The sequence below is a fragment of the Oryctolagus cuniculus genome, chromosome 19, assembly GCF_051225735.1.
Source record: "Oryctolagus cuniculus isolate XC-2025 breed Fujian yellow rabbit chromosome 19, ASM5122573v1, whole genome shotgun sequence".
Classification (NCBI taxonomy): domain Eukaryota; kingdom Metazoa; phylum Chordata; class Mammalia; order Lagomorpha; family Leporidae; genus Oryctolagus; species Oryctolagus cuniculus.
The window spans coordinates 34,533,931-34,638,732 of NC_142885.1; the positions used below are offsets into that span (position 1 = coordinate 34,533,931).

Below are 104,802 nucleotides of genomic sequence, written 5' to 3' on the forward strand. Positions count from 1 at the left end.
AGGAGCCTGGAATTCCATCCAGCTCAACCTTGTGGGTGACAGAGGCCCAAACACTTGGGTCATCTTTTGCTATTGCCTTCCCAGGAGCATTAATAGGGAGCTGGATCAGAAGTGGAGCAGCTGGGATTTGAACTGGCACTCAGGGGGTGTAGTTCCAGGTGATAATTTAACCCGCTATGCCACATTTCTTCATCTGCTAGTTCACTTCCCAAATGGTTGCAAGGGCTAGGTCTGGGCCAAGCCAAAGCCAGGAGTCAGGAATTCCATCTTGGTCTCCCCTGTGGGTGCCAGGGGCCCAAGAACTTGGGCCATCTTCTGCTTTCCCAGACACATTAGCAGAGAGCTGGCATCCCATATTGGAGCACTGGTTCAAGTTCCTACTGCTTTGTTTCTGATCCACTCCCTGTTAATGTACCTAGGAAGGTCACAGACGATGGTTCAAGTGGTTGGGCCTCCTCCACCCATGTAGGATACCTGGAAGGAGTTCCCGCCTCCTGGTGTTGGCCTGATCCAGACCTGACTGTTGTGGCCATTTGGGGTGTAAACCAGCAGGTGGAAGATTTGTCTATGTCTCTACCTTTCTGTCACTTTGCCTTTCAAATACATATATAAATCTTTTTTTTTTCTTTTAAAGGCTACCTATTTGGGACAGAGTTACAGAGAGAGAGAGGGAGAGATAGAAAGGTCTTCCATCCACTGGTTCACTTTCCAAATTACCACAACAGCCAGAACTGAGCCAATCCAAAGCCAGGAGCCAGGAGCTTCTTCTGAATCTTCCACATGGGTACAGAGGCCCAAGGACTTGGAGCATCTTCTGCTGCTTTCTCAGACCTTAGCATAGAGCTGCATCAGAAGAGCAGCAGGAACATGAACCAGCATTCCCAGTGCCCATATGGTATGCCAGTGCTGCAGGCAGAGGCTTACCCTACTACACCACAGTGCTGGTTCCAAATATATATCTTAAAAAAATTAGCTTCCATCACCCCTGGGTAAATTGCATTGTATCCCTCTCTGTTCACCTGCAATGCTGCTTCTGGAACTGTTATTTTAGCTCAACCAGACTCAAATGTACCTGAATATATTGTTCTAAAATGTGTATTTTTTTCTATTGAAATCATAGTGACTATTCCTTTTATGGAGAACCAGTATTCAGCCTAGCAAGTCTGCATGAATCAGTGTATTTATGAAAATGACACTGTGTACAAATTATTTTATGTTGATGGTTAGCAAATTTTGGAAGGGAGACATTTGTTCTACAAAAAATATGATTTAGTGTTGAAAACATCAATCACCATGGGTTGTATGTTTTTATCAGGGCAGAAGGGGGCAGGTTTATTTAAAGAAATGTAGTTTTATATTCTTTCCTGCATTGTGATCCAAAATGTGTAGTTTGCTTAGAATTTTGTTTGGCAAAACAATGTCACCTGCACTAACAGGGAGACAATGCCCAAAGTCATTGTTCCTGAGTTCTGATTCAAGTCTCACTGCAGGGTAACAATATCAATATTGCACCCACACAATGGCACCTTTCTCTGCTGACAGAAATCTATAAAGGAAGGCTGCAGTTGTGGGGCAGTGGGTATAAGCCTCTGCCTGCAACACTGCCATCCCATATGAGTGCCTGTTTGAGTCCTGGCTGCTCTACTTCGAAGCCAGCTCCCTGCTAATGTGCTGGGGGAAAGGATGGCTCAGATGTGTGGCCCCTGCCACCCATGTGGGAGACCCAGATGGAGCTCCAGGCTCTTGGCTTCGGCCTTGCCCAACCATTTCTGCTGTGGTCATTTGGGGAGTGAACCAGAGGGTGAAAGTTCTCTCTCTCTCTCTCCCCCCCATCACTCTGTCTTTCAAATAAATAAATAAATCTTTTTTTTTTCTGTAGTATTCTTTTTTTGACAGGCAGAGTGGACAGTTAGAGAGAGAGAGAGACATAGAGAAAGGTGCTTCTTCCTTTGGTTCACCCCTGAAATTGCTGCCACGGCTGGCACACTGTGCCGATCCGAAGCCAGGAGCCAGGTGCTTATCCTGGTCTCCCATGTGGGTGCCGGGGCCCAAGCACTTGGGCCATCCTCCACTGCCTTCCCGGACCACAGCAGAGAGCTGGACTGGAAGAGGAGCAACCGGGGCAGAATCCGGCGCCCCAACCAGGACTAGAACCTGGGGTGCTGGCACTGCAGGCAGAGGATTAGCCAAGTGAGCTGCAGCACTGGCCTCCTGTAGTATTTTTTATTCAAGGCCTGAATTTATGTGAGAAAAAAAGAAAGAGAGAAAAAGAGAAGGAGAGAGATAACTTCCATCTGTTGGTTCATTCCCCAAATGGTGCAACAGCTGGGACTGGGCCAGACCAAAGCCAGGACTCCCACCCAGGTGCAGGGGCCCAAGGACTTGAGCCATCTTCAGCTCCTTTCCCAGGAACTTTAGCAGGGAGCTGGAAGTAGAGCAGCCAGGACTGGAACCAGCACGCATAAGAGATACTGGCATTGCAGGTGATGCCTTTACCCTCTACTCCACAATGCTGGCCCCTAAATAAATTTTTCTTATAAAATAGACTAAAATCTACATGGGAAAATCCATATGAAACTAAGCCAAGTTTGTAAAATGTATAATTCAAGAACTATCTTTTCCTAATACCTAGTACCACAAGGAGAAAGATGTCATTCATGGGTTCTCCATCTACCTCTGAAATAATTACTTTTCCAAGGCAATTCTTCCTCATCCCTCCACTCATGTTTGGACAAAACAAAAATACTGGGACAGGAGAAGAGAGAATCCAGTAGATGCAGAGATAGTATGATAGGGACATAGGCAGAAGGAGACAAGAAAATATGGAGACTAAGACATTGCAATATCCTCTGACACCACTGGTCAAAGGAAATTCATAACCACCCTGAAATTAACAACCATTTTGGTTGTGAGGTAACCAGCCTCTTAACTGAATTGCAGGTAAAGATAATAACCTAGCTACAAGTTTCCACTTCTGGATGGATGAAAAAAAATTACTTAGCACGATAACAAGTTTCTCCTCTAATCAACATCAAAATTAGCAATGGACTAATGAATAGCATGCACTATAGATTTTCCTTTAATGGCCTCAATGAGTCAGACCTTCCAGTATCCATACTGTTGGCAGTTCCCTCCTATATTGACTTAGCCTTGGTCCCTTACTTACTTTGCTAACTATCTATGATCTCTTCTACTTCTCAATTCACTATCATAGCTACAAAGGTTGGAGGGGTCAAAGAGGGGCTTTGCCGGTGCTGTTACCTGTGCTTAGAACACTCCTGCCCAGACATGTACACAACAGCACAGCTGGTTCTCTCCCTTTTTGCTTGAATCATGTCCGTGAGGCCTTTCTGGTCCACTGGTAAAACTGCAAACTTATTGGCTGCACTTCTTTTTTTTTTTAAGAAAACATTTTAAAATTTATTTTTATTTAAAAGTTAATTTTTTATTTGAAACGTAGAGAGACAGAAATAGTGAGTAATCTTCCATCTGTTGGCTTCCCAAATGCTTACAATAGCCAAGGCTAGGCCAGGCTGAAGCCAAGAGCCTGGAACTCAATCAGGGTCTACCACGTGGGAAGCAGGGACCCAAGACTTGAGCCACCACCACCGTTATCAGGAAGCTGCGATCTGAAGTGGAGCCTGCACTGAAACCCAGGTACTTTAATACAGGATGAGGGGCATCCCAAGTGACATATTAACGGCTGCACCAAAGCTTCCCTTATTTATTTTTAAAAATTTATTTGAAAGACAGAGATCTTTCATCTGCTGATTCACTTCCCAAAACACTGCAACAGCTAGGCTGGGCCATATCCAAGCCAGGAGCCCAGAACAAACTCTGTGTCTTCCACATTGGTGGCTGAGACTCCAGCACTTTCAGATGTTATCACCAGCCCAGGGTGTGCATTCCTAAGAAGCGGGACCCCAAGCACTCTGATCTACGAAGCAGGCTTCCCAATGGGTGCCTCAACCACTGCACCAAGACTGCCCTAGGCTGCACTTCCTACCGCTCTTTCTGTATTCTTTCCCCCCACAGCAATTACCACTGTCCAATGTCCTACCATAAATTTGTTTATTGGCTCCTCCACCTCTCCCTTTAAGCACCGCAACTACTTGGCACAGGTATTTTTGTCTTCCGTTCTTGTATCCTCAGCCTAACAAGCGTCATGCGCTGAGGAAACACTTGAGGAAGAAGTCGATTCATCTGTGCTCTGAAAATAAACGAAAACTGAGTAATCAGGCGACCTATCCAAGATCACAGAAGGCGACAATTTGCAACGCTGAGCTTCCAGTCCAAGTCTGCATCCCACACAGGACATAGATTTTCTTTTCATTCCTTCCCTGGGGCTGCATTCGGTGGCACAGGTGGCATCCAGGATACACAAGCAGTCAGTGTGTTTGGCTTCTGTCTCCAACATTCTTGAAATGGGATTCCACGTGGGATTCGACCACTGATAATACTGCGTGGCACTGGCGGAGTTATTCAACTTCTGGGTTTACTTTGCTCCAGTGTAAAATCGGCGTTTGGACCCATTTCTCTCAAATCCTTTAACTCGAACACTTCTAGCTTTCGGGCAGTTCTCCCACTCCGTGCCGCTCCCTTGGGCGACACCCAAGGGGCAGTGCTGTCCTCAAGCATTTACAAGCCGGAACCCGGAAGCAAGCAGGGAAATACAGGCTTCTCCACGGCGTCCGAACGCTCCGGGTCAGAGCCCCAGCGTTAACCTGGAGGCAGCCCGGCCCCCCAGCGTCTTCGGCGCAGCTTCTCCACACAGCCTCAAGGAACCCGTTCGCCCACCACCGCCCCAGGGCACTAACTAGTCTCCTCCCCTCCAGGGCCCAAAGCCCCGGAAGTGACGCCGCGGACGTGCGTGACGTGCGTGCGCTCCCGGCGCCGGGGCGGGGCGTGAGAGGGAGGGCGGGTGTGAGGGCGGGGAGTGGACTGGCCGAGTCAGGACCCACTTGAGCTACGCGGGGAGAGCGGCGGTCCCGACGCCGGTGGAGCCGCCGACGAGGTGGGGATCAGAGGGACGGGGTACGAGGGTGGCGCCGTTCGGAGCTCCGGGAGTGGGCAGAGACGTCGTCCCGCGCGGGCCGAGGGCTGCTGGGTCATTCGTCCGTGCCGTCCGGCCGGCGGGAGCCGGTTCGCGTCGGTGTCTCCGGCCGCGCTTCGTCCCACACCCGGGCCCCGGGCAGCGCGGCCCTGCTGGGCGCTAGGCCGTCGCGGTCTCTTCATCTTCTTAGTGCTCGCCCTCCCCTGTTTCAGGCAGTGGTTGCCAAGTTCTGCACGGCCCGGCCGAACTCGGACGGACCGACTGCCTCCTGCCACCAGTGCACCCTCCCGGGGGTGGCTCGCTCCTCATCCCGCGGAGTCCGAAGGGACACCTGTGGTGGCGGCCGGTCGGGTGGTGCCCGGACTCCTGCAGAACGCGTCTGGGTCCGGAGGCTCGGACCCAGAGCTAAGCCCGGCCAAGACGGGGGCGCCGGGACAGAACCGCCCGGGTGCTGGGCGGGGTGCTGTCTTGTCGCGGCCCCGGGATTTCAAGTCTGTGGTCCTGACTTCATCCCGCGCGCGAGGGCAGAGTGGTGGGGCCGGGTCGGAAGTCCCTGCTTTCGGACCGTCTGGGTGGAGAGCTCGCTGCCCATCGCGGAAGTTCGGCGGGGAGACAGGGAAGGACTGAGCCGTCGGGAGACCGGGTCATCGGCAGCTGGCGGTGTCTCAGCGCGGCTGACCAGTTCCTGCGGTTGGAAATGTGGCCGAGGGGCGCGGTGGGCTCGGCTCACCTTGGAGATGCCATGGGAAATTTTGCCAGGACGAGTTTGCAGCATCACCTGGTTTTTGGCTGAAAAGATTTTTTGGGAGAGCTTATAAGAATAGTTGCGCTTTTCCCTTTGTAAAACTAAAATTGTTTAACACACACACACACACACACACCACAAAAACTTAAAATGGTTGTACCAAGAAAGCTTGCGGGAGGTGCCAGAAGATTTGATTATGTTGTTAATCCAATTAATGATAAGTCAGACTTAAGAGCTGCTGGTTCTTAGGCGGAGGATTAACACGTGTTCTGGGTTTGAATTTTTACTTCCCATCCAAGCAGGTCCATTTCTCTCCAGAAGTTAGCCAATGTAGGAGAGGGATGCATGGTGAAGATAATTTTAATACAGCGTGGCAAGGGTGTGTGCTAAGTGCTGAGCAGCTGCGGCCATGGCCACGCAGTTGGGTGTGGAGGGCGGAGGAAGGGAATACTTTTCTGAAGTGTCCTAGAGCTTGAGTAACATTCAGACTAACTAGGTGGGATGGGAATTTTGGAAGTAGGTGAGAATATGGGGGAGGGAGGAACTAAAGAAGCGGCCACTAACTACAAGGAGGTGCTTGTGGGATTGTTATGTGGTTAAAATGGAATTTTACCTAACTCTTCCACACTGGTCTGCCCTGTGGCTGATGAGTCGGATATGGTGCTTGGTTATGTCTTGTATTTCAATCTTTTCTGCTCATTAAATGTTCGAATTGAATTATGTGTTCATTTACTGTTGGTTTCTTTGTGTAAGGAAGGGTTTTTGATCAGCTAAGTTGTAGATGTCTGTAAACAAGAATTCTGCCTTTGTCTCTTTGCGTTTGCCATCTAAATTGGGCATTCACAAGTAGTTGGCTTGATGAGGATAATTCATTGAATTCTGGTGTTTATTGAGAAAACATTTTGGTCAGTACTCTCCCATTGTAATGTCTACATATGGAACTAAGATCTTGTTTCTTTTACTGGTGTCAGTTTTTGGCTGGAGTCAGGATTTCACACTTGATTGCATGAGTTTAATTTCTGGCACGTGTGTTTCTATTGGCTGTGAAGTAAATCCTTTTAGTAGAGTTGATCTGCCCCTAAAATATAGGAGATACCTATGTAACCTAACACCTGGAACTCAGACTAGACATGGTGCCAACTGACCATCGCCAGTTATACCATGCACACTAAAAACATAGTTTCACAGTTAAGGCCCAACGTTTTCTTTCCTTTACTTTTTTTTTTTTTTTTAAGTTTATTTATTTGAAAAGCTGAGTTACAGGAAGAGGAGGAGGGAGAGAGAGAGACAGAGACAGACAGACAGGCCTTCCATCTACTGATTCATTCCCCAAATGGCCCAATAACCGGGGCTGGGTCAGGCTGAAGCCAGGAGCCAGGAGCTTCATCCAGGTCTCCCATGTGGGTGCAGGGGCCCAAGGACTTGGGCCATTTTCAGCTGCTTTCCCAGGCACATTAAGCGGAGAGCTGCATTGGGAGTAGGGCAGCCGCAACCATATGGGGTGCTGGTGCTGCAAATCATGGCTTAAAGTGCTGTGCCACAGCACTGGCCCCAAGGCACAACATTTCCAAAGTTTTTGTAAATGCTTACCTCTATCATAAATCACGGTAGAAATGTTGTGTATGTTATTTTGTACAGCTGAATTGCCTCAGGTAATCTATACTATTGATAAACATGGGAAACAACAGCTGACTTCTCTTTATCCCACTAAATATTACTTATTTGTTAGATGTTTAGATAAAGCTTTTTTTTTTTTTTTTGACAGAATGGACAGTGAGAGAGAGACAGAGAGAAAGGTCTTCCTTTGCCATTGGTTCACCCTCCAATGGCCGACGCACCGTGCTGATCTGAAGCCAGGAGCCAGGTGCTTCTCCTGGTCTCCCATGGGGTGCAGGACCCAAGCACTTGGGCCATCCTCCACTGCACTCCCTGGCCACAGCAGAGAGCTGGCCTGGAAGAGGGGCAATTGGAACAGAATCTGGCGCCCCGACCGGGACTAGAACCCGGTGTGCTGGCGCCGCAGGCGGAGGATTAGCCTAGTGAGCCGTGGTGCTGGCTAGATAAAGCTTCTAAAATGCTTTAATAAAAGGTAGTACTTTCATGGTGCTGTTTTCAAGTTCCCTGTAAAATTTCTGTTTTTGATGAAGTTGCTGTCAGTGGAGTAGGACGTATAATTTTTATTGTAAGGTGGAAAGCTTTTATTTGTTTTTGGTAGCAAAGCTCACTTGTTTGTGGTCAGTAGGAGGGCCAAAAACCTTGATTGTGATCAATTAATTAAATGTAGTTAAAATTAAGGTTCAGATCAGAATGATAAGTGTGTGTTCATGAGTGGGTGAACTATTCCAAAGTGAGGTTCTTAAGCTTTTTATTTTCCCAACCACAGCAAGAAGATTGCTGAAATTCTGGAAGCAGGAATGTAGCAAGAACCTTTGCTGCTCTAAATTCTGTGCTGTGTCAACTTAAGGAGAGGGAGTGATTGGCAACATTCTCTGTGTTAGGCCTAAGACAATTCAAATTGTACAAAAATTTTTTTAAAAAGGTTTTATTTATTTGAGAGACAGTTACAGACAGTGACAGGGAGAGAAAGAGAGAAAGGTCTTCCATCCACTGGTTCACCCCCCAAATGGCTGCACCACCAGAGCTGTGCCAATCCAAAGATCTGAAGTCAGGAGCCAGGAGCTTCTTCCAGGTCTCCCACGTGGGTGCAGGGGCCCAAGGATGGGCCATCTTCTACTGCTTTCCCAGGCCATAGCAGAGAGCTGGATTGGAAGAGGAGCAGCTGGGACTAGAACTGGTGCCCATATGGGATGCTGGCACTGCAGGCAGAGGATTAACCTACTGTGCCACAGCACTGGCTCCCACAAAAATCTTTTTTTTTTTTTAAAGATTTATTTATTTGAAAGTCAGAGTTACACAGAAAGAAGGAGAGAGAGAGAGGTCTTCTATCCACTGGTTTACTCCCCAGATAGCCCCAACGGCCTGAGCCACGCTGATCTGAAGCCAGGAGTCAGGAGCTTCCTCGGGGTCTCCCATGTGGGTACAGGGGCCCAAGGACTTAGGCCATCTTCCACTACTTTCCCAGGCCACAGCAAAAAGCTGGATCAGAAGTGGAGCAGCTGGGACTCGAACTGGCGCCCACATGGGATGCTGGCACTTCAGGCAGCAGCTTTACCCGCCATGCCACTGCCCCAGCCCCGGCACAAAAATCTTATGAACTACTTTTGAAGTTGGCCTGTTCAGTTTCCACTCAAAATAAGTACTACATTGTAATTGCATTTTACAATGATTTGGTCTCTAATTTAAAATTAAAATCGGCTTTTGGGGTATTTTCACATAGGAGTATGTTTATAATTTTCTTTGTGATCTAAAGTTAAAACTATATAATGAAAGTGTTTTATTTTTGTGGTTCCTCTGCTAATTTTAGATGTAATATTTGTTAAAGCACTTTTTTCTTTCCTTTAGAAACCACTTTGGAGCATGTAAAAGAAAATAACTTTAGAAATTCACTCATAAAAATGTTTTATTAATGGAAGAAAATGTCTTCATACTGTGCTATACTTTTTGAAGGTGAATAGTATCATTTACTTGTCGCACATCTTGTTCCAGAAAGGATTTGTAATGATTTTTAAAGATACAATACATACATACAGAAATAAGTGATTAATCAACTCTGAACTGAGGTAGAAGGTTACTGTATTCAGAGTATTGTTGGGCTGAAGTATTAGAGGGCCACAGATTTGGCTTTGCTTGTTAGTAGCAAATATTGCCAGTATTAGAATTTAGTAGAAATGCAATCAGTTACTTGGGTGAGTGACCATAATAAGATCACTGATATCAGTTTCTCCTTTGGATCCCCCAAACCTGCTTGTATTAAAAAAAAAACTCCTCAATTCCATCCTTAAGTAAATAACTCTTAGGTTTCAAAGTGCTGTTGTGTTTTGCTTTATGTTTTAGTAGAACTCCTCCTTGCCTCTTTGTGTAGATTGTTGATATAAAATAAAAATATAATTCAGTAAAAAGCAGTTCTGGTTCCAGCAAAATAATGTGATCTAGGTACTTAGATCTCCAGACTCATTTAAGGATCTGTTTTAGATGATCTAGCCAAGTAGGTGGACTTTTCAGGCCATCTTCCCTAAGTATTTTCCTTCTCAGTGGAGCTTCTGTAATGTATTTGTGGTGGGATTTGAGTTTGTGTTTCCTCTTTCTTGAGCACATCTATTTTATGTTGTTGGTTAATCACAGAGCTTTGTGTTTTAATAGAACTGTGTTACACATCGTGGGGGGTATGACAATCATATTTGAATGAAAGCCACTCACCTCCACACAGACATGGGCTAAGGAAACATCAAACCATAGACCTAAGATTCATTTGGAAGTAGGTTTTCAGATGTGAGCTCCAGCATGGAGAGCATTGGCTTGAAATCTTCAGGTGTATGATTTATTTTTCAGATAGGAACAGATCCAGTCATCTTAGGTGAAGGGTGTAGTAAGTTGTTAATTCTGTATTTCCCTCAAATTGAAGAAGTTACCTTTTCAAGTTCAAATTTATTGAGTGCTAGCATGGGCAAGGCCCTATGCTAATAGACCATCCATATTCATCCTTACTCAGTAAACAGTGAGTGAAACTCCTTGCCTAAATATAGTTGCATAATGTTTTATTTCCTTAATTGCATTTCCATATAGCTTTTGACATTGTTTATTAAGCATGTTCCTGAAAAATGAGTTGGGCTAGTGACCAAAATTTTGAATAAGATATTTTAAGAAGAACACAAATAAAAAGTGTAAACACAGAGGCAGTTGTTTAGCCTAGCAGTTAAGATGCTGACATCCCATATTTTAGTATCTGGGTTCCAGTCAAGTTCAGGATCCTGATTCCAACTTCTTGCTAATGCAGACCCTGAGAGAGGGCAGTCGATGTTACAAATACTTGGGTTCTGGCTGTCCCTGTGGGAGACTTGGATTGATTTCTGGGCTCCCAGCTTTTGCCTTGCCTAACCTCTGCCCTTATGAGCATTTGGGGCATTTGAAGAGTCATCCAGGGGGTAGGGTCTGTCTGTCTCTTACTCTCTGCCTCTCACATAACAAAAGAAAACAAGTGTAAAAACTGTAGGCTACTGAAATAGAATATCTAAAAATTCATCATAATCCATATCTAAAGATAATATGCGTGGCTCCTACTTAGCAAATTAGATATATAATTTTATTATTTATATTTATTGGCCATTGCAGTTGAGGTTTCAAGTGGATAAGCATATTGCTTTTATTTGCCTAGTGTTTTTTTTTTTTAAAGATTTTATTTTTTTATTTGAGAGATAGTTACAGACAGTGAGAGGGAGAGACAGAGAAAGGTTTTCTGTCCGTTGAATTACTCTCCAGATGGCTGCAATGGTCGGAGCTGTGCCGATACGAAGCCAGGAGCCAGGTGCTTCCTCTTGGTCTCCCATGTGGGTGGGTGCAGGGGCCCAAGGACTTGGGCCATCCTCACCTGCTTTCCGGGCCACAGCAGAGAGCTAGATGGGAAAAAGAGCAGCTGGAACTAGAACCAGCACCCATATGGGATGCCAGCACCGCAGGATGGAGGATTAATCCACTGTGCCGTGGCACAGGCCCCTGCCTAGTGTTTCAAATGTTGTATAGTCATGAATGGGGCACATAGACCTTTTTTTTTTTTTAATATTTGTTTATTTATTTGAAAGAGTTACACAGAGAGAGAAGGAGAGGCAAAGAGAGGTCTTCCATCTGCTGGTTCACTCCCCAGTTGGCTGCAACGGTTAGAGCCTGGAGCTTCCTCCTGGTCTCCTATGTGGGTGCAGGGGCCCAAGGACTTGGGCCATCTTCTACTGCTTTCCCAGGCCATAGCACAGACCTGGATTGGAAGTGGAGCAGCCAGGACTCGAACTGGTGCCCATATGGTATGGCGGCACTGCTACTTGCTATGCCACAATGCTGGCCCTGGCACATAGATCTTACTAACATTTATTAGAAATAATCAGATGGAAAATGCTTTCATACCCATGCGCTAACTGTTGAAACCTCTATGAAACCTTGCCCTGATGTTACCTGCTCCAGCAAATAGAATGTCTATGACAATGACAATTGAGATTTAGTATTTAAGCCTTTTAAATGTCAGCTGTAGTAGACATCACTTTCTCCCCAAAGCCTACTTTTGTTCTTGGATGTATTGGGGAACAAATTGCAGTTTTTTGTTAAAAGAGCATTTGTAGAGTGTGAGCTATAGAAAAATTTTGCCTTTTCAGTACTTCAGTCTAGTAACTGAACAGATTTAAAATATAATTCTCAAACATTATTTTCTGTATGAGTGTATATACATTATATGGTGGTTGAGAAATAAGTTGAGATTCTTTGGAAGTTGAGATTCTTAGATTCTGACAGAAAAATTATTCGATAGGTTGTATTACAGGTCCAACCAGTTCCAGCCCCAAACATAACCAATAACGGATATAACAATAATTCTACCATTTTAGGTCAGTGGACCATAGATTTTTTTCTTTTAATTTTTATTTTATTTAAGTGACAGAGTTGCTATCCAATAGCTTACTCCTCAAATGCCTATAATAGTCTGTCCAGGCTGAAGCTGCATTGGGAACTCAATCCAGGTCTTCTACATGTGCAGCAGGGAGCCATCACCTGCTGACTCCCAGGGTTCACATTAGCAGGAGGCTGGAATAAGAAGCAGAGCTGAGGGGCTGATATTGTGGCATAGTGGATAAAACTGCTGCTTGTGATGCTGGCATCACATATAGTTGCCAGTTTATGTCCCAGGTACTGCACATCTGATCCAGCTCCCTGCTAATGGCCTGGAAAAAGCAGTAGAAGATAGCCCAAGTTCTTGGATCCCTGTCACCCATGTGGGAGACCTGGATGAAGCTCCTGTCTTTGGCCTGGCTCAGCCCTGCCCTCTGTGGCCACTTGGGGGAGTGAATCAGTGAGCAGAAGACCTCTCTCTCCCTCCTTTTCTCTCTGTAAATTTGACTTTCAAATAAATAAATAAATAAAAATTTTTTAAAGCAGAGCTTGGAATTAAACCCAGACACTCCAATATGGGATCCAGCATCCCAACCAGTGTCTTAACCATTAGGCTAACCACCTGCTTTGGAATAGATTTCAGTTTCTTCTGTAAATGGTTTAGCTGTATTTGGAGAAGATTCTCAGTACTAGAAAATATTTAAAAAATTTTTAAAAATAATTTTTAAAAATTTATTTGAAAGAGCTACAGAGAGGAGGCTGGCGCTGCAGCATAGCGGGTAAAGCTGCTGCCTGCAGTGCTGGCATCCCATATGGGTGCCAGTTCGAGTCCCAGCTTTTCCTCTTGCAATCCAGCTCTCTGCTATGGCCTGGGAAAGCAGTGGAAGATGGCCCAAGTCCTTGGGCCCCTGCACCCACATGGGAGACCTGGAGGAAGCTCCAGGCTCCAGCCATTGCGGTCAGTTGGGGAGTGAACCAGCGGAATGGAAGACCTTTCTCTCTCCTCCTCTCTCTGTAACTCTTTCAAATAAATAAATCTTAAAACAAAACAAAAAACAAGCTACAGAGAGAGAATCTCTTCCATCTGTTGGTTCACTCTGCAAATGGCTGCAACCGCGAGGGCTGGGCCAGGCTGAATCCAGGAGCCAGGAGCTTCTTCCAGGTTTTCCACATTGGTGGCAGGGGCCCAATCACTTGGGCCATCCTCCACTGCTTTTCCTAGGCCATTAGCAGGGAGCTGGATTCAAAATGGAACAACTGGGACTTGAAATGGCCCCATATGGGATGCCGGCTTCACAGGCAGTGTCTTTACCTGGTGTGCCACAACACCGGCCCTGAAAATATTTTTAAAAGATTTTATTTCCTTCTTTCTGTGAGTTTAATAACAAGGAATTAGGTTTAATGATCAGGAATTTTAGTAGCTTTCAAAACTTCACAGTCTAGCACCACAGACTATCTTCTGATCATTATGTTTCTTTTGTCCAAAACATGTTTGCCCTTTATTTTGTGTTTTGAAAAAACAATTGAGTTTCCAAGCATTTCAGAACTTATAAAATATGTGTCTGTGTGTGAATTTTACAGTATTTTAAAGAAGTCTAATGCTTAAGCTCTAAGTTATTTGATACTTGTAGATTTGTTCTTCTCTGAGTTAGCATGAGTTCTGTAATCACAATTGGTTACAGCCAGTGTTTAAGGCTTTTGATAAAAGATTTTTCTTAGCTGTCAGTGATGAAGGGCTAATTTCCAACCACCTGGCTCACATTTTAATTTTTCTGTCTTTCTGATGGATTACCACTACTACCCTTCAAAATTCTAGTAGTGCTTTTTGTCTTAAAGTCTACTTTTTTTTTTTAAAAAAAAGATTTATTTATTTGAAAGGCAAAGTTACAGAGAAATAGAGATCGTCCATCCACTGGTTCATTCTCTAAATGGCTGCAATGACCAGAGCTGGGCTGGGTTGAAGCCAGGAGCTTCATCTGGGTCTCTGAAGTGGGTAGTGGGGCCCAAGCACTTGGGTCAGCTTCTGCTGCTTTCCCACATCTGACCCAGCACATTAGCAGAGAGCTGGGACAGAAGTGGAGCAGCTAGGACTCGAACCAGCACCAATATGGTGCTGGCATTGCAGACATGGGTTAACCTGCTGTACCACAGCGCTGGCCTCATAGTCTACTTTTTATGACTTCAGTATAGCTCTTACTAGCTTTCTCTTTGTATATGTTGCATGCTTTATATCTTTTCTACCTTATAATTTAAAACTGTATTTGTCCTGAACAGAATTATGGAGTTGGATTTACCTTTTAGTTTGACAATTGAAGTCTTTAAAAAAAAAAGATTTATTTATTTGAAAGGAAGAGTTACAGAGAGAGAGGGAGAGACAGAGATCTTCCATCCACTGGGTCAGTCCCCAAATGGCCGCGATGGCTGGGGCTGAACCAAGCTGAAGCCAAGAGCCAGGAGCTTCATCTGGGTCTCCCACATGGGTGCTAATGCCGTCCCAGGTGCATTAGCAGGGAGTTAGATCAGAAGTGGAGCAGCTGGGACTCGAACCTGTGACCATACGTGATGCTGGTGTGGCAGGCAGTGGCCTAATCTGCTGTGCCACAACACTGGCCCCGATTTAAGTCTTTATAGTAGAATATTTAATTCACTTGTATTTATTGTTGCTATGTTTTCTTTTTCTATTTTTTTTTTTTTTTTGTTAAGATTTATTTATTTGAAAGGCAGAGAAGGAGGGAGGGAGGGAGAGGTCTTCCATCCACTGGTTTACTCCCTAGATGGCCACAATGGCCGGAGCTGCGCCAATCTGAAGCCAGGAGCATCTTCCTGGTCTCTCATGTGGGTGCAGGGACCCAAGGCCTTGGGACATCTTGTACTGGTTTCCCAGGCTGTAGCAGAGAACTGGATTGGAAGTAGAGCCGCCGGGGCTCAAACTGGCACCTATATGTGATGCCAGCGCTGCAGGTGGCAGCTTTATCTGCTGCACCACAGCAGTGGCCCTACTGTTTCATTAAGAATGATTTAGATTTATTTATTTGAAAAGCAGAGAGACAGAGGTCTTCTTTCTGTCCTCTGGTTTACTCCTCAAATGGCCACAATAGCCAGATCTGGGCCATGCTGAAACCAGGGGCCAGGAACTCCAACCTGGTCTGTCATGTGGTGACAAGGGCCTAAGTACTTGGGCCATCTTCTGCTGCTTTCCCAGGCACATTAGCAAGAAGCTGGATTGGAAGTGGAGCAGCCTGGATCAAACTGGCATTCGGATATGCCAGTATTGAGTTAACTTGATGTGCACAAGCCCCTTCCATATAGAATAAATAATAATAATAGTATACATTTATCAAATTCAACATAATGTTTGGTACGTGTATACATTGTGGAATAATTAAGTCAAGCTAGTTAACATACTCATTAGCTCACATTTTTTTTTTCTTTTTAAAGATTAATTTATTTGAAAGCGTTACACAGAGAGAAGGAGTGGCAGAGAGGGAGAGGGAGAGGAAGAGGAAGGGAGAGAGGGAGGGAGGGAGGGAGGGAGGGAGAGGTCTTCCATCCACTGGTTCACTCCCCAGTCGGCTGCAATGGCTGGAGCTATGCCGATCTGAAGCCAGGAGCTGGAAGCATCGTCCAGGGGCCTAAGGGCTTGGGCCATCTTCTACTGCTTTCCCAGGCCATAGCAGAGAGCTGGATCAGAAGTGGAGCAGCCGGCTCTTGAACCGGCACCCATATGGGGTGCCGGCACTGCAGGTGCCGGCTTTACCCGCTACGCCACAGCGCAGGCCTCTAGCTCACATATTTTGTTTGTGTATTTTTAAGCCCTATAAGAAATTGTTTTGAGGGCAGGCATTTGGCCTTAAGAGTTAAGATGCTGAGTTCAGATGCTTACATCCCATGACTGAGTGCCTGGGTTTGAGTCTCAGCTTCACTCTTGATTCCAGCTTCCAGTTAATTTGCACTCTGTGAGGCAACAGGTGATAGTTTAGGTAGTTGAGTATCTTTGGGAGACCTGGATTGAGTTCCTGGCTCTTGACTATCCCCTATTTCCATAGCCCTGCTGTTATAGGCATTTGGGAACTGAACCAGCTGATAGAATCTCTTACTCTGCCTCCATCTCCTGCCCCATGTGTGTGTCTCTCTCTGCCTCTTAAATAAAAAGTTGAAAAAATTATTTTATATAATCACTATCCATATATGCATAGGTATATGCTGGCATCACAGGTGGCAGCTTTACTTGCTATGCCACAATACTGGCCCCAATAATTTACCTTTTTAAGAGTTCCCAGTGGTATTTTTTCCAATGCAAACATTTTTATTTTGAAAGGCAAAGACAGGGAAAGACAGAAAAAGAGCTGCTGGTTACTCCCCAAATGCTCACAATGGCCAGGGCTGGGCCTGGGTCAAGTGAGGAGCCAGGAATACAATCCAGTTATCCCACATGAATGGCAGGAAATCAATTGCTTCCACTCAGGGTCTGTATTAGGAAGAAGCTGGAGTCAGAAGCCAGAACTGGGAATTAAACACAGGTACTCTGATGGGGGATGCGGGTATCTTAACCACCAGGCTGAACACCAGCCCAGTACTCTCATTTTTTTGTTCAACTGAAAGTGTCTCTATTTTGCCTTCATCTTTTTAAAGAAAAAATTTAGGTATTTGAAAGGCAAAGTAACTTGGAGAGAGATAAGGAGATCTTCCATCTGCTGATTCATTTTCCAGTGACTACAGTAGCCCAGAATGGGCCAGGCTGAAGCCAGGAGCTTCATCTGGGTTTCATATGTGAGTGGCAGGGGCCCAGGATCTTGGACCATCTTGTACTGCCTTCCCAGGCACGTTGGCAGGGAGTTGGATCAGAAGACAAACAGGCCGGCGCCGCGGCTCACTAGGCTAATCCTCTGCCTTACGGCGCCGGCACACCGGGTTCTAGTCCCGGTCGGGGCGCTGGATTCTTTCCCGGTTGCCCCTCTTCCAGGCCAGCTCTCTGCTGTGGCCTGAGAAGGCAGTGGAGGATGGCCCAAGTACTTGGGCCCTGCACCGCATGGGAGACCAGGATAAGTACCTGGCTCCTGCCATTGGATCAGCACGGTGTGGCGGCCGCAGCACACCGGCCGCGGTGGCCATTGGAGGGTGAACCAACGGCAAAAGGAAGACCTTTCTCTCTGTCTCTCTCTCTCACTGTCCACTCTGCCTGTCAAAAAAAAAAAAAAAAAAAAAAACAACAGCTGGGACTTTAATTGGTACCCATATGGGATGCTGGTTTTTGAACTAGCAGCTTAACATGCTGCGCCACCATGCTGGCCCCCAGTTTAATTCTCAGTTGAAATATTTACTCTTTTTATATTTTTCTTATTTTTGAATCATCATTATTTATAAGTCTTAACATCAATGCCTAGATCATCTAAGCGTCTGTTTCTAGTGTCCGCTTTTTTTTTTTTTTTTTGATTTTTAGTTATGTGAATGCTAGGTTTCATGAATAAAATAAGGTTCTGGTGATGCTATTCTTTTTCAGAGAGGAAACTGACCTTTTGCTAGGCAGAGAGAATGGATACTGATCCCATAATGCTGTTAGGGACAGAATTGACAGTTGAGAGTGCTTTGCAAGTTTCCTAAGGCTTTTTTTCCTCTGGTTTGGCCTTACCACTAGCAAATACTCATGCACAGCTTCTGACTGATCTTTTGGTGAGTTCACAGGAATCCCTGCACCCAGGGGATTTTAGACTGTAATCTTTGTCACCTGAGGATGGTTGAGATGGTTGAAAATTTCACTTTTGACTTTCAGAGACTTTCCATTTTGTTTTGAAGCCCTCTGTGTATAGTTGCTGAATTTGTTAAGCATTTTTGGGAGAAAACTAGCCTTTTGTCAGGTCCTGGCCTTTGACTTGTCTTTCAGTGGAATCTTGGGCTTATAAAGGTTTCATGATTCTTCTGCCTCAGCAAAATTTGGATTCTGAGCCTTTTGCCCTAGAATCAGCAAATGTACTTGGGAAAAAGCTGCTGCAGAATGTTACCTCATTTCTCTACAGTTTCTTTTTTCCAGAATATAAACTCCTCTAATTTTAGGTGCTTGGGCAGCTTTCTGATGCCTTCAGACTTTTACTTCTAAAATGTGTCTCGTTTCCCTACTTCGCAGTAGGAATGTTGGTCTGCCACTGGCTACTCTTTATCAGATTCAGAAAAGGGAGTCAGTCTCCCACTTGAAATGAGGTCATGAGAAGTCATAATTGTAGTGTTTTCTTTTTAACAGTGGTTCTCAGAGGTGGTTCCCAGCCGCATTACCTAAGGACTTGTTAAATTCAAATTCTCAGACTCTACCCAAGACATAATGAATCTGAAACTCTGAGGTGGGACTCAGTACTGTTTTAATAAGTCCTCCGGTGGCATTGATGCATTCCAGTGCTCTGTAAGTTAGTTGCTTTGCTGTTTAATTCTTCTTCCCTACCGTCCCTGGACTCTGGAGAGTGTATAAGGGACAGAAGTGAAAGAGCAGTGTGTGTCTTTGAAGGCACTTCAAAGATTCAGAGGATTAATTTTCTGAACAGGTCGTTTTATACATTTAGAAAGTGGAGTACCCACTCTGTTCCTGACACTGTGCTTTAGTGCCTAGGAACATGGGATGGCATGTAGTGAGTAACTGTGATAGTTAAATGTTATAATAGCTGTATTTATTTATTTATTTATTTATTTTTTTATCTTTTATTTAATGAATATAAATTTCCAAAGTACGACTCATGGGTTACAATGGCTTCCCCCCCCATACCGTCCCTCCCACCAACAACCCTCCCCTTTCCCACTCCCTCTCCCCTTCCATTCACATCAAGATTCATTTTCGATTATCTTAATATACAGAAGATCAGCTTAGTATACCTTAAGTAAGTATTTCAACAGTTTGCTCCCACACAGAAACATAAAGTGAAAAATAATAGATGATTTTTTTTAAATGATGATGAAATCAGATCAGACCTATTGTCATGTTTAATCCCAGTGAGAGTCAAGTTGGGAATTGAAAATTTCTTTCTTTCTTTCTTTTTTTTTTTTTTTTACAGAAGATCAGTTTAGTGTACATTAAGTAAAGATTTCAGTCGTTTGCACCCCCATAGAAACACAAAGTGAAATATACTGTTTGAGTACTCGTTATAGCATTAAGCCTCAGTGTACAGCACGTTAAGGACCGAGATCCTACATGAGGAGTAAGTGCACAGTGACTCCTGTTGTTGACTTTACAAATTGACACTCCTGTTTATGGCATCAGTAATCTCCCTATGCACCAGTTATGAGTTTCCAAGGCTATGGAAGCCCCTTGAGTTCTCCGACTCTTATCTTGTTTAGACAAGGTCATAGTCAAAGTGGAGGTTCTCTCCTCCCTTCAGAGAAAGGCACCTCCCTCTTTGAAGACCTGTTCTTTCCACTGGGATCTCACTCACAGAGATCTTTTTGCCAGAGTGTCTTGGCTTTCCATGCCTGAAATACTCTCATGGGCTTTTCAGCCAGATCCGAGTGCCTTTAGGGCTGATTCTGAGGCCAGAGTATAATAGCTGTATTTATAGAATGTTGTGGGAACCAGAGAGAATTAGTTTGTCAATGGGGGAATGTGGAGTTAGTGGAGTAACTAACTAGCAGCTCTTTTTCTGTCTAATGTTATTTGAAGGTGGACAAGCGTTGTGCTCCTGTGTGCTCATAAACAAAGTGGCCGTTTATTAGTTTATTATCTAAGGGAGTTCACTTTTAAGGATCAAAGGATGTGCTCTTATGCCAGGACAAGAGGCATAAACTAGGACTGTTACTGTGCTGTTTGTAAAAAATAAGCAATATTGTGAACCCGCAGTTCTAAGTCAACTTGTGGAAAATTTGCTTCTTTTTATTATTTATAGAGTTTACAATTCTTTTTGGGTGGTACATTTTCCTGAGGTGCTGTAACAATCACAAACTGGGTGGCTTAAAACAACTGAAATTTGTTCTTAATTCTAGAGGCTGAGTCCTCAAATTTAGGGCTCAGCAGGGCCATGCTTCCTGTGAAGGCTCTGTAGGAGATGGCTGCTGGCAATTCTTGGAATTTCTTGGCTTGCAGCAGTATCACTCCCATCTCTGCCTTGATGGGCGCAGAGCCTTCTTCCCTCCGTGTGTCTCCTGTCCTTATTTGAGAGGCAGAGTTATAGACAGAGAAAGGGAATGTAGAGAGAAAGGTCTTTCATCTGCTGGTTCACTCCCCAAATGGCTGCAAGTTGATCCTAAGCAAGGAGTCAGGAGCTTCTTTTGGGTCTCCCACGTGGGACCATCTTCTGCTTTTCCAAGACCATAAGCAGAGAGCTGGACATGAACCATATGGGATGCTGGCGCTGCAAGCAGAGGGTTAGTCTACTACACCACAGTGCTGGCTGTCATCCTGACCTTCTGATAAGGACACCAGTTACTAGATTTAGGTCCCACTCTAACTCATCATAACTGCACCTGCAAAGACCATTTCTAAGTAAGCTCTCCTTCACAGGTATTAGGACTTCAGCCCATCTTTTCGGAGAGACACAATTCAACTCCTAACAGATGGGATAGTTTTCCCACCCTTTGAAAGTTTCTGCATTTTAGTTAGCTTAAGTTTTCATCTGTAACATTTAAGGAATATTAATTTTGTTGAAACTGCTGGTTCATAGAGTGATTTATCTCATTTTGGGGATATATTTAATATACAGAAAAGGGAAAAAGACCTTTAATTGTAGAAACCATGTTATATATTACAATTTATTGCTATTTTAGGTGGAATTAAAAGAAATAATTTTTCGTCAGTTACTTACAAAATACAGTGGCCATTTAGGGAATTGGCTGCCTCCTTGGAAGAGAGCGCAGAGAATGGTAGAAAGTAGACATTGGCCTGGGGAATGGCATGCTCAGATTAGAGTCATAGTTTTGGTTAACAGAAGAGGGTATGATTTAGGACAATAGGACATTGTTGTCTAGAACTCATTTCTTAAGAATGCTGCTTGCCTGGCTGTGCTCATTCCAGCAACAATAAACTGCATTATATTCCCGGGGTTGATTATCATTAGGAGTTATTTGGGCAGGCTGGTGTTTACTTTGTTGTTCTAATATTGAAACTTTGACATTGATTCTCTGTGACATTCACATTGCTGTTAAAAGAAATGTATTTAATGATATGAAAGTTGGAGAAGTTTGCATATAGATTTGATGTGCTGTATTTGGCTAAAATTATGGTATCTTTATACATGTAAAGTGAAGATGAAAAGACATATAAAAAGAGCACTGATAAATCACAAGAAATAATATTAATGATGGAGAAATGAGCAAAGAATATAAGACATTAATTTCTTTTATTTTTTTAAAGATTTATTTATTTATTTGAAAGTCAGAGTTACACAGAGAAGGAAAGGCAGAAAGAGAGAGTTCTTCCATCTGCTGTTTCACTCCCCAGTTGGCTGGAGCTGAGCCAATCTGAAGCCAGGAGCCTCTTACAGGTCTCCTATGTGGGTGTAGGGGCCTGAGGACTTGGGCCATCTTCTACTGCTTTCCCAGGCCATAGCAGAGAGCTGGATTGGAAGTGGAGCAGCTGGGACTCGAACCAGTGCCTATATGGGATGCCAGCACTGCAGGTGGTGGCTTTATCCACTAAGCCACAGTGCTGGCCCCAAGGCATTTCTTTTCTTTTTCTTTTTCTTTTTCTTTTTCTTTTTCTTTTTCTTTTTCTTTTTCTTTTTCTTTTTCTTTTTCTTTTTCTTTCCTTTTCCTTTTCCTTTTCCTTTTCCTTTTCCTTTTTCTTTTCTTTTCGAGGCAGAGTTAGAGACAGAAAGGTAGGTCTTCCTTTTCCATTGGTTCACCCCGCAAAGGGCCGCCACAGCTGGCACACACTGCGCTGATCAGAAGCCAGAAACCAGGTGCTTCCTCCTGGTCTCCCATGCGGGTACAGGGCCCAAGCACTTGGGCCATCCTCCACTGCCCTCCCGGGCCACAGCAGAGAGCTGGACTGAAGAGGAGCAACCGGGACAGAATCCGGCGCCCCGACCAGGACTAGAACCCGGGGTGCCGGCGCCGCAGGCGGAGGATTAGCCAAGTGAGCTGAAGCACCAGCCGAGACATTAATTTCTTTAAAGAAAACATTATCCCCAATAATACTAATAGATTATTAATGTCATTAGGAAAATACATGTTAAAACAAATGATTTATTGTTGGCCAGATTGACAGAAATTGAAGTTCATTAATGCTGTTTATGAGGTTGTGGGAAAGTAGATATATTGTTTATAATTATAATAAAATATCTTGTGCTGTTTACTTAATTTTTTTTTCATTTTATTTGCCTTCCTAATTTGGTTATAGGAGGGACTTTTTTCTTATTCTTTCTCTCTCTTTTTTTTTTTTTTGTAGATTTAAATGTCTCATTTATTTGAAAGGTGGGGAGAGGAAGATATATCTGCTGATTTGATTTCCAAATGCAAAAGCCAAGGCCAAATGCAGGCATTGGAAACATAATCTAGGTCTTCCACATGGATGACAAGAATCCAGTTACTTGAACCATCACCACTGCTGCACATGGGGCATTTTAAAAACTAGATAGACTGTTCCAGTTTTTGTGTTCCTCTTTGGTTTCCTTCCTGATTTTTCCATCTGTTCATAAGCTTAGATAACTTTCACATCTTTACAAGTTTCATAAATAGTTAATTGTAGTTCTTTTTCCTGTTTATCTTTTAAAAACTTTAACTCTTTGGGGTGGTGTTATGGCTTAGTGGGTACAGCCCATAGGAGTCCTGGGTGCTCCACTTATGATCCATTTCCCTGCTAATGGCCTGGGAAAAGCAGTGGAAGATGACCCAAGTGTTGGTGCTCCTGCCAACCAAGTGGGAAACCTGGAAGAAGCTCCTGACTTCTGGCTTTTGCCTGACCATCTGATGAGCAAACCAGTGGATGGGATATCTCTCTCTCTGTCTCTCCCTCTCTGTCTCTAATTCTGACTTTCAAATAAATCAATAAATCTTAAAAAAAAAAACCCTTTTAATAGCCCTGTAATTAATTTTAGGATTTTTGGGGTATTGGCTTGCTGACCAAATAGTTTAAAACTTTATTGAGAAACTTCCCATCTTCTTTTTCTAATATTAAATTAGGTTATGTACTATGGTATATTAATGATTCATTTTTGGGGAGTCTATCCTATAATGATAATTGAAAATTTAACTTAGAAAATGGAAATTCTAGCCTGTTATTGCTGGTGAAAAATGAAGTCATTTTGTCCAGTTCTAAAAAGTTTTGATGGATTTTTATTGTCATTTTTATTAAACTTACATTTTTCTTTAGAACACTTGCTATTTAATCTTTAATATTTTCATACTGTTGCATGGTATGTCTTACCTCTCATTCAAGCCTTATTTATATCTATTTTTATGTAGATACATAAATATTTCCTAAATATTTTTACATATGCATACTGTTGTGGATGAGATTTCTTTTTATATTTTCTAATTTGTTATTCAACTGTTATAAGTTTCATATATTTTATGTATGTATATTTACCAAGCCTTTTTTTTTTAACTCCTATAACTGGCAAAAAAAAACAAATTTAAGGAGAGAAAAACCACCTGCTAATTTTGTGTCATAACTAAGGTCAAGGGATAGTTTTTCATTTTGTTAGAATGTTTCCTATAAATCCTAGGAGAGTTTCTTAGAGAATGTCCTATGAAGATATGACCTTGAACCCAAAAATAGGAGGCAGGACCCTCAAGAGAGATAATGAGGAGTACTCAGATTTACAACTTGGTTTTTTTGGTTTTTCTGAGATGAGTCTGGTTTGCATGCAGGGCCCTAAGGAAGAACAAAAATAGCTATATGGGCTTTGTACTTCTGTGGCTTTGGTTAGGGTACCTGAGCAATATTAAATACATTCCACAAAACTCCTCCATCATTTAAGAGAGCAGTCCAGACTTGGTTACATTTCCAACACTCCAAGTAAGAGGCTGTAATCCAGTTTTGCTAGATGTACACACCTCTGGTTCAGTGAGTTGTGACTAAAGTGTGGAACCAGTCATCTCATGACTAGCTACAGTCAACCCATGGCTGCTGGCAGCATATCTTTGTGGATTAGGAGAACTGTTTCTTGATAAAAGGGAGTTTGTTGGCATATGTGCTAGGTAGAGCCCCCCAGATGCATCCATTTTAGTAACACAGACCTATACTATAGTATTGATAGCACAAAATTGATAAAAGGAAAAAATGCTTATTTATTTTTTCCCTTTGCTTAAAGAAACAAAGGGGAACCACAGGATGATAATGGTGAGAAAAAATAGCTCAGACTCTAAAATAGGTTGATGGAACCAAGTACTTAATGTACTAAATATAGGCTTAGTGATGCCTCTGCCACTTGGTACCATTTTGATCAAGTAAGTCATAACTTCTCAGTCTCTGTTTCTTCAACTGTAATATAATAGAATAAAATGGGTGCTTTTTAATGTTTCTTCAGCTTAATATTATCAGACTCCCACTTTTCTGACTTCCTAATCTTATTTTTCCTTTTTTTCTTAAATAAACATCTTTTCTTTTTTTAAAAGATTTATTCATTTATTTGAAAGTCAGAGTTTCGTCTTCTAGTTCACTTCCCAGATGCTGCAATGGCTGGGCCTAGCCAGGCTGAAGCCAGGAGCCAGGAGCTGCTTCTGGTCTCCTGCATGGGTTCAGGGGCCCAAACACTTGGGCCATCTTCTGCTTTTCTCAGGCCATTAGCAGGGAACTGGATTGGAAGTGGATAAACCAGGACTCAAACTGGTGTCCATATAGGATACTGGCTTTGCAGGTGGTGGCTTTACCTTCTACGCTACAGTGCCTGCCCTTCTCTTAAATGTTTTTTTTTAATTATTTATTTGAAAGAGTTAGAGAAGGAGAGAGATAGAGATCTATTTGGTTCACTCCCCAAAGAGAGAGCATGATCTATTTGGTTCACTCCCCCAGTGGCTGCAACAGCCAGGGCTGGGCCAACCCATAGCCAGGAGCTTCATCTGGGTCTCCCATGTGCCTACAGGAGCTCAAAGACTTGGGCCATCTTCTTCTCTTTCCCAGGCACATTAGCAGGGAGCTGGATCAGAAGTGGAGCATCTAGGACTGAAGCTGGTACCCATATGGGATGTGGACGTTGCATGCAGTAGCTTAACCCACTGCACCGGAATGTCAGCCCCTTAGTTTTCTTTGTACCCTAACCTCATTAACTGTTTATTATGTGCCCAGTATGTTAGAAACATCCTGTCCCTCCCTACCCAAATGGCATTCCAATATATGGATGCATCTCAGTTTCTTTATTAATGTATCTAGTGAAGGACATTTTGGTTGTTTCTTGTTTGGTGATCATGAATAATGCTGCTATAAACATTTGTACAGAGAATTTTGAGTAAACATCAGTTTTTATTTCCCTAGAGGAAACACCCAGAAGTGTGCTTCTTGGGTCATATGAAAAATACATGTTTAGTGACTGGCATTGTGGCTCAGTAGGCTAATCCTTTGCCTGTGGCACTGGCATCCCATATGGGTGCTGGTTCTAGTCCCAGTTGCTCCTTTTCCAATCCAGCTCCCTGCTGTGGTCTGGAAGATGGCCTAGATGCTTGGGCCCCTGCACCTACATGGGAGGCTTCGGATTTGGGGAGTGAACCAGTGGATGGAAGACCTTTCTCTGTCTCTCCCTCTCACTGTCTGTAACTCTCTCTCTCAAATAAATAAATAAAATCTTTTTTTAAAAGTACATTTAATTTCCTAAGAAGCTGTTATGTTTCTGTAGCAACTATATACTATTTTGCATTGCACTAAAATTGAGATTTCTAGCTGTTCTGCATCCTTGCCACCACTTAGCATCATCATCTTTTTGTTTTTCAGCCATTTTAATGGGTGTGAGTGATATTTTGTGGTGGTTTTTATTTGTGTTTCTTTAATGACTAATGATTTTAAACAAGTTTTCATGTGCTTATTTGTCACACATATTGCCAAGAACCGTGAAAGAGCTGAGTTTTTGTGTTTTTTTTTGTTTGTTTGTTTGTTTGTTTTTAGATTTTATTTATTTATTTGAAAGGCAGAATTACAGAGAGAGAGACAGAGAGGAAGATCTTCATCTGCTGGTTCACTCCCCAAATGGCCGCAATGGCTGGAGCTGGGCCAATCTGAAGCCAGGAGACAGGAGCTTTTGGTACTTGGGCTATTCACTGCTGCATTTCCAGGCACATCAGCAGGGACATGGATCAGAAATGGAGCAACTGGGATTTAAACTGGCAACTATATGGGATGTCAGTGCTGTAGGCGGCCTTACCTACTGTGCCACAGCACTGGTCCCAGGATCTGAGTTTTTACACAACTTAGAAGCAGGAAGTTTTCTTGCCAGTTTCTTGGATGATGGCAGAAGACGGATTCCTAAATTGGAGACAAAAGCTTTTTGTGCATATGGACTGACTTTACTCTGCAACATCATAGGGACAGTGTCACAGCTAAGGAATTCAAACTTCAGGAACCTAAATCTCATAATGGATGCCAGACAAAACTGCCAGACCTTTGATGTGGAGGGAGACATTATATTTATTGCACTAGATATCAAACTGTTCCCTTCTCTGGAAGGGGATGCCATCTTCATCATATAGGGATGTTTGATATGCAAGCATCCTTGAAGAAACAATTGGTAGTGATGATTTCTCTTACAGAAATGTGAGACACCAGTGTGTGTGTGTGTGTGTGTATTTAAAGATTTTATTTATTTGAGAGGCGGAGCCACAGACAGATACTGGTGAGACAGAGAGAGAGGTCTTCCATTGGCTGGTTCAGTCCCCAAATGGCTACAGTCGCAGGAACTAGGCTGATCAGAACCTGGAAACCAGGAGCTTCCTCCTGGTCTCCCACGAAGGTGTAGGGGTCCAAGCACTTGGGCCATCTGCCACTGCTTTCCCAGGCCATAAGCAGTGAGCTGGATCAGAAGAAGAGCAGCCAGGACTTGAACTGGCATATAGATGCCGGCACCACAGGTAGAGGCTTAGCCTACTACGCCATAGTGCCATCTGCTCCTCCCCTCCCCCCTTTAAAATATGTATTTGAAAGGCAGAGGGAAAGACAGAGAGGGACATTTTCTATCCATTGGTTTACTCTTCCAAATACCTGCAACAACCAGGGCTGGGCCAGTCTGAAGCCAAGAGCTGAGAACTCCATCTAGATCTCCCATATGGGTGGCAGCAACCCAGATACTTGGGCCATCATCTGCTGCCTCCTAGGCACATTAGCAGAAAGGTGAAGCAGAAGCAGGACTCAATCCCAGGCATTCTGATATAGGATGTGGGTGTCCCAAGCTGCACTCTATCACCCACCCTCAATATGTATATCTGCTTTGGTAAAGTGTCTATTCAAGTCTTTTGCCCATTGTTTTTAGAAAACTTGTATTTAATAAATATAAATTTCAAAAGTACAATTTTTGGATTATAGTGGCTTCCCCCCCATAACCACCCTCCCACCCACAAACCATCCCATCTTTGACTCCCTCTCCCAGCCCATTCTTCATTAAGATTTATTTTTAATTATACACAGAAGATCAACTAAGTACATACTAAGTAAAGATTTCAACAGTTTGCACCCACACAGACACACAAAGTATAAAGTACTGTTTGAAGACTATTTTTACCCTTAATTCTCATAGAACAGACGTCCTACATGGGGAGTAAGTGCACAGTGACTCCCGTTGTTGATTTAATAATTGACACTCTTATTTATGACATTAGTAATCACCTGAGGCTCTTGTCATGCACTGCCAAGGCTATGCAAGCCTCTTGAGTTCACAAACTCTGACCTTATTTGGACAAGGCCCTAATCAAAGTGGAAGTTCTCTCCACCCTTCAGAGAAAGGTACCTCCTTCTTTGATGGCCCATTCTTTCCACTGGGATCTCACAGAAATCTTTAATTTAGGTCATTTTTTGCCACAATATCTTGGCTTTCCATGCCTGAAATGCTTTCATGAGCTTTTTAGCCAGATCTGAATGCCTTAAATTTTGCCCATTTTTTAATTGAGTTGTTGTTTTTTTTTTTAAACCATTAAATCTTTAGTACCGAAAAGCATCAGATCCATGCATGCACAGCCTAAGGTTAAGCCCAGAAATTGCTTTCTTGATTTCTCCTTAATTTTATGTTCCCCAGAGGTCAACTTTTCTTTCTGTAATCAAAAAACAGATTTAATTACCCAACTCTGCCATGAATGCGCATTTGGGGCCAAGCTGTGGGAACGTAGACAGAACAATAGTGCTCTTTACTCTGAATTTAGCTCCTGAAGTCTCTTTCCAGCCATGGCTACAGATGCATTGCACATACTGCTAGGCCTCTGAGAAAAAGACAGTAAAATGGAAGGATCTTTGTATTCTGAATATTAGGAGTTCCCTTTATCAGGCCTTCAGCCAGAACCAGGACAGCTGTTTCTGTGTCCCTGTGCCCATTTATGGGTTGGCCTGGTGGTGATAGAGGGTTTGATGATACTTAAAATTCTTCTTCCACCCAGGCCACTACCACCAAAGATGGCAGGCCTGAAGGTGGTGGTTGTGTACTGTAAGGACATCAACATTTCTAGCAATTTCTACAGAAATAAACTGAAGTACTTGGCCTTCCTGTACAAGCAGATGAACACCAAGCACCATCATGACCACTTCCAGCCCTCAGCTGCATTTTTTGGCTATGTCAGGTTTGTTGCCCCACAAGAAAGACGAAGCACAGCCGGGCTGCTGGGGACTGCTTCAAGGCGTTGGATGGGATCCTGCTACCCTCTGACAAGGAAAAGTAGTTGTTGGTTCCTGGGGTGCTCAAGGTTGTGCATCTGAAGCCTATGAGAAAGTTTGCCTGGAGCCAGTGCTATGACATAGTAGGTTAAGCCTTCACTGGCACCCCATATGGGCGCTTGTCCCTATCCTGGCTGCTCCTCTTCTGATCCAGCCCTCTGCTTATGGCCTGGGAAAGTAGTGGAGGATGGCCTGAGTGCTTGGACCCCTGTACCCACATGGGAGACCCCGAGGAAGCCCCTGGCTCAGATCGGCCCAGCTGCGGCCATTTGGGAAGTGAACCAGTGAATAGAAGACCTCTCTCAGCTGTGTCTCTCCCTCTCTTTGTAACTCTGCCTCTCAAGTAAATTAATAATATCTTTAATAAAAATTGCCTACTTGAGATGCCTGGCTCATGAGGTTGGCTGGAAGTATCAGGCAGTGACAGCCACGCTGGGGGAAAAGAGGAAGGAGAAGGTCAAGGTCCGTTACCGGAAGAAAAAGCAGTTCATGAGGCCACAGAAATAGGCTGAAAAGAATGTGGAGAAGAACATTAACAAGTTCACAGAGGTCCTCAAAAACCATGGACTCATGGTCTGAGCCCGATAAAGACTGTATTTCTCTAAAAGAAAAAAAAGTATTCTCCAATTCTCCCTTTTGCTTTTGAGAATTCTCAAAAGTAGTGGTTGATGCATGTTGTCCATTTATAGCTGGATGAAGTCTATCTAAGTGCAGCTGCTGATGTCTCTGCTCAGTTTTTTCCCTTTGTTTTATTTTGTGCTCTGCTCAGTTTTTTCCCTTTGTTTTATTTTGTGCCCGGCTTCCTTCTAGGGGTCACCCTTGAATCTGCATACCTTCCTGCTGGGAGATTGAGGCTGTGCTCAAACCTCTCTAGCTAGTTAGGCTCCACTCTCATTAGCTGAGACTGCACAGAGGTGACTTGAGAGAGCTGTGCCAAAACAAAGACCTTGGGGCCTGAAGTGTGAATGCATTCCTTGGACCACACATGGATCCATCAGCAGAGAGTGAAAGTTTGTCCGTCTTTATAGCTGCTTTTGTAGCAGAGGAGTTATTGTCCTCACTTTATCGAGCTGGAAAACAAATGCTGTATGAAATCCTGACTTAAAATAGTGATCTTACTGTGATTTCCCCTTTTTAGGAGCTTTCAGTGCTGCTTCAAACCCAGACTCTATAGTTTGAAGTTTTAAAAAGCTATAGTAATAACTTCACACTTATTTATACCACATCATTCAAGTTCTACATTTGCTTTCCTGTCTCTGAGCTTTTGTAAAAGATGTTCTTCCTGTCCTGAATGTTTTCTCTGTTATTTTTCCAAGATGCTTTATGGTTGATTTAACTCCATGTTGTTTTTAAAGAAGTATTATGAGAGGCAGGGAGGAAAGAGAGAAATAGAGAGTTGGAATTGGCACTCTTTGGTTCACAGTGCAAATGCTCATGAGAGGGCTGGGCTAAATCCGAAGCCAAGAAATAGGAATGTAATTCAGGTATCCCACATGAAGTGGCAAGAATTCAATTACATGAGCCCATCACTGCTGCCTCTCAGGGTCTGCAGTAATGGAAAACTGGAGTCAGGAGCCAGAGCTGGACATGGAATCCAAGTACTCTGATGTTGGATACACACATCTTAATTCCTAGGCCAAACTCCTACCCTCAAGGGGCATTTTTTTTTTTTTTTTTTTTTTTGACAGGCAGAGTGGACAGTGAGAGAGAGAGACAGAGAGAGAAAGGTCTTCCTTTTGCCGCTGGTTCACCCTCCAATGGCCGCCGCTGCAGCCGGCGCACCGCGCTGATCCTGGCAGGAGCCAGGAGCCAGGTGCTTTTCCTGGTCTCCCATGGGGTGCAGGGCCCAAGCACCTGGGCCATCCTCCACTGCACTCCCTGGCCATAGCAGAGAGCTGGCCTGGAAGAGGGGCAACCGGGACAGAATCCGGCGCCCCAACCGGGACTAGAACCCGGTGTGCCGGCGCCGCAAGGTGGAGGATTAGCCTATTGAGCCACGGCGCCGGCTTCAAGGGGCATTTAATTAACGGTCTACCACCTCTTCCAAGTGGTCTTTCCATGCTCTCCAAATTAGAATCACATTTTCTCCTCCCCCACAGTTTAGCACTTCTCTTTTTCTGCATTTTTCAGTCTTCCTGTGCTTCTGGTTATGAGCTTCCTGAAGGCAAGGACATGCTGTATAAGTTGCATCACCAGTGACGTCTAGTTCAATTCTGTGCACACGATTGGCTCTTAGTGAAATGTTTGAGTTGAATTAATGGTGGGGATCTGCATGATGTGGGCTTAATTTTGTTCTTACCTATGAGTTTCTTGAGTGTACGCTGTAGAGTGCCACTTTTTTTTCTGTGTTTATTTGGCAGTTTATGTGAAGAAGAATGGGTACTGCGGCTGGTGCTGTGGCATAGTAGGCTTAGCCTCTGCCTGCAGCTCTGGCATCCCATATGGGTGCCAGTTTGTGTCCCAGCTCCTCCTCTTCCCATCCAGCTCTCTGCTAATGGCCTGAGAAAGCAGTAGCAGATGGCCCAAGTGCTTGGATTCCTGTGCCTTAATGGGAAACCTGGAGGAGGCTCCTGGCTCCTGGCTTTGGATCGACCTGGCTCTGGCTGTTGTGGCCATTTGGGAAGTGAATGAGTGGACGGAGACCTTTCTCTCTGTCTCTTCTTCTCTCTGTTTATAACTCTACCTCTCAAATAAAATCATTAAAAAAAATAGAATGGGTACCATGTGATTTCAATTTGAATGGAAATTGTTTGGTAGCTATTTACCACATGACCATTTGTTATGAATAAGCAAATTTAAATATGATATAGTAGACAAGAAAGGTTATTTTGGAATTTGTTAAGATATTATTTCTAATTTTAAGTCTAATGCATGTAGCCCCAGATAAGTACCTGACATCGTCAAGCCTTGTTTACTTGTTAGATATGAATTCCTTTGTTTTGATGAGTAGATTTTATATTTTGTAAATACTTGACACAAGCTGGTTTTCTATAATTGTCTATCTGTGTATGTCAAAATCAATTTTATCTATTTCTGTGTATCAGCAGAGGGAAAGAGCACCCCCTTTTAAAGGAAACACCTGTCACATGGTAGCAGCAAGAATAAAATATATTGATCAAGAAAATCAGCTTAACATTAGTAAGAGCCAATTGATTGCCACAGAGGAAGACTAATTTGTCACATTTACCTGAAATGTAGAGTTAGCTTTGCAGAAAATCCAAATATTTCTCTGATGGTCTAATAAGGACAGTTACAGATAAAAATTTCTAATTTCATAGTCAACTCTCAAGACACATATTTGGTTTTTCCTTATCCAAACAACTTTCTAACTCTATAACCTTGCAGAAGCCCTTAAATTGATATCAAATCTTAAAGGGAAGATTATTCACTGTCTAGATGGAGGCTGAGTACAAATCAGCACACTCTCCATCTGCAGCCCTGAGCACATAGCGAGTTCAGTGAATCTATCACTGTACTTCTAATGTAAGCAGGAGGAACACAAACACAGAAGCAGTTTGAAGAGATGGGTCTTAGAGTGAGCTTTGAAGAGAATCATCTTTAAAAAAGCAGAAGGAAAAAATTCTAATTCTAAGCCTAAGCATGTACGTGATTGGTTTGTTTGGCTTTAAGATGCAATGACTTCGAACAGCCGTTGTCTTGACTGTTGAGGAACAGTTTTTTTTTTTTTTAATACTATTTGTTGAACTCTTTATTTAGTATAGGTTAGTCATATGTGTATAATGTTAACTGAAAATAGATCTTAGTAAAACGTAAGAATGAGAGTAGGAGAGGGAGGAAGAGGGGTGGGAGTGTGGGTGAGAGGGTGGGTATGGTAGGAAGAATCACTATGTTCTTAAAGTTGTACTTATGAAATGCAGGAAAATTTGTATACCTTAAATAAAAGGTTTCTGAGGGGTGGGGGAAAGGAAGATTATGGTATGATTGAAATTTGTGTTCAGGAATGTGAGTTTGGGCAGGAAGGATGGAGACAATGAAATATAAAAATTTTGGAATTTTTTTAAAGATTTATTTATTTTATTTGAAAGTCAGTTATACAGAGAGAAAGAGAGGCAGAAAGAGAGAAAGAGGTCTTCCATCGACTGGTTCACTCCTCAATTGGCTGCAATGGCTGGAGCTGCGCCAATCTGAAGCCAGGAGCCCAGGAGCTTCTTCCGGGTCTTCCACGTGGGTGCAGGGGCCCAAGGACTTGGGCCATCTTCTACTGCTTTCCCAGGCCATAGCAGAGAACTGAATCAGGAGCGGAGCAGCCAGGACTCGAACCAGCGCCCATATGGGATGCCGGCACTGCAGGCGGCTTTAACTGATATGCCACAGTGCCAGCCTCAAATTTTGCAATCTTAACCTAGCTTTGAATCTCTTTTCTGATATTTGTTTTTAGTAAAGTTTACATACTTTTGGAAATTCCTCTGAACTTGTTTTCTCATCTAATAAAGTGGGGAATAACACCTACCTTGTTTCTGTGAGAATTAAAGTAGCTGTCACAATATTGGGCCTGTAATGAGTGGTGGCAGGTAGTAGGCTTCATTAATTTGCCTTACATTGCTGAGAGCCTTGAATGCCTTGCCAAGCAGTTAATATTCTGTTCTGAAGCTTTAATTATACTCATTTTCATAGTAAATGTTGAATTATTTTAGTCGATGCAGTGTGTTCACTTTCTTATCATTGAAATGTTGTCTTTTGTACAAACTATACTAAGAATACTGTGACGATTGTAACAAGATTGTACTTTGTTCCTCAGAATAAAAAGGTAGACATACTTTTGGGAGCAGCCAAGAAGGACATTAGTCATTTCTTTTAAAACAAAAATAATTGAAATGTTTTGTTTTTGTTGTAAAAAACCACACAATTAAAAGTTTACTTTTTATCCATATTTCAGTGTATAGTATAGTAGTTTTAATATGGTGCAACTGAGCTCTATAACTTTTTTATCTAGCAAAACTGAAACTCAGTACCTACTGAACAGTGAATCCCCTCTGCCTCTCACCCCAGTCCCTGGTACCCATCATTCTACTACTTCAGATTTCGTAAAAGTGGGATCACGAAATACTTTTTTTTTTTTTAACAGCTTCTTAAATTTATTTTATTTAAAAGGCAGAGAAATACTAATTCACTCTGAAAAGACAGCAACAGTCAAAGCTGGGCCAGGCCAAAGCCAGGAGCTGAGAACTCAGTTTGGGTCTCCCATGAGGTGACAAGAACCCAAGTTCTTAAACTATCACCTGCCTCCCAAGGTACCCACTGGCAGTGGAAACAGAGCTGGGACTGAAACCCCAACACTTGCATAAGGGATGTGAGCATCCCAACCTGTTACTTAATTGAGAAGCTGGACATCTGCCACAGGTGTTCATCTTTTTGTGACTTGATTTGCTTTACTCAAAAATTGATCTTTTCACTTTTGTTAGCCCTTTGTATGTCTTTGGGGTATTGTCTATTCCAGTTCTTTGTCCGTTTTTTAATCTGATATTTTGGTTTTTGTTGTGGCGGTATAGTTGTAGAAGTTTCTTATGTGTTATAAATATTAAGTCCTAGTAAGATATCTGGTTTGCAAATATTCCCTTTCATTCCCTGGGTTGCATTTCACTCTGTTGGTTATCTCTTTTGCTGTGCAGGAGTTTTTAGTTTGATGTGGTTCCTTTGTTTTCTTTTGTTGCCTATGCTTTTGATTTCATATTCAAATTCAATGCCCAGAAGCTTTTCCCTTATGTTTTCTTCTAGGAGGTTTTTGTTGTTTGTTTTTGGTCTTATGTTTAGATTTTTAATCTGGTATTATTTTTTTGTAAGATGTTCTATGTTTTTTGAGCAGTGATTAAGAAGTCTTTATTAAAGAGAGTCTGTCAGGAATTTGCTATGTTTAACCCTTTTACCCCCTCCTTTCTTCCCTCTTGTCCTCCCTTCTCTTCTTCCTTCCTTTCCTCCCTTGTTCTTTCCTTCATTGCTTCCTTCCTTCCCTTATAACTGAAGATAATGGACTCACTCTTTTGTTGTTGTTAATAATTGTGATGTTTTGTTAGTAGAATTATGGTGAATTCATTGTCAACAACAATTTGTTTTCTCCTTGGTTAGCAAGAAGATGAGCCTTAAGTCTGAACGCCGAGGAATTCACGTGGATCAGTCGGAGCTCTTATGCAAGAAAGGATGTGGTTACTATGGCAACCCTGCTTGGCAGGGCTTCTGCTCCAAGTGCTGGAGAGAGGAGTACCATAAAGCCAGGCAGAAGCAGATTCAGGAGGACTGGGAACTGGCAGAGCGGTAAAGGGACTTTAATTTGGGGTGGATTAACTGGATATGTACTCTGTCGTTATCCAAATACATGTTTCTCCTATCTTTTTGAGCTATTAAGTCAACTTAGAAGAGATTTTTTTTTCCTGTTCTCAGTCAGCATTTAAGGAACAGCTTTTAATGATTGCTTCATTTTGTATTTTTCCTAACTTCTGATAATGTCTTGTTTTGGATGCGTTAGTCTTAGTTCTGTCATTCAGACTGTAAACTCCCTGGAATAGAAGAATGGAGATTTGCATACCCTGTGGTGAAGATTAAGTGAGATTATACATACAAGGGGAGTCTTCAAAAAGTAATGGAAAATGCATGCAAGAAACTATAGATGGATTTCAAAGTTTTTTGCACCAGAATAAATTTTTTATTCAATTTTTCCACAAACTTTTTGAAGTGCCTTTGTGTGGTATACTCAGCACAGGGTTTAGCATACAGTTGTCATCAATCATTTCACTCACTCTGAGGGTTATCATTCAGTTATAGATATTGCAGATGCAGCTGATTCAAAGAGTTTTTGCTTTCATTTACATCTCCCTACTCCCAGCATTTTCCTGCTAATTCTCCCCTTGTGTCCTTAGTGGCCTCACTGATTATCCAACTAACTGAAAAATTGATTAATTTGAAAGTCAGAGTTACAGAGAGGCAGAGACAAAGAGAGACGTCTTCCATCCGCTGGTTCACTTTCCAAATGACCACAACAGCTGAGGCTGGGCCAAGGTAAAGCTAGGAGCCTGTAACTCCATCTGGGTCTCCCGTGTAGGTGAAAGGTTCCACTGCTTTCCCAGGCACATTAACAGGGAGCTGGAGTGGAACTGGAGTGACCAGGATCTGAACTGGCACCAGTACGGGATGCCAGCTTTGCAAGTTGTGACTTGGAGTCATTTTTAACTTCCCCTTCACCTAGCTTATTATCTGCAGCTACTTGAGTAAATTCTACTTACTTCAGCTCAGAAAAGCTTGTTGAGTTTTATCTTCTTATTTTCCAGGTCTGTATTTTCTCCCCACTTAACCTTTGTAATATACTCTTAATTATTGTCTATATCTCTAGTCTTTCTACTCCTCAAGTTATTCACAGAGCTACCTGCATTATCTCTAAAGCACAGATCTAAGTTATTCACAAAGCTACCTGCATTATCTCTAAAGCACAGATCTAGCAATGATACCTTCTTGAGTTTATAATCTTTGTCCCCTGCCACATGAAGAAATCCAGGATAACAGTGGGCTTAGCAATCAAGGTTCCTTACCATCTGATACTTTCTTGTATGTCCAGCGCTGGAGTTCATCACATTGTCAACGCTATGGCTACACTGTACCTGTTCTGAAACAAACCACTTGCTTTCACATTTGTAGTTTATCTTCCTGGCATGTTCTTTCACTTTGTAGAGTCCTGTTCACCTTTTTTTTTTTTTTTTTTTTAAGATTTATTTATTTACTTGAAAGGCAGAGTTACAGAGAGGCAAAGGCAGAAAGAGATCTTCCATCCGCTGGTTCACTCCAACAGCTGGAGCTGTGCCAATCTGAAGCCAGGAGCCAGGAGCTTCTTCCTGGTCTATCACACAAGTGCAGGGGCCCAAGGACTTAAGCCATCTTCTACTGCTTTCCCAGGCCATAGAAGAGAGCTGGATCAGAAGTGGAGCAGCCAGGACTCAAACCAGCACCCATATGGGATGCCGGCACTTCAGGTGGTGGCTTTACCTGCTATGCCACAGCACCAGCCCCCCATTCACCTTTTAAGACCCAGTCCACATTTCATCATTGTAGAGCTTTCCTGTATTCTCATACCACCTGATTTCTGCTCTCTACTATGGGAACATTCCCTTTCTATAATAATTATTGGCTTATCTGTTCTCCATTCCAGCCTTGTATAGGTAAAAGGACTAGGCTTTTCTTCCATGTAACCCATGTGTGACTGCTGCATGAGCATGATCCATTGGACAGTGATGATCTCTCTCTCTTTTTTTTTTTTTTTTTTTGACAGGCAGAGTTAGAGAGAAAGGTCTTCCTTCCTTTGGTTCACCCCCCAAATGGCTGCCACGGCCAGCACATTGCGCCGATCCAAAGCCAGGAGCCAGGTACTTCCTCCTGGTCTCCCATATGGATGCAGGGCCCAAGCACTTGGGCCATCTTCCACTGCCCTCCCGGGCCACAGCAGAGAGCTGGACTGGAAGAGGAGCAGCCGGGACAGAACTGGCGCCCCAACCGGGACTAGAACCCGGGGTGCTGGCGCTGCAGGTGGAGGATTAGCCTAGTGAGCCATGGCGACAGCCATGGGCAGTGATGATCTCTTGTCAGAGACCTCAGACCTATTTGATAGCTTTAGCCTCTAGTTCTAAAAAGTTTCCGATTCTCTTCAATTCACTGAATAATAACCTACTGCAGGGAACACTTAGAGAATATCTAGATCATTCTTAATTGTCTCTTGAATTACAGACTTCAACGGGAGGAGGAAGAGGCCTTTGCCAGCAGTCAGAGCAGCCAAGGGGCCCAATCTCTCACATTTTCCAAGTTTGAAGAAAAGAAAACCAATGAGAAGACCCGAAAAGTTACCACAGTGAAGAAATTCTTCAGTGCTTCTTCCAGGGTTGGATCAAAGAAGGGTAATTTTCTGATACTCATTTTTTTTTTCCTTTTGACTAGATCTGGGAAGCTTTTTAATTTTTGTAAGCTTTTAGAGAACAGCCTAGTTTAAGACTGAAATTGAGTTTGAAGGTCAGTGTAGGAAACCAGTACTTTCTTTGGTTGGAGGGCATTGTGTCTTAGAGAAGCTGTTGTTTGTTCTATAGGAGGAATAAAATGAAATAGCAGGATACAGTTGCTTATAACATGAATTCCTCTCCAGATGTCTGTCTCTCTATGCCTTTATATTATTTGGACCTGCTTTGTTCTTTTTATGCCTCTCACTGTCTAGCTGATCAGAAATGGCTGATTCTGGGGTGAAAATCTGGGAGAGAAATTTCGTGAGAGCTTACTTGAGAGGTTGTGTCTTGAGGAAATATACAGAGAACATATAAGAAAAAGTTCACTTAGGACTCTTAGCACAGATGAAAGTAAGCCATAGTATTTTCTAGTGCATGGATTTGTATGTAGATGATTTTATTTATCCTACAGTTTTTTTTTTGTGTGTGTGTGTTTTTTTTTTTTTTTGACAGGCAGAGTGGACAGTGAGAGAGAGAGACAGAGAGAAAGGTCTTCCTTTACTGTTGATTCACCCTCCAGTGGCCGCCGCGGCTGGCGCACCGCGCTGACCCTAAGGCAGGAGCCGGGTACTTATCCTGGTCTCCCATGGGGTGCAGGGCCCAAGCACTTGGGCCATCCTCCACTGCACTCCCTGGCCACAGCAGAGAGCTGGCCTGGAAGAGGGGCAACCGGGACAGAATCCGGCACCCCGACCGGGACTAGAACCCGGTGTGCCGGTGCCGCAAGGCAGAGGATTAGCCTATTGAGCCACGGCGCCGGCCTATCCTACAGTTTTAAAAAATGTATTTAAGAGACAGAGAGCAAGCTCCTATCTACTGGTTCATGCCTCAAATGTGCATAAAAGCCAGGGTGAGGCCAGGCTGAAGGTGGGAACCAGGAACTTAATCCAGGCCTCCCACTTGGTTGACAGTTATTTAGCCATCACCTGCTGCCCCTGCCCTCTGCCTCTCCCCAAACTCCCCCCCCCCCCCCACCATGGTCTACATCAGCAGGAAACTAGATTTGGGAACAGAAGGTGGGAAATGAGCCTGGACATGCTGACATGAGATAGAGGCATCTTAACTGCTAGGGTAAATGCCTGCCCTAGCCTACTTCTTAAAAATACTATGTAACCGGCAGGAGGATTATCATTGAAGTCACACTTATTCTGCCATTGAGCAAATGAACTAGTTGCAGTGACCTTGCATGAAGAGTAAGAAAGAAGTTCTGTTATTAGGGCTCAGTTTCTTTCTTTTGATATTCAGTGAGGTAAATTTGAAACATTAGTGAGACTGGGACCCAATATTGATGCTGTCAGAAGAGCTTTTCTCTTGGAACTCTCTCTAGGTCCACAGTCCCCACCCTAGAGTAATTTTCTTTGCCTAAAGGCAACAAAATAAATAATAATGTCACCTCTTAAGATCCTTGCTGATCTACCAGATATGGTGACTACTGTTTTCTTTATTACAAAGAAAGATTGCTTATGACTAAAACCACAATACTTCTGTTTAAGAAATGTACACTTTTAATAATCTTTATGTTCAAATTATTGATTTGGAGTTGTTTCTTTATTGGCAATTAGTTGTAGCAATTTTCTCTTTATTGCATAAGAAGGGAATAATCAGTACCTGAAGAGATTAAATAAGAATATATTTGGCTCATAATTTATTAGGAGGTTGTATAATAAGGTGGTTAAAAGCATAGGCTTTGGAGTCTGGGTTTGAGTGCCAGCTTTGCCATTCACTAGCTGTGTGACCTTGGGAAAGCTAATCTGAGCCCTGTGTACTTGGAGGAACAATAATACCTACTGCAATGAGGCTGTGAAGAGGATTAAATGAGTTGATGCAAGTACGTAAAGTGATTAGCACAGTGCCTGACAAACAAAGTAAGAGAAGTAAATGTTAGCTCCAGTGTTAGATATTTTAAAGGCAGATTGCTTTTCTGATAGAATAATTTCTGCTGGTCAGAAGCTGAGGGGCATTCATCAAAGCCGTTTATTGCTGCTTCGCTTAAATTCTGTTTCCTGCTTTGTGAAAGGCTTGTTAACCTTACATAGAGAATTTGTGATAGTGAAATAGTATGTATTTATGACAACAGATGAAATAGTAAATAATTATAAAGCTATCTGTTCTAACAACCATGTTTTACAAATGACTATATGCAGTCCATGAAGGTTAACTAGCTTACTGAAGGTTATGTAATGAGTTGGAGCGTTGGGACTCAGGTCTTCTAATCCTGGTTCAACCTTTTCTCCTTATATACCATTACCTCAAATATGTATAGCTGATTGATTAATATAAATATATGTTGGATAAGGCTTCTCTTATTTAAGTACATGATAGTCGTGCACATTCTCTCACTGTCCTTGCTGGCATAAAAAAAATCTCTGTACAATGTGGGTCATATCCTGGAAAGATTCATAATCCAATGCAGATCCTGAATTTGAAAAAAAAGATTATTTATTTGAAAGGCAGAATGGCAGAGGAAGACAGAGAGATCTTCCATCTGCTAGTTCACTCCCCAAATGGCCACAATAACCAAGATTGGGCCAGGCCAAAACTGAGAGCCTAGAGCTCTATCCCATTCTTGCACATGGGTGGCAGGGGCCCAAGTATGTAGACCATTTTTTGCCATTTTGCCAGGCACATTAGCAGAGAGCTGATCAGTAGTAGAACAGCCAGAATTCAAACCGGCACCCTAATATGGGATGTAGGGGTAGTAAGCAGTGTCTTAATTCACTGTTCCACAACATTGGCCCCAGAGCCTGTGTTTTAAAAATGAATGATCACAATTGATTTTTATTTTAAAAAACATGTATACAGAATAGTTTTTTACCTTTTTTCTTTTGGATAATAGTTATGTATTTCAGATTTTTTTCCATTTAGTTGTTTTGTTTTTGTAGAAAGTTTCTGATGGGAAAGTCCTTAAAGTTTGTGTTTGTTTTTAAAGATTTCTTTGCAAAGCAGAGTTACCAGGGCGGGAGGGGAGGGAGAGATAGAGAGAGAGAGAGATCTTCCATCCTTTGGTTCACTCCCTAAATGGCTGCAACAACTGGATCTGGGTTGATCTGAAGCCAAGAATCAAGATCTTCTTCTGAGTCTCCCATGTGGGTGCAGGGGCCCAAGGACTTGGGCCATCTTCTGCTGTTTTCTCAGGTGCATTAGCGGGGAGCTGGATGGGAAGGGGAGCAGCTGGGACTCAAACAAGCACCCATATGGGATGCTGGCATGGCAGGCAGTGGCTTTTACCTGCTATGCCACAGCACTGCCCCAGACCTTAAACTATTTATAAAAATGCATGCTAGGGAAGAGGATGCTATTGGATCTTTGTTTCACTGATTTTTTTATATAACTTTGCTAGGTAAACTCTGCTTTTCAGACTGATTATTTGGTCATTGTATGTGGATAAGGTTAACCTATACTAAATATACATCTAATTTATTGAGTCTAGACTAGAAATTAGACTTTTTGTATTTTTTATTCCTTATTTAACTTCCTTAATACATGATGCCCTTGCTCTTGATATTTTACATCTGTTTATTATTGGTAGCACACATGTGCACACACACACAAAGAGCTTTTAAATCAGAGCAGCTTGGAAGTACGTAAGACATAACCTTCTAAGGGATTTGAATAATATCTTAGTTAGGCATCAGAGAGGGTAAATGAGAGTTTGCTTTCAGTTCTCTTAGTCTCTAAAGGAAGTAGGCTGTAGCTTATAAAGTAAATCCTGGAGGGTTGGCCAGGTTGAGACACTTGTCTGTATGTTCCAAATGCCCTTTTCTTTTAGAGTTCATATGAATGTCCTAGGAGCAACATATTTTCTTTTTTTAGAATTCAGTTATCAATCTCTTCTCCTAGGCCATAAACCCTACATTTATTCCTCACTAAAATGAATGAGGGCTTTTTGAGAGAAATGACCAATTTTGAGGTTGCAGCAGGAAAGGAAAGTCCCTTCAAAATTTTAGGGACATGTCAAAAGACCCAGTAGCCAGCTTGAAGGGTCTCCTATTGCCTGCTGGCCAAATCGGAGACATGTCTAAATAAGGACAATAAATGGAGTGTAAGTAATGGAATAAAATCATAATCCCTCGTCCATTCAACTAATGTAATAGGTAATGAAGGGGCCGGTGCTGTGATGTAGCAGGTAAAGCTGCCGCCTGCAGTGCCCGGTTTGAGTTCCAGCTGCTCCACTTCCGATCTAGCTCACTGTTGTGGTCTGGCAAAGCAGTAGAAGATGGCTCAGTCCTTGCACCCCTGCACCTGTGTGGGAAAGCTCCCGGCTCCTGGCTTTGGATCGGCGCAGCTCCAGCCGTTCAGCCATCTGAGAAGTGAACCATCGGATGGAAGACCTCTCTACCTCTGCTTCTCTGTAACTGACTTTCAAATAAATAAATAAATCTTTAAAAAAATAGGTAGTGAAGAGAGATAACAGTCAATATAATAAGAGTTGATTCAGGCATTTCAGCAATGGGTACTGAATCTGGAAACAGAGAAGGGAGTTTCCTGAAGAATAAGTTCTTAACATGATTTCAGGTTAACTCCCAGAAATCATTAAAAGTGGAGAAATGGCGCCGGCGTAGTGGGTTAAGTCACCGCCTGCAGCGCTGGCATCCCACGTGGGCACCGATTCAAGTCCTAGCTGACTGACTTCTGATCCAGCTCCCTGTTAATGAGCCTGGGAAAGCAGCACAAGATCACCCAAGTGCCTGAACCCCTGCACCCACATGTGAGACCTGGAAGAAGCTCCTGGCTTCAGCCTGGCCCAGCCCTGGCCTTCGTGGCTATTTGGGGAATTAACCAGCAAATGGAAGACCTCTGTCTGTCTGTCTCTCTGTAACTGTCAAATAAATAAAATCTTAAAAAAAAGAAATTGAAAATGTAAAATGGTTGTGGGGGGCAATGGATAGACATGTGCCCATAGATACAATACTTTGAAAAAAACACCATATCACTTAGGAAGTGTTTAAGGTGAGAATTTATAACCTAAATCCAATCATTAGGAAATGAATGGGTAAACTAAAATTGAGGGTCATTCAATCATTTATTGTCCTGTATTCATCAAAAATATCATGTTATGAAAAAGAAGGATTGGGAAAGGTTTCCAGTTTAAGGCAGTCTAAAGTTATCTACCCTTGCATGTCTACTGCAGTGTACGGCGCTGAATTGAATCCTGTATCAGAAAAAAACATACACAGCTTTTTGGGAACAATGGAAAAAGTTGTAAAAGGGATTTTAAATTAAGTAAAAGTATTGTATCAACGTAAATTTTCTGAATTTCATAACTACACTGTATTATATAGAGGGACATCTTGTTATTAGGAAATACTAACATTAAAAGGTAAAGAATATGCTATATATAAACTACCCTGAAAAAGTTTAGGAAAATAATACATTTAGTAAAATGTATAAGTTTTGTGAATTTGAATTCAAGATATAAAGAAACTCTTTGTAGCAATCTTGCAGCTTTTTTGTAAATTTGCAGTTACTTCAAAATTATAACTATAATACTCCTGTATTCAATGTTTTCCCAAGACCAGATGTTAATTAAGTGGAAGCATGGTATTTTTTTTTTATTTTATTTTTTTTATTTTTGACAGGCAGAGTGGACAGTGAAAGAGAGAGAGACAGAGAGAAAGGTCTTCCTTTGCCGTTGGTTCACCCTCCAATGGCTGCCACGGCTGGCGCACCGCACTGATCCGAAGCCAGGAGCCAGGTGCTTCTCCTGGTCTCCCATGGGGTGCAGGGCCCAAACACTTGGGCCACCCTCCACTGCACTCCCTGGCCACAGCAGAGAGCTGGCCTGGAAGAGGGGCAACCGGGGCAGAATCTGGCGCCCCGACCGGGACTAGAACCCGGTGTGCCGGCGCAGCTAGGCGGAGGATTAGCCTAGTGAGCCGCGGCGGCGCCGGCCTGTAGCTATAATTTTAAAATTTAAAGAAATTGACACACTGTCCACAGTGGTTGGGTCATCTTACATTTCCACCAGCAGCTTATGAGAGTTCCAGTTGGTCCATACCTTCACTGACCATCAGTATGGTTATTTTATTTTTATGTGCTGGCCGGAAGCATGGTATTAATTGTATCATTTGAAGAATTATTAATGAATTGCTGCATTAATCCTGAGGCCCTCTGATGCTGAGATGAAACAGATGTAGCTAATAGTCTCCCAAGCTGATTTTGGACACATTTTAATTTGTGCCTGTTAGAATTGCTTCTGCAGTAAAATGTCTGCTTTCATTTTCTTTTTCACTTTGAAGTTTGTCTACTAGGTTTATCTTGTAAAATAACCTTTTAAGGCATCCAATAGAATATATTTGGAACATGATCAGTTCTGTCCTTTGCCTAGGAGTCTGAGAAATTTTTCCTGACACCAAATATGTGATATCTTTTATTATTCTCTGACATCAACTGGATGTCCAACAATTCAGGCCTGTTCTGACACTTAGCTACCTGGAGTTAGCATAGACCCCAAAGGTTAACGGGTCAGTCTCACAAGACTGCCCTCTTTTCCAGCACCATCAGTAGCCTGAGGGAGGGCACAGGTACTTCTCACCCACCAGTTGTTAACCAGGGCTTCCCATAACTCCCCTCTTCAAATGCGATGATTTGTTACAGTGACTCACAGAACTTAGGAAAATACTAATATTTACCAGTTTATTACAAAGGATACAACTCAGGAACAGCCAAATGAGGAAATGCATTGGGCAAGGATTGAGAGGAGACCTGCTGCAGAGCTTCCGTAGCTTCTCTGGGCAAGCCACTTTCCAACACTTCCTTGTGGTTTAGGGGTTTTTATGGATGTTCAGTTAGACACTGTTGATTAATTCACTGGCCATTGGTGATGAAAAATCTTTAGCTTCTCTCATGTGGGGTGTGAGTGGAAGTTCCAACTCTGATCATGTAGTTGGTTCCTCTGGTAACCAACCCCATGAGCCCCCTTATTAGCAGAAACTTAGATATAATTGAAAGGGACTTAATAGGAAAAACAAAAGGTGCTCCTATCACTCAAAATTACAAGGGAATTCTGAGGGCAAAGACCAAATACTTATTTGTTATACTGCAGATTACCATTTAGTCCATATTAGATGGTCATGTTCTACATAATGGTGCTTCTGTCAACAATACCCAGTAATGGCACAATAACATCGTATCACCTAGTGATGGTGTGGCCTTCTTAGTTGTAAGCACATTCTGTGATGTTGACTGATGAAGTTTTCGGACATATTTCTCAGAAAGGATCCTTGGTGTTACATCCTTATGACAGTTTTAACAGTGTCCTTCATTCAGAAGAACTGAAAATCAGAAGTACAGTTTAGCTGATTTGAGAAATGTGTGAGGGTTTTAGTAAATTTTTAGAGATTGAGATATAAAATGTATTTTTACTGGATTAGAAATAGTCTTTACTATGTGATCGTGTTCTTTTTAGGGATTGTTCATGCTCTTTTGACTCTTTCACAACCATTCTTTGAATAAACATTAGTGAGGGTTTTGCTTTCACAAGTTTACTTTGTATGTTAAATATTTAATGGATTATTATGTAATCTACCTTTTAGACAGCCTCTCATAGTAGGTGCAGATGTAACGCTAAGAGGACATTGTGCTGTGGTCATGAAAAACTTGGGCTTGGGAATCAAACAGATCTCTAATAAAGTCCTAGCTCTTCCTCTTACTGTGGTGTGACTTTGGCATATAAATGACTAAAGATTTTTAACTTCAGTTTGTGCACATGTAAAATGATATCACCTGTCTAGTCACATCGTTAAAGATTAACACGAATGTGTAATACCTTTAGCATAGTGTTTGACATACAGAAAACTCTCATTGAATGGCAGCTATAAATATTATCATTATAATTAAAGTGTGTGTTCTGATGAGAAGACGTTTTAAACTGAGTGTTTAGATTGGGAATTGGAAAGTCTGATAATCCTGGTCAACTGGCTATACTTGAAATAGAGGCTTTGTTTCTGTGTTAAAAACAGGAGTTGATTTTTAACTTGAAGAGCAAGCAGTTGCCATTTGGGCCCTAAGCAGAACTGTAACTGTAAGGTTGGTGAAGTTGTTTTTCATCTCTCTGCTCACTTCTTTCATCTTATGCACTGAACACCTGTTACTGTTCAAAACTACCTCACCTCCTTCTAAGGACCAAACACCTGAACTGTGTGTTTCACTTTCTACTTTTTAATCCAAGCTTCTGCTCTCTTTGCAAGAGCTGAATTTTAGTTTGGTTGAAGAGAAGAAAACCAAGTGCTAATTTTTAGTAGTTTATGCTAGTTTATAAGTAGCTAATAAAGTTAATTTTCATTTATATTTCAAGAGTTTAAAAAATGATAAGCGTCTGTCTTTGGAAACATATTTCTGGGAGGGAAGTGTACACAAGGAAACAACAGAGGCATGGTTACAGTTTCCCTGCTTTTGACCGACTTTCTAACCTCCGACCTCATGTAAAGGTCTCGGGGTTGTCCTCTCTACTCTTTGAACTCAGTTTTGGGCAGCTCTTTCTCTAATCTTGGGTAGTCTTCTCACACGCTTGGGCAGGACTCAAGGGAAGCACTCTGCAGATACCTGAAGCCTTTTCTGTTTAGCCCCTGCCTCTCTAGTATTTGGCCTTGTGAATTCTAGCCAGCACGGTGGTCTCCCTGACTCTAAACACTGCCTTCTCAGTTCAGCAAGTCTGCGGGACTATGCCCTACCCTGGGGTACAATCAGCAGTACCCAGCAGTACCAGGAGAGCTGGGGCAGGACTTCTGTACTTCTTTCCCTTCCTGCAAGGGTTAATCTGTCTCCCTTCTAATGTCTGAAAACCATTATTTCATGGATGCTATCTGACTTTATGCTTGTGAAGGTGGTAAGGTAAACCTGCTCCCTGGATTCCATTATGACTAGAAGTGGAATTATCAGATTACGTGAAGGATTGAATTCCAAGTATTAAAGAGTTTTCTCTAAGCATATAGAAGTTAACACAATTTGGCCAGTGCTGCAGCTCACTTGGCTAATCCTCTGCCTGCGGCACCAGCACCCCAGGTTCTAGTCCCGGTTGGGGCACTGGTTCTGTCCCAGTTGCTCCTCTTCTAGTCCAGCACTCTGCTGTGGCCCAGGAGGGCAGTAGAGGATGGCCCAAGTGCTTGGGCCCTGCACCCGCATGGGAGACCAGGAGGAAGCACCTGGCTCCCAGCTTCGGATTGGCGCAGCGCCAGCCATGGCAGCCATTTGGGGGATAAACCAATGGTAGGAAGACCTTTCTCTCTGTCTTTCTCTCTCACTATCTAGCTCTGCCTGTCAAAAAAAAAAAAAAAAAAAAAAAAAAAAAAAAAGTTAACACAATTTTTGGTTTTCTTTTTTATGGAAAAAATGTTTCAGGAAGAAAATGCCTGGTTTTGAGTTAGACTGTACCTGATTTATGTATTTTAAAGAAGAAAAAGGTAATACATTTAGATGACTCAAAAATAAAACTTTGTAGTCCAGTTTTCCTTTCCACTATGTGTCTGTATCCCTTGCCCATCTAGTCCCTAAATACCACCACTCCACTTCCCTCACACTTATAGAGCTTTTGTTGTTTCTTGTGTATCCTTCTCTGTTTTTGTTCATTTACAAGCTCATATATTCTTATCCCAGTTTACTGTTTTATATAAGAGTGCACAGCATATACCCTGGTTTTTTTAAAGTGATTTTTTCTATATTAGTGTACAAAAAGCATCCTTTCTTCAAAACCTGTGTAATATTTCAATTTATGGGTTATACCATAATTTATTTAGTCCCTGGGTGCTGACCAATTATTTCCCATCTATTGGTATTACAAGGAGTGTGAGAATGAGTAGCTTCATACATGCTTCATTTTGTACTTGTGCAGTTATTTCAGTTGAAAATTTATGATAGATGCGTGTTTAATTTCAGTGAATATTGCCAAATTGCTCTTCATTATGTTGTATCATTTTACATTCCCCTTGCATAGTACGTAGTACAAGACTGCCTGTTTCTCCATATCCTCAACAGCATCAAACTTTATTTTTGTGTTATGTTTTAAATATTTGTGTGTTATTTGTGTTAATTTTTTAAATAGCATCTCATAGTTGTTTGTACATTTGTCACCATGAGTGAAGTTGAATTATCTTCCCTATGTTAAGTTCCGTCTGTATTTCTTCTCTGTGTGCTGTTAGTATTCTGTGTTTGTTTCTCGATTGGACCTTTGGATTGTTTTTTTTTCTCTATTTATAGGAATCCTTAGAATGGCTCTTAGTGATATCACATGCAAATATGTTTTTTCAAGTTTATTGTCTGACTTAAAATTTTTATTATTTTTTTAAAATTTATTTATTTGAAATGGAAAGTGACAGAGGGAGAGACAGAGATCTTCCATCTGCTAATTCACCCCCAAATAGCCATAGCTCCTGGGGCTGGCCAAGGCCAGGAGCAAGGAACTCCACCTAGGTCTCTCATGTGGGTGGCAGGGGCCCAAGTATTGGACCATAATCTGCTGCCTTCCCAGGTGTATTAGCAAGAAACTAGGTCAGAGACAGAGCAGCTGGGACTCAAACTGGCACTCCAGTATAGGATGCCAACATTGCAAGTGATGGCTTAACTTGTGGAGATACAACACTGGCCCCTATTTTTGGCTTATTTGAAAGACACAGAGAGAGTCCATCTACTGGTTCACTCCCCAAATGTCCTCAACAGCCAGGACTGTGTAGGCCAAAACCAGGCTTCGAGAACTCCATCCAAGTTGCCCCCAGGGTCAGACTTTCTAAAGCACTTACTCTTTGGTACTGCACCTTTGTCTCCATTCTCCAAAGGTCCTATTTTCCTTTCAGTTATATTTGAAGAAGGGAAAGAGTTGTGTGCCAGGTGATCAGATGGTGGGTTTTTTGCTGTGTGCCCTGTCATGTTCATTATACTATTGGATGCATTCTTTGACTTTGAGCAGTGTGACTTATAAATTAAATGTTGAGTGAATAATTTTGTGCTTCTGCATGCACAAATTAGTTGTTTGTTTTTGGCAAATAAAATGGAACTTAAAGGTTGTCTAACATCAGGCCGGCGCCGTGGCTCAATAGGCTAATCCTCCACCTTGCGGCGCCGGCACACCGGGTTCTAGTCCCGGTTGGGGCGCCGGATTCTGTCCCGGTTGCCCCTCTTCCAGGCCAGCTCTCTGCTATGGCCAGGGAGTGCAGTGGAGGATGGCCCAGGTGCTTGGGCCCTGCACCCCATGGGAGACCAGGAAAAGCACCTGGCTCCTGGCTCCTGCCAGGATCAGCGCGGTGCGCCGGCTGCAGCGGCGGCCATTGGAGGGTGAACCAGCGGCAAAGGAAGACCTTTCTCTCTCTGTCTCTTTCTCTCACTGTCCACTCTGCCTGTCAAAAAAAAAAAAAAAAAAAAAAAAAAAAAAAAAAAAAAAAAAAAAAAAAAAAAAAAAGTTGTCTAACATTTTGTATGTCACCTAACATTTTTGTAATTCCGTTACTTGTTGACTAGTTATATAAACTCAAACAATCTTACAGAAGGTTGTATAAGATAGTGGTGCCATTTCTGTATTAATGACTAAATGTATAGATCTCAGCATGATATATTTTGACTAAGAAGATACTAACAGAGCAACTTGTATTTCAAGGAATATCTTTTAGATTGTATGTATAGTTTTGTCTATACATCCTACTTATAAAACAGATTTAGCTTACTCTAAGGAAGGTTATCCAAACATTTGAACATAAAATGATTTAAGTTCAAGTTTAACTTTGATTAATGTAATTTAAATAACCTTAAGTTAGGTACTTAAAGTAATTCCATACATGGATCTTCTATATAATGAAACTTACTATGTTTAATTTTCCCAGCAGAAATTCAGGAAGCAAAAGCTCCCAGTCCTTCCATAAACCGGCAAACCAGCATTGAAACGGATAGAGTGTCTAAGGAGTTCATAGAATTTCTCAAGACCTTCCACAAGACAGGCCAAGAAATCTATAAACAGACCAAGCTGTTTTTGGAAGGAATGCATTACAAAAGGGTAGGTTGAGAATAACCACTTAGAAGCATAGAGTTTTGCTTTTAGGAAAGGTTTTAGAGATGATATAGTAAACCTTGTCATTGTATACTGGAGAAAATCAATACCCAAAGATGTTAAGTTACTTACCTAAGGAAAGCATCTGAATTAAGTTAAAACCTGACTCTCAGGCTAGTGCTTTTCCACTGTGATTCAGTGGTGTTAGGATCCTCCTTGCATGGAAATTCTGACACTGAAGCTACTTGAATCATGTGTTTTAGTAATAGACCTTCCTCTCTCGTACCTTGTCAGTAGTGTAAACTGCCACAGGAGACCTTTAAGTAACAGTTTGTTAGACCAGTAGCAAAAATATTGGGTTTTTGTGTTGTTTGGTTTTTGTGTTTTGATTTTTAGGTTTCTTCTATCTGTTCCGTTAGAGAAGTGAAAGTTAGAATTTAGGCATTGAAAGGTACCTTAGCAACTGTGTGATTCCAGTCTTCTTACTTTATAGATGAGGAAGTAGAGAGCCAAAGAGGATAAGTGACTTGTCCAAGGCTACACAGTGAGAATTTGCCAGTGTCAGAACCAGAACTAGTGACTTCCATGCTCTTGCCTGTAACCTAGTGTTTTGGTTCTAATCCATAATTTCAGTTGCAATAATGAATAAGAATGCCTGTACAGGGTATTGTTTTGTAAGTAGGGACTAATTCTGTTGTCACATTCTACAGCCACTGAACTCAGAATTAGCTCTAATATTCCCTTCGTAAAGTGAGGAAGTCTGAAACTATACCATGTTTAACTGATTAGCCATAGTCTAACTGGTCAGACATAAGCAGGCAAATAAGGATCGGACTTTTCTTAAAATATTTGTTATGTATCAAATTCAGTTCATAAAGGAGAAAAAGGAATAACCCAGCCTTCTTTTCCTCCAGGTATCTGTGCACAAATTATGATATTTAGACATAAAGCAAGCAAGTTATCATTGATTTTTTGAGTTAAAAGCAATGATTTTCTAGTCATTGTATTTTAAGGACCTATTTAACATGAAAAATCATTCTAATGTGTTTGACACTGATCCATTGACATCGCCAGAAATTGATAATCCTTCCTACTACACCCCACAGTATTCTTCCCCAAATTGCTGAGGTCTAGAACAATAAACCACTCTTGCCCACGTCATTTCCTGCATCATTCTTTTCTGCTTCAATCTTAGATTTAGCTTACTCTAAGGAAAGTTGTCTTTTCCTTTATTAAAAAGGTTTATTTATTTCTTTATTTGAAAGGCAAAATTATGGGATGAGAGAATCTTCCATCCCCTGGTTCACTCCCTAAATGGCCATGACAGCCAGGACAGGGCCACGCCAAAGCCAAGAGTCTAAATATCTGTCTGGGTCTCCCACATGGATGCATCTTCCACTGCTTTCCTAGGAAAGCAGGAAGGTGGATTGGAAGTGGAGCAGCAGGAGCGCAAACCAGAGCCCATATGAGATGCCAACATTGTAGGCGGCAACTTAACCTGCTGCACCACAACGCTGACCCCACCTGCCCCCAGTGTGCCCTGTTTTTAAAGTGAATAACCCTCTCCTTCATCAAGATACAGGTACTTTAATGTTTTGGCAATTACAGTAAAGCTTTCTACTCACTTAATTTTCTGGATTTCTCAGTTGAGTTTTCAAAATGATGAACTCTTTTCCCTTACTAAGGAAGCAGTTATGCACAACATAAGACCTTTTGCTGGTTTCATAGTTCTTTTCCCTGCCATTCTGTAGCAGTATGGTATTTAATATATTATATAGACTTCAATCCGCTTCCCTGCTTTGTGTCAATGCTCATGAAGAAACTATCTTTCTATACCTGAATTAGGAAGAAATAATATTACAGTTTAAGCTGTGGTGAGATCCTCACTTACCTTCTGTTCCTGGAATAAGTAGAAAGACAACTGCCTTCAATACCTTTTTTTTGACAGGCAGAGTGGATAGTGAGAGAGAGAGACAGAGAGAAAGGTCTTCCTTTTGCCGTTGGTTCACCCTCCAATGGACGCCACGGCTAACGTGCTGCGGCCAGCATATCGTTCTGATCTGAAGCCAGGAGCCAGGTGCTTCTCCTGGTCTCCCATGCGGGTGCAGGGCCCAAGCACTTGGGCCATCCTCCACTGCCTTCCCGGGCCACAGCAGAGAGCTGGCCTGGAAGAGGGGCAACCGGGAAAGAATCTGGCACCCCAGTTGGGACTAGAACCCGGTGTGCCGGTGCCACAGGAGGAGGATTAGCCTATTGAGCCGCGGCGCTGGCCATGAAATCATTTTAAGGTATTGGAAGGTGGCCAGCGCCGCGGCTCAATAGGCTAATCCTCCGCCTAGTGGCACGGGCACACCGGGTTCTAGTCCCGGTCGGGGCGCCAGATTCTGTCCCGGTTGCCCCTCTTCCAGGCCAGCTCTCTGCTGTGGCCAGGGAGTGCAGTGGAGGATGGCCCAAGTGCTTGGGCCCTGCACCCGCATGGGAGACCAGGAGAAGCACCTGGCTCCTGCCTTCGGATCAGTGCAGTGTGCCGGCTGCAGCACGCCGACTGCGGCGGCCATTGGAGGGTGAACCAACGGCAAAGGAAGACCTTTCTCTCTGTTTCTCTCTCTCTCTCTCTCATTGTCCACTCTGCTTGTCAAAAAAAAAAAAAAAAAAAAAAAAAGACTTCATTATTCTAAACCATGTGGTTATACAAAGAGTAGAGACCACCAGAATAACAGAAGCATGCACCCCAAACAAAGAAAATTTAATCAACCAAATGGACTTTTAAAAAAACTTGTATTTGAAAAGAAGAAAGACACGAATCCCATCCTGTTGGTTTATTCCTCACGTGTCTTCAATGCCTAGGGCTGAGCCAGGCCCATGTCAGGAGCCAGGAACTCAATCAGAATCTTCCACTTTGTGGCACAGACCTGAGTACTAGAACCATTACTTGCTGCCTCTCAGATTGTGCATTAGCAGGAAATTAGAATCTGGAAACTGAGCCTGGATTTGAACCCAGGCACCCTGAAATGGAATGCAAGCATCCCACCCTGCATCTTAACCACTAGGCTAAGCACTTGCCCCCAAGTAGACTTTTTGTTTTATGGCGAGAAAATAAGGGGGAAGAAAGTGACCTGGGACCCAGTTTTAAAATCAGAGTAGCAAAAGTGAGAAGTCAAGCATTAAGACAATGGGAAAGCATCTCAGCTGGGGGAATAAGAAACAAAGGTAGATAAATGAACCTGTAACTATGCTGAAAGTGGTGAATGAATAAAAACCATGCCAGAGAAGAATACAGTGATATGTGAGAGGAAGCTTCAGACATTGATGGGCAGCCACGGTAGCTCAGTGTGTGACAGGTTAGAAGAGCAGGTAAAAGAGACTATGGAAATACACATGCAAGCTTTGACAGGGACTGAGAGTTTGCGTCAGTGGACCAAAACTTGGTGGAGAGACAAATTTATATGGCATCCAGGGCTTCTACAAGGACTTGTTTGAGGTTGCAGGCATTTGGGAGAAGGCAGTGCATTTTTTGTTTTAAGAAACATTTATTTATTTGAAAGGGAGAGTCACAGAGAGGGAGGGAGAAACAGAGAAAGAGAGATCTTCATCTGCTGCTTCATTTCCCAGATGGCTGCAATAGCCAGCAATGGGCCAGGTGAAGCTAGCAGGTAGGAGATTCATCTGGGTCTACTATATGGGTGCAGGGGCCCAATCACTTGGATTGTGTTCTGCTGCTTTCCCAGGCCATTTGCAGGAAAATGGATCAGAAGTGGAGCAGCCCATACTCAAACTGGCATCCATCTGGGATGCTGGCGTCACTGGAGGCAGCTTAACCTGCCGCACTACAGCAGAAGCCTCAATACATTGCATTTTAAAAGAAGAAATTACTCAATACCCTCTTCCTGAAGAACCTCGATGAGGCTCTCATGATAAGTACCATCCAGACTGAAGCACAACTGGCTCTAGCTGAACCCTGTCAGTGCCAACTTGAGCATTTAGGAGCATGTTGCTTGGAGGGAAGGAGCCAGTCACAGTGGTTCCAGTTAACAAAATGGGGTGCAAGCTATGTGGGTGCCCCTGAGACCTGCCATAGTGTGTGTGTTGGAGGGACTGGGAAAGGAAGCTCAGCTGCCTTGTACAGAATTTTTTTTAATCACTTATTGTAACTTATGAAAGTCTGGTTCATCTTTTTTCATCTGTGAGTAATTTGACCTTTCCCCAAACTTTGTTGGGAAGCTTAAGTAATCAGTGACTAAATCTTAAGCTGGTTGCACAATTGCATTAATGAACTCTTATTTGGGTCACTGAGTTTTTTTTTTTTTTTTGACAGGCAGAGTGGACAGTGAGAGAGAGAGACAGAGAGAAAGGTCTTCCTTTGCCATTGGTTCACCCTCCAATGGCCGCCGCGGCCGGCGCGCTGCAGCCGGCGCACCGCGCTGATCCGATGGCAGGAGCCAGGAGCCAGGTGCTTTTCCTGGTCTCCCATGGCGTGCAGGGCCCAAGCACCTGGGCCATCCTCCACTGCACTCCCTGGCCACAGCAGAGGGCTGGCCTGGAAGAGGGGCAACCGGGACAGAATCCGGCGCCCCGACCGGGACTAGAACCCGGTGTGCCGGCGCCGCTAGGCGGAGGATTAGCCTAGTGAGCCGCGGCGCCGGCCTGGGTCACTGAGTTTTAGTACCACATGTTTAATAGTTCCATATAGGTAGGGGACCTCTAATAGTATCAGGAATGATGCTGTATCTGCTCAGACTCCCATGAGTGACATCAGAGTATTTTAAATGAATGAAATGTCATAGGGAATTTTTACTGTTTGAATACCTGTATGCTGTGCAACTCATTGTACCTCATTGGAAGTTACTAGAATACTTGGCCTGCTACAAGTTTCATTCAGCAAAGGAAAGACATTTATCTTGGTGAAAAAAAATCTGTGGCCTAGATGAAGAATGTCTGTGGGTTCATTTATAATTAGTCACTATCAGGCTGCTAAAAGTGATCATTATCTGGCATTTCCCTGGAGATATGAAATGAACATATATAACTTACCAGTTCTCACCAACTATGCCGGTAATTGAATTTGGCAAAATGAATGACTGTCGGCTGGCGCCGCGGCTCACTAGGCTAATCCTCCGCCTGCGGCGCTAGCACACCAGGTTCTAGTCCCGGCTGGGGTGCCGGAGTCTGTCCCAGTTGCCCCTCTTCCAGGCCAGCTCTCTGCTGTGGCCTAGGAGTGCAGTGGAGGATGGCCCAAGTGCTTGGGCCCTGCACCTGCATGGGAGACCAGGAGAAGCTCCTGGCTCCTGGCTGCGGATCAGTGCGGTGTGCCAGCTGAACGTGCTGGCCACAGCGGCCATTGTGGGGTGAACCAACAGTAAAGGAAGACCTTTCTTTCTGTCTCTCTCTCTCACTGTCCACTCTGCCTATCAAAAAAAAAAAAAAAATTGTCACCTTCTTTTATTCAACTAAGTATATAAATGTTTAAATTTATATTCAGCACTTTTTTGACAGGCAGAGTGGACAGTGAGAGAGAGAGAGAGAGAGACAGAGAGAAAGGTCTTCCTTTTGCCTTTGGTTCACCCTCCAGTGGCCGGCGCGCTGTGGCCGCCACACCGTGCTGATCCGAAGGCAGGAGCCAGGTACTTATCCTGGTCTCCCATGGGGTGCAGGGCCCAAGCACTTGGGCCATCCTCCACTGCACTCCCTGGCCACAGCAGAGAGCTGGCCTGGAAAAGGGGCAACCGGGACAGAATCTGGCGCCCCGACCGGGACTAGAACCCGGTGTGCCGGTGCTGCAAGGCGGAGGATTAGCCTAGTGAGCCGCAGCGCCGGCCTCACCACTTTTTTAATGGTGTCAAGTTACATTCTCTGGACTTATTAAAGTATGTGAACATGCATGGTCTACTTAATGTTTAGCTTTTAAATTTTAAGAGGAATAAAGCCCTAATGGGTTACCTTCCTTTAAAAATTAGCAAAAGCAGCAGAAATTAGCAATACAAAAGATTTGGACACCAAAGCTAAAACCCAAATAGATTAAGTAGCTAACCAAAAGAAACTAAATGAGCCTGGTAAATGTATCATGGAAATCCAAATTTCAATGAAGAATATTCCAGATAAAATACACACAAATCATATTTAAGGAAATCATCAATGTTTTTCGAAACTGGAGGTGGAAAATAACTTGCTAAACAGCTTAAGTCGTCAATTTGGTTTATTTTTTTAAAGATTTATGTATTTATTTATTTGAAAGTCAGAGTTACACAGGAGGAGGAGAAGAGGCAGAGAGAGGTCTTCCATCTGCTGGTTCACTCCCCAGTTGGCCACAACAGCTCAAGCTGCACTAATCCAAAGCCAGGATCCAAGAGCTTCTTGCAAGTCTCCCACACGGGTGTAGGGGCCCAAGGACTTGGGCCATCTTCTACTGGTTTCCCAGGCCATAGCAGAGAGTTGGATTGGAAGTGGAGCAGCCAGGACTTGAATCGGTACCCATATGGAATGCTGGCACTGCAGGCGGCAGCTTTATCCCCCACGCCATAGCACTGGCCCTCAACCATCAGTTTTAATATTCAAAGGAAGACATCTATTTGTCAATGTTTTAAAATAGAAAGAAAAAGTTTTAGGAAGAAAATAATAAAAAGGCTGTGCTTTGCTCAGACATGGAAAAGATGATCCCAGACAATGGTTTGAGAGTACTTGAGGAAAAGCATAGAGCTTTCTTTCTTGGAAAACTATGAAAAACCTTTTAGAATTTATATAGCCAACACAACTAGCTGACACAAACCTGTTATCACTTCCTTCCTTTGTGAAGAGTTGAAATTTTTCTTACTTGCAAGCTAGCAAGTTAGCCTGCCATGATTTCATAGATACTGGCAGAAGACATGAGGCTCTTGGGTCATGGACAAATGCAGATTTATTACAGCAATAGCAGTAGCCAAAGTGTCAACATTTGTACTAATTTCCCAAGTATTAATTCCTTTAAGGCAAAACAAGATCAGGGAAATGCATGCAGTAAATTTTATTAGAGGAGAGGAACACTAAACTTAGGGGTCCTGAATCTTTTTTAGTGGGCAGTGAGTCAGTCTGACCTTTGCCCCTGAAGGAAACATACTACACAGTAAACAGTCTTCCCTTTTTTCTTAGAGAGGCACTATTCTTCCATAGCAATTGCTATACAGGTGTCTTTGAAAAGATAAAGCAAAACAAAAGCAATCATTGCCTCTACTCACAAGATGTATAAAGCTTTGTGGAAAATTGTCTCCTGACATGTTCATGATATTGCAAAGGGAACAGTATTAATGAGTAACTTCATTTATTCCTTCTTCCATTCAACTAGATTGAACACGAACTGTATGCCTGGGTGTTACAGGCATGAGGATATGGTTGTGAATCATTGCTTCTTGGAGCTAACATTTCAGTGGCAGGAATAGACAATAAATAGATCTTTAACATAGTGGTGAATCCTATCAGAATTTAAAACAAGAGGGCAGCATGATAGGGGAGCTATTTCACATTATAAAATAAACACTACAGGAGTGTAAACTGCGATAGAAACAAAAAAGGAATTCTCCAAACCAGTAACCTAATATTGCGGTTATTGTGTAGAGTTGAGGGAAGGGGTGATGCAGTCATTGTAACCACCAAAACAGGCCACTCAAGGGTTTGAGAGGTGGTCGCTGTGTTTCTAATTAGAAGTGAGTACTAGTGGTCCTAAGAATGGATATAGTTTAAACTGAGTGTTAAAATTTGGTGCAAATGGGGTCCAGTGCTGTGGTGTAGCAGGTAAAGTCACCACCTGCAGTGCCAGCATCCCATATGGGTGCCGGTTCGAGATCCAGCTGCTCCACTTCGGATCCAGCTCTCTGCTATGGCCTAGGAAAGCAGTAGAAGATGACCCAAGTCCTTGGGCCCCTGCACCCATGTAGAAGACCTGGAAGAAGCTCCTGGCTCCTAGCTTCAGATTGGCTCAGCTCTGGCCGTCACAGCCGTCTGGGGAGTGGACAAGTGAATGGATGATCTCTCTCTGCCTCAGTCTCTGTAACTCTGTCTTTCAAATAAATAAATCTTTTTTAAAAATTTGGTGCTAATGAAAGGTAACCATGTGTAAACTACCTAGTTAGATTAAATGAATAGTCTTTGGTAGAGAGTACATAAACTAAAAGAATAACAAATTATAGTATCAGCGCGGTGCGCCGGCCGCAGCGCGCCGGCCGCGGCGGCCATTGGAGGGTGAACCAACGGCAAAAGGAAGACCTTTCTCTCTGTCTCTCTCTCTCACTGTCCACTCTGCCTGTCAAAAAAAAAAAAAAAATGTTAAGTCCCAGCATTTTGGACTTAACCACTGGGTTAAGCCAATACTTGCAGTGCTGGCATCCCATATGGGCACTGGTTCAAGTCTCTGCCATTCTACTTCTGATCCAACTCCCTGCTAATGTGCTTGGGAAAGCAGCAAGGGACGGGCCAAGTACTTGGGCCCCTGCACCCACAAGGGAGACCTGGAAGAATCGCCTGGCTTTTGACTGGCACAGCGCTGTCCACCACAGCCATTTGGGGAGTGAACCAGCTGATAGAAGATCCCTCTGTCTCTCTTTGCAACTCTGCCTTTCAAATAAATAATAAATCTATTTTTAAAAAAGTTCTCATGCACTCTCTAAAAAGTGTTTAAGTCCCTCATTAAAAATGAAATTATACTTGCAGATTTAATAGTGAAATTTCATAAATTCAATAATTTTTCTATTTAATTTAATCCATTCTGCTTATTGAAAGGATTTGAGGAGACCTACAAAATGATTTAAAATAGATGGCTAACACTTTTTTTATTATTTAACAATTTGTTTGTTTATTCATTTGAGAGGCAACATTACAGAGGCATAGGGATAGACAGGACTCTTCCATTCACTGGTTCACTCCCCAAGCGGCCCCAACGACTGGAGCTGGGCCACTCCAAAAAAAGGAGCCCGGAGCTTCTTCCAGGTCTCCTACGTGGGTGCAACCATTTTCTGCTGCTTTCTCAGAAGCATTGACAGGAAGCCGGATCAGTGGTACAGCAGCTGAAACTTGACTGGTACCCATATGAGATGCTGGCACTGTAGGCTGTTCTTTACCCACTAGGCCACAGCACCAGCCTCTAACATATTTTTTTTTTTTCAAATAGAATTTGAAAGTATATAAAGTACATTATATGTTAAGGATTTAATCTGATATAGAAAATTTGAAGTTCATTCAAAGATTGAAAGACAGGATTATACCTTAGATCTAGCTAAAAAACATAAAAAGATAAATACTTTTCAGGTTAGCACAAACACTTAAAATAATTTAAATTATAATGTACATTGTTTCAGGAAAAACATGGAAGCAAATATATAATTTTCGTGTGAGGAGGTAGAAACAAGAATTTGTGGAGACTTATAAGTACAGCAGACTTCAAGATATATTCTAAAATGAAAATCATCACAACTAGATGAGACTTTGGGAAAAATAAAATGTAGAATGTGAAATAGATATCCCCAAATAAATTCAATTTCTTAGAGACAAATTATGTGATAACTGGGTAAACGAGAGGATCCAGGGTTGCTCTGTCCTAATGGCTGCTGAAAAAGAGAGATAAGCTTGTGTGCACACTATCATAGTGTTGCATTTCTTACTGTTCACCCAACATTCCAGCCAATTTAAAGGGCTCAACATGAAAAATTTAGAAGTAGGTCAGTGTATTCAAGTGATGAAAGAACCTAAAATTGAAATATTAATGGTATTAACTTTTAAAAAGATCTGTGCAAAGAAAAAACTTAAGTGGAAGGCAACAGTGACACATTGTAAGAGTTTAGGTTTTTGAAATATGGAAGATTTACTAAGGGTGGGAGGGATGTAAGTTTTTTAGATTAGAGGTCATTTTTAATTCCAGATGGCACAGCGTCAGCCCTCTACATCCATGAATGCCACATTCTTGAATTCAACCAATCACAAATTGAAAATATTTGAAGGGAGGGGGATTGCAATTGTATTGACCGTGTACAAACTTTTTTCCTTTTTATTTTTAAAAAATATGGTTATACTACTTAAATAACATTCATATTAGAAGTAACCTGTAGATGATTTAGAGTTTGTGGAAGGATCTGCATTGGTCACATGCAAATACATTTCATGTGAGGGACTTGAACATCTGTGCCTTTGGAATCCATGGTGGGGCAGTGTTGGGGGTCCTGCAGTTACTGAGGGATGGCTAAAACAGTAACTGAGACAGGAGTAAGGGTGAGCTGTTAAGGCGATCACAGTACTGTAAGTGCTTGGTTATTTTGACTTCCCAGAGGGTGTAAGATGGGAACTGAGCCTCCAGGGATATTCTATGGGGACTTTCCTGATAGTTGTTGCAGGGTTAGAGAGGAATAAAAAGTGAGAAAAATCAAAGGTTGAGAGAGTAACTGAATTGATGGGGAAGACATCATACAGGGAGATAGGCATGGCTGAGTGACTGTCCTGCCGCTGAGTACTCTACCATCTTTCCAGAATTAAGCCAGCACATCAGCCGGCTGACAGTCAGCCCTTGGTGTGTGAGATCACTGGCCTGTGTAGATGAAGGCTGTGAGAAACAGCTGTCGAATTTGTCTTCGGTCTTGGGCATGCCCCTCTGTAGCAACATTTTTATGAGAACCCCTCGGAGAAAATTTTTGCTGTGGTATCAGATTTTCACCTGAAATATTCATTTACTTTTATCCTCTGAACACTGAATTATGTAACTATTTGCATCCTACTGACAGTTACTAGAAAGATTAGTTAGATGACAACTTATAGACTCTTTTAAAAAAAAAAGATTTATTTTATTTACTTGAAAGAGTTACACAGAGAAGGAGAGGCAGAGAGAGAGAGAGAGAGCAGTCTTCCATCTGCTGGTTCACTCCCAAGTTGGCCACAATGGCCGGAGCTGTGTCAATCTAAAGCCAGGGACCAGGAGCTTCCTCCAGGTCTTCCATGCGGGTGCAGGGGCCCAAAGACTTGAGCCATCTTCTACTGCTTTCCCAGGCCATAGCAGAGAGCTTGATCATAAGTGGAGTAGCCAGGACATGAACAGGTGCCCATATGGGGTGCTGGCACTATAGGTGGCAGCTTTACTCGCTACACCACAGCGCCAGCCCCATGGACTAACTCTTGACTTACCACATCTTCAAGAATACATTTTTATTTCGTCATTCCTGGCTCTACATTTTTTTTCTGTGTTTTGTTTTTCTTTTTAAATATTTACATCTCTATGTGAGAAGTATAGAGGCAGAAAATCCTGTTCGCTGGTACGATCCCCAAATTCCTGCAAGAGCTGGGGCTAGGCCAAGCTGAATCCAGGAGCCAGGAACTCAATTCAGGTTTCCCACATGGGTGGCAAGGACCCAGGTACTTGAGCATCACCTGCTGTCTCCCATGTTACACATTAGCAGGAAGCTGGAATCTGGAGTGGATCTGAGCTTGTCACTCAAACACAGGCACTCTGATATGGGATGCAGGCATTCCAAACAGCACCTGAGCTGCAAGACCAAACACCTGCCCCTGTTTTACTTTTTCTTTTCTTTTTCATTTTTATTTATTTGTTTTTACTTTATTTGAAAAGCAAAGAGATACAGAGAGAGATCTTCTATCTGCTGATTCACTCCCAAAATGTCTAAAACAGCCAGAGCTGGATCGGCTGAAGCCAGGAGCCTGGAATTCCTTCCCGATACCCTAAGTGTGTGGCAAGAATCTAGGTACTTGAGCCATCATCTGCTGCCTCCCAGGATGCACATTATCAGGAAGCTGGATCAGAAGTAAAAGTTACCAGGACTCCAATTAGGCACTCAGTACAGGATGCAAGCATCCCAAGTGGCGCTTAATGCTCTGCCAAATGCCTTCCCTTCTTTTTATTTGTTATTGTTTTTGTTTTCTAGTTTATTTTGCTGACTTATATTATCTTTTGTATGGACTTTAAACATTCTTTGGGGAAAATATGTGGAGTGCTTACATTATACCTATACAGTTAGTAAATAAAAGTTATAAAGTCCAGTGTTTAGAGGCCATGGAGTAAAAGGATGCATACATGGCTAATGACAGCATACACTGGAGTTCCTGAGGATTGACTGTAGCAATAGATACTCAGGGCTGTAAAGTTGTTCATACTTATTAAGCTGTTATTGCCACTTTTGGAAATATATCACAGAAATAAAAAACCCAAAAGAAAATAGTCGTTACAAAATTATTTGTAAGTGCAATACATAATAGTGAAAAAAGGGAGGCAGCTCAGATGCATAGCAGTGGAAGGTCGTTAGATAAGTTGGTTAACCTAGCAGAATATTAAAAAAAAATTAACAAATAAGGTGACTGTAAATACACATAAAATATAAGTTACCACAAACAAGCATTATAGCCATGTAAGATATCTACAGTGAAAAGAATGAAAACGCCATGATATGTTATAAACAATACTGGACAGATGACTAAAAAAAAGAACTGTATAAAAAACAGGAGACGTTGCTGGCAAGCTCCAAACATGGAGGAAGGGTGATGTGGCGGGAATGTTCCTTGCCTGATGGGATCCACTGGTGCTTTGGGGTTGTGTTGAAATATTGCACTGTGCTGAATAAAGAGTGTTGTACAAGTATGGCATGTTAATCAAAAAGTTTTGAAAACATATTAGTGGATAGGTCTTTCTTCCCTGTAGATTTAATGTAATTTGTAATTTGTAACTCTTAGGATTAGCACTAGTACAAGAATTGGGTTTTGGAAACTTTAAAATTTAAAGCTGTAGTCATGAACTTTCTTCAGCTCTTACGTAGCTTCTTTGTACCTTTATTTCAGGATTTAAGCATTGAGGAACAGTCAGAGTGTACTCAGGATTTTTACCAGAATGTGGCTGAGAGAATGCAGACGCGTGGAAAAGGTAATGCTTTGTCAGCCAGCCAGTGAGAGAATGCTGGGAATTGCACGTAGCCCGGCCACCTAGTGTCTTAGCAGTTTTCCACTTCTCTGAGGGCCTGGTTGGTTTGCTTGCTCCCTCCTGCAAACTGTTCCCATGACTTTCTGATACCTGGTCAGTATACTTAGCAGTGCCTTTGAGTGCTGCCATGTGTATTCTGAGATAAGCAGAACAGTGGGATAATTTTTCGAGTACTGTTTTAGGACTCCACTGGGGTAAAGGTGGAGTGGATTGAAGCCTTTTGAGAATCTTTTCTAAGTGAATCCAACATTTTAGAATTGCTGTCTAGGTGACGCATTATTTATTATGATGTTTTCCTCAAGGGAGTTTGGGTGGGGAGAAAAAAAAGGAGAATCAATGATTTAGAGTTTTAGAGATTCCTCTGGAATTTGCCCTCCATTGATACTGGACTTTAAGACACTTATCTGAGAAATCTGTCCCAGATGTATACCTCACAGAGTTCTCTGGTCTTAATGGTAAACCTTGGAAAAATAAAAGGGTAAGTCTCGCTAGCATTCATCACTCTTGGTAATTTCAAGTGCTTTCCTCTGTGGCCACAGAGTGACCCCTGGCAGAGTTTTCCATGTGCAGGGCTTATACCAGTTGGGGGCGCCCCACACAGCTTAAGTTAGGAGTGTGGATTCTGGAAAGGCAGTCCCAAAAGTTGGGATAATTTTTAAAGAAGTCTTTTTAAATGTGGCATCTTATATTTTTGTTTTTAGGTATGTTTAGTGTATTTCTAGTAAATCAGTTTTTCTTGCTTTGTAGAAAGTACTTTGAAAACATAGTGTTAACTGAAAATGGCCATCCTTCCCCTGAGTTTTTATACCTATCTTGGTGTTTTAGTGCCCCCTGAGAGAGTTGAGAAGATAATGGACCAGATTGAAAAGTATATCATGACTCGTCTCTATAAATATGTGTTCTGTCCAGAAACTACTGATGATGAGAAGAAAGACCTCACTATTCAAAAGAGGATCCGGTAACTGTTTGTTTTCCATTGTTTAAATTTACTACCTGTAATGGAAGACTGCATTGTGTGAAAATAAAGTGATTAAATTTCAAACCTTTAGAGAAAATAAATAATAGCTTAAGCACCTGCCATTCTTGCCATCTAAGCTTTCTGTGTTATCAGAAAGAACAAGAATGGGCTGATCTTGCTTAGCCATCTGACTCGAGACTGCTCTAGAAAAGAACCATGTTTGGTGTTTTAGATTGTTTGAAATCCCAAAAATTACCAAGACACGAGAAGACTTTTCTTGTTTGGTTATACTATCTTGTCAGGTAGGAAGCTGTGAGTATCCACACCAAAGTATCCCTGACATTAGTCAGCCATTCCTTAGCTCATTTCTCTCACTAGCACTGCTTCATAACACTTCCCAGAGCACCCAGTCTTCTGGAACTAGTAGTGGGGACACTTAAGTGTAGGCCACCCAAGTATGAAGGCAGGTCCAAGGCTGAGCATGCTGAGGTTGTTTCTAGAGGAGAGGGGCCTAGGATGCACAAATCCATTCCCAGGCAAGGAGCTGGTGAGCGATAGATCTGTACTTGGGAGTTTCACACCAGAAGTGAGGAGTTGTTACTGGCTAGGTGGAAGAGAGCCCAACACCAGCAGCCAGATGGCACTAGCCTGAGGGACAAGGCGAGAGCATTAACTACACAACCTGGTGATGTCAGGAGCAGTCTCTGGAGTGAAGTTAGGGTGTGACCAGGAATCACATGATGATTCAGGCTGGTGGGACACATGCTTGTTGACTTCTTCCATGGGCTCCAGTTTGCTTCAGATGTTGAAGGCAGGGTGTGAAGAGACATTAATGAGGGTGGACAGTGAGGATGGTAAGCAACAGATTTTTCTCAAATCTTTGTTCTTGTATTAGATGCTGTTCAGTCTGTGCAGTGCATTCTCCTTTCAGCTAGTGAACTTGTCTTCTATTCTTCCTGTGAGAAGTACGGAAGAGAAACCTCATTTTAGGACACACACTAGTGACTTGGTCCCGTCAGTTGAGCTTCTGATATGGGCAGGGCTGATGTTCTTGTGCCTGGGATTCCCTGATTAGTCAGTGGCGCTTAATGATTTTCCCTTAACTGCAGGAAATGACAGGATGAGTGACTAGAGTCTGTTTTTGGAACTCCTCTTTACCAGTCATCTCTCTCTCTCTGTAGAGCCCTGCACTGGGTTACACCTCAGATGCTTTGTGTTCCTGTTAATGAAGAAATTCCAGAAGTGTCTGATATGGTGGTGAAAGCAATTACAGGTCAGTAAAACTGAGAACTTTTCTATTTCTGTGTTTATGCCCCATGTTAGTCCATACTTTTTTCAGTAAAATATTTCCATAATGCAGGCTGCCAGACATATGTGTGAATGTCAAAAATGACTTGTAAGAAGTTAGTTTTAAGGATTTAATTCATCACAACAGCAGAAACTCCTTTTCTCTCTCCTCTTCAGTGATCAAGCTTTCATTCCTTAGACTTCGAACTAAATTATTGTCAGATACAGCTAGAGTAAATTTTCTAAGAATCTGTTGCATTTATATGTTCAAAACGATTGTGGATAGAACAAGAGAATTTGTGGGGCTGCTGTTGTGGCATAGCAGGTTAAGCTGCTGCCTGCCACGCCAGCATCCCAAATGGGCGCTGCTTTGAGTCCTTACTGCTCCAATTCTGATCCAGCTCCCTGCTAATGTGCCTGGGATAGCAATGGAAGATGGCCCAAATGTTTGGGCCCCTGCACCCATGTGGGAGACCTGGAGGAAGCTCCTGGCTCCCAGCTTCTGCCTGGCCCAACCCTGGTTGTTGTAGCTGTTTGGGGAGACCAATCAATCTGTCTCTCTCTCCCTTTCTGCTTCTCTCTCTTTGCCACCCCCTTTTCTCTCTGTAACTTTCAAATAAATACTTTTTTAAAAAAAAAAAAGAACACGAGAACTAGTGAACAAGGCAATCCCAGAACAGAGTAGCTTTTTTTTTTTAATATTTATTTATTTGAGAGAGAAAGAAAGATCTTTGATCCACTGGTTCACTCACCAAATGCCCTCAGCAGCCAGGGTTAGGCCAAGCCAAAACCAGGAGCTCACAACTCTGTTTGTGTCTCCCACATGAGTGGCAGGGACCCAAGCACTTGAGCCATTATCTGCTGCCTCACAGGGTACAAATTAAAAGGAAGTTATATCAGAAGCAGAGGTGGGACTCTATATGGAATGCCAGTGTCTCAAGCAGTGGCTTAGGGGCCTGCGCGGTGGCTCACTTGGTTAATCCTCCGCCTGTGGCGCCGGCATCCCATATGGACACCGGGTTCTAACCCGATTGCTCCTCTTCCAGTCCAGCTCTCTACTGTGGCCAGGGAGGGCAGTGGAGGATGGCCCAAGTGCTTGGGCTCCTGCACCCGCATGGGAGACCAGGAGAAGCACCTGGCTCCTGACTTCGGGTCGGCATAGCTCTGGCCATAGCGGCCATTTTGGGGGTGAACCAATGGAAGGAAGACCTTTCTCTTTCTCTCTCTCTCTCTCTCTCTGTCTAACTTGGTCAAATAAAAAAAAAAAAATCAGTGGCTTAACCCACTACACCACAGCTTCTGCCTCTAGAGTCCCATATTAAAATAATGTCTCTGGGGGCTGGTGCTGTCGTATAGTGGGTAAAAGCCACCTCCTGTAGTGCTGGCATCCCATATGGGAGCCACCCGGCTGCTCCACTTTTGATCCAGCTCTCTGTTATGGCCTCAGAAGGTAGTAGAAGATGGCCCAAGTACTTGGGCCCTGCACCCCATGGGAGACCAAGATAAGTACCTGGCTCCTGCCATTGGGTCAGCGCGGTACGGTGGTGCAGCGCGCCAGCCGCGGCGGCCATTGGAGGGTGAACCAACGGCAAAAGGAAGACCTTTCTCTCTGTCTCTCTTTCTCACTGTCCACTCCACCTGTCAAAAAAAAAAAAAAAATTATCACTTCCATTGTGGGAAGCCTACAATGATGAAAGGTTTTGAGCCATTCAGACTGACACTGTGCTAGAGGAGATGGCCGTAGGGATTAATGCACATGATGTATAGTATTTGCAGAGTGGAATCCAAGCCTGAAGGAGCCAATTCCCACTGGAGGAGGAATGGAACCTCTAGAACACCAGAGAAGATCATTTGGACACGCTTGAATGTTAGACTTATTGGGGTGCCACTGGAATTCAGCATGTCCAACATAGCTTTTTTTTTTTTTTTAAGGTTTATTTATTTTATTTGAAAGAGTTACAGAAAGAGAGAGATCTTTCATCTGTTGGTTCACTCCCAAATGGCTGCAATAGCTGGAGCTGGGCCAGAATGAAGCCAAGAGCCAGGAGCTTCTAGGTCTCCCATGTGGGTACAGGTGACCATGCACTTGAACCATCTTCTGCTGCTTTCTTAAGCACATTAGCAGGGAGCTGGATCAGAAGTGGAGAATGCAGAGACTTGGACCAGTGCCCATATGAAACACTAGTGCTGCAGGCGGTGGCTGAACCTGCTACACCATAGTTCTGGCCCCACCACAAAGCTTTATCCAGCCCAGTTGTCAGTATTGTCGATGTTGAGAAACCCTGAACTGGGAATAGCCTATTTTGCTTTCAAAACTCCATTTAAGATAAGCCTAGAATCTGGATCTTCACACACTCAGCCCTGGCTTGGCCTTGGGCAGAAGTCCTGCAGAGTTATCTGAAGACTCTGAAAAGTAAATACCAAGCAAATTCGAGAGGGAAATCATTATTCAAAGAACAAATAACTAGCAGTGAGTTTCCTGTCTTTTTGTTTTTTTTCCCTCCCATATCTTCTTGTTTAGACCTTAGGGCAGTGCTAGTCATGAAATTGCTGAAGCAAGTTCTGTGTAAGTAGAAAATTAAATAGGGTGAGCGATAATAGTTGTAACCCAGAGTCAACAGATGAAAGGAGCCACACAGGACAACAAGCAGAAGTTGTATAATCTGCACAACAGACTTGTCAGTGAGAGAATGAATGCAGAATAATTAAATAGGCTGCATTGCCCCACACACATGCTTTCACCGCTGGTGGAACCATCTGGGCTGCGTCTGACACTTTCTTCCTGCCAGTAGCAAGGATTTACCATTACATGAAGCTGCCTCAGCTACTTGGTTCACTGCTACCCCACGAGGCAAGCAGCTGTGTATGTTCTGAGGCACGTCACCTCCTCTTGTGCTGTTTGTACTTCACTGTTCTTTACGCTCTCCTAGTCTTTGCACATAGAAGATCCTACAATACTTGGACTTGGTGGTAGTCAAAGGCAGAGAAATAATTTTTCTCAAAACGTTATTTTGAGATGAAGTAAGTGTACAGCCCGGCTTTATCACGTTCTAGCCAAAAGGTGCCAGGTGTCCTAGTTCTGTAGATGTCTGTAGCTGGTAGGGATTAACATGCCATGAGGGTTAGCCACTTTAGACATAATATGTTGGATTTGGGGATATATTGTGATGTCAGATACAAAGATGGTTTGTGTAGTAGCCACATTTCTAAAAAGTTGTGTGCAAAGTGAGATTCTCTAAAGCGGGTTTCAAAATGTGTTAGAGCATGATTGGGGAATGTCCAGGCCACACGCCATATAAGGCCCTTGAAATCATTCGGCATCTGGCCCTGCCAAAGCAACTGCAAGGCAGGACTCAAAATTCAAGACATCTATAGCAGGCTGATTTTTAAGTTGATGATTTTGTATGGCTCACAAGAGATGTTATAAATATTCAAATGGCCCTTGGCAGAAAAATGGTTCCCCACCCCTGTATTAGCAAAACAGAAGCAATAAGGATTCCTCTTTTTAAAAGGGTTCTTGCTTCTGTGTGGGGCTCCGAGGCAGTTTCCCATTGTGATTAGAAGCATGGATTTTAGGGTCAGAAATACTTGGTTTTAGGGTGCTGGCATTTTGGCACAATGGGTTAAGCCACTGCTTGAGACACCAGCGTCCCATATCAGAGTGCTGGCTCAAGTTTTGGCAACTCCAAGCTTCTGATCCAGCTTCCCCTTAACACTCCTGGGGAGCAGCAGAAGATGACTCACATGCTTGCATCCCTGCCACTCATGTGGGAGACCCAGGTAGAGTTCATGGCTCCTGGCTTCCACCTGGCCCAGACCTGGCTGTTACAGGTATATGACATGTAAACTAGTAGATGAAAGATCCCTCCCTGTGTTCTCCCTCTCTTTCTTTGGCTCTGCCTTTCAAACAAACGAAAGAGAGAGAAAGAGACTTAGTTCTAACATCCTACTCTGTTACTTGCGATCTGTCTGGTCTTGGGCAATCCAGTTAACCTCTCTGAACCTCAATTCCATCATCTGTAAAGTAAGCAGTGGTAATATCCATTACATAATCTGAGGATTTAAAAAAAAAAAATAGACTGGGCCGGCTCTGTGGTGTAGCGGGTAGAACCACTGCCTGCAGTGCCAGCATCCCACATGGGTGCAGGTTCAAGTCCCAGCTGCTCCACTTCGATCCAACTCTCTACTACCTGGCTACTACCTGGGAAAGCAGTACAAGATGGCTCAAGTGCTTGGACCCCTGCACTCGCGTGGCAGACCCAGAAGAAGCTCCTGGCTCCTGGCTTCAGATCGGCACACCTCTGGATGTTGCAGCCATCTGGGAAGTGAACCAGAGATGGAAGACCTTTTTCCCTGCCTGCCTCTGCCTCTGTCTCTAACTCTGCCTTTCAAATAAATAAATAAAACCTTTAAAAGACGAAACAAAACATAGGCTTACAGAGCATACTGACCAGTGCCCAGCTTATGGTTGTGTGTCCTATGAGTATGAGCTTGGATTCACTGTTTTAGGAGTCTGGGTTTTTCACACACAAGGTTAACTGCTGGGAAGGGGTTAGTGATGTTCCCTGTAAAACCTAACAGATAAAACGATCCTCCTGTTAGTTTCTTTTTTTTTTTTATTTTTTATTTTTTTTGACAGGCAGAGTGGACAATGAGAGAGAGAGAGAGAAAGGTCTTCCTTTGCCGTTGGTTCACCCTCCAATGGCCGCCGCGGCCAGCGCGCTGCAGCCGGCGCACCGTGCTGATCCGATGGCAGGAGCCAGGAGCCAGGTGCTTTTCCTGGTCTCCCATGGGGTGCAGGGCCCAAGCACCTGGGCCATCCTCCACTGCACTCCCTGGCCACAGCAGAGGGCTGGCCTGGAAGAGGGGCAACCGGGACAGAATCCGGCGCCCCGACCGGGACTAGAACCCGGTGTGCCGGCGCCGCTAGGTGGAGGATTAGCCTAGTGAGCCGCGGCGCCGGCCTCCTGTTAGTTTCATGTGATTATTTCCTCATAGGAAGCACTGTCTTTCCTCCCTTACAGATATCATTGAAATGGATTCAAAGCGTGTGCCCCGGGACAAGTTGGCTTGTATCACCAGGTGCAGCAAGCACATCTTCAATGCTATCAAGATCACCAAGAATGAGCCTGCGTCAGCTGATGACTTCTTGCCCACACTCATCTACATTGTTCTGAAGGGCAACCCACCACGCCTTCAGTCCAACATCCAGTATATCACCCGCTTCTGTAACCCAAGCCGACTGATGACGGGAGAGGACGGCTACTATTTCACCAATCTGGTAAGAGCTAGAGTCCTTGGTGTTCTGCAGGAGAACCAGGGAAGTGTTTGTGTAGGGCCGTGATGGGCCAGTTACAGGCCAAGTACAGGTTAATGCCTACGTGAGCAGCTGGTATGGCTGAGGGCACCAGCCTTGTCCCAGAGCACGTGTGTGTAGGCCGTGCAGGGGCTCTGGCTCCTGGGACCTGACCTGCGTTTGTGTGGCTCCTGGAGTTGGGCATCACTCCCCAGCACCCTGGGTGTAAGGTGTTCACTTGACTGCTTCAACCAAAAATGAGTCAGTTCTTGGACTTTGGTTCATCTTGAAAAGAATTACAAGTTGTTTTCTATTTGATTTCTGCAAGTTGCTTCTTGAAACTGAGATATTAAGAAAGTTCAGAAGGTGCACAATATTCTCCACTATTTTTTCATTAGTGGTAATCTCTTCTAGCCAACTACTGTTTAATTGAATATATTCAAGGTAATATGGCCAATACTTGCTTTTTCTGACTGCTACACTTCGGCTTGTTTGCTTTAAACCAGATGTACTGTGAAGTTATGAATTTGAGCATTAGGGCACATATGTGCTGGGCTTTTTGTGCTGGGAGTTATAGGAAGCAAGAAGTGGGGAAGGAGACCAGCACACATAAGAAGCATTTCTGGTAAATTGCAAAAAAGGTGGCTGCAGCAGCCAGGGCTGGGCCAGGCCAGGGTCAGGAGCTCAATCTGAATCTCCTGTGTGTAGTGGCAGGGACCCAAGCACTTGGGCTGTCTTCTGCTGCCTTCCCAGATGCATTAGCGGGGAGCTGGATTGGAAGTGGAGCAGCTGGGACTTGATGCTGGCATTGCAAGCTGTGGCTTAACCCACCATGCCACAATGTCAACCCCAGGTTATCTGATTTTAAAGCTTTTCTTGTAACTATTTGATAAGATAGCATTTTGAGGGGCTGGTGTTGTGGTGTAGTGGGTTAAGCTACCGCCTGTGATGCTAGCATCCCATATGGGACCAGTTCGGGTCACAGCTGCTCTACTTCCCATCCAGCCACCTGCTAATGGCCTGGGAAAAGCCTTGGAAGATGGCCCAAGGACTTGGCCCCTGCACCCATGTAGGAGACCCAGATGAAGCTCCTGGCTCCAGCCTGACACACCCTGACCTTTGCAGCCATTTGGGGAATGAACCAGCAGATAGAAGATCTCTCTGTCTCTCCTTCTCTCTGTAAACAACAATAACAAAATGTCATTTTGAGGACCAGAGGTCTGTGTACCACCCCAGTACCTTGCAGACCTGCTCCCTCTGGCTGCCTGAGCTGTGGGTGGGGGTCCTGGGATGGGCAAGACCTCTGAAGTGAATGGCTTTGCAATGCATGTGAAGAGACTGCCCTAGACTCTTGGCCCAGGAGCTCCTGGAATTGTAAAAGAAATAATTGCCTATGACTTGGGGACTTTTGAAGCTGAAGTACATGGAGATTCAGTAGTCTGTTTTGTCAGACTTCTACTTCTGGTCTAAATTCTCCATAATAAAAAAGAACTTTAAAATCTATTTGAAGATTTGTGGCCTTCCTAATATAACTGTACCATTCTCTTCTTTTTTATAGTGCTGTGCTGTGGCTTTCATTGAGAAGTTAGATGCCCAGTCTTTGAATTTAAGTCAGGAGGATTTTGATCGTTACATGTCTGGCCAGACTTCTCCAAGGAAGCAAGAATCTGAGACTTGGTCTCCTGACGCTTGCTTAGGTGTTAAACAGATGTACAAGAACCTGGATCTCCTGTCTCAGTTGAATGAACGACAGGAAAGGATCATGAATGAAGCCAAGAAACTTGAAAAAGACCTAATAGATTGGACGGATGGAATTGCAAAAGAGGTTCAAGACATTGTTGAGAAGTATCCACTTGAAATTAAGCCCCCAAATCCACCATTAGCAGCTATTGACTCTGAAAATGTCGAAAATGATAAACTTCCTCCACCGTTGCAACCTCAAGTGTATGCAGGATGACAGAAATGCACATGGATAGTATTTATTTCAGCCTAAATTGTAGGTAGCCCTTACTGCAGTCCACCGATTGGGATCTAGGATATAACTTAATTGCTTATAAATGCCAGGGCATTTTTAAAGGTACAGTTTGTGGAGATTGTTTTCTTTTTATTTTTCCTGGCAAGGAAAGCTTAGTAAATAATAAAATACTATTTATTTGAGTTACTGAAATAGGTTCATTTAAGACTTGTATGAAAATTTGGTCTAAATCTTTTCTCCTACCTGATTTTCCTATGTGCTTCCTCTGTGGCATTTACTGTGGTTTGGTTTTGGGTAAATAATTGCCTTTTAAAGGATTAAAAAAAAATATGAATGCTACATACAAAATGTATGTAAGGGAATTCAGTGTTACCACTGTTTCACAGTTTGAAATAATTTTATAATTGTAAAGATAGAAAATATATTGATAAGTAAATATGTAAAATTGTAAATATGTAAAAAAAGAATGGTGTCTGCTGTGCATGGCATTTCCTATGTTGATTTTTGGAGTTTAAAATGAAGTCTGTTGAATGTTTACCTGTATTTGGTTTGCCCCACTAAAATAACCCTGAAAGTGTTTAGATGCCCTCCCCTTAAATTGGGACTCCATCTTCAGCAGTGTGAGCCCTAACTATGGAGTCCTGTGTAGACAGAGATTATGACATCATTATGGCTCACAACAATTTGTAGGTCGTATAATGTTGCTGTTCAGCATAATCGATTGAGGCCTTTGAACTGTGCTTTCCCCTCACGCTCATTCAGCAGATTTTTTGGAATTTTTTTATATAAAGGAGCAGACTCTCGGTCTGGGATGGAAGGCAGGAGAGTGAATGGGCCTTCGATGGTGAGTGCTGCTGGGGAATCCCTCTGCTGTGTGGTACAGGGATGCCTGGTGGCCTCCACGTGTACCTCTGAATTTGTAGCCCACTCAGACATGTGACATAGCAGCCTCTGGGGGTTTTCAACCTCAGAACTGTTGCTGTCTGTGGCCCGAGAATGTTTTGTTGGGTGGGGGGCTGCCCTGTGCATTGTGCTATCCTGGTAGCACCCCCATAGCTGTAAAATGCTGTCTCCAGACATTGCCAGATGTTTCCAGGAGGCAGAATCACCCCCAGTGAAGAACCACTGGTCTCTTTGGTCACTAGGGAATTATCCTCCTGGTGGTTCATACGATGTAACCAAAGAACAACGCGTGTTCAGTGCACACTGTAATGTTAACTGGTGTCCCATTCAGTGAGGCTCCGTAGCTACCTGAAGTCCGGAACCTTTTCAAATCTGAGTGGACCCTTTCCTGACCCAGACAGACCCTTGATACTGCTGCTTCCAGTCGGTGATCAGCGTCCTGCTGAAGTTGTGATTCCCCAAGACACCACCCTTGAACAGTGGCACATCACATAAGCAGCTGAGAGAAGTCCCCTTGTTTTCCCAGTGTCTTCCTCAGTGCACCACAGGTCAGTGTAGCAATTTTGGAACAGAACTCTTTATTTAAATTTCCAAGCTTGACACTTGTATCATTAAGCACGATTGTCAGCTGGTCACCAAGTTCACGTGGAAGGTCATGAGTTCCCACAGATGCCAGAGTAGGCCGGGCCCAAAGGATTTCAGTAGAAAGCTTTCCCTCTCTCCCCTCCCCCTTTTTTCTTTTCCTATGTACTTTCTAGGTGCTAATCCCAGGTATACATTGTCTTAATTCCCCCTGGAAATACACAGTTTTTTCAGTTGCACATTATGTCTATTAAATAAAATATGCATATCAGCTTTCCACAAAGGCTGACTTCTTTGGGTTTCTTGTGTATCTTTAAAAATAGTTTGTTGAATTGATTTTTTTGTAGGTATCTCCTATTGGTTGAATTCCTACGTTTCAGACTCTTACTTGCCTTATGTAGAGGCTTATATTTCTCTTAAGTCGGCATCAATACAATGGTCAGAGTTTTTCTCAACAAGAAAGTGTGATATTTTATGTACTGCAAATGTGATTGGAATAAACCTTTGCAACAGATGCCCCTACCAATAAAGTTTAATGATCCATTCCTCTTCCAAACAGATTGGTTTTTGGCTGTTTATCAGGAGACTATATATTATCAAGAACATTTTCATACTGCTGAGGTTTCCTTTTTCAGCTGAAACCAGCATTGACATACTTTGAGGTAAAAAATTAGAAACGTTTTCCAGTTAAAATTAAGAACAAGACAGGGATATCGTTATTGCCACAGTTAATGTGTTCTGGAAGCTCTGCCCAAGGTTCTGTCTTTCGGCAAAGGCAGAGAGAAGGGAGTTGAACTGATCAAGGTAGAGATATTGCAGCCTGGGGTAAGGACATGAGCTGTGGACATAAAAGGTTTAGGGTTGGTTTTAAATTTTAAGCCTGCTTCTTTTTTAGCTCTTGATCCTTGGACAAATCTTGTGTGAAATTCAGCTGTGAAGTGGGGATAAAAATTGTCCCTGATTCTAGCGGTGGTCAGAATTAAATGACTTAGAACAAGGGGTAGCCATTATTTATAGGTGGTTTGTCTATGTAGGAAATCCAGGAGAATTGATACTGAGACTGTTAGATTTCACAAAAATCGTGATAGGAAATGCTAACATAGCCATAAAAAATAACTTTCTTGTATCTTGTTATTAACCAGGTAGCAAACATAGTAGGGAAGAAATATATTCACAACAGGAACAAATATCACCTAGAAAAAGAGCTTTTGGGATCTACATGAAAAAAATGCAGAATTGAAGTTCCCTATATTTGGAACTTTTTAAAAAAGATTTATTATTTATTTGAAAGAGTTACACAGAGAGAGGAGAGGCAGAGAAAGAGGTTTTCCATCTGCTGGTTCACTCCCCGATTGGCTGCAACGGCTGGAGCTGTGCTGATCCAAAGCCAGGAGCCAGGAGCTTCTTCTGGGTCTCCCACGCGGGTGCAGGGGCCCAAAGACGTGGGCCATCTTCTGCTTTCCCAGGCCATAGCAGGGACCTGGATCAGAAATGGAGCAGCCAGGACTCGAACCGGCACCCATAAGGGATGCTGGCACTGTAGGCGGCAGCTTTACCTGCTATGCCACAGCGCTGGCCCCTGTATTTGAAATTTTAATACTCCATAATTGCCATCTTAGCATTTTTATCTGATGGGACAGTGCCTGTGGTGTCTTGGTGCAGGGCAAGATGCTGACCAGCCCTGCTCTTGGCAGACAGCCCCATGACACAGCTGGCTGGGAGCCACCTGTCCAGTGGGTCCGGATTAGTCCTGAAAGTTCCAACCCTCTAATCACTGTTTCTTTTTCATGACCAGCCCCATCCTGAGGCTAACTAGGGCCGCACGCAAAAACTAGAGAGTTACCCATGTCTTGTGCAGTGTTGGGAGTGTGAAACTAGTCACTAGGGAAAACAGTATGGCTGTTCCTCAAACAAATATGATTAGCATTTGGTGCAGCAGTTCCACTTGTGGGTGTACTAGACAGAACTAAAAGCAAGGTCTTGGGCTTCGCATACCCATGTTCCTAGTAGCACTGTTCACATTAGCCAAGAGGTAGCAACAACCCCAATGCCTATCAGTGGACTAACGCATAAGCAAGATATGGTACATTTATACAACAGAATAGTCTTAAGATGAAGGGGCTCCTGGCACATACTACAGTGTGGAAGAACCAAGCATGAGGAGAACGTTATGCGACATGAGTAAACCAGTCACAAGAAGACAAACACTGGCTGGTTTCCCTCGAGAGGTACCTAGAATAGTGAAATCTACAGAGCCTTAAAGTAGAATGATGGGTGCTGGGGCATGAGGAAGTGGAGAACAAAGAGTTACTGTTTGGTATTGTGGACCAGCATAAAAGAGCTCTGTAAAGAGTTAATATAAAGTTTATTCAGGGCCTGGGAGACACAGCCTAATGGTGTTTAATGACTGGGGCTTGGGAAGTGTTCCAAAGTGGTCAAGTTGAGTCAGTGTGTACGTTTTTGTACATCATTACATAGTGAACATATTTTGGCTTGGCCTGGGTTTTAGGTAAGGTGGAGGTGAATTTCTCACAGGTTGGAGATTGCCACATTTTATTTTTCAAGACGTACATATCTATTTGAAAGAGTTAAGAGAGAGGGAGGGGCAGAAATCTTCCATCCACTGGTTTACTCCTTAAATGGCTGCAACAGCCTGGAGTGGACAAGGCCAAAGTCAGCAGCCTTGAATTCCATCTGGAGCTCCCATGTGTGTGGCGGGGGCCCAAGTACTTGGGTCATCTTACGCGGCTTTCCCAGGCCATTAGCTGAGCTGGATTGGAAGCGGAGCAGCAGGGACTCAAACTGGCACTCCTATGTGATGCCGGCATTGCAGGCAGCAGCTTAAACCACTGTACCACAATCTTGCCCTGCAAGATTACTATTTTTAGAACACGATGTAACCGAAACGATGTTACCGAAAGCTCAGAGGTTCCTGTCTTCCCATAAGAAAGAAATTTCAGACATGAGACACAGATGGACAGTGAGCAAGTGTAAAAACACCCCTGACCAAGCCAGGTGGGCAGCTCAGCAAAGAACCAAGAGGCCCGATCTGGATTCAGGTATCGGGTGCACATTTTCCTGCTGCTGCTTCTGCTCCCTCTTCTGGGATAGCTCTGGGCACAGAGCTTTCCAGAGCCTTGGCAGCAGTGTTAACAGGTGGAAGAGCCCCCTTGGTGGCTGGGAAGACTTCCCTGGGAAGTCCCCAGGACTGGGACCCTCACCACATGACATGGGCAAGGCTTTGATGTGTAGATGCTGGGCTGCTTTCCAGGCCTGCTTCTAAGGGTTTCTATGTTCCTCCCCTAATGAGCTCAAATGTAACCATGAGAACTTCCTGTTTTCCCCCTCACTTTGGTCCTTCTGGAACACACACAGGCTAGTGTCTACCCTCTGACCAAACAGTTACAAACATCTTCAGAGACAGCTTGTGCTGAAAAGAAGACCACTGGATAATTTTAGGAAGGAATAGACAAAGAATGTGTAGATAAAGAACAAGGGGTTGAACAAGTTTCCTCCAGGTGGCCAGACCCTGTGTGCACCTTGCCCAAGTCAGATGGACCCGGTGGACAGTCATAGCTCCATCCAGTGGCGCTCCTCAGGTCTCGGTAGATGTTTCTGTATTCATGAATAGGGGAATTTTTAGGGGACAGTTTGTTCTCATTGAGTACAGAGGTTTCTGTTTGTTTTAAGATTGATTTATCTGAAAGGCAGTTACAGAAAGGCACAGAGAGAGAAAAGTCTTCCATCTGCTGGTTCACTCCCCAAATGGCCACGACAGCCGGAGCTGGGCTGATCCAAAGCCAGGAGCAGGAGCTGCTTCTGGGTCTCCCATGTGGGTACAGGAACCCAACTGCTTGGGCCATCTTCTACTGCTTTCCCAGGCACATTAGCAGGGAGCTGGATGGGAAGTGGAGCAGCCAGGACTCGAACTGGCACCCATATGGGATGCCGACACTGCAGATGGTGGCTTTACCCACTATGCCACAGCACCGGCCCCATGGGTACAGAGTCTCAGTGTGGGAAGATTAAAAAAAGAGTCTTGGTCATGGATGTGGTGATGGATGGCCTTCATACTACTGAGCTGTTATACTTATGAGTACTTAAGTTAGTACATTTATGTCATGTGCATTTTACTACAATAAAAGTTATGGTTTTGCAACCTTCAGTCAAAGTAATTTGAGTGAAGATGATCAAGAGATGCTAAGATGCGATATCGATGCAGAACACAGTGTTTATATCGTGCTAAAGTGTTCCCCACTCGTCACAAGATGGACTTACTGAGAAAAACCTGTATTCCTAATGGAGCACTGTTGGTCACCTCTCTCACTCTGATCAAACTTAGTATTGGGAACAGTGAGGTCTCTCACGCCTCCTGATGTGATGTGACAGGAATACACAGTAAAACAAAAATGTTTTACTAAAATCTAATCAAGTCTGTTTACGCAATGTCGAGTTTACAGTGCTAAATAAAGTTAGTGGAGGCCATTATTTGGTCTAGATCCTCCACCAGGCCCCAACAGACCAGACTAAAAAGAAAAAGAGAGCCATTCATGTCATGCATAGAGAAAGAGCCACAGTAAATATGTCACTGCACCCTTCCCCAGGGCTGCCTCTAAAAACTCCTCCCTTGGCCTGCAACCGAAAATTACTATTGTGGCAAAGCCACCACCTGGAACCAGGTCGACTGACTGCATCTCCACGATGACCTAGGGTCTATCATAATATTGTGCAGGATTCCCATGGCTGACACTCCTCCCATCATGCACCTGATACCATGACCCTTCTGAGGCTTCCTAGAAGAAAATGAGGGCAGTCCCCAAATTCCTGGAAATCCCTACCTTTTCCCAGAAAACTCCACCCAAAGCAATATCCCCTATGGTTCGGGATCACATGAAGGGATGGCCCCAAACCTCATGGGTCACAGCTCACACCCAGGCATACCTGCCCTCCCTTTTGGTTCTTACTTTTGCTTTGCTAACAAATCCTGTTCCTTTGCTTCTGCTATCCTTTATCTACTTCTTGTCCTGAAATTCTATCCCATGTTAGAGGCAAGGACCTGGACCCCCTGGCCCTCTCGACACTCATGCTGAAGTTCTGCATCACCAAAATGAAAAGTGAGTTTTCTGACCTCTGTGCAATCAAGAGCATGAGAGGCAGCCAGATTGCCCAACATGACAATGAACTTCTGTCTGCTTTCAGCCCTCCAAGAGGTGACCTGAGCTAACCTTTCAATCACTTATTTTTTTCTTTTAAATAATATAAAAATGTATTGTATTTATTTAAAAGGCAAAGAGAAACAGAGACAGACACAGAAACACGGGCACATACATTGATCTGCTAATTCACGCTCCAAATGCCTGCAACAGTTGCGTCTGGAACAAGCTTTGGAAGTCAGCAGCCAGGAGCTCCACCTGGATGCCCTATGTGTGTGTCAGGGGCCCAACTACTTGACCCATCACCTGTTTCCTCTAAGGGTGTACATTAGCAGGAAACCAGCATGGAGAGCAGGACTGGGACTTGAACCCTGGTCCTTTGATATAGGATGCAGATGTTCCAGGTGGCACAGTGAGCTTTCTATTGATCCCCTTTCCCCACATTACAAGGGAAGCAACTTTGAATAACATCCACCTTTCAGTTCATTTGACTTATTTTACTAACAGAGGTGGAGTAATGAGACATCCAGCCAGGAGGGGAAATGATAGCACCCAGCCTGCAGCTTACAGCTCATCCCAGGCCTTGGCTTGGGGGCTGTGGCTGCAGAAGAGACAGCTGACCAGGCTAGGAAAACCACTGCAGGAACCCGAGCAGCACCGTGCCCCAGACAGATGCGAGGCTGGACCTGGGCCTGGAGCAGGCAACCAGGGCAGAGAGCGTCTTCACGGCCCCTCCCACAACGGCATCCACTACTGCAGCCCTGCAGCCCACCTGGACCACGCCCTGGACCTGTCCTGGACCGCCCTGGGCTGAGCTGTGTTTTACAGCAGAAAGCAGTGTTGGAAAATCCTCCTTGATAAAAGGTTTTATTTAACTGGTCTCCGAAGCTGAAGTCAGAATCTCAGTAAATACACAAGTCAAATCAAGTCAAATCAAGTATCCTTTTGTAAACTGGGGACACTAAGAAAGTGAATTTTTCAAGTTGGAAAATGTTTTACATTGGAGGATATGCCAGGCGATGGTCCAGTGCACCTGAAGATTTTGTTGATGGGTTAGAGACCTACCTAAAAGAGCAAAGGAATTTAAGAGAACCTTTTTATTTTTCCCCCAAATAAACGTTTTATTTAAGGAATACAAACTTCATGCATTTCATAAGTACAACTTTAAGAATATAGTGATTCTTCCCATCATACCCGCCCTGCCACCCACACTCCCACCCCTCCTCCTCCTCCCTCTCCCATTCCCAGTCCCATTTTCCACCAAGATCCATTTTCAATTAACTTTCTACACAGAAGACCAACTCTGTACTAAATAAAGAATTAAAGAGAACCTTTTAAATTAGTGGGTGGTATGGTTGGGATTGTGAAAATAGACTATACAAACATAGAAATGTGTGAAGAATTTGCATTACTTCGTGGGATGGGACACACTTTTTTTTTAAGATTTATTTGAAAGGTAGTAGAGAGAGAGAGAAAGAGAGAGGGAGGGAGAGAGGTCTTCCACTTGCTAGTCACATACTAAATGGGTACAATGGTCAGGGCTAGATCAGGGCAAATCCAGGAGCCTGGGACTTTACCCCTGTTGCCTGCATAGGTGCAGGTGCCCAGGCACTTGGACCATCTGCTGCTTTCTCTGGTGCATTAGCAGGGATCTAGAAAGAAAGCAGATCAGCCAGGACTCCAACTGGTGCTCATATGGGACGCTGTCATCACAGGCAGTGGCTTAACCCTTGGTGCCACAACACCAGCTCCTCGCACACATTTTTTTAAAACAAGTATTTCAGGTTTAGACATTGATTCACTTGCAAACCCAAGAATGTTTTCCCCAGTTGTTTCCTTAGTGCTGTGACCTGTTCCAGAGTTCATCTGTGGAGATGCTTAATAGCAAATACAACAGGAAGTCTTGCCTAAGGGTTCCCAGCTTAGCTGAAGATTCAAAAATCCTTATGCCAGCTGGAGTTAAACACCAGAAGAATCAACATTGTTTTTTTAATTGTGATCTGTAACATGCGTGAGGGTCACTTCAGCTCTAAATCCTGCAACTTTCCAAAGCAAAATGAAGTTGTACTGGGGATGGGGTTAGGTTTACAAATAACTGAATTATGCTGTTCATTAGCAAAGATACTAGCTAATTTTCCTATTTTATTATAATTTTTAAAGGATTTTTTAAAAAGATTTATTTGAAAGACAGAGTTATATAGAGAGAGGTAGAGGAGGTAGTGTCTCCCATCTGCTGGTTCACTCCCCAAATGACCACAATGGCCGGAGCTGAGCTGATCCAAAGCCAGGGGCCAGGAGCCTATTCCAGGTCTCCCACATGGGTGCAGGGGCCCAAAGACCCGGGCCATCCTCCACTACTTTCCCAGGCCATAGCAGAGAGCTGGATCGGAAGTGGAACAGCTGGGACACGAACCGGAGCCCACATGGGATGTCAGCACTGCAGGCAGCAACTTTACCTGCAATGCCACAGCACCAGCCCCAGTATCTTAATCTTTATTCCAAGTTCTTGCTCCCATGGAGATAAAAATTTCAGAGACATAAATACAGTGCACAAGTGAGAGCAAGATTTATTTAAAAGAGTGGGAGTGACTATATCATCATACATGAAGGTGGGCTGCCCCACGCGGAGTGACACCTGTCTTGAGTGTACCAGAGACTTACCTATGTGGGAGAAGGCCAGAGAAGGCCCCATAAGTGTGGTCTAGAAGCCAAGAGCAAAAGAACGGCTGCTCCTGTGTTATCAGTCTCTTATGACTTTTAGGGTGGTGGCGCCCTGAGTATACAAATGGGATGGAGTTTAGTGTGTGTTAGGCTTTCTGGGAGTTTCATGGTGCCTCCAGGTGAAACCTAACTTACATGTGGCTGTCATGGCGTCTCCTTCTTCCTGACCCCGGATGAGACCAGGTGCATCATGGGAAAATGGAGGTAGAGTTACAGTGAAGGGTTAATCAGAAATTATGAAAAAATTTTCCAGCTTCATTTATTCCTATCTAACTCCCTGCCTGGTTCTCCCATCCCACTTTTATACAGAACATTTCAAATTTAGTAAATACTTCTCTTTTTCAACAGAATTCATTTCAATCTGCTCCCAGGAACTACTTTTCATTTTTTTAATTCATGGTGGATAAGCAGTGGCCCCAATTATGAAAATGTAGGCTAACATTTTATGCCCATGAATGTACAGAGAAATGAATTTCATTGATGAAGTAGAAATTGTAACATTTCTGAGAGCAAATCAGTACACTGAGTCAGGAGACTTAAAATCTTATTTTTATTTATTTATTTTTTTGATAGGCAGAGTGGACAGTGAGAGAGAGAGAGAGAGAGAAAGGTCTTCCTTTGCCGTTGGTTCACCCTCCAATGGCCGCCGCGGCTGGCGTGCTGCGGCTGGCGTGCTGCGGCCGGCATATCACACTGATCCGAAGGCAGGAGCCAGGTGCTTCTCCTGGTCTCCCATGCAGGTGCAGGGCCCAAGCACTTGGGCCATCCTCCACTGCCTTCCCCGGGCCATAGCAGAGAGCTGGCCTGGAAGAGGGGCAACCGGGACAGACTCCGGCACCCTGACCGGGACTAGAACCTGGTGTGCCAGCGCCACAAGGCGGAGGATTAGGCTATTGAGCCATGGCACCGGCCTTTAAAATTTTATTTTTTAACATGTCAATCTTATTTCTTAAAAAAAAAAAAAAACAACCTACCCTAAGAAAGTAATCAGAAACACAATTTAAAATGTATATAAAAATACTCAGAAGTGAAAAATAAAGTTTAAAAAATTTAAAAGGTTTTTTAAAGATTTATTTTATTTATTTGAAAGGCAGAGAGACAGATTGAAAGAGATCTTCTGAGGCTGGTGCTGTGGTGTAGTGGGTAAAGCTGCCGCCTGCAGTGCCAGCATCCCATATGGGTACCAGTTCGAGTCCTGGCTGCTCCACTTCCAATCCAACTCTCTGCTATGGCCTGTGAAAGCAGTGGAAGATGGTCCAAGTGCTTGGGCTCCTGCACCTATGTGGTAGACCCAGAAGAAGCTCCTGGCTCCTTGCTTTGGATCGGCCCATTTCCAGCTGTTACAGCCATTTGGCTAGTGAACCAGCGGATGGAAGTTCTTTCTCTCTCTCTGCCTCTGCCTCTCTGTAACTCTGCCTTTCAAATAAATAAATAAATCTTAAAAACAATAAAAAAAAAAGATATTCCCTCTGCTGGTTGGCACAGGGTTGCCAGCCAGGGCTGGCACAGGCCAAAGCCAGAAGTCAGAAGCTCCATCTGGGTCTCCCACATGGATGGCAGGAACCCAGTTAGCAGGATCCTCACATGTTGCCTCCAAGGTGCTTTAGCGGGGAGCTGGATCAGAAACAGGGTAGTTGAGACTTGAGCTGGTGCTCTGTATGGGGTGCTGGCAGCAGCAGTGGCTTAACCTGCTGTGTTCCAATGCCAACCCCTGAAAGTTTCAATAATTAAGTTGTTGTATAGGGGAATGCTTTAGTTATGCTTTTAGTTACGGTACACCAATTAAAGTTATTAATTTTTGGAATTTAAAAATATTTAATTTATTTCAAAAGCATAAAGAAAGAGAGGGAGAGAGATTGATTTTCCACACACTGGTTCACTCACCAGATGTCCTCAGCGGCTGGGGCTGGGCCTGGCCTGGAGCCAGGAGCTGGAAATTCATTTAGGTGGCAAGGACCAAATTCTTGAGCCATCACCTGCTCCCTCCCAGACTATGCATGATCAGGAAGCGGGAATCAGGACTTGCTGGACTTGAACCCAGCACTGCAATACGGGACCCGAGGGATCCCAAGAAGCATCTTCACTGCTGCATCAAATGCCTGCTCCGTTCTCGAAGTTTTACAAGAGAAATTAGGTGAAAACTACCCTAGTGCAATGTCAGCCCTGAGTTTTCAAAAAAGATGTATTCATTTATTTTGAAAGAGTTACAGAGAAAGAAGGAGAGCGAGCGAGAGAGATCCTCCACCTGCCAGTTCACTCCCCACGTGGCTGGGACTGGTCCAGCCTGGAGCCAGGAGACTGGGACTCCACTTGGGTTCCCCACACAGGTGCAGGAGCCCACGCACTTGGGCCATCTGCTTGTTCCTTTTCCGGGCCCATCAGCAGCAAGCTGAATCTGAAGTGGAGCAGTCCAGACTGGAACCCGCGCCCATGTGGGATGCCGCATTGCAGGCTGGAGCTTAACCCACCAAGTCACAATGGCAATCCCAACCTTGATTTTTTTTAAAGAATTATCCCATGCAAAACCTATGAAAAGAAAAAGGGAAAGGAAAATCTTAGCAGGCTTTACCAATGGGTTTGCAGATTAGAGTTGGTTTTAATTTTCCTTCTTAGCATTTTGTAAGTTTCCCTAACTTTATATAATACCATGGTTGTTTTATAATCAGCAATCGGAATTTTTTTTAAGATTTATTTTATTTATTTGAAAGACAGAGTTACAGATAGAGTTAGAGGCAGAGAGAGAGAGAGAGAGAGGTCTTCCATCTGCTGGTTCACTCCCCAATTGGCCGCAACAGGCGGAGCTGAGCTGATCTGAAGCCAGAAGCCAGGAGCCAGGAGCTTCTTCCAGGTCTCCCACATGGGTGCAGGGGCCCAAGCATGTGGGCCATCTTCCACTGCTTTCCCAGGCCATAGCAGAGAGCTGGATAGGAAATGGAGCAGCCCAGTCTTGAGCCAGCACCCATATGGGATGCCAGCATTGCAGGCTGGGGCTTTAACCTGCTGTGCCACAGTGCTGGCCCCAGCAATTGAAAAATTTTATCCAAAATTTATAAAAACTGAAGCTATCCAAACCACACAGCCTTGTAATGATACATGTCTCTAAAATAGGGTCTCCAGGCAACCCCTGGGTCGTTGCCAATACAGAATGCTGCCTCTCTGGGAGAATCCCCTCTGGGAAGGTTCGGGGGTTGCCTCTCTTTAAAAGAATAGTGAGGCATCCACTGGGGTAAGTGTCTGGTTCAAGTTTCTTCTACTGGGTTACTCAACTGCTGCTTGGTTGCGCTGCTAGAACAAAACTGATTGGTCTTTCGTGAAAAGGCAATAACGCTGAAAGACACTTGGGGTGGCAGCAGAAGGCTGGGAAGCATTTGTAAGTATGGAGGTAACTCACCTGAGCACCCCTAGGGGATCAGTTGTCAGAAGGATCCTGCAATTCTGAGGGCACCTGCTAAGGGGCATGGTTAACGGGATCTGGGCATTGTCTGCTGATTTGAAAATCAGAAGGGTGATTGGTTGCCACCAACCACTATTCCAAGTGGAACTTTTATTTTATTGTTGTTGTTGTTTTAAACTATTTATTTTATTCATTTGAAAGAGTGGCAGAGAGAGAAAGGGAGAGACAGAGGGAGATCTTCCATCCACTGGTCACTCCCCAAATGGCTGGGACTGGTCCAGCCTGAAGCCAGGAGACTGGAACTCCATTTGGGTCTCCCACATGGATGCAGGGGCCCAAGCACTTGGGCCACCTTCCACTGCTTTTCCAGGGCACTAGCAGGGAGCTGGATTGGAAGTAGAGCAGCAGGGACTGGAACTGGTGCCCATATGGGATGCCAGCACTGCAGGTGGCAGCTTAACCCACTATGCTACAATGTCTTCCCCCCTTATGGTATAATTCTGTTGACTGTGTTGAAGCCATAATTAATCTCTCATTCATTATTTTGTCCTTTCCAATTAAGTCTATTGTTTTGTTTTTTTATGATTTATTTATTTATTGAGAGGCAGAGTTACAGACAGAGAGAGGGCAAGACAGAAAGAGAAGTCTTCCATCCTCTGGTTCACTCTCCAAATGGCTACAATTGCTGTAGCTGGGCTGATCCAAAGCCAGGAACCAGGAGGTTCTTCTGGGTCTCCCACACAGGTGCAGGGACCCAAGCACTTGGACCATCTTCCACTGTCTGTGCAGGTGCATTAGCACGGAGCTGGAGTGGAAGTGAAGTAGCTGGGACAGTAACCAGTGCTCCTATAGGATGCTGGCACAGCAAGCAGAGGCTTAACTCACTGTGCCACACCGCTGGCCCTCCTGGAAGCTTTCCAAGAGACCCACATAGACATGTAAGCTCCTTATCTCTTTTTAAAAAATTTATTTGAGAGGCAGAAAGACAGGCAGATAGTTCCTATCCACTGATTCAGTCCCAGATGCTTGCAATGGCTGTGACTGCATGCCTGGATCAGGCCAAAGCCAGAAGCCAAGAACATAATCCAGGTCTCCCATGTGGGTGGCAGGGACCCAACTACTTGAGCCATCACTTCTGCCTCCCAAGATGTGCATTAGCAGGAAACTAGAATTGGGATCGGAGCTGGGACTCAAATCCAAGCTCTCCACTATGGATGTGGTCTTCCGGCAGCATCCCTGCCGCTAAGTATTGTGATGTTCTACACTGCTTTGGGACCCTGCCAGTAAGGCCACCGTCAGGGCTAAAACCAATATTGGCCTGTGACTCTCCAGTACCGTGACCTTTGCTAGATCACCTGCTTTGATAGGTCTTGGTTCCCAGTGCTTGGGACAACAGATCCCGCAACAGGGTCCCTTGGTCCCATTTTAAATCTATCCATTACCCATGAGTCGCACTCAGCCATGACACAAAACTTCTAAAAGGACTTCAATAGATTGTATTTTTAAAAAATTTATTTATTTATTTAAAAGGCAGACTTACAGAGCGGCAGAGGCAGAGAGAGAGAAAAGTGTTCCATCCTCTGCTTCACTCCTCAGATGGCTGCAATGACCAGAGCTGTGTCAATCCGAGGCAAGGAGCCAGGAGCTTCTTCCAGGTCTCCCACATGGGTTCAGGAGCCCTGCTTCTCAGTCCACAGCAAAGAGCTGGATGGGAAGTGGAGAAGCTGGGACTCGAACCTGCTCCCATATGGGATGCTGATACTATAGATGGCGGCTTTACCGGCTATGCCACAGTGCCAGCCCAGATAGATTGTATTTTTCAATAAAATAAAATCCTGCAACCTGGGCTACATCTCCCAGGAGTGCAGATGCTGAGCTTCTGCTGTGGGGATTTCCCACCACTGCGCCTGGGACCTCCCCAGATCCCTGGCCCAGCTGTGTTCACCCAGCTGCTCCCCCTGCTGGCTGTGGCCATGTTGGCATCGTGTCTGCCCTGTTAGGATCCCAGGCAGCTTGTGTCCCCTTTCCTTTCCTCCCGGAATAGGATGACTTCAAGAAAATACTTCTCGCACTAGGGAGATTTTTCCATCAATCCAGTGGCTCCTCAGTGTCTGTGAGGGTTTAGTTCCAGGATCCCTGAAGATACTATGGATGCTCAAGTCCCTTATATACAATGGCCTAGTGTTTACACAGAACCTACACACGACCTCCCAAATCACCTCTAGATGACTTGTGATGTCTAATGCAATGTAAATCCTAGGGAAATAGCTTGTTGTATTGGATAATTTAGGGAATAATGACAAGAATAAAAGTCTGGCATCGTGGCACAGTGGGTTAAGCTGCTGCCGGCATTCCATATTGGTTTACCAGTTCAAATTCCCACTTCTCTGCCTCCCAGAGACTGCTTTAGCAGGAAACTGGTATCAGGCACTGGAGCTGGGTATCAAACCCAGGTACTTTGATCTGGGATGTGGGTGTCTTAACCACTAGGCCAAATGCCTGATCCGCAGTTTTATTAAAAATATTTTTGATCGGTGATTGGTCGCTTCTTTGGATGCAAAACCCTCTCCATGAAGGACCAACTCTGCATTTCCTTATGGCAAGGCTGTTTCACACCTCTCCTATAAAATCCTCTTGTTTGGAGCGGGCTAATGCTGTTTGATCCACTAGACATGCAACAGCCACTGAGTTCCGGCTTCTTTAGTACACTTCAGAAACAAATTTCAGGAGCCAACACTGTGGCATTGTGGGTTAAGCCTCAGCCTGCGCTGGTATCCTATATGGATACCCAGTTCAAGTCCTGGCTGCTCTACTTCCAACCCAGCTCTCAGCTGATGGGCCTGGGAAAGCAACGGAGGATGCCCCAAAGCCATGTGTCCTTTGCACCCACATGGGAGACCTGGAAGAATTTCCTGGATCCTGGCTTTGTCATGGCTGATCCCCCCCGCTGTTGTGGCCATTTGGGGAGTGAACCAGTGGATGGAAGGTCTTGCTTTCGCTTTCTAACTCTGCCTTTCCAAATAAATAAATAAATAAATAAACCTTTGAAAAATAATTTTCAACTCCCCAAATACTGAGACTCCTCTGCCCAAGTGATTGTAGTAGCAGAACTGTGGCACTGACTTGCTCGGGGCTTCTAGCCATGAACATTGCATTTCTGCCTTCTCCTCAGGAATGGGGACTCAGCAGGTTCTACCTAACAGTTTTCCTTTGTCAGTGATTCAAGCATCTCAACTGCTCATCCACTGCCTTCTGACTTCCCACCCACAGTAAGAGAGAAAATAGCAAATTTTACACATGACAGCATAACAGATGTGACCTGCATTGTCTCCTGTCCCTTTCTTAAATATTCATCATCACAATTAATAGCCAATGTTATTCTTTATTGTTTTCTGTTTTAGAACAATTTTAAGAGTTACTACATACTTCAGGCTAATTTTTTAAAATTAAAGATTGATCTATTTATTTGAAAGGCAAAGTGACAGAGACAGAGAGAAAAGATCTTCCATCTGCTGTTTTTCTCCCTAAATGGCAGCGCCGGTCAGGTCTGGGCCAGACCAAAGCTAGGAGCCAGGAATTCCAGCCAATCTTCCAAGTGGATGTGGGGCTAAGTATTTGTGCCATCTTTTGCTGCTTTCGCAGGTGCATTAGCAGGGAGCTGGACCAGAAGTGGAGCAGCCAGTACTCAAACTGGTAGTACTAACCCTCCAATATGGGATGCTGATGTTGTAATTAGGGGGCTAACCTGCTGCACCACAACGCCAACCATTCACATTGTTATTAATGGATAGGCTGTGAATTTTAGCAGGAAAATATTCCTGCAGGTTGCTTCCCAATACAGAACCTCTATATTAGATCTGTTCTATGTAATGCGAACCAAAGACAGAGCCACACGAGTATTGATCCCCAGGGCCATAGCAAAACCTTGCACCTGTTCATCCATATGAGGCCCATGCCCAGGGATGTGTTAATTAGTCTAGATTCTGTCCATTTATTTCGGTTTATAAACAACTGTGGTAAGGGGCCAATGCTGTGACGTAGCTGATTAAGCCATTGCCTACAGCACCAGCATCCCATGTGGGCACCAGTTCAATTCCAGGCTGCTTCAGTTCTGATCCAGCTCCCTGATGATGTCCCTGGGAAAGCAGCAGAAGATGGCCCAGGTGTTTGGACCCCTGCACCAACATGGGAGTCTTGGAAGAAGCTCCCCGCTCCTGGCTTCTGGCTTTGGTTTGGTCCAGCGCTGGCCATTGTAGCCATTTGGGGAGTGAATCAGCGGACAGAGGACCTCTCTCCTTCTCCTCCCCCACCCCCGTAACTCTGCCTTTCAAGTAAAATAAATAAAACTTTCAAAAAAAAACATTGTGGTGGCCGGCACAGTGGCATAGTGGGTAAAGCCACTGCCCGCAGTGCCAGCATTCCATATAGATGCCGGTTCAAGTCCCAACTGCTCCACTTCTGATCCAGCTGCCTGCTAATGTACCTGGGAAGGCAGTGGAGTGTGGCCCAAGTTCTGGGTCCCCTGCGCCCATGTGGGAGAACTGGAGGAAGCTCCTGGCTCCTGGCTTTGGATCAGCCTAGCTCTGGCTGTTGCAGAGTTATGGCCATTTGGGGAGTGAACTAACAGATGGAAGATCTCTCTCTCTCTCTGCCTCTCTGTAACTCTTTCAAATGAATAAATAAATCTTTTAAAAAAACACATTGTGGTGAGATAGATTATGATTTACTATTTTCAGTGCACAATTCAGCAGCATTGAGTTCATGTACATGTCATACAAGCACCATCATCACCAGGCTCTGTGTCCATCATCCCACAGAAACTCTGTGCCATTGAACAATGACTCCTCATGCCCCATCCTCTCCAGCCCCAATCATTTTTTCTTCTATTTTCTATCTCTATGAACTTGCCTATTGTAGGAGCCTTCTGTGAAGTGCAATCATACAGTATATGTCCTTTTGTGTCTGGCTTATTTCACTTAGCATAATTGTTCTCAAGGTTCATCCATGTTGAAGCATATAAGAGCCAGACATCACAACAACAAGGACATGTTCAGATAAAAACATAACATCATTGGGTGATTTTATCATTCTGTGAACACCATAGAGTATTTTTTTTTAAAAAAAGATTTATTTATTTACTTGAGAGACAGAGTTACAGAGACAAAGAGAGACAGAGAGAGAGAAGTCTTCCATTTGCTGGTTCACTCCCCAGATGGCCACAATGGTTGGAGCTGGACCGATCCAAAGCCAGGAGTTAGGAGCTTCTTGCCGAACTCCCATGCAGGTGCAGGGATACAAGCACTTGGGCCATTTTTACTGCTTTCTCAGGCTATCAGCAGGGTGCTGGGTCGGAAGTGGAGCAGCTGGGACTTGAACCAGAGTCCATATGGGATGCCGGCACTGCAAGCGGATGCTTAATTTACTATGCTAAGGCACTGGCCCCCACAGAGTGTTCTTACACAAATTAAGATAGGTACAGTGTCACCAGGCCATGTAACCTTATGGGACCACTGACTTACTTATGGGCTGCATTGAGCAAAGCTTCATTACATGACACATAACTATATGGAAGTTTATTTATTTTTGTTTAAAAATTTTTTTAGTTATTTATTTGAGAGGCTGAGAGACAGAGAGTTGTCCCATCTACTGGTTCACCCTAAATGGCCACAACAGCCAGCTCTGGGCCTGGCAGAAACCTCTCTCCCATGTGGGTGGCAGGGGCCCATGCACTTGGGCTGATTTCCGCTGCTTTCCCAGGTGTATTAGCAAAGATTTGGATCAGAAGCAGAGCAGCCAACACTCAATCAGCTTCTCTAATATGGGATGCTGGAGTCGCAAGAGGAGGCTTAACCCACTGTGCCACAACATTGGCCCCTGAAATTTGTTCCTTTAAAAGGCTGAATAATATCCCATTGTACATAAGAGGGGCTTTAAAAAGTTTGTGGAAAGTGGAATTAAGAGATAAGTTTATTTTGTTGCAAAAAGTTGAAATCCTTGCCTATGAGGGATCTTCAGAAGAGTTTATGGAAAATGTGTATTATGGAAAATGCCATGCATGGGAGCAGGCATTTAGCCTAGCAGTTAAGACATGTGCATTCCACATCATCGTACCTGGATTCCACTCCTGACCCTGGTGCCTGGTTCCTGCATTTTGTCATTACAGTCCCTGGAGGCAGCACTGATGGCTCAAGGGATTGGGTTCCTGCTGCCCACATGGGAGACCTGCATTGAGTTCTTGGCTCTTGGCTTTAATCCAGGCATTTGGGGAGTAAACTAAGCAAATGGGAGCCCTCTCTCTCTCTCCTCAACCTCACTGCCAAAAATGCTATGCATAGATTTCAAAAACCTTTGCCCTAAAGCCAACTTATTTTTTCATTCAGTTTCCAAAACCTTTTGAAGTACCCTCATATATCATGATTCATCTATTTGTCTGTTTGGGCTGTGTTCACCTACTGCCTACTGTGAACACTGTTGTTATTAACACTGGTGTACAAACATCTATTTTAGTTCCTGCTTTTAGTTGTTTTTTTTTTTGGGGGGGGGTGGGGGTGGGGGTGGGGGATGGGGACAGCCTATAACCCAGAAGTGGAATCGCTGGATCCTGTGCGTGACCTGTCGAGGGTCTGCCATACGTTTTCCTCTGTGGTTCACTCACTCTGGGCTCTTCAAAGAGAAGGAAGGTCTGGCAAGAAGAGTCAGCTGGCCCACACACTTTCTGAGGCAGAACTAAAACAGCCCATGATTCCCTTGCCAAAGCCTCTCACAGTGCATCACGGTGATGTCAGATTTCCCATTTCCCCTTCCTTGGGCAGCCATCTCACCGTCTTCCTTGTCTCATTAATTTTAATCCAATTCTTTCCCACTAATGTAGGCCCCTCTGGTCCCGCCCCTGGAATAGTCTGTACTGCTGGCTGCAAGGTGAGACGTGGGAGGGCTTCTCCTCCAGTCCAGCGTGAGGATTTGATTGGGTGAATGCAGAGAAACACAATCACCCCTTCTGCTCTGCGATGAAACATTTTCAATAGGCGACTCCCACTTGGCACGATGCAGGGAAGGGCCAATCCGTTCCGTCCATCCCTTTGGAATTCTTGCAGTTAGGATCAAATGAACAGACCTAGTATCCTGTGGAATGTCACCAGGCTCAGGAGCGCTTAACTGTAGTTTCAGTGCCAACATTACCTGGGTCAGTATTGAGAAAACTGTGATGCTGGTGTTATGGCACAGTGGGGTTAAGCCACTGTTTGAGACACAGGTATTCCATATTGCAGTGCTGGTGGAGTCCCAGCTGCTCTACTTCTAATACAACTCATTGCTAATGTTCCTGGGAAAGCAGTGGGTGATGGCCCAAGTGCATGGACCCCTGTCTTGGCCATGTGGGAGACCCAGTTGGGGAAATGAGGCTCCTGGCTTCAGCCTGGACCATTACCAGCTACTGTAGCCATTTGGGGAGTAAACCAGCAGACGGAAGCAGATGGAAGATCTCTCTCTCTCTCTCTCCCTCCCCACCTCATCATTCTACCTTTTAAATCAATTTTAAAAGAAATAATATTTTTAAAAAGATTTGTTTATTTATTTGAGAGGCAGAGTGACCGCAACGGCTGGAGCTGGGCTGATCCAACACCAGGAGCTTCTTCCGGGTCTCCCATGTGGATGTCTGCAGGGGTCCAAGGACTTGGCCATCTTCTACTGCTTTCCCAGACCATCAGCAGAAAGCTGGATTGGAAGTGGGGCAGCCAGGCCTTGAACCGGTACCCATATGGGATGCTGATGCCACAGGCAGAGGCTTAACCTACTACACCACAGTGCCAGCCCCAGAAATACTACTTTTAAAAAAGAAAAAAATTCTGGTAATGCAAGGAAGACTCTGAGTCCTGTACCATGGCCCTCTTCTCTCCTACAATTCTACAACAAAAGCCGGAAAATTTTCCAATGGGGGCTGGTGCTGTGGTGAAGTGGGTTAAGCCATTGCTTGGAACATCAGCATCCCATATCAGGGTGCCTGGCTCCGATCCCAGGTACTCAGTGCATCTGATCCAGCTTTGTCCTAATGCCCCTGGAGGCAGCAGATGATGGCCCAAGTACTTGGGTTCCTGCCACCCACACAGAAGACCCTGGTTTCTGGCTTTCAACCTGGCCTGGACCTGGCTATTGTGGGCATTTGGACTGAATTGCAGATGGAAGAAATCTCTCTCCCTCTCTCTCTCTCTCTCTCTCTGTCCCTCCTTCTTTGTCACTCTGCCTTTCAAATAAACACATACATCTTAAAAAAAAATACGAGTTTATTCAATAGAGACATCCCATTGCTCCTTTTTATGTTAACTTGCAATGTTAGACCCTCTGAGTGAGGATGCTAACACATCGAGAGGCACACCCCAAAGACTCAGAGTCCAGACCGGCTGATGCAAAAGCAAGAGGATTTATTCGGCATCTGCGCAGACGGGCCTCCTGAACTCGGGAGTCCAGAGAGTGCCCGCAGCACAGAGCCACACAGTTTATATACCCGCAGCGACCAATCCGTGAGCTGATCATGTGAAAGGCATGCGCCTTCTGTCCAATCCGTGAGCTGATCATGTGAAAGGCATGCGCCTTCTGTCCAATCAGCTACGGGGTCACATGGGAGGCATGCACCTCGTCGCCATTTTGTTGTTTACTTCTTCAGCAGTTCCTTTCCCTGTCAGCGTCATCTTGTTCACCCTGAGGGGGACGACGTCTCGCTCCCTTTGTTCCCCTGGAGGGAGAGCAGCGTCCCGCTTCCCACACCGTTATCTGAGTATTAGGAGGCATACAAAATGGGTTAGGTCTTAGCACAGCCAGGCGCAAGTGTCTCAGCTAGCTAAGCATAGGGTCCCTTATTTTTATAGCTGCACCTAATTTTAGCTCTGGGGGAAAAAGTTTAGGGCTATAATTTTTAAACTTTAATTTTATTTGGGGCAAAGGTGACTTCTTGTTTTTAATAGCGTTAGCTTAAGTCACTCCATCTTGGTTTGATTTTAAGGTTCTTCAGCAAAACTCAATGCTGGACAGTTGTGGTCCAGGCACAATGCTTTGTCACACAAATTCTCATCTTCCAAAGCCGGTGTTTTAATCATCCATTCCAATGCTCCATCACCTGATACCTGAGGGTGACTGGAATGTGATGAACCCATGGTTCTTTGCTGGTTGTATGGCATGGGCCGTGGAGTGAGTGTCTTCTGTTCTGAGGACATGGCACTGAGGGGACAAACTGGCCCAATATTTGTGTTCCATATTTTGATGGCTGCTTCAGCAGCATGGGCTTCAGCCATTGGGTAGGCAGGGTCAAACGTGGAATGTGCATCAAGCCACAGTGTTTCTGAGACTCAGGCAAAGGGCCAGTTGCAAGCTCCTTGCCCCTGTGGTCTGGCCCTTCCAGCCAGGAAGTATCTCCCACAGCTAACTGCAAATGTTGCCTTTTTTCTGGTATAGAGGGTAATTGATCTCAATAGTTTGAGTGCCAGGAGGGCCAGTTTCCCCTGCTGCTGTTTGGCTCATTGCTGCATGGCTGGAGTTGCCCTGTGTGCGCTCAGTCCATACTTCCAAACAGCCACTCCATGAGCTCAAACCAGGGCATCAACTTGCTGAATCCGGACACCTTCAGCTCAATCCCAGCATAAGCTTTTTTTTGGTGAGTGTCAGTGTATACTTCTTTGATTGTCTCTTTTCAAAAAAAAAAAAAGTCTTTTTTTTTCAAACATTTTATTTTTGATTTATTTGAAAGACAGAGAGAGACAGAGATCTTCCATCTACTACAGGATTGGGGAATGTCCAGCCCTTGGGCCCTATCAGATCTGTGAAATTGTTTGGACTGACCGTGCCACGGCAATCACAGGCAGGACTGGAAATTCAATAAATCAATGACTGGCTAATTTGTAACTTGATAATTTTGCATGACTTGCAAATGATGTTATAAATGTCCAAATGGCCCTTGGCAGAAAAAGGTTCCCCACCCTGGATCTATTGGTTTATTCCCCCAAGTATCTGCAACAGGCAAGGTTAGCCCCGGCTGACATGAGGAAGCTGTAACTCAATCCGGGTCACCACATGGACAGCAGGGACCCAAGTACTTTAGCTGTCACCTGCTGCCTCACAAGGTGTGTATTAGGAGGAAATTGGAATTGCAAGTAGAGCTAGGACTCCCTCTAGGTACTCCCATAAGGGATGTGGGGGTCACAGCAATATTTTAACTGCTGTATCAAACACCCACCCCTGATTTGTCTTTTGAGTTCCCAGAGAGATTTCTCATGCGTAGTAGTCCACATGGGATCCCTTTAATTGTCCAGTTATCTAAGAACTCACTTAAACCAAGTTGCAAGTCCATTGGCAAGAGTTGACATGCAGCCCAGTAGTGGGGCTTCTCCAGTTCTTCTGTTACTGTCAAGAATGCAACCTGTGGCCGGCGCTGTGGCTCAATAGGCTAATCCTCTGCCTGCGGCGCCGGCACACCAGGTTCTAGTCCTGATTGGGGCGCCGGATTCTGTCCCGGTTGCTCCTCTTCCAGTCCAGCTCTCTGCTTTGGCCCGGGAGTGCAGTGGAGGATGGCCCAAGTGCTTGGGCCCTGCACCTGCATGGGAGACCAGGGGAAGCACCTGGCTCCTGGCTTCAGATCAGCGCAGTGCAGCGCACCGGCCACAACGCACTGGCCGTGGCGGCCACTTACGGAAAAAGGAAGACCTTTCTCTCTCTCTCTCTCTCTCTCTCTCTCACTGTGTATCTCTGCCTGTCAAAAAAAAAAAAATGCAACCTGCAACATGAGCTTGATCTTCTTTGCTTCCCTAAGAGTTTCGCCATTTGCTGGACACGAGGTAATAGTTTTATATATATTTTTAAAAATTATTTATTTAGTTGTTTTCACTTTATTTAAAGAAAGAGCAAGCATGAGAGAGAGAGAGAGAGAGAGAGAAGGGGGGGGAGAGAGAGAGAGAATCTTCCATGCACTGGTTCACTCCCCAAATGCCTGTAACAGCCAGGGCTGAGCCAGGCCAAAGCCAGGAGCCAGGAACTCAATCTAAGTCTCCCATGTGAATGGCAGGAACCCAAGCTCTTGAATCAGTACGTGCTGCCTCCCAGGGCGCATGTCAGCAGGAAGCTGGATCAGAAGTGGGGTAGCCAGGGCTTCAACTAGGCACTCCGATATGGGATATGGGTGTTGCAAGTCATGAATTAACCACTGCACCCACTGTCAGGTTTGTACATGTTCACTCTGTGTGCACAGCGGCAGTTAGCCACCTCTGTGAGTTTATTTTCCCTTGAATATATTCGTTTTGGCTGTGAGTTTGTATCCTGTCTCCTCTCTGTCTGCCCCCTTTCCTTACATTTGGTGGCCTATAGGGGGAAGGGTGTGGGAGACCAGCCTCTTACCCACTGTGGTCCCTTGGAAACTGGCTGCTCCTTCATCCCCTGGATAAGAGCAGTGGCCATCACTCCCCACCCCCACCCTGGCCCCTGCTCCTGAGATTTCTTCTCTTTTCTGTGGCAAACTACTTGGGTCACTCATCTCACTCACTGCTTGTACTTTCTCATCTCTCATTACAGCCAGAGACCTTCTGTCAGGTCTCTCCTGCATGTGAAACACCAGACCTGATTTTCAGCCCATCGGATTGGTAAGAAGTCCACCCTGACCAATCCACTGTCTCCCCACAGTGTGCTGAGGCAGACCAGCTGTTGTTTCCCACCTCTGGGAGGTCTAGGGTAGACTTGGGTTTTTAATCTGGGAATAAGAGGAGACCTCCAGGTGGTCTAACATAAGGGAGGGGAGGCTTGTCCCACTTTTGGGTAAAGACACTTGTCTTAAAGTTGGGGCCACTCTTATTCTTCCCTGGGAGACAAGTCCTGGTGCATGAAGCTCCCTGGGGGATGCCCTAAGTGAGTGAATCTCCAACCTCCAGGCCCATTCTACCAGATCCATGTGTTGAGGGCCAGGTTGGGTCTAAATTTCTATTCCAGAGAAGAATTCTAAGTACAGGCACAAACATGACCTGCATCATGATAAGGTTTATTTGCAGAGTGAAAATGATACACAGGAACATGAGGGTTCTATTTAGGGAGAATGGGACAGGAAGGATAAAGAGGGACTTTCGGGGCCGGCGCTGTAGTGTAGCAGGTAAAGCCGGCACCTGCAGTGCCGGCATCTCCACTTCAAGACCCGGCTGCTCCACTTCTGATCCAGCTCTCTGCTGTGGCCTGGGAAAGCCACAGTAGGAGATGGCCCAAGTCTTTGGTACCCTGCACCCATACAGGAGACCCGGAAGAAACTCCTGGCTTTCAAATAAATAAATAGATCTTTAAAAAAAAAAAAAAAAGAGGGACTTCCACAACCTGTGTTCCTTGAGTCCACGAGGGGTAGGGGAGAGAAAGCCCCCCGCCCTTTAGCAGGATTCTTATGAGCTTTGAAAAGGGGAGTGGTTACATGGTACTGTCCCCAGATCCCAGGAAAGGTGAGGTACATCCTGGGGAAGGGGTATTTGATTGACAGGTGGGTTGCTAAGGTTACATGGGTTGGGGAGGTGTGGCCTCCAGCTCAGGAACTTTATCTGTCTCCTTGACTTTTCCCACATCCCATGGGCTCTGAAATTTTTCACATTTCCCCTGACTCCCTTCTGGCGTGGCTCTTAAAAACTTGTGTTAAGTTGGGACTAGAGGGGGAGATAAAGCCAAAGCAATTAATTTTCTTCCGGATTAAAGTTTGGCCTCAATATGAATTGATCAATGACTCTAAATGGTCCAGAATTTGGCACTTCTCTCAAAATTCTCTACGGTCTTAATAACTTTATACAGAGAAATGACAAATGGTCCGAGGTTCCCTACACCCAAGCCTTTGTCCTCCTCCGAGATTCCAATTCTTCCCAGCAGGAGAGAGGTCGGGAGCTTCCTCTCTAACCCTCGACTTTCCCTTCTTCTACTTTTCTTCTTCCCTCAGGGATGCTGCCATCTCAGGAACATGACCCTCTATTTGCCCTGACTCCCTTTCTGGCTCTCCCCCTCCTTTCTCTCTGTCTCTCTCACTAACTCTGCCTGTCAAAAAAAATTATTTATTTATTTATTTGAAAGTCAGAGTTACACAGAGAGAGAGAGGTGCTCCATGAGGTGGTGTTGGGAAGTGGGACCGAGTGGAAGGTGTTTGGGCCATGAGAGTGGAAACTTCACAAAGGGATTAATGGTGGTGAGCGGTTCCTGCTTGCTCTCATGGGACTGGTTTAGTTACTATTAGAAGGATTGTTACAGAACAGGTCCACCCTTGGTGTTTTCCACATGCGCCCACTCAAACCTCCACTTCTCACTGTGAGCTGAAGCACCACGAGGCCCTCACCAGAAGCTGGGCAGATGCCAGTGCCGCACCCTTGGACCTCCCAGCCACCAGAATCATGAGCTAAAACAGACTTGTTTTCTTTATGAATTAACCAGTCTCAGGGGCTGAGTTATAGTACAGAAAATGGACTAAGACAGGATCCATACAGCAACAGTCATAGCCAAGTCCCAAGGCAGCTCTGTAATAGGCTTCTTTTTCCTGAATATGAGCAATACCCCTGGTAGCATGCTTCTGTATATACCACTTTATTTTTTAAAAAAATATTTATTTATTCGAAAGGCAGAGAGAGAGAGAGAGAGAGAGAGAAGTGTGTGTGTGTGTGTGTTTGAGAGAGAGAGAGAGAGAGAAAGAGAGAGAGAGAGAGAATCTTTCCATCTGTTGGTTCTCTCCCCAGATGTCCCGCCATGGCTGGGGCTAGGCCAGGCCTAAGCCAGGAGCCAGGAATTCCATCCAGGTCTCCCAGGTGGGTTGTAGGGGCCCAAGGACATGGGCCATCTTTTGCTGCCTTTCTCAGGGAAATAAGCAAGGAGCTGGAATGGAAGTGGAACAGCCGGGATTTGAGCTGTGCTCAGATGTGGAATTCATTTGGTGGCCTAGGTGGATCCCATATCCCACTGCACCCCCTGCACCATGTCTCCATTCCTGTACTGTATCTCTCGAAAGTTATTTGAACTCTCTTATGCATTGTCACCATCTGGTAAGGTGTGCCCTAGAGCTAATACAACTGGATGTTATAATACGCTCTATTGATGATATTATGATTATCTGTGTAACTGGAGGTTAAGCTAAAAGCATCCTGATTAAGGTCAAAAGTCATATCATTGAGCAGGTATGGTGCATTAACTGCAACAACCAAGGATCCATTCAGACCGTAATTTTGGGAGAATTATATGCATTGGAATGAAGTACAACACACCACATGCAGGACTAAATTGTATTGCCCCAGCCCTCATACTAAACAAGAGGCTCAACACCTTGCAGGCCTGTTTGGCTTTTGAAGAAATCATATCCCTCCCTGTGGAATTTTACTGGCTTCCGTAAAGAAAATCATCTGGGGAGGGGTGGGGGTGGGTAGGGGGAAGACCCCTCTTAGTCCAAACAATAATACACCCTTTCAGGCTCTCAGAAGGCTGTAGCCCAAGCTGTTCCATCAGGAACAGGTGATTCTAGCACTGAATGTGCATTCAAGTGTTGGCCACTGCTAGCAGAAGCCTATAGCCACTGCTTGGGGGCAGCCTTCCAGCTCTTGCACTAGTAAGTTGCTGGACTGCTTCTCTTAGTTATGTTATTTTTGAAAAGGTTACTGACTTGTTACTGGACATAGACCTACAATTATATAAAGACTTGAACTATCCATTGTGTCATGGGTCATGTCAGAAAGACACCCGGCTAAGGAGAAAAAAGCCCCAAGGAGTTCCATTGTAAAATGGAAATGAGAGGGCTGGCACTGTGGCACAGTGGGTAAAGCAGTGCCGGCATCCCATGTGTGCGCCGGCTTGAGTCCCTGCTGTTCCACTTCCGATCCAGCTCTCTGCTCTGGCCTGGGAAAGTAGAAGATGGCCCAAGTCCTTGGGCCCCTGCACCTATGTGGGAGATTCGGAAGGGGCTCTTGGCTCCTGGCTTCGGATCGGCGCAACTCCGGTGGTTGTGGCCAATTGGGGAGTGAACCAGCGGATGGAAGACCTTTCTCTTTCTCTCTCTTCCTCTCCTTCTCTCTCTGTGTAACTCTGACTTTCAAATAAATAAATAAATCTTAAAAAAAATGAAAATGAGGGGCAGTCATTTGTCTCTGCTTCCATTCCAGCTCCCTGCTTATGTACTGGGGAAGGCAGCAGAAGATGACCCGAGTACACAGACCCCTGCCACCCACATGGGAGACCCGGATGGAATTCCTGGCTCCTGGCTTTGGCCTAGCCCAGCCCCAACTGTCACAACCATTTGGGAATGAACCAGCAGACGATGATCTCTTTTTGTGTGTCTGTTCCTCTTTCTCTTTCAAATAAATACATCTTTTTTTTTTTAAAAAAAGAGATACAGTTCATTTATTTTAGACTATTCTATATAGATGCAAACTATGATTGGCTCTCCTTAGCAACTGATATCAAGAAAAATTGATTAGCCAGATCAGTTGCAGAACAAGAGTCACTTTAGTTTGCAATATGGTTCATACCATATTCAGGATTTCCGTGGCTACTGGAGGTGCTGTTTTTTGGGGGCCCTATAGTCTACTGTGAGTCCCCATGATCTATCATCCTTCTCTGTTGACCGTAATGGGGTAACCTACTGTGAGTACCCCATGATGAGTACTAATACATGTATGTCTAGTGTTTCCTTAAAAAGGCCATCCTTTTATTCTTGTTCTCCAAGTATCTGATACTGTCCCAAATTTGCTATTGGAATTAGCTTGGGTATCTACAGTCTCCCATTTTGCACATCCAATTGGGCCAATGTATGCATGGCTCCCCTTGTTTCCTTTCACCTTAGCTGGGGGAGGAATTTCCACTGAGACATCAAATCCAGCTCCTTATGCCTTCAGGTAAGGGAGACACCATCACAGGATACATATGTTGTTGAAAATCACATTTTAAAACTCTTAACCAGACTTTAATTAGGGTCCCTTTCCCAGTAGCATTTCTGTATCCTCCTGAATTAATTCTGTTGCCCTCAGGAGCTAATTAGCAGGATGTACTCCACACTGTGTTGCTGTCCCCAACAAACTTAAGAGTTCTCTTCCTTGATTATATGTATATAAAGATTTATGTATTTATTTGAAAGTCAGAGTTTCACAGAGAGAGAAGGAGGGGCAGAGAGAGAGATAGAGAGAGAGAGATTCTATCCCCTGGTTCACTTCCCAATTGGCTGCAATGGCCGGAGCTGAGCTGATCTGAAGTCAGGAGCCGGGAGCTTCTTCTGGGTCTCCCACGTGGGTGCAGGAGCCCAAGCACTTGGATCATCTTCCACTCCTCTCCCAGGCCATAGCAGAGAGCTGGATCGAAGGTGGAGCAGCCAGGACTCAAACCAGTGCCCGTATGGGATACCGGCACTGCAGGTGGCGGCTTTACCACAGAGCTGGTCCCACCCACCTTAATATTTAAAGTGGGTATTTTGGCATCTGATGTGGAGGGGCTCACTAGAACCTTCTTTCCGAAATTTCTCCTAAGCTTTGGGATTTCACATTCCATGGAGTTCGAGGAGATTGAGTTGTGGGAGCCCTGGATTTCTCTTTAAGTCTTCCAGCCCTCTGTCAATTTCTTCCTTTTTCATGTCATTTTCAAATGAACCATGTACAGATTTCCATGTGGTCAAAATCTGAATTTTTACCTTCTGTCTTATTTTCATTTTCTTTCTCTTATAGAGCTCTAAACTTTAATAAAAAAAAAAAAAAACGATTTGTGGGTCCTGCTCTGTGGCATGGCAGATTCGGCTGCCGAATGTGGTGCCAGCCTCCCATGTGGGCGCTGATTCAAGTCCTGGCTGCTCCACTTCCAAACTAGCTCCCTGCTGATGTGCCTGGGAAAGCAAGGGGATGGCCCATGTATTTGGACCCCTGTACCCACATGGGAGACCCAGAGGATGCTCTTGGCTTCTGGCTTCAGTCTGTCCCTGCTCCAGACGTTGTGGTCATTTGGGGAGTGAACCAGCAGATGCAAAATCTCTCTTAAAAAAGTTTGTTCAGACATAATTCACATGCCATACAAATCACTCAATTTTAGTACATTCACAGAATTGTACAATACTCATTACAAGCAGTTTTGGAACATTTTCATCAACTCCCAAAAAAACTCTGCTCCCCTTAAGTTATCGCCTTCCAATTGCCTCCTAGTATAGGCGACCACTAAATCACTTCCTGTCTGTATGGATTTGTGCATTCTGGACCTTTCACAGAAATGCTGTCACACAATCTTCTATCACATAGCATTTTCTTTTTTAAAAAGATCTATTTATTTGAAAGAGTTACACAGAGAGAGAAGAAGAGGCAGAGAGAGAGAGAGAGAGAGAGAGAGAGAGATGTCTTCTATCCGCTGGCTCACTCCCCAGTTGGCCACAATGGCCAGAGCTGTGTCAATCAGAAGCCAGGAGCCAGGAGCTTCTTCTGGGTCTCCCATGTGGGGGCAGGGGCCCAAGGACTTGGGCCATCTTCTTCATGTAGAATTTTCAACACTCATCCATGGTGTAGCACATATCAGTTCTCCATCCTACCCCCCCACCTTGTTTTTTTTTTTTCTTTTTAAGATTTTATTTATTTATTTGAGAGGTAAAGTCACAGACAGTGAGAGGGAGAGACAGAGAGAAAGGTCTTCCCTCCACTGGTTCACTCCCCAAACGGCCACAATGACCAGAGCTGCACTGATCCGAATCTAGGGGCCAGGTGCAGGTCTACCATGGGGGTGCAGGGGCCCAAGGACCTGGGTAACCCTCTACTGCTTTCCCAGGCCATAACAGAGAGCTGGATTGGAAGAGAAGCAACTGGGACTAGAACTGGTGCCCATATGGGATGCCGGTGCTGCAGGCGGAGGATTAACCTCCTGCGCCACAGCGCCGGCCCCTCCACCCCCTTTATAACTGAAAAATAGTCCATTTAAGGATTCACCATATTTTTTAAGAAAAAAAGATTTATTTATTTATTTATTTATTTGGAAGGCATAAAGGCAGAGTTAGACAGAGGGAGGGAGAGGCAGAGAGAGGTATCTTCCATTTGCTGGTTCACCACTCCCCAAATGGCCACAAAGGCTGCAGTCAGGAGCCAGGAACTTCTTCTGGGTTTCCAACGTGGGTGCAGGGGCTCAAGCACTTGGGTCATCTTCCGGTGCTTTCCCAGGCTATTGGCAGGGAGCTGGATTGGAAATGGAGCAGCTGGGACTTGAACCCACACCCATATGGGATGCCAACACCACAGACAGTGGCTTTACCTGCTGTGCCACAGTACTGGCCCTGGATTTACCACATTTTGCTTATCTATTCATAAATTAGTGAGCATTTGGGTTTCTACTTTTAGCCTATTACAATGCTTTTGTGGGCATTTGTGTACACGTTTTTGTTTGGACATATGTGTCCTTTTCTCTTAGGTCTCTAGCAGTACAAGTGCTGGATGAAATGGTGACTGTTTAACTTTTTTAGGAACTGTTAGGCTGCACCATGTAACTTAAAAAAAAAAAAAAAGTATTCTGAAACCCCATACCTGGTAGCTAGGATAAAAGAGTTGAGGATGCCTCTCTGACATTCTTCCAAGGTCTCCATAGCAACGTCACACATGGGGACAATGCCAGCGACACTCCTTTAAATTTCTGGTATCAGTCACAGCATGGGTGAGAGACATCCCACTGGGGAGCTTGGTTCCATCATTTTGCAGACAGTTCAATATGTAGTCTGTGCACGCAGTGTTTCTGATTTCAGTTGATCATTTATATGGCAAGAGAGAGGCAGGGAAGTTGTCTTTCTCTGGGTGTAAGCCATGGATGCTTCTGCTAGTCCACTCTAGTAATCCAGGGGTGAATCGTTCCCACAGAGGTAGCAGCCAAGAGAGGACACAGGATGGCACAGATAGTCTCCCTTTTCCCAGCAGTGGTCAAGGGCAAAGTTCCTTGCTCTCAAATTCTCAGGACCCATTTTTAACAGAAGTTGATCAGGGTGATGCCTGTAATCATCTATGGAATCACTCAGCTCCTTCACTGAAGGACCTTTTACTTCCAGGCTCTTTTGCCCTCTAGTTTCATCTTGTCCCACTTAAATAATCCTCTTTAGGGGCCAGTGCTGTGGCATAGCGGGTAAAGCCGCTGCCTGCGGTGCCGGCATCCCATATGGGCACTGGTTCGAGTCCCCGCTGCTCCACTTCTGATCCAGCTCTCTGCTATGGCCTGGGAAAGCAGTGGAAGATGGCCCAAGTCCTTGGGCCCCTGCACCTGCGTGGGAGACTTGGAAGGAGCTCCTGGCTCCTGGCTTTGGATCAGCGCAGCTACAGTCGTTGTGGCCAGTTGGGGAGTGAACCAGCAGATGGAAGCCCTCTCTCTCTCTGCCTCTCCTTCTCTCTCTGTAACTCTTTCAAATAAGTAAATAAATCTTTAAAAAAAAATCCTCTTTGTTGCTGACTCATTGAAAATTATAACAAAAGCCAGATAAGGCATAGCTCCACCAAAGGAGCTTCTGAATGTCAGTTTGATGTAGGCAGGCACACAGGTTAAAATTGAAGTAGGTTTGTGGCCGGTGCTGTGGCTCACTAGGCTAATCTTCCACCTTGCGGCGCCGGCACACTGGGTTCTAGTCCCGGTCGGGGCATCGGATT

At 44.1% G+C, this 104,802-nt stretch overlaps 1 protein-coding gene across 6 annotated transcripts; it reads left to right on the forward strand.

The window, feature by feature from the left end:
- The first annotated feature begins 4,866 nt into the window (after window positions 1-4,866).
- Window positions 4,867-74,486, forward strand: RABGEF1 (RAB guanine nucleotide exchange factor 1). Of its 6 annotated transcripts, none has more exons than XM_002722278.6 (9): window positions 4,867-5,014; window positions 35,122-35,307; window positions 37,762-37,928; window positions 49,838-50,004; window positions 62,791-62,872; window positions 63,755-63,887; window positions 65,069-65,160; window positions 70,199-70,455; window positions 72,029-74,486. In XM_002722278.6, the coding sequence occupies exons 2-9, from the start codon at window positions 35,129-35,131 to the stop codon at window positions 72,425-72,427; spliced, it is 1,476 nt and encodes a 491-aa protein (XP_002722324.1). In that variant the 5' UTR covers window positions 4,867-5,014; window positions 35,122-35,128; the 3' UTR covers window positions 72,428-74,486. The 6 variants fall into 6 exon arrangements, with proteins under 6 accessions (XP_002722324.1, XP_008247872.1, XP_069920856.1 ...); XM_008249650.5 differs by having other exon boundaries at window positions 4,885-5,014; window positions 49,835-50,004; XM_070064755.2 differs by lacking the exon at window positions 49,838-50,004 and having other exon boundaries at window positions 4,901-5,014.
- Window positions 74,487-104,802: the final 30,316 nt, after the last annotated feature.

What these genes read in the sequence shown, in the direction of transcription:
- RABGEF1 (XM_008249650.5), top strand. Translation starts at nt 35,129, where the DNA reads ATGAGCCTTAAGTCTGAACGCCGAGGAATTCACGTGGATCAGTCGGAG. An exon ending in CAGGGTTGGATCAAAGAAGG is followed by an intron (nt 37,929 to 49,834) that starts GTAATTTTCTGA and finishes TAATTTTCCCAG; the next exon opens with CAGAAATTCAGGAAGCAAAA. An exon ending in GGTGGTGAAAGCAATTACAG is followed by an intron (nt 65,161 to 70,198) that starts GTCAGTAAAACT and finishes CCTCCCTTACAG; the next exon opens with ATATCATTGAAATGGATTCA.